Genomic DNA, 115,875 nt, shown 5'->3' with positions numbered 1-115,875 from the left:
TGGCACACGGCCTCCAGAGATGCGTGCCTGGGATGGACAGTGAAACTGAGGACTGACTGCATCCATTGGGGAAGGAGATGGGGACGCTCCCTGCCCTGCACAGCTGGCTTTGTACCCGGTCTCACACCTGCAGCTTGGGCCCTGCTGCCAGTGCCTACAGTCAGCAATGAGAAAATCTTGGAGGTAAAGAATTTGTCATCTCATCAGGGACAGAGCAACGCTGTACAGGGGCACAGAGGGACCAGACTACAAAGTGTTCAGCCCAGTAGAAGGTACAAAGAGTTCGCTCCCTCCCTCGAAGCAAGGCTCTGCTTCTGCAACCATCTCATGCAACTAAAAGTCACCACAAAACCTGAGATGGGAGAAGCAGCTGAAGCCAATGCAGGCATGGTTACTACTGCCTGAGCTGACACTAGGTGTCACTTGCTGCTCAGCAGAGAAGCACTGTCAGCCGAGGCAAAGGAGCAAAAGGAACCCTACCAGTTAGGAGGCAGCACAGAAGAGTAGATGGGGCAATAGCTGAGTGGGCAGCTTAGAGGCTGTGTTGAGCCCTCTTCCTCCTTCCAGTTTCAGGAAGCCCCAGTCCTGTGAGCCACTTTTCACTCAAGCAATCCAAGTAGTCAAACTTGCATCCCCTGCTTTGTTAGTGCTCCTAACACCTGCATGGTTCTGCTTCTGCCACTCCTGGAGTTCCCAGTGGGCTACACACTTTACCCCACAATCCAGCCCTTTCAGTACATCCCTTTCCAGCACTGTTTTGCCAACAGCCAGCCTCTCACAGCCCCTCACTCCGCCTACCCCCATTTGCCCACAGTTCACAACACTTCCTCAGAGCAGCCCATTCTGGTCCATTTTCTCCTCATGCATAGCCCTGCTCATTCACGTGACACCCCCCACATATCAGGCATCACTTTGTAGTCTGCCTCATTCCTATCCCAGCTGGAGACTCACCTTCCCACAGCACTTCAGAGGTATCGTTATGCACTCTCAACTCTGCAGGGAGATGGCAAAACAGCAGTGCCAGGCAGGAAAGGCAGCAGTCCTGGAGCAAAGCAGATGTCCTGCCTGACCTTTCCCTATTCTCAGTCCTATTACTACAGTATCTACAGCCTGGTCACAATCAAACAGCAAGTAGAACAAGGTGCCACATATCACACTGCTATACCCGAGCTGCTTCACCCCAGGGAGCCTCTGTGCTGCTGTTGACCCTTCCCTTAACCAAGTCAGCTCCCCTCCCTGCCTCCAGATCCTCCACATCTCTTGCATGATGGAGGTCAGCTGTGGGGAATCACCCAACAGAGTCAACACAGGAGACAGCACACAGTTAAGAAAGGCACAGACTTGCCCTCAAAATCCTCAGTCCAAGTCAGTATGGGGTTGTCTGCTGGGTCTGGCTGGGATGGAGTTAATTTTGTGCACAGCAGCTCCTGTGGTGCTATTTTACATTTGTAACCAACACAATGCTGATAACACACGGAAGTTTTAACTATTGCTAAAGAGTGTTTGCAGAGCATCTAGCCCTTCTGTTTCTCACTGTGCCCCTCCAGTGAAGAGCAGAGGTGACCCTTGGTACAGTCAGAAAAGGAGGGCCACAGCACACCCAAGCCCTCATTCTCCATGGCCACATTGCCCTACAGCCTCCAGGAGAGCTGAGCGAGGTGAGACAAGTTTTTCCCTGACAGGAATGAGAAGCCAGCACAGGCTAGAAAGCACCAGGCATACACCTGGTCCTTATGGCCTGGTGGCCATTTCCCATTCCCTTACAGCTTGAGGGGTGAAAATAGAAGCATGGAATTAAATCATTTTAAGTAATACTCCACAATCTCAATGTCACTGCCAGCTTCTACTGCCTGGAGCTGGCGCAGCAGGATCTCACAGGCACGCCTAACGCAAGAGCCACAGCTCAAGCATCACAGATAAGCTCTGAGCTAGAGTGCAAGGGGCCAGGCAAGGCAGCAGCAGAGGATGTACAGTAGCCAGGGTAAACTCCTTCACTCTCAGCATGGAGGAGCTGCTGTTTAGTGAGGGTTTTCCCCTTTTTCTCCTGCTGAACACAACAGACAAGCACTTCCCAAACCATCCTAACTCCAAGAACCACGCAAGGGAGCTTTTCCCTGCTGATAAAGGAGGCTTTAACTAACCTGGCCTCTTTTGCATTGTAACAGATAAGCAAGCACTTGTAGATCACATTCCCTCACCTAAACCGATGGGCTGGTGGCATCCAGTAGTGCAAGTTCCCCAAGCCAGCCCCAATACGCTCCCACCAGCAGGAATCCAGGAGACTGAGACCAGCAGCACCCAGCAGGGCCGTGCTGGAGCCCCATCAGCTCAGAGTTCCTTCTGAGCCCCAGCTGCAGCCTCAGGCTACCATAGCAGCAAGGGCTTCCACCAGAGTCCAGCGAGAGAAGCCTGCTCCTAGCACTCACATTCCCACCTCTAGGAAAGAGGTAACACTTGAAGAGCAAGAGGGGAAAAAAAAATACAAGAAGAAAAACAAACAAAAAAAAACCCACTGGTACTAACTCAGGCCACAGCATCACAACTTCATCTGCCCAGGAACATTTCCTTAGGAAGGGAAACTTATGCCCGAGCAGCACCTGACAACAGGCACAGCCCTGCTCCGCGGACACACACGTGGGCAGCTCCGCGGCCACCCGAGGCTGCAGCAGCACCGGGCGCGGCTCCGCGGCACGACCGGAGCGGAGCTCCGTGCCCAGCGGGCCAAGTTACAGCCCGCCCTGTCGCCCGGGGGACAAAGGGACGCGCAGCCACGGGGAATGAGAGCCGCCGAGCCCCGCCGGGAGCAGCCGAGAGGGACGGGACGGCTCTGCGGAGCCCCGCGCTGGAGAGGAAGGGAGGCCGAGAAAGCGGCGGCCGCCGTCGGGGCAACCCCGACCGCACTCACCTGGCTCCACGGGTCGCACCCCACCCGCGCCCTCCGCCGCTCCGCACCTTTAAGGGCGGCGGCAGGAAGCGGCGCGGAGCCGCCGCCGCGGCCCCGGTGCCAGCCCCGCAGTGACCCTCGGGAGCGGGCGGCCGCGTGCGGCGCCGGGCCGGGTCGGGCCGGGCCGCCCCTCCCCGCCGGGCTCGGCTGGGCTCGGCTCCCCTCCCCCGCCAGGAAGCGGGCCATCCCCGCCGCCCCGGCCCAGATGAAAGCGGAGCGGGACGGGGGTCACTTCCAAAGCTAAAGTGATAATGGCCATTGTCCTGCCGCCGCCGCGCTTAAAGGGCCCGCGGCGCCCGCCTCTACAGCAGCCTGCTCGGAGCACCCCAGGATGCTGCGGCATCCACCGGCACCCGTGCCCCACGGTGTCCTGCTGTCCCGCAGCAACCTTGGATGGCCGTAGTGCAGCTGTGCGCTTGGGCTGCTGATGTCTGCCGGGCCCTGGTGCTCGGCATGGTGAAGGCATGTGCCACTGCATGGGTGCCAGGTCTGGAGCAGACTACGCTGTGGCCATTGGGCACGTGTCCAAACCTGAGACCACTAGATCTATGAGGGCCCCAGAACGTTCTAGTTTGTCTGCAGGAGGCACCCAGATGACAGCAGCCCTTTTCTTGACCTCACCTACCGTCCACGTTTGTGCCACCCACCTGGGTCAGCCTTCCTTCCTGCTATCTCTGTCCTGCTGCCTAATCTCTGGCCCTGGGTCCCCCTCCTTAACTCCCATACAGACAATGGGTCCATCTGGGGCATCATGTGAGGTTGTGCAAACAGAGTGTGCGCCAGGCACGTCTCTCCAGCATCTCTAAGCTTCCAAACTCAGTTCCACCCTGTATCTTCCTCGCAAGCTCAGAGCACCCAGAGCTTCCTCCAGGACCTTTCTCTTCCCAAGCTCTCCCTACCCAAACCCTTGCCTATTCCAAAGTTCCAGCTGAGCCCTGGGCCTCCCGCCACCCACTGAACCACTCACTCCTGAGATCTCCTGACTTCTCCTAGTCACCACCCTGGGACATGCTGGTGAGGATTGAGCAGTATGGAGACTCAGGGGTATGGAAACTGCTGCTGGCTGCAGCCACCAAGGGTTTACAGTCCCAGCCAGTGAGTTGGTCAATGGCTTGGCCACTATCCAAATCCCAGGGCTGGGGCAGCTCAGAAATATTCCTACTCATCCAATCTTAGGAATGCTTTTTCATCAGAGCAAGACCTACCTCAAAACAGGGCCCCCAGAAGCTGGTCTGCTCCTGGGTGTGGGGGCTCAATGCATTTTAACAGGGGGGAGGCACAACTTTGCCCACAGGGACTGGTCATCAGGCTGCTCACCAATTGGTCTCAGTGCTTCATGATCCTGCACCTACCCTGTGAACTCTGGCTGTAGGCAGCATCTGGCCTCTCCACCCCAGCCTTGGGGAAAAGCCTGGGCCACAACACAGTCCCCTCTTGCAGTGAGGGGCCTGAAATCGTTCCTGATGTCAGACACACCGTGATATTACTGCCCTGTGCACAGCCACCAGCAGGGAACTTCACTTTAGACACTCATTCTGCTGCAGTGTTTGACAATAAGAGGACTGGTGGGGACCCCAGTGATGAGATTCTTGTGAACTTTGGGGAGGAAACCAAACAAGGACCTTTCACACAGGAGAAGTGCATCCTGTTCCCTCTCCAGATGGGGCTGAATGTAGCCTGCTGCCCTCTCTCCCATCTTAGTTGAGGACACAGCATCGCAGGATAAATCACAGTACCCCTCTGCTGAGTTGCTTTCCACCTCCCCAGCAGTGCATACCCCAGAGCACTTTTCCCACTTCTCTTGTCTCACCTCCCGGCCCAGCATTGCAGGGGGAGGCTGGGTAAGGAGTTTGACAAGAAGATCGGGCTGGGCTCACTGCAAGCTGCGGACTGGCCCTGCTCTCTGCCACTTGTGTTTTCAGCCCCAGCCAGGAGCCAACTACTGGCTGACAGTGAACCCTGGGGCTCAGTGCTCACTGACAGCCCTTGTACTGTACACAGAACAGTTGCACTGCAAGAAAGACAGACCAAAACTCTTCTCTGGTGAACTTTCCTGCCCCCCTCAGGAGGGAAAAGCCAGCTCCAGTCTTGCTATCAACCTGGCAAGTCCTGGACGTGTTCCGGAGCAGGCCAATGTTCACAGCCCCAGCTGCTCAGCTCCCCTTCTCATCCTTCATCCTTTTAACTTCTTCGGTTGCAAATGCAAAGCGGTGCTCACAGGGCAGTGAGACACTGGTAAATGCCAGAGTCAGCAGGGTCAGTGATTAACATAGGAGCTGGAAAACACACAAAGAAACAGCCTGGGCAGTTCTGTTATGCAGATCACTGCACACACCAGCTTCCAGCATATAAACAAGTAGTTAGCATTTTTCTGTTCCTTGGAAGAGTTCAGTGGGGGACCAGTGCACTCCTCGCTTTGGTGCAGGATGCTTCACTATGACAGTGGGTCACGGAGACCTTCACAGTTCAGGTGTGGTTGTCAGATACTTCTCCGCCTGTTGTGCTTTAACTTGTCCCCCACTGCCCTTCCACTCAGAGCAAAGGCACCTACATCCAGTTCTGCTTTGGGCACAGACATCCAGCAGCACTGGAAGGCAGCTTTTACTGCTCCAGGTTTGGGGGAGTCCTCTCTCTAGTCAAGAGCAACGTCCATGATCAGTAAATACAATTTCCATTGACTTCAACCCAGTTAGAAGAGATGTCCCACGGACATGGTGCTGGATTCCTGTGCGACGTGGGACTTTCCCTGTCACTAGAATGCAACCATCCAATGGGACGATGCATGGGGACAATACTCACACAGTCAGCTATCCCCCCAGTAGCAAAACACCCCAAAACCACCTTCACTCTCACCTAGGGAACCTACAGGAGTGGAGGGAATCAGAACTCCCTACTCACTCCCCATGACTGAACCAGAGGAGGCAATTCAGATGGGATGGGAAGTGATTAAAACATCTGCCACAGCCAAATGGCATTCAGAGCAGATCAGATTGTGGACTGGTTGCCAAAACCAGCTCTGGAATTGAAACAAGTTGTCCTAAATGAGATAAACTGACATGCACATCCCTTCAAAATCATTGCTGATGCCCTGGCTTCTGTTTTATTTTTCCCCCTATCTTTTTCTCTCCAAAGCGCTGCAGAGACTGAATATGAGTACTGACATCCCTCTGAGAAATAAGGGGAGCTGGGACTGCTGAGAGGCTGGCAGGACTGAGGAAGAGCATAGAGGGCTTTCAGGTGGATTCCAATAAATCCTTGGCTGGGTTTCTCCATGAGGAGACAGCAATGAGCAGAGCTTGCAGCCCGAGCAGGCAACAGAAGTATGATCACTGTAGCTGCAGTCTGCCCACTGATCTTAGGGTGAAGGAATGTCAAGTTGCATGTGGTTCTGGTCTGATTGTGGCCAATGATTCAATGGATGGAACAGCACTCTTTCAAGGACAGGCTGAGGCTGCTGGGGCTGTTCAGCCTGGAGAAGAGAAGGCTCTGAGATGGCCTGATAGCAATCTTTCAGCATCTTAAAGGGGAGCTACAAGAAAGAAGGGGACAGACTCTTTTGCAGGGTCTGTGTTGATAGGACGAGGGGAAATGGTTTCAAACTTAGAGAGGGGACATTTAGGTTAGATAGAAGGAAAAAGTTTTCTATGATGAGGGTTGTGAGACACTGGAACAGGTTGCCCAGAGGTGGTGGAAGCCCATTCCTGGACACAGTCAAGGCCAGGCTGGATAGGGCTCTGAGCAACCTGATCTGGTAGGTATTCCGGTTTATTGCAGGAGAGTTGGATCAGATGACCTTTAACGGTCCCTTCCAACTCTAAGGATTTAGGATTTCATGCCTCTGCTGTAGCCATTAACAAGACTCTCAGGTAGACTGAATGGTGGGTTCTGTGGAGAGGCTATGAGGGGAGATCCTTGCTCATTTCTGTGCCTTCTTCCTCATGATGTTGGATGCCTGGCTGACAGCTATGTTCAGTTCTGCACTGGAAAGGAAAGCAGCAAACTATAGGGAGTTTTCAACCAGAAGCAAGGGAGCTGGTGTGATTGAATTATAGGAGACAATGTGAGGAGCGAAACCTATTTAGTGGTGCTGGAGTGAGAAGTGGCAGGAAAGGACAGCCCAGCATGTCAATCTCAGATGCTAGAAGGAATTAATGGGGATGACCTCAGCTGTATGACTGAGGATAGAGGAATGGGACAGAGGACAGAAGAATTTGGCCTGAACATTAGGAAAGCTTGGTGGCAACCAGGAGTTTGATCTCCCTCAGGGCAGCTGGGAGTTGGTCTGGGCATTATCCTGAACAAGGAAGCACCTAAGGCTCCTCCACATGCTGCTGCCCACCACTGCCTCCGCAGTGACTCAGAGCTCTGCAGTGACTCAGAGCTCAGTGTCATTTCCCATCACTCACGTGAAACCCAGCACACCTTAGTGCCACTTCTATCCCGTTCCATGCAGATCAGTCAGCTCCCCACTGCTGTTTTCCTCCCTCATTCTTTTGTGGTACCAGGGGGCCTTAGTGCTGTCCTCAAGAAGGACACAGAGCATCCTGTCCCTCTGCTAGTGGTGGCTGCCTCCAGTTCATCTTCTGAGCAATGTTCAGGGTGGATGCCCTGGGGCAGCCCCAAAATTAGGTCCCATCTCTGATCATCCTCTGCTCAGCTCTGGGTTCTCTTCCCTTTTCCAGATAGGTTTCATCTTCTCAGAAGGAAAGTTTGAACTTGGTACTGGTGCCATGCCCTTGCTGCCTCAGGCACCGCACTCCTTCTAGGGTGGGAGGAACATCCCCGTGGAACAACAAGCAGTGCTCAGCACCAGTGAACAGCAGGAGCCACAGCCGCATCCTGGGGTCCTGGTAATGGGTGGGAGAGGGGGGAGAGCTGGGAACCTCTGAAGATTCAAAGTCAAGATCAAAGCATTTCCCTCTGAAGCCCTAACACTCTCCTTCCCTCCCACTTGCACATAAAAGCACTCTGCCCTCAGCAGGCTCCCTATGCAGGAGGGTAGTGGGAGGAGGGGGCTGGCTTCCCCCTTGCTTTTCCTGTGTTACTAATAGCTCTTCCCAGAGGTGAAATACTGAAAATCCTTCCACTCCTCCTCCCCCATTCCTGCTTCTCTCCCAGATCCAAAGGGCCTGAAGTCATTTCTGTGACTGATTTCATGGCAACCAGGCCTTCACTGGGGCCAATGCCTGCACAGGGATGATGTGGCGAGCAAAGCCTTTGAAGTGTACAGTAGAAAGACACTGTTAGAGGTGAAGCACGAGGAAGGAGGATTTAAAAGAAAGCAGAGCTGCTGGGCCCACGGGAGGGGGAAAGGCTAATTAAGGCATGGAGCATGGAGGCAAAAGCAGAACCATTAAGATAGCACAGCAGGAGCTAACAGTATGGCTCCAGGGTGGCTTCAGCCACACTGAGCCTGGCCCCCTCAAGCTCTCCATCCCCACCCTTCTATTTCTAGGAGGAGAGGAGAGTGGGTGACTGCTGGTCAGATCAGGTGGCTGAAAAAACAACTGTTTTAGCTCATGCCCTGAGCTGAAGCTCAGGATGAGAGACAGCATTATACCTATCCAAAAGCCCCTAATTTACTACTGGTTAGAGGCGGGGCTAAAGCTTGCAGGTGATAGCAAACTGAAGAAGCTGCGAGCTCATATAGGCACATATGAAGAGGCTGGAGACTGTAAATGAGCAGGAAATAGGAGATACAGTTCTGGAAAGACCAGGAAAATGACATCCTTTTGGGAGTACCTCACTATGAACCATTGCAGAAAATCACACAAGAAAGGAAAGATCTGGGATGGGCAAGCTGAGGAAAAACAAGCAATGAGTCGAGACTGCTGTTCCGCGTTTGTTCCAGTGCTCAACAGCAACTCCCGTTTGTCTTATGAGGCCCCAGGGCACGGATGGATATGGAAAGCCAACACCGTGGGGAAAGCAGGTGCTGGAAGACCACGTTGTTTCTGGGAGAAAGGTGGGAGGCAGAAGCAGTGCTGTAAAAGATGTAAATGCTGCTTGGAGTATGGGGGTGGAGTGCTGCAGGATGCACTGCTCCTTAGTGCTTTACCTTGGCTGCCTCAGGGAGGTCCCAGGAAACCCCTTGACAAAGTACAGAGCAAGAGGAAGAGTTTGGGCACATCTCTGAGTACAGTCCCCTGCATGCCTCGGTGCTGGGAAGTCACATTGTGGGCAGGCGGGGATGGGGAGCAGAGAGCCCTGCCGTGAAGTGGCAGAGGACCCAGCCTCCATAATGTGCCGTGAGAGGATTGCTGTGAGCAGCCATCACCTCGGAGCAATGACTGACTGCAAAGCAGCCTGCATGGCATAAAAGTCAGTCACTGTGAGACCAGCTTTGAGGCAGGGCCGATAGCACCGAGAGCTCCTGCGGTGGGGGAACCCACTGGAAGATAAGAGCGGGAGTTGTTTAAGGGCTGCACCCTTGGCTACGGATTGAGACGCCGTAAACTTCTGCATTGTGCTGGAAGCACCTGGCGCAGGGACGAGGGAGCAGGGGCTACGAGCGGCTCGGGGAGGGGAGCCCGACCGGAGCCCGACCCTTCCGCCTCGCCAGGAGGCGCTCCCGGCCGCCATGCCTGTGGGGCGGGGCGGCGCTGCGCCGCTCTGTGGTGCGGGCGCGGCCGGCAGCGGACTGCTGGGCTGCGTGTCGAGCTCGTGAATATTCACCAGGTCGTAAATATTCGTGCACACGCGTGACGCGGCGCCTGGAGACGGGCCGAGAGAGCATGGAGGGAGACGGCGCCCGAATTCGGGGTGCCGGGGCCGGCGGCCGGTGAGGCGGAGCGGGGAGGTTGCCGAGGGGGTGCCGAAGGGGTGCCGAGCTCACGGCCGGCCCTGCCGCTTCTCTGCCCCCCTGCCAGGCCCCGGCCCCGGCTCGACCTGCTGTTCGTGCGGCGCTTCCTGAGGATCCAGGCCGTGCTGTTTCCCAAATGGCCCTCCCCTAACGCGCTGATGTTCCTGACGCTGCTCGGCGTGGCCGTGCTGGGTAAGCCTGGAGTGGGGAGCTGGGGGTTTCGTGCTCCTGGCTCGCCTTCTGCCTTCCCGTTGCGATGAGCACTTCCGCGCGTTCCTCTGTCCTGCAGAGCAGCTGGTTATCTATCAGGTCGGTGTGATCCCCAGCCAGTACTACGAGGTGCTGGGGAACAAGGACTTCTCTGGATTCCAAGCAGTGACTGCCATCGCTCTGACCATGATTGTAGTGAACTCCACGGTAAGACAGGGCGGGAGCTCACTCGCTCCCGTTGCTCCTGCAGTGATAAATGCCGGGTAACCTTGATGAAGGATCTAAGCCTGCCCTAGCTTGTTGGGTAGCTACACAGTCACTGCTGCAGACTGCTAATTCCTGTTTTGTTTTGGGAAATGTTCATTCTGCTGGTTCATCCCATCTGTCTCCTTGCCCTTGTTCCAGCTAAAAAGCTTCGACCAGTTTATCTGCAACCTGCTGTATGTGAGCTGGAGGAAATCTCTCACTGAATACCTGCACAACTGCTACTTCCAGGGCCAAGTTTACTACAGCCTGCACATTCTGCACGAGGACATCGATAACCCGTAGGCTGCCTGCAGCTTCTTTCAGCTTCTTGCTTGGCTTCTCCTGAACTGTTCTTCACCTTTTTCTGACCTCTCTGTATCTCTGGGTAGAGGTTTAAGCTGTAGGAACTTTTTTGGCCTAGACACAGACACCCTCGTCTGCCTCAGGTGGGAGGTGATAGAGTCCCTATCACTGCCCTATCACTGCTCATCTTAACGGTCTTGCGTGCAGGAGGTTTCTGTTGCAAGAAAAATGGAGTACCATCAGAACAGGTTTCTAGTGCTGCTATAAACCACGCTGCAAAATCAGCACTTGGTACTTGATGTGAAGTAGCACAGTGCCTGGCTGGAGGCAGAGAACACTGCCTCATGCAGCCAGTGCGCTCGGGGCAGTCTCTGTCATTCAGTTTGGACTTTAACCACCAGAGTCTCCAGCTGAGTACAGTTATTAGTGCTTTTGAGTCACATCCCAGGGAGGCTTTGTTTTGATTCTGTATTTCCTCTTCCCTGTTCCTAGGAAGGAAATGTCAGGACTGAATTGAAATATGGGAGAAGGAAAAGTATTCGGTTCCTCATGGTTTATCCAGTCTGCACTTAGATCCTCTTTTAGTCCCTTTGTAGCAACCTCTGGCACAGCTGCAGCAAGTAGAAATTTTGCTTTTTGCACCACCCTGGTTACTGCAGAGCTGCTCTTTTAATCAGGCTGTGCAGGCAAGTCAGACGTCTCCCTTCCGTGGAACAGCATGCTGACGGTGGCTGTTCAGCCTGTCCTCATACACAGGGCACTGCTGTCACAGTTACACAGTTTGAAGAGTTAAAGAGCCTGCATTAGACATCATGTGAAAGAGAGGTGTTGTTTTTTCCTTGTCACCAAGATGCACGATGCTTCCCAGGCAGGGTAGAACGTTGGCTATGGTTAAAAAGTCCTGCATACCCATCATTTCTTTTGGATGAGGGAAGGAGAGGGCAGAGGCCCCTCATCACATGACTGTACTGCACAAGTTTATTTTTAACTAAGGAGTGTGTTCACATTGTGCAGTGAAATGCATGAGATAACTGAGTCTATCTGCTCCAGAGCGATAGAGGCAGCTCTCCTGACCTCAGCAGATTAAAAGTGTGGGACTGCTGGAGAGCATTTTTCTTTAACATCGTTTTGTACTCAAACATCCAGTTTTACTGTTTAGCATCTTTTTTGATGCTACTACAAAAATACTCTTCATGTTGCTGTTGTGATGAGACTTTTTCCATGCACCAGGTAGTTAGGGAATGAACTAGACAAGTGATACTTTCCAGTGTACAGCACAGACCAAACTAACTGTTAGATGCATTCTGTCATTCTTCTTTCCCATCCGGAAGGAATGAAATCTGAGCTTTGAGTGGCATACAAACATTTGTGGTACCTAGCAGGGCATTTAGGTTGATGTTTGTGTCTTCACTGCATGTTGCTTAATAGCTTGTAAAAAGTAATATCCTGCCATGAGTCTATTGCATGAGTTAAATTGTAACATAATGGTAACAGTTACAGTCTTAAAAGGGGAAAAAATGTGACTTTAATGTCAGAATGGAAGCTGGCCCAAAACTGAATTGATTGCTGTTGCAGATCAACGAAAGCTATTAGAGATGAATGTCATTGTGTCTGTATCTGCACTAATGGCTATAGCAGGATTCCAGCCCTGCTCTTTGTTCTGGGCTACAGCATTGACAGTCATCACCTTTCTGTTTGTGCTTAGGGGGTCGGAGACTGAAGCCCTTACCCATGTTCTTTGGACACATCAGGCACTGAGGGAGTAAATGTGCTAAAATCCTTTCAAGTTACCCCAAGCTCATCTTTTGCTCAGCAGTGAGGCAGATGGGATCTGGGGGTCTGTTGCCAACACAGGGGGAGGAGGCTTGGTGTGCTACTGCCTGCCCTTGTGGGGTGGGGATGAGTGAAAGCACTTTCTTCTTTGTAGCAAAGGGACCAGCTACTGACTCAGGGGTGGTTTCTGTGGTGGACTTAACAAATCCCTAATAGCTTTTGAAGGCCTGTGCTGTGCTCTAACCAGTCCCAGTAGCTCTGGTATTTGATATGGGGCACCAGGACAGAAGGTTTGAGGAAGAGTTGATGTTTTTGATAGTATAGGTGAAGGACCAGGAAGTAGTGAATGGGCATGCAGAGACCATAAGCACAGAGTGGACAGTGTTGCAGAAGGTGGAACAAGGGGTTAATAGAAGGATCGAGGTGGAGATAACAAGAACTGCTCTTCCTGGGTGTCAGGAAAGCCCTCAGGCCATACTGAGTCATGGAGGTAGTCTCCTTGTGGGGCAATTGGAGTCAGGCTGCAGGTCCCTCCCATGCAGAGTTGTTTTCATTCCCCCTATCCTAAGTTCAGGTAGTGAAACAGCCTGGCATATTCCCTGTTAGGGAGTTACTGTGCCCTGCACTGACTTGTTTTATCTTGAGGGCTTTAACAGTACCTCTCTGTGTTGAGCAGGGACCAGCGGATCAGCCAGGATGTGGAGAGGTTCTGCAGGCAACTCAGCTCCATGGCCAGCAAACTCGTCATCTCTCCCTTCACACTGGCATACTACACATACCAGTGCTTTCACAGGTAAGGACCCATCCAGCCCTGCTTCCCCACCTCTTATGCTCTTTTTTGGATCTTGGTACCAATGACTGGATGGTTTCACTGGATGATCTTGGAGGTCTTTTCCAACCTTGGTAATTCTGATTCTGTGTTATAACTGCTGCTGCAAATCTGGGGGTGCTCTCACGTGTGTGTGAAGGGTCTCTGCACTCCAAAAGGACTTCTGCCTTGGGGATGCTGGAGTGTGCAGTAGTGGCCCCTAAACCACTGTGAAGGCAAAGAGAGGTGAGAGGTGAGGGCTCTGACTGCTTAAGCCCAGGGGTGCTGGAGTTTCCTTTTGCTTGGTGTGTTATCTGACCTCTCTTTCTCCTCCTCTGTAGCACAGGCTGGCTAGGCCCTGTGAGCATCTTCGGGTATTTCGTCATTGGGACAATCATTAACAAGGTGTTGATGAGCCCAATTGTGTCTAAACTTGTGCAGCAGGAAAAGCTGGAGGGGGATTTCAGGTGAGTCACAGAAGAGTAGCATTTTCACTGCTTTTTGGCAGCTCCTATGAGAGCTGCATTGTAATCCCTGTTCAGTGCTATGCTTGCAGCTATTTCTCTTGTCCATGACTTGTTGTCAGCTTCTCCCCAGCTGATAGAGACCTACCTGCTCAGGGCTGCCATAAAATCAGTGTTCTAAGCTTCAGCCACCGTTTTTGGTGCTCTGTATCATGTCAGGTAGTGTCCTTGGTACAGTCTCCTGGTTGCTACCACCTGTCTCCTCTGTTAATGCTGTGGATGTGCTGAAGAAAATTGCCCAAGGGGGAAGGGTTGCCTCAGGGCTAAGACAGGCACAGTGAGCAGAACACCAAACAAATGTGCTGCCGAGCTGTCCCAGAATGATGTCACCTTGTGCCAAGGCTTGTTTTTCAGTGCCTTCTTGAGCCTGTCGAATATCTGTGCTGGGAGATGCCTCAGGTCATTGCTCTGACAGGTGCAAGATGAGCACATCTAGCAAGACTGATGGCTACATAGTTCAATGGACACTTATGCATGATCCTGATGATGTTTTATGGATTGTTCAGGTTCAAGCACATGCAGATTCGTGTCAATGCAGAGCCAGCTGCTTTCTATAGGTAAGTAGAAGAAATCCTGCCAACTTGGGGCATCTTCAGTGTGTGCTTGTACCCCAGAACTGCTGCAGTCTGTGCTTTCTGTCCCCTCCATCCTGCTGCAGGTGCAGGATTGTGGATCATTTGCTCCCCAATACAGTGTTTTCCTTTGCATTCTGTGCAGTTTGCAGAAATGCTTCACAGCAGCTGCAGACGACTAGTTGCTGTCTGCCTACTGTCTAACAGTGGGCCCGACGCAGATTTGGTGCGGTCTTGGAGACTATTCTTGATGTTTTGCTGTGATCCGTACAACCTGAAAGATTTTTTGAGGTTTAATGAAACCTCTTGTCAGCATCTTGTCTAATGAAGCATCTTGGAAGGAGGTTCTCTTGGAGGACTTTTTGCAGATTGCTTCTGGTCCCATCCTGTTCCTGCTAACCTGCATGTCTTCTGTGGGTGTGTGAGATTTTTGCCTTGCTTTGTTACCTCTTCTTGCTTCTGTAGATCAGCCTGTGCCCTGACCCTCCCAGTACAGTACTGCTGTTCTCTGAATTTGCTTGATGCCATTTACATCTGGCTGTAAACTAGAATCACAGTTTCCAGAGCTGTGCATGTGGTTGGCATCCCAGCAGCACCTTCGCACATTGGGATGCCTTGCAGTGTATTGAGCTGCTGCTTGGAGCCTTTAGGGTGTTCCACAGACATGGCTAAAACCCAGCAAAAGGGCCACAGTTTTTCTGGAACGTGTGTTGGGGTGCCAGGTCAGTGGAAGGAGGTCGTTGCTCAACTCTTGTCATGTGTCTGCCTTTGTCCTGCCTGTTGTGCAATCACACTTCTTCCAGGAATTTAAGAAAGCAGAGACTACCCTATCTATGGACTTTCCTGACTGATATTCATTTGCTTGTTCATGCTGTTGTGACTGAGCATTTCAACTGTTACAGTGATCACCAAGGTGCTTTGATTCAAAATCACTGATTTTGTAAAAATTAGCATGAAACTTTGATTTAAATAACATCAATCTTGTTTTGCAGTGGCAATCTGAATTATTTTTTGTGGATAGTTTGTTCTTAATGGTTGATGCTAGTTCTTCTTAATCAAGAACAACCTCTAGTTACATCCCTTACTTAAGCTGCAGTACCATTCCTCACAACTTTGTTCTTCATTCTATTTCTAAATGGAAAATGAATTATCAAACTAGAAAATTGTGTTTCTTACTTCATAGATAGAAAAAAAATCCATTTATTGGGAAACTGGAGTTTAATTGAATTACCCTAAACCAGACATTTCCATGGTATGAATCTTAACTAAAAACAAAGGAAATTTTTAGGAGGATACATTCTCGGAATCCTGCAAAAGGAGGGTGTGTGGTGAGTGGCTTGTTTAATTGCCAGGCTTCCCTAGTCTTTAGAAGCTTTTAAATCTTGTCCTCTTGTACCTGCTGAACCACTGATTGTTTTGATGAAGGAAAAACAAAAACTGATCACTGTCACCATTTTTTATTGTTGTTGTTTTTTGTTTCTTGACTTCTGGCAAACTTTGAAAGTGAATGGGAAAAGAAACTGAAACAAATACAACAACCTCTCCATATCTGTGAAGAAATAATAGCTACCAAACATTGGTTGTGCACTTGAGACACAAGTTATGGTCCCCAGATTTTAACTCCCTGTGTCTTTGCTGAACATTCAATTCATCTGGAGTGCAACACAGAGCTCTATCTGCATTTTGCCACCTGAGGGCAGCCCAAGCCTTGCAAATTAGAAGGAGCCTCTGTACTTTGCTAAGGCAGTGAGTTAGAGCCAGGCTGTGCCTCCTTGCTGCCTGCTCTGGGAGTGCAGGGCTGCTGGCAGTGCAGGCAGCAAGGGAATAGGAACTTTGCCACTAGCTCAGGTTGTGGGGGATGCTTTTAGGAAGTTCCTGGGAAAGGGAGGGCTTGGAGGCTGGGGTCACCTATACTGTTGGCTTGCTGTCAGCTCCTGGATTTGCCTCTGCCCTCTGCTTTCTGTCTCCAGATATGTAGCAGTACTGTCCTGCTCTTCCAACCAGGCTTTGCTCCGAAAGTGCGTGTAACCTTGGAAGTGCTTTGCTCAAGGCTCATACGTCTCACTGACGGTGTAAAGCACTGTCTCACCTCCTTCAGTATGGGACAGAAATATCTATGGTCTCTGGAAGAGACCTGCAGGGCTGCTTGTTTCAGTCAGAGTTGGTGAAGACATCTTCAGGAAGGAGCTTATGAGTGTTGGGTTCCATCTCAACAAAAGCCTTGGAGACTGCAGTGACAGGCCATCCTCAGGCCTCAGCTCTAACCTGTTGGGGCGCTCCCAGAAGTGATGGTGCGATCTTATTTTACAGGGCCGGGCGAGTGGAGCACATGCGCACTGACCGCAGGCTGCAGAGCCTGCTGCAGACCCAGAGGGAGCTGATAGGCAAGGAGCTGTGGCTCTACAGTGAGTGGGGGACCTTGGGTGGTGAGCTGGAGCTTATGGTAGCTCTTAGGTTATGGGGAAGGAGAAGACTGTGTATGTGGTTGGAAGCTGTAGGATTTCTTTCCTATAAAGCTTGTCCCTTTATAATTGCCTCCTAAAAATCTTCCTCCTCTCATAGTCGCTGGGTCTAGGTTTGGGGGACTAAGTAGTGTCAAGACAGCTCTTCTTCATTTCTCCTGTATGATGAGCTTCTGAGCAGAACGAGAGAGGGAGAACCCTGAGCACAGTTGTTTCTGTGGTACTTTTGGCAGCTTAAGTCTTTCTACTTGTATGCTGCAAAGTAGACCTCATAGCCAAGCATCTCAGCCCAGAACTTCCTTTTTGCCCTTTTTCCTGTTTCTCTAGAGCCAGCCAGTCCTCTAAAGAGCAAAAAAAAAAAAAAAAAAAAAAAAAAAGCAAAAAAAGTGGTTTTTGCACCCTGGTGGTTTCCAAGCTGTGTTTGATTGATGTTTCTCCACTCTGGGGCCTATCCCAAGGTGCTCTTTTCATCCAGTGCTTGTGCTGTCCTGTAAGATGGGTTTTTATGCCCAGGTGCATTTTGAAAGGCTGAGACAGGATCTGGGTCTTCCTTTTGAGTGGGCTTATGGGTTGCACTGGGGACTGGTGGGAGAGAGGTTCCCACTCCAACTCACTGTCTCCTCTCCGTGTGCTTCTGCCCAGTTGGCATCAACACCTTTGACTACCTGGGCAGCATCCTGAGTTACGTGATCATTGCCATTCCTATCTTTTCTGGGGTCTATGGTGACCTGAGTCCAACAGAACTCAGTTCCTTGGTCAGCAAGGTGAGCTACAGATCATATTCCACACTGGGCAGGGGTTGAATTGTGCTGTGTGGGTTGTGCTTACTAACTGTACGGGGATCCCCGATGCCAGAGATGAGCCAACACTAAGGCTTATGTTTGATTTCATGTGGCTAAACCCTGTTGTGGAGGGTGAGCAGGCACTGAGGATGGAAGTTTTGCATTGGGTTGGTGGCATGGGGGCTGACTAACTTGCAGCAAGTGACCTTGAGGATAGACTGATCCTGCTCATGGTGACATAGAATAGGAGCTTGCCTGTGACTAAACTGAGGTGAAAGTGCTACCTAACTCATACTTCTGTATGTAAAAAGGGAGATCAGAACGTTTGGGTTTTTGGTGCTAGGCCCACAGAGTGCTGCAGATCTGGGTTATGTCCGTGGCTGCTGTCCATGGCCAGTTTTGAGTCTGAGCTTTCTTGTGTTCACCCACTAGGCTGCTGGAGAGGAGCCTTCCCAGCCTGAGTTGTTTCTAGGTACTCAAAACTGGCTTGTGATGGAGAACACAGAAATAAAAATAGCTAAATGAGCACTGCAGGCTGAAACAGCCAGCTCTGAACCATGTAGTGTGCTAGGGCATGGCTGGTGGCATGGATCTGTGTAACTCAGATAGGGTGAGTTTACAGACACTTTGCAGACACCATTCCTGAATGGCAGGAGGTGTAGCCTCTAGCTGGAACTGCTGTACGGAGCAGGGAAGCCCTGTTCTGTCTGAATGTAGCCATTTTCTCCTTCACTCCCCTTCATCCTTCTGGGATTGCTGACCCAGCTGATCTTTTTGGCCATTTTCTTGCAACCATAGGAGAGGGGGCAAGCTTCCCATGTCAGTGCTGATCCTTGCTTTGTTGTTTGATTTTTTTTTTTTTTTTTTTTTTTTTTTTTTTTCCTCAGAATGCCTTTGTTTCCATCTACCTCATCAGCTGCTTCAGCCAGCTTATAGATCTCTCCAGCACTGTGACTGACGTTGCTGGCTACACACACAGGTGAGCTTCTGTGTTGGCAGGTCTCTGCAAGAGAGGTGAGTGTGAGATATGACTCTGCCCAGGTCTTTGCTAAATACGTAGGAAACGCTTGTGAGTGACTATGGACAAGGTTGGCAGTGAGGAGTTTTGGAATTGCCCCTGGCATTCGTGGAACTTCTTGTTTGTCTAGGATTGGTGAACTGCAGGAGACCTTGCTGAGCCTTGGCAGAAGAGAAAATGAAAGGTACTCAGAAGCCAAAGACTGGGACTCAGACAGGTGAGTCTACCCTCAGCAGCATGTTGGCTTGCAGCTTACATGCCAGCATGTGGGGCTGTCACTGGGTGGAGGTGACCCTTGGAGATGCAGCCTGTTGCCTGCAGTTGATTGGAGCTAGCAGCACAGTGTTCACTGTAACCTGGGATGTGTGTGGCAAGGCTAATATTACAGAGGTGCAGGATGTCTAAGGTGCACGGGAAGGTTCCTGGTCTTTACCAGCCTCAGCACTGTCACTTACCCCCAGATCTCTTTGTCTTTGTGGTGGTCCAGCAGTGACTCTGGGGAGGACTCGGAGCCAAGGGACACAGCTTTCCTTCTGGAGCAAGTGACGCTCTCAGTGCCATCCTCTGGCAAGCTACTCATCAAGGACCTGAGCCTCAGGATCTCACAAGGAGACAGCATGATGATCATGGGGAATACTGGCACAGGGAAGACATCTCTCCTGAGGGTCCTTGGGGGACTCTGGGAGAGCACACAGGGTAAAGACTGCAAGTTGCCATAGCCTTCTCTTCATCAATTAAGTCTGTCCTAGCTGAGTTTAAAAGTTGGCAGTGAGAAGTCGTGAGGCCAATGCCATTTGCAGTGGTGAATGTGTCACTTATGCATTTGAGCTGCTCCTTCTCTGAATCACAGACTATGCTCTGGCTCTCATTGCTTTGCTCTGTTTTGGAAATCCACCTTTTCTTGACATTTGTTACTCCACAGCAGTGGCAGGTAGTTGCAAGCAGGTGCTGCGAGCTTGACGTGAGTGTGTCTCTGTGCAGGGAATGTCCAGATGCTGACCTGCTTTGGCCCCCGAGGAGTGGTGTTCCTGCCACAGAGGCCGTTCTTCACTGATGGCAGCTTGCGTGAGCAGGTGAGCCCCGGGTCTGTTCCATGGGACAGCTGGCCCCAGCCCTGCTGCCTCTGAGCTTGTGCCACCATCATCTTGTCCCTGATGGACTGTGTCCAGCTCCCTCTAACACAACCTCTTTTTATTCGTTAAAACAGGTGATTTATCCTCTGAAGGAGATCTATCCAGTTTCAGGTACATTAACAGGAAACTCATTAAAGCAGTTATTAATCCTTGTGGTTTCAGCTCCGTATTCTGTACCCAGTGTAGCTTCTCCTCTACAGTACCGCACCAGGAATGCTCTGTTTCAGTTTCGTTGCACTCTGCTTTTCCCTGGAACATTAACTTTCCTATAGCTTTGGATTGGGTTTGCATTCTTCCTCTTTTGAGGAGAATACAATCTCTTTATCCAGTGAGGACAGGTTGGCAGTACTTTGCATATTGTACTGTGACATATATGATACATGTTCAGGCACCCTGCTGATTTCTAAACATGCTGCTAGAATACATCTGATCTGTCTGGTATAGCCTGCTCTTTGGAAGCCAGTTTTACCTTTATCCATTTTTCCATACACTTTATCCTTATTTTCCATACACCTCTGGCTTTCACTGTTCCTCTTTTTCAGCTGAGGTCTCATGACCTTACACACTGTTGAGGTCAGACCATGTGGATCCTTTATCTTCCCTGCCCACTTCCCAAGCCAAATCACACCTCCAATTTTAAGCTGCCACATCTTACAGATGTCCAAGTTTAAGTTTCTGTCAGAGTGAAGCCTAGACCCTTGTCTGTCTATCTGTGCCAAGCCTCAGGTCTATCTGTGGAGCCCAGCCATATTCTGGTGTGCTGCTCACAGACATGGCTTAAGGTGGATCAGTCTTTGGGAGCCCTCTGTGTGCCAAAGCTCAGGACTTGATACAGTTAAGTGGTAGAGTCAGCTATGCTGGACCTCAGGAGCTTCTCTAAACCTTCCCTCTTGTCTGACCCATTCCTCCTTGTAGCAATGGTCTCCAACATGTTTCCTGTACTTACACGCTTTCTCCCCTAGGATCTGCAGATGATGAGAGAATTGTGCAATTCCTGGAGCTGGCAGGGCTGGTGAGTCCCTGGTGGCATTGCTGCCTTCTTGGCCGGTGCTACTGAGAGGGAAGAAGGAATGAGGTATTGTGGCAGCACATGCTGGACACAGGCGGGGAATGGTCTATAGCTGAGATGGGACTGTCCTGGGAACAGGCAGAGCAGTTCAAGTGGGAGAAGAAAGGGTAGAAGAAAGAAGATGGTAAATCTTAGGGCTGTGTCCCCTCTGGGCTGGCAGGGTTGGGGCTGTGTTCACAAGTCTGCTGTGCTCTCTGCAGGCTGATTTGCTGGCAAGGGCTGGTGGACTGGACAAGCAGGTGGACTGGAACTGGTAAGACCGCTCACTGTTTGTGTGAATTTATATGTTCCCTCTGGTTGGGGAGCTTCTAAGCAGTTGCCTGTTGTTGCTGGTCTTAGGAGCATCTTCTGTGTGCACTTGTGTCTTGTGGGTGGTAAGCAGTACGTGGGGCTGAAGGAATTACGCCCCAAGCATCAATTTCCACATCAGCAACCACGTTGCTCTGTAGGAAAGTGACTGTGCATAGGGGTGCAGAGCCAGTGCCAACATGGAGGGGGGAGCACGGGGCAGTTGTTTGCTGGGGTCTCCAACGTCAGCAGTCATAAACTTGTTTCACAAAAAAGATGTTTTTGTTAAGGGAGACTTTTTTATTTCGGCCCTGCTGCAGGTATGATGTGCTGTCCCCAGGTGAGATGCAGAGGCTCTCGTTTGCACGGCTCTTCTACCTTCAGCCAAGATATGCGGGTGAGTGAGTGACTATAGAAGAGAGGCAGGACCTTTGCCATAAACAAAAGCTGTTGCAGAGGCTTGGCCATAGGTAGTATAGCACACAGGATTCAGAGGTGAAAATGTTTATCTGCATAGCATGGAACAAAGAAGCTCATAGTTGCAGGTGGTTCCTAATTCATTTACATGTTTAAATGGCTAGTAGCTGCTGAGGGCTGTTGGAAGAGGTGTCAGGGGCCAAAGTAGATGTGGGTGAGCAGAGCCATGTTAACAGCAAAAGCCATGTTTAAGTCCTGCTCTTCTTCTGAAGTCTACAGCACTGCTCAGTGCAGGGACTCATGGATTGGAAACTAAAAGCTGTAGATTATGTGAGATAAACAGAATTCATTTGTTCTGGTCTGTAGTACTTACCCTTAACTGACAGGGAGCTGCCCCAGTCCATCATGGCTGCTGTATATGGGTCCTTGGCCAGGCACAGTGGTGTGCAGTCTTGGGAAGGCAACACCTTGGCTATCACAATGCTGAGGCAAGTACAGCAATGTGCAGCTTTTAAGGAAGATGAATGAGGCAACCAGTGTTGTTTGGGTGGACTTGAGGGCTTAGGGGAGCCTTCCCATATAGCTGGCACCAGCTGCATCATTGAGGTCATTAAGCTTCTCCTCACATGCCTTCTGCAAATACTCTTGGTGAGCTACACTTAGTATGGGAAATGCTTTCAGCAGAAGACAATGACAAGCTGGGAGGGGAGAGATGTGTGGAACTTACAACTTGTCTCTCAGTGCTAGATGAAGCCACCAGTGCCTTGACAGAAGAGGTGGAACATGACCTGTACCGTGTGTGCCTTCAGCTGGGCATGACTCTGATCAGCGTGGGACACAGGGCCAGCCTGGAGAAGGTGAGATAGTGAGCAGCACTCCATGCCTTGGGGCAAGATGAGGAAATCAGGGCATCTCTGGTGAGCAGAGGGAAGCAAAAGGCTAGAGAGCTGCATTACGGGAGGACATGCCCTCACAGAGGCAACTCACATTTGTTATGGCATTGGATTTGCAGTTCCACAACTGGATTTTGAAACTTCATGGAGGGGGAAAATGGGAACTCACTCGATGTGAGAGGATGAAGCGGCCTCCATCCTGGGAAGAATGACATAAAACATTCCTAATCTGGCCAGCTTCAGAAACTACACACATGTGGAAGAGCTGCAGAACTCTCAGCAAGAGATTCAGTTGGTTAGTGCAAGCCCAATTATGGAATTTGCTGATGGACATAGGGCTAAGTCTAAACTTATACCAGGAGCAGGCATGTCCATCCTATCCTTCTTCCAGCCTCCTTGTTCCCCTCTGCCGCTGAGAAGGGATTGGACTGCTAGGTTGCCAAAAAAAAAAAAAAAAAAAAGAAAAAACAAACCAAAACCACACCAAAATAACAACACTGCCTCATGGCATCAAGGATGCAGTAGTGTGATGCTAGGATAGAACCTGATGTTCTTCTGTCTGTGCCTTGCTGGGGCCTCTGCCTCTGGTGCTACAGAATCAGCTTCTGAGCCTCAAGCAGGAGGTGCATTGTAATAGGAGATGCATTGTAATAGGAGAAAGAGACTGGCACAGAAAAGAACATTGCTCTCATCTGCTTAAGATACACAATAACAAATAAACATTTTTGTATTAAAATCCGGAGTCAGCTATCCAAGGATGTTTCTGGAGAAGAACCAGTATGTGTTAACCAGATTTCTGCCTCTTTTTCCTTTTACTCTTTGCTCTGGAGGAGTTACGTATTGACAGTGCTCTTGGACTAGAGAAGTGATTAAGAGCAAAGCAGGGATAGGAATAATACACCTACCTATAGCTGGTCAGTTGCTTTCTCTAAAGCTACTGCAAGGCACAAGGAGCCTGAAGGAAGGATGTTGGTTCTCTTCTTCAGGAGCAAACAGCGCTCCCTCCTTACTGTTGTGCCTGTTCTCTCCTGTCTCCTTTGTGTGTATGGAGGCAGAACTCTCGAGGGTCTCTCAGACTGCGCTGGAAGTACAGTCTGAGCACTTACTGGGCAGCGGTTGCTCAGTGACATTTCTGGACCTGACCCTAATTCTGTAGTGAAGGGGCTGGAGGTGCCATACTAGCAGTTCTTCTGCTGCTCCACAAGGCGCTTGTGTCCCTCTATGATCTGCTGCACGGCTTCATGGTCATCTAGGGTGGTTAGGTCCCCAAGCTCACTGGCTTTGTTCTCAACGATCTTCCTTAGCACCCGCCTCATAATCTTCCCAGAGCGTGTCTTGGGCAGCCGGCGTGTGACCTGAGCAGGGAGGAGTAGAGTTGATAGCCAAGAGAAAAGGGGGTAGCCAAGCTGCAGAGGTGGGTCCTGATCAGCCTGAAGGAGTTACCTGAATGTACTCTGGAACTGCATACTTAGCGATCTTCTTGGAGATCAGCTCCTGTAGCTCAGCAGCAAGAGTTTCCTCCGTGTACTTGCTGTCCTTCTTCAGCACAATGAACACGTAGGCTCCTGGCAGAAGGACCACTGTTACAGACCACCATGTGCAGTGTGGTCCCACAAGGCTGTATGGGTAAGGTACCTCTGTGCTGCCTGCCCTGAGGTGCTTTGTAGCCTGAGCTCTGTAAATGCTGTCATACTATTTCCTTACACAAAGCCAAACTGGCCTTGCATGAAGGTTCTGATAACTGCTGGGGATACCCAGTAATATGCTGTGCCGTGGGGGTTGGTGTGGCATTTCAGGAAAGCATGCATCTCACCTTCTCCCTTGATCTCATGTGAGTAGCCGATCACAGCAGACTCTGCCACTGCCACATGGTGGTTCTGAAACAGAACAGGGGTGGAATTCACAGCTGCTGCCCAGGAATTCCCTTGATCCCTCCACTGCAGTGAGCAGTGACATGGAAACAAGGAAGGGCCTCTGATGACCTTTGCCCCATCTTCTCCTTGCTTCAGTAGGTCTCTGCAAACTTATCTCCCCCTACTCCAGCTGCTTTAGGCTTGCACCTTCAAGGTCCCGCTTATGTGCCTCCAAGGCTGCTCCACCAGTTCCCACAACTTTTATATAGCTGCTATAGTTGACTTAGAGTTGCTTCAAGAAACGTGCTTGGCTGCTACTTTGGGATTCATCCCCCTCAGAGCATGAGACTTACCAGTCTTTGCTACAGAGAGAAGGGAGATGGAGCATGGGAGCAGCAGAGCTCAAAGCCAAACGAGACCAATTAAATGGATCTGGCAGAGGGGAAAGCTTAGTGCTGGGCTTCATGCAACTATTGCATACGTACTCAGGAGCATCCTTAAGGGGAAGAAAAGGCCTAACTAACCCTTGCTAGGGTGGTATCAGCATTGCCAGGCCTGCGGCCTTACATTAGGAAGAGTCTGAGTCAGGAGGAGAACAGGGAAGTGGAAGAAAGGGTTGTTCCCACAGGCAGCAGTGGTCCAAAACTGCTCCCAATGGCTCCAGCAGCACCACGGTTCTGGTTTGGTGTTTCAGAGACCTTCCTCAGCACCACCACTGCAGCTCCACCACCCCTGGGACAGCTTTACTTCTTCTTACCACAATGTCTTCCACCTCTGCAGTGCCCAGCCGGTGCCCACTGATGTTAATGATGTCATCCAGGCGTCCCGTCAGCTGGTAATAGCCTTCACTAGTGCGATACACACCATCCCCAGTGAAGAAGAACCCTGCAGAAGCCAGAACCATGCTGTAGCTGCTTGTTACAGCTAGAATGAGCTGTGAGCCAGTAGCTTTCCCTCCTTGACAACTTATTTGTCAGTACTGGGTCTTGCGGTCTCTACTCCTTTCTGTCAAGTGCTCAGGGAGAAGGTAGGGATGTTCACTGTCAGCCTTCTGCCTGTCTCAGTACTTGCTCCATCATCAGGCTCTTGCCCTAATTCTGCAGTATGTTGGCTAAAGATCCACTTTTCTCGTCCCTACAAGCCAGGAACATCTTGATGCTGTGCAGGTGCTCGTGCAGCTGGTTATCTCCTTTGCCTAGGCCTGCTCATTGCCTCTGGGTGAGGATCAGCAGCTGGCAGGATTTGCAGGAGGAAAGCATCAAGAGGTGCTAGTGAGGATTTAGGAGACAGAAGGAAAAATAAAGTCCTAAAAGAGCCTGGGATCAAATAGCAGGGCAGGGGGGCTGGGGGAAAGACCCATTCCCATGGTGATGCTGAGCTCTCTATCATGCGGAATTGCTGAAAATCTGTGGAACAGCAAAGCAGGAAAACCAGCTTTCCCTAGTCCTGCCCCATGTAGAAAACTAGTAGTCAGACTGAAGTACACTCCACCAAGCACCTCCTCAAGGACTTTGTGTATTTTTCTTACCTGGATAAGGAGCCAGATAGGTTTCCACAAACCTCTTATGGTCTTTATAAATGGTTCGAGCCATACCCGGCCAGGCTTGTGAGATGCAAAGGGCTCCAGAGACATTATTTTCCAAAAGGACATTTCCCTGTAAAACAGTTACATTTTAGTAACCACAGTGAGAGAAATCAGGTTGTTCAACTATTGCTTATTTTCAATACTGCCATAATAGCCCCACAGGGGAAATACCAGGGAAGACAGTGAGGAGAGTCCTGTGCCCCAGCTCCAAGGGACAAGCCAAGCCTCTTCCTGCAGTCGTCTCCAACCACCTGCCTACTGCACTGGGCTGCAGGGCCCCACCAGGGAGGTTATCTGTCCCTTCACAGCTTCTTCAGCAGGTTTTGAGCAAGGAAGTCTCAGCAGAGCCCACCTAGTCAGAACACAGGACTAGGAAACAACTTCACTTCCATGCTGCTTGGAAGAGGTTGCCACCAGCTTCACCATTAACCCCTTTTCAGTAAAGAACTGATTTAGCAGAGGTGAGAAGAATGGTGTGCTTACATATCTCTTCCCAAGAAGTACAGGCTATAGGCAATCACAAGAAAATGTGCTGAACTGGCAGTTGGGCTGAAGGCTATAAATGTACCTTATCATCCAGTACAGAGGGACTGATGCCAAAAAAAGGTCTCATGGCCATGCCTGGAAGGATTTTGTCTCCAGGGTTAGAAGGACGGGGTGAGATACAGATGCCTCCTGTTTCTGAAGAAAAAAAACAAAAACAAAAAGCCCTGTGTAATGCATATCAAAGCCAGAGAAAGAGGAAAGCCAGATAGTACTGTTTGAACATCAGCCTTTGCCCTGGATCTCAGTGTACCCTGCCAGCTACAGGCTGGGACAGGGTTTGCCAGTGAGCTGAGGAAGGCTCTCTGCACATTTAGTTGATCTTAGGTTGGATCCCCTTGGTCATCTCCCCCATGTTTCTCTGGGTTTAATTTCTATCATGTTTAAATCTTGGTTATGTTTTGGTGTCCATAACCCCTTGTTTCAAGGGGTTGCTTGTACAACCATGCCAGTAACCATTGTTCCTATTTAGCCAACAAAACAGCAGGTCACTCTTTAAACCTGGCAGAAGTGAAGCTGGCCATGCCTGTAGCCAGGGCCAATACACATCTTACCTGTTTGCCACCATGTGTCCACAACAGGGCACCGTGTCTCACCCACCACACGGAAGTACCACTCCCATGCCTCCTTGTTTATGGGTTCACCCACTGCAAGGGGATCAGAAAACAGGACAGAGCCTGGTTAAGGTCAAAATTGCAGCTTCCTAGGAGCAGCTCACAGAGCGACCCCCAAACTATGTTGGTTCTCCACCTCCTGCCAGTCCAGCCTATGCCACCAGTGCTCACCTGAGCCAAGAACTTTGAGAGAGGAGCGGTCATATTTCTTCACCCATTCATCACCATATCTCAGGAGCAGGCGGATGGCAGTAGGTGCCCCATAAAACTGATTAATTTTTAACCTCTCCACTGTTTCCCAGTAGCGTCCTGGAACACAAACAGAGCCACTAATCACTTGCTCACGTCCCCCAGCTTCAGACTGAGGGAGAGAAGGTGAGAATAAGACTTCTCTGACCCTCAGCCAAACTAACTCCCATGAGCTGGCACCAAGGCCACCAGCCCGCTTACGTGCTATGGATCTTGCAGGTGTCTGCACTACATCCCAACAACACTTCTCACTCACCAGGGTTGGGATGAACAGGAGTGCTCTCAAAAAGGACTGTGGTGCCACCATTGCAGAGGGGGCCATAGACAACGTAACTGTGCCCTGTGATCCAGCCAATGTCTGCCACACAGCCAAAGACATCCCTGTCCTGATAGTCAAACACGTACTGCAACATGAAGGAGAGACAGTGAGAGGTGCAGCCTAGAGCCTGGACCTCCCCTCAGAAAGGGGCACAAGCTCTAGTTTTAGTGTCTGCCTTCCCACCACCCCAACATGTTAGGCAAGGCTGAATAAAGCATCCTGCAACAGCAAAACTGGAGAACTTTCTGTGTGAGGATGGTCCTTCCACACTTCAAGGGGGAGGGATCACAGGAAGCAGAGGACAATTGGCTGCAAACTGGAGCAGTAGGAAATGAGACAAGCCCAGTGGAGGGCAGAACTGAATGCCATCAGACTGGCAGCAGCACATCATCCTTCATTTTGTTTGCTCAGCACCAGGAGCACAGGCTGACAGCTCCTTGTACGGGACAGCTGGAAGCTGGGTTCTCCAGGGCCTCAAGCACTCCAGAGGGCTTGTAATGGAAACTTCCCTGCCTTTCTGGTTTTTTTTTTTGTCTGTTTGTTTTTAAATCAGTCAGTAGCAACAGTCTGCCCCCTTCACCTAAGCAGCAATTCACACCAATCCTGTGTCATGGTTTCCAGCATTCTTGAGTGCTAACATGGGCACATGCAGCTTGCTCCCTGCTTTTCCACCCCAGGACAGCAGTAAGGCTGAGCAACACACCCAGTGATTTGATGTAGGTTGAGGCAGTAAAAAAGAGGAAAACCAAGATGGCAGCTTGGAGGAGTATGTATTCAGGAGTCCCAGTGCAGGAGAACATGTTGCTGTTCTTCTCTACTTGCATGTGGATGTGCCAGGCTGCTATCATGCTTTGCTCTGGATAAAGATGAGCTCATCGAGCGAAAAGGTGATACATCTATTCCCTGCACTGCCTATGAATAGCTGGCTCTTGAGCACTGTGTGCATAGGATTCATTACCTTGTGTGTGAGAGCAGCAAACAGGAGATAGCCAGCCTGGGAATGAACCAGGCCCTTGGGCTTGCCTGTACTGCCAGATGTGTAGAGAAGGAACAACATGTCTTCGCTGTCCATGGCAACTGGCTCACAGTATGCATCCTCCTTCATCATCTCCTGCAAGAGTCAGCACAGCAGTCCCCAGTCAGGGTCTTACAGACTCCCTGAGCTGTTTCACAGGCCCCCAAGCCTTTCTCTGCCACCCACACCACCCATTCCCACCACTTCATCTTTCCTCTGCATCTCCTCTCCCCTTCTGTGCCTGAACTCCCTTGCCTTGCAGAACTGGCAGACGCTTTCCTCCATCAGAGCAGACTTGCTGAGTAAGAGGCAGCTATTTTTACACAGCTACTTTTCTGCCCAGCACAAGGGCCTCCCAGAAATCCTTTCGAGCACAAACTGCTTTCAGAACTGATGAGCAAAGGCTGTACATTGCCTGCCCAACAGTACAGTTGCTGCAGGAAGCTACCAATTACTTCTTCTGGGAAAGTCTTGAACTCACATGCAGCTGCACTGCTACAGGACAGTGATCCCTCTTTGCTTCAAGATCCACTCTTCCACCCTACCCTGATCCCAGCATCTGAGCAATACCCAAGGGAGTGGCAGGAGCCCTGGGCAGACCCTCACCTCCTCCAGCAGAACATCCAGGGCTGTCATGGGAAGCTGGCTGTCCGTCCTCATGGACACAAGGACACGTTTCACTCCTGGGCAGTGCTTCACAGCCTGGTCCACTGTTTTCTTCAGCTCCACAACCTTGCCACCTCTCAGCCCCTGGTTCACTGTGATCACCGTCTCCGACTGGGCTGCAGAAGAGCCACATAAGCAAGCACATGAGCCACCTGTTCCCCCTCCACACAGCACACACCAGTCTAACTCTGCCAAGCACCCTTCCCATGGGATGAAAGACACTCAGTGAGCCCCCTGCCATTTTCGTGGAGTACTGCTGCCTGCTCTGTGGCCATGCAACACAACAGGACACCTCCCCCCCCCCCTCCCCATCAGCACAGATCCATATCAAGTCTGCACCTTGGCAAGGCTCATTCCCCTAAGCCCCCAGCTGCCAAACAAACAAGCTCAGTGGTGTCCCCAGACGGCAATGCTGGATGGTGTCCCTGTTCCCCATTGGCTCTTACCATCCCGAATCCTGTCTGCCAGGGACTCTGCACTGAACCCAGCAAACACCACAGCATGCACAGCCCCTATTCGGGCACAGGCCAGCATGCTGGCCACTGCCAATGGGCACGGAGGCATGTAGATTGTCACCCTGTCACCTCGTTTCACCCCCTGCCGTTTCAGGGTGTTGCTCAGGCGGCATGTCAGCTCCAGCAGCTCCCTGCCCAAAGAAGCAATGCATAGTTAGGGACTTTCTTGCAAATCCGCCTCGTATGCACAGAGGCGTATGAGCTGGGGGTGCCCCAGCCTCCCAAGGCTCTAAAGCCACAGGTCTGCACTTCAGCGCCCTGTGCAGGAAGTTCTTCTAAGTCCTTTTACAGCTGTAAAATAGCAGTGGGAAGGAAGTAGGAGACCATCACCAGAGACAGGCTGTTATTTATGGCAAAGAAATTAACCAGAAGGGTCTGTGTGCAGAGCCTGGCACTGACACTAACAGCAGTAGAAGCCAGCTCTGGATCCAGTAATGGCCACTAGCAACCCCTATGGCTCAGCCTGTCTATCATGCCTCTACTGACTTCTCCAACGACAACCTAGGTATTTCTCACCAGCCCTTACAACAATGGGGGTGACACACCCTGGCCTGCAAGGCCAGGGGCTTGCAAGAGGAGTCAGATATCTTCACCCAGCAAATAAAAACGGGTCCTTTGCTCAGTTATAGGTGGGAAGGTCAAGTCCTCCAGAGCTCTGCCTACCAGTGAGAACAGCTGTAGGAAACTGTGAGCAAAACAATGTCACTGCCTGAAACAAGAACTTGGCTGTCAGTGACTCATTTCATAGAAGGTCTCTCCATGAAAGGAGGTTGGCAAACCCTGCCAGCCAAGCCTTCCTTGTAGAGCATTTATCTCTCAGTCACCAGAAACCTTGGCAGGGACCCCACAGGGATGACCAGGAGACAGGCTGATGCCTCAGAGTAGCACAGGCAGGCCAGCAGCCGCCACGCTGGTGATCCACTTATGGGAAGAGATGCTGTGTCCTCTTGCAGGACACACATCAGTGAAGCAGACCTTTGCCATGTGTGCATGTCTCACATGTGCTCAGAGGTATGCACTGACCTGTATGTGACCCGCAACTCCTCTCCTGGTTCATCCTTCTCCCAGATTAAGGCCACTTTGTCTGGGGCTACATGGACATGTCGGTCCAAGCAGTTCACTGGAAAAGATGACTCAGTATCATTGCCAGAACTTCCTGTTCCCAGTAGCACAGCCTCTGCAGGTACTAGCTGGCACCCTAGCCTGTTGCACTCCTCAGTTTCCCAGTGCACATTGAACTCCACTATCAGCATTCTTAACCACAACCTAACACAGCTTGGTGCAGGAGTTGCCTTAAATCTTGAAGGTCACATCCATAGTGCCAGCTATGGGCCCCAGAAGGCCTGGTAAACATTAACTTGTCCACCATTCTGCCCTTGCTACTGCCTCTACAGTGAAATGTGGCTACCCTTATAGCAGCCATGCTCCTAAATAACAAATGTAGGATGTGGAGAAAATCTGTGTATGAAGATTGCAGAGTGCAAGACAAAGCAGAGCCATTCATGTACAGCACTGGCCTCCCAGGGGCACTGAGGCATTCAGCCTTTGGCTGCAGTTCTTTTAGGAAGTTTCTTGCACCTCCAGCTATAGCATACTCATTAGAAACCTTGTTACATTGTTTTCCTTTCTTAGATTACCTGCTCCTGAAGCCATGGGATGACCCAGCAGCCTGTCTGCATTTAAAAATACCTTTTTCTCCTGAACACTTGTAGCTTTGCGGGAGGAAAAGAAGCAAACCAACCAGCCCAGGAGTGGGAACAGGAAACTCTCCAGCTCCCCTGCCCAAATAAGCCTCATAAGACCTAGTTTTGGGAAGTTTTGTTGTACTCTTTTTTGAGCTCTGGGACCAACAGCAGTGCAAGCAGGAACACGGTGCCACCAGTCTCTTCTTTTCCTCTGGCAGCACCCTTTTGCAGTAAGGAGAAGTATCCCATGACTAAGAGGGCCAATGGGACTTTTGGGGGAATTCCATCACTCTAGCACGTTTTGCTTCTGGGGCCACAGCACTTCACAGGATGGTATCTACAGACATTTACAATCACAGAATCACTTACGTTGGAAAAGACCCTTAAGATCATTAGTTCCAGCCATCAGCCTGACATTACCAAGTTCACCACTAAATCGCATCCTTAAGTGCCACATCCACACATCTCTTAAATATCTGCAGTAGTCCCCTGACTTCCCTGGGCAGCCCAGTCCAATGTCTATAAAATTCTTCCTGCTATCCATCCCACACCTCCCCTGGCACAGCTTCGTGCCGTCACTGGGCTCTCATGGGCTAAAGATCAAAAGGACTCCCCCAGTACACAGCAGGCAGAGAGCTCCCTCCCATAAGACAACATGCAGCAGGCTTTCCCCCCACCCCCCTATCTCCTGGGTAGGGTAAGAAGCACCCTCCCTCCCCAGTACACCCTCAGCCCATCTGTGAGGCATCAGGTCCCCTCACCTGCCACGTTGAGCTGCCCCCCCAGGAACCAGGCAGCCCGTCCCTGCTGCAGATCACAGTCCTGGACAGAGTGGAAGGGGGTGATCCAGGAGAGCCGACTCCTTGCCAGCGCTCCCCAGAAGGCATCCCCCTGCTCCACCGATGTCTTGTACAAGCCCTGGTGATCCTGAGCTTCCGGGAAGGAGGCAGCTTCTGGCATGTAGGCAGTAAGAGGGCCCTGGCTCCAGGACCGAGCACTCACCAACCCATAGAGACATCTGGAAGCCCAAGGAAGAGCTCTGGGGCAGCAAGCCCTAGTCAGCAGCCAGGCCATAGTCACAGTGCAGCAGATGAGTTTCAACTCTTCCTAAGGAAATATGTACTCAGAGTCCTGACAAGTTCCACCCCTATGGGAGCTGGAACGCAGGCAGAGCCCCTGTTCTGGAAGCCCAGGGCACCCCTTGTCCCATGCACCTCCTCACTGTTGGAACAGCACAGGGAAAGAAACCCAATCCCTATAAACAGGGAGGAAGGGGTGGGTTTTATAACTATTTGACTGAAAATAACCTTCATGCTAATCTGAGTCCTGCTGGCCTTCCCTGGATAGCAGCCAGCTGCAGCGCGCGCTCGGGCTGCCCATGGAAACAGGTGCTGGGCCAGGCTGCCTCAGCTGCTTCCCAGGTTTATCTCCTGCAGCTGTCACCTGGATGAGATACCCCATCCATCTCCTGCTGGGCACATACCGTTTCTCCACAAAGCTGGTCTGGGCTCTTTACCTCTTCTAAATGCCTTAGAACAGCTTGTAGCAGCACTAATTGAGGTCTTGGTGGAGCAGGAGGCAGGCTTGGGTGAAATACTGCAGCCTATCTCCTCACTCTGAGATCCCCAGCACCTGTGTAGTGGAGCGAAGCTGCTCCTGCCTCATTACAGCTTTCTTCTGCCCTCCTTTCCTTTGGGTCCAGCACCTCTTTGTGCTGCTTAGAGCTCACTGAAGTATTTCTGGGTAAGGTCTGAAACCTCACCCTTCTCAGCTTTGGCTGAATTCATTTTCCTTGAAAAAGTGACCAGACTCACACACCATATTCCAGTTTAATTTTATTCTTGTTTGTATCTTTACAGAAAATGGCACATAAATCACAGGTTCTGAATGACTAGAAGTTATTACAGCTCCATATCTCAAACACCTCAATACTGAATTCTTTTCTCACTGTATGTACATTATTTACACACCATGGGCTATAATCTAACACGTCAAACAAACGGGTGACAAAGACAAATGGGACTGGATGGAAGAAGTTAATTCTGACAGAATTAAAACAGCAGCTCTGGGAAGAGGGTGCCTGATTGGGACAGAAGGGAGATGTCAGCACAAGATGCTGTGAAGAACAGCAGGTTTGGCTGCATGGGTCTGCGTGCACACGTGGGGTCGGTGAGGAGACGTATGTACACATTACAGCGTGTGCCAGGGCTGCGTCTGCATGGCTGTCATTCCCTTCAGGGCTCAGAAGGAGAGCGGGGCAAATTGACTTCAATAAATACCTTGGGAAAATGTCTTGTCTGAGAGGGTTTAACTGTGTGTGGCAGTGGCCTCCAAGTGCGTGTGGGGAAGATGACAGTGTAGGCTGGGGTCATTGGAGGTGTGAGCAGGGAACGAGACATGGTGTCTGCAAGCTAAACCTGCGTTTCCTCACATAATGGAGGCAGAAATCAGCCCCTCCAAATCTGCAGCCCCATCCCAGCAGCTGTCAGCACTGAGCTGGGAGAGCTGTATAGCAGAGGCTCAGCATTTCACACACACAGGGCCATGGACTTATCATACCAGGGGCAGTGGGGTCCTCTGGGGTGTGGAACACAGTGGAATGCAGTGTGAGGTGAAGGGGAACTGGGCTTCACTGGCCTGGAGGGGGCTGGATGGAGCCTTAAGCTAGACCCAGACCCACAACCTGAGGAACCTGGAGCCGCAGCCTGCCCTGGGGTGGAGATGGAGATGGGGATGGGCTGGGGTAAGGAAAGCCCCTAGGAGTGGAGGAGTGAAGGACAGGGCTGCGCTTCAGGGGAGCAGGCTGGGGGCACCCCTGGGTAGCCCCACATGAAGAAACCAGGGCCCCACACTCTGGGTGGGTGCAGCCAGGAGGCCTGGCCATCAGAGGGGGCTGTGACCCCCAGAGGGCACAGTATCTGTCAGGGCTGGCTTCCACAGCCTCTGTTTCCCTAGATCAGCTTCTCCTCCTTCTGTGATGCACTGGACTTCTCGGTCTGCCTCTCATCCTCTGCCACCTCCTCCCCTTTCTCCGGCTTCCTCGGGGTGTCCCCCGCAATGGTCCCCAGGACTTTGGTGCTGTGCTCCTGAGCTTTGGCCCTGAGGGCGGCAATGCTGTTTTCTCTCAGTTCCTCCTGGGAAATGGCGGTTTTGGGATCCGAGCCCCTCTCTTCCTTGTCACCCTTGTCAAGCTTGGGCAGGGCCTGGCGCTCCACCTCCGTCTTCCTCCCCGCCTCAGCCGCTGCCTCCAGAGACTTTTTGTGCATCCCTAAAAAGAATTGTTGGTATTCGGGTTTAGAAAAGCGCCTGGGCATGGGAAAGCCATCTTGAACTGAAAACAGCAAAGATAAAGAGAGGCCAGAATTAAGGAAAAGCAGAAACCCTTGCTTCAAACAGCAGTCATGGCACGCCAGGCACTCTGGCCCCGCGCAAGTGCAGCCCTGGCTCAGTAGGGATGAGGGTCTTAGATACAGCAGGGGCCTGGGTCCCTGGGGTCATTTGCTACTTGGATCAGGGGAGGTTTCCCTGCCTTTCTCTATCAGTTCCTCATACAACCCACCCCTGCCTCCTCAGATTCATGCAGACAGAAGGACAGCCCACTGTTAAGATGCCCACAGTCAGTTCTGGGACAAAACCAGCCTGAAAGTTCAGAAAGTAGGAAGCAAAGAGCAGGAGCACATTAGGGTAACCGCTACATCCACTATCCCTCCTCCACAGCAGACAAAGCAAAACAGGGCAGCAGTCCAGCTTTGTGGGTGCCCAGAGGAAGGGAAGTGGGATGAGTACAAGAGAGGTCTTGGCACTCTGTATAACTTTGCAGGGATCCTGAGCAAGCTGGAATCCCATCAAGTTTTCTCCTCACACCCCTCTTCATCCTGACCTCCTTGCCACCCCTGTGAGGCTGGCTGCTCTCTTACCCAGGAGCCACGGGGCACACGATTCCATGATGCCGTCCTTGGCTGACTTGAGGATAGACTCAGGCAGTGGGATGGAGTGACGCACCATGGCTCCATAGAGTCCGTACTCGGCCATCACGCTGCTCCGGCCCCAGCACTTCTCTCGCTTCCGCCACTTAGCCCGGCGGTTCTGGAACCAGACCTGGAGTGGAGGACAGGGAGGGATGTGAGCATCGGGCGCAGCAGATGTGATATCCCATCCCTGCACACGTGTGCTTGTGAAAGAGGATGAAGATAGGCACATGTACACCTTCCCAAAAGCCTCATACAACAGTCACTGGGTATTTCTCTCCCTCCTCCTTGCAGGAACAACAAGGGCCAAGCATGAGAGCAGGTCCCATCCCTCCCTGCAGGATGTAATTAATTTGCCATTGCGCTGTCTTTTTTCCAGCAGAGTTTGGCTCTCGTGTCTTGGATTTGCTTTCATTATTTACTGGGCGCCTGAGCTGCAGCAAGGGGCTGTGTGCTGCAGTGCCACAGGGACAGCAGAGCTGGGGGAGATGCTCTGGATAGGCAGGAGAAGAGGGAGCTGATCTGTGCCGCTTGCCTTGAATTCCCTGTTTGAAAAGACCCACATCTTCTCAGAAAATTGGCAGAATAATCTCCGAGCTGTGACCTGGGGGGCAGCGAGCACAGACGCGGGCGGAGGCAGGGGTGGCTCACAGAAATCTATTAGCGCTCGCTCTCCGATTTCCATCCCTCTTGTCTTGCCTGCCCTCCTCCCTCCCCACAACCCCTCCCTTCCCGCAGAGCGGAGGCATCAGCTTTAGATGAAAAATTGCTCGAGGTCTATTCAGAAGGAGGCAAAGGAAGAGTCAGCCCCAGGGGCAGCCCAGGCCTGATTGAAAAATAAGTTAATTTCAGTTTGAATCGATGGGCCTCAGGCACTGAAATATCACGGGAAATTAAAGCAGCAGGTCCCTGGGGAACCACGCCATTGACCTGCGCTAATTAATGCCATGGAGTTACCAGTCGCCTCTCCAAAAGGCAGCCCCTCCCTCCCTGTGGACACCCCAAACACCTCCTCATTTAACTAATTAGACTCACAGAAAATTGGGTGTTAATTTGTTTAGGATTTTTTTTTTTCCTCCTATTTTTTCCCTCCCTTTCCCGGAAAGTACACGGCAGAATGGAAATGAATGGCGGGGTCTCGCTGGCAGATGGATGCTCGGGGTCACTCCGCAATCTTCTCCAACTTGATTGCTTGATTAGGTCGTTAGCACATTAAAAAAAAAAATTGCTTGCCGTCTGGCGCTGGCCTGATGAGTGGGATGAGGCGGGAATCGCCTGGGTAATTTATCTTTTTATACTGCAAAGAATTTGATTTCAATCTGCAGATATATGGAGGTGCCTTTGACACCTGTTTAACATTACAGAGCTGACAGCTTAACCCTCTGTTGCCTCAGCTGTGGGGGAGCAGGGGCTGCAGGGGGGAGCACAGAGGGCTCTGAGACCCCCGGCTCATGGGGACAGTGAGACCTTTGTCTGGGTGCAGCCTTGCCGGGCCCCTTCAGAGCACAGTGAGCTCACCTCTTTCACCTGCCTGCCCAGAAGAGACTGCACAGCATCCTCTGCAGGGATGGAAGACGTGGGCTCGGCAGCTGTGATCCCAGATTGTCCTGGCAGAAGACCCCCTGTGCCCAGCAGAGGGGATGTTACAGCCAGGATGCTTCCTGCAAAATCCAGAGGACAGCACCTGCCAAACTGCCTTGGTCTGGAGCTGAAGTGACACCTCTCCATGTACCCAGAACGGCTTGCACAAATGTTCACTGGGATTTTCAACTAGACAGTTTTGTTTTGTTTTGTTTTGTTTTGTTTTTTTCCCACCAGGTACCAAGTGGGCAACTTTTAAAAAATCTCTTCAATTCTTATCTTCAGGTGCTTCCTCACTGAGGCTTTCACTACCTGCCTTTTTTCCCTTCTTCCTGCCTCGTTTCCCCAAACATCTTACTCCATGCTTCTCAGGCTCCCCCTTGCTCCATGGCTCTCAATCCTGCTACAGCAGTGGTCTCTTTTAGTGCTGCCCCAAAACCTGCAGCAACAGAACATCTCTTTTCCCCCAGCATGAGCAAAAAAATGCAGGAGGCAGCCCAGGTTTTGTCATAGGCAGACCAATTTTGACTTGGCGCTGGTGGAAAATTTTCTGACAAAATGCTGATTCAGTTATACATAAATGCTGCCTCTGGTCAGTGGAAGCATAATCAAAATTACCTATGGGTTTCTTCTCAGTGTTGTATTTTAATCTCGTCCATGTAACAAGCAAAATCTACGCTACAATGCCAAATGGGCAAATCAAAATGACATCAACAGCCTTGTAAGGTCATTAGATTTCCCAAATCAATTTTTGAAATTTGATGGGAATTTCCTCATGGTTTTGAAGTGGGAAAAAGAAACATTGAAATGGCAGAATTTCTAGCAGGAGGGGCTGTCCGTCTTGTTTTGACACCAGGACCTTAACCTCAGGTAGGATCTCAAGTGAAAGTAGTGGTGCTCAATGTTAAATATTCCAAGGCCAGGACCCAGCCCAGCTCCTCTACCACCACCCCATCCCACACATCATGGTGGGATAAGCTCCAGTATGGCACCTGCAGACTCAATGCAACACCATTGTGGATGGGCAGAGTTATTCTCTGGGGCCCAATCTTGTGATTTTGCTCTCAGTCATATAGCTCCTCAGTTAAGACTTTGTTTTGGGAGAAGATCTTATTCTTTTCTCAGGATCTCTTGACACATTACCAAAATTTTCTTATGCCTCCATTGTGCAACAGGTTTATTAGTGCTGAGGTACTTAAAGTGGTGTTGGTGCATCAGCCACAACTTCTGAAAATACAGGTATTGATTGTAGGTATCCCACTTTTCCTTCCTTTATAGTTGTTTTTCAGTTTACTTTAAATTTTGGTATTTTGTCTTCTTCAGCTGAAGATTTTGCTTTCAGACGTTTGTTCTACAACTTCCTCTGACTTCATAAAATTTGGTCTGCTTCAAGTAACGTTAACTCTGCCTATATTTGGACTTGTCCCTTCCCACCCCATGTGCTCAGCTTTGTGAAATGCTGTATTTACCCCTGCAGCTTGCCTTTCACTTGCTTTCCTCTGGTTCTCCATGACACAGCACTGGGTATGCTGAAAGGACTGGGTTTGTACTTCCACACTTCATGACCTAACACCCATTATTAATTTCAGACTGTGTTTACTGAAGCATACCTGATGTTTTGCAAAGCTATCACAATCTGGTGGGCAAAGGCATTTTTTGGACCAACAGTCTACTGCTTAAGATAATTTGCATCCTATTAATTTCACATCTGAAAGATAGGATGCTTGTTCCAAAAGTCCTATCCTCAGAAACTGGATAACATTGAAGTAGGTAAATCTGTCTTGCTATTCCTTGGTTTCTTGGCAGTGATCAGAATACCTAAGAACCAACTTCTTTAAAGACATTTTTAAGCATAGATCTGAATAAGGAGAGGTATTTCAGAAATAAGGGGTACAAATTTCTTGAATTAGTAAAGGATGTGAAAAGGACTTCATGATGTCGTAGGGTGGAGATGAACGCTAGAGGGAGTGACTGAACAGAGACAGCATTGGGCGAGGGTAAGGCGCAGAAGGAAGGGAAAGCTGACCGGGCTCTGGGGGATGCCTCTTTGTCTCTTAGCAGGCACACATGAAGACCCCTTGTCCTCGTCTGCTGGAACACTGTAGAAATTCATCCAGCTGTACTGGCTAAAACCACCTTCTCTATACCCTTTCCCAAGAGCAGGAAAGAGGAAACAGGGCAGCAGGAGGTGAGATTTGGTATGTCAGAAGAAAACATTCTGTGAAACATTTGGTAGGAAAGGCTTGGTCACTCCAGCCTACAGGAGCTCATCTTCCAATTCGCTTTAGAAAAGGGTCTGGTTCTTCCTGGCTGACCTTCATCAGGCAGGAAAGGGGAATGTTTCAGTGATGTGCTGGGATGTTTCCAAGGGTTAATGCTCATGAAACTTGTACCTCTGCTGATGACTATCAGCAGATGACTGTTCTTGTCCCATTACTCTGACAGCATTCCAGATTTCATGTTTTCTTTCCCACAGGACACATTAGCTTTGGATCCAGCCACGTGAGCACACTAGCTGCAGCAAATGCCAGCACCTTCAGCATTGTCTCCTGGGTGCTTGTTCCACATGCCTGTCTTTCTCAGACCCCTATCAAAACCAGCAGTATTGGAAAGTGTTACAAACGTGAATATTTCTAATCCTACCATCATCTAATTTTCATCCTCAGTGCCCACTGCCCCAGGCAGTCAAATCATAGGCACTGTGCACTGCATTGCAGGGTCACAGCACTTCAGAGCAAAAATTGGCAAGGTTATTCTTGCCAGGTTCCTCCTCTGAAGCACAAATGATGACCGATACTCCTTTATATTATTGATAGTGCAGAAGAGCAAATTGTAGTAGGAGGAATCTCTCATTTCGCAAAGGAACATGAGACTCAATGTGTCCTTGTTATCCACATTCATCATATTAGTTTGTTTACCTAATCAGCTCCTGAAACACTGTCTGCTAAAGAGAGAAATCTGCTTGAGAGTAGACATCAGCCAGGAATCTTAATCAGCAAAGGGATTCTTCAAGGCATCTAGGGTGTCGCTGTGCCTGTTTCAGTGAGCACAATCTAAGACTTTTGTTGGTTACAGTAATTTTCTTGGCTTCTATTTTCAAAGCTGAGAGGGGCTACGCTTTGTCTTTCTAACAAACAAACAGTAATGTTCCCTGCCCAAGCACTCCTCGTGCCTACAGAGAAAACACCAAAATAGCTAATGGTGAATTTTTCTTCACCAAATCTTACATGGTGTCTTTGGCACAGCATTTCACCAGCGTTCTTTCACGTTATGGGCATTGTTGATTGAGCACGAGAGGGTCCCAGCCCGAAGCAGCACACGCTGGAATGTCCACTAGATGGCCACAAGCAAATGTATGTACACGTGCACAGACAAACAGATGCAGACATACTGACACACCAGCATGTGCCTTTGCCAGGTCATGGGGAGCTGCTGCATACAGCTGTTGGACAATCAGAAACTGAGGAAAGGAACAAAATCCCAATACCGTTGAGGAGAGAATCTGCGCTGCTCGTGGGCTGCCAGCCATCTTACACTGTCTATTCTCTGATAAAAAAAAAAACCATGGCTCCGATCTTCAGCTAAGGGAGACAAGCTATTGCTCTGTACGATTCCTGCGAAGAAGCCATCTTTGACATTGAGCTTTTGGAGTGAGGATACAGCTGGAGGTCCCTGTCCTTCCACACCAAAAAACCCAGAAAGCTTTCTGGACTTCTGTGACATTACCTTTGGTTATAATCCACTGTCATAGTGCCACCATGGTCACGGTCCTGTCTTCTCAGCACTCAGTTCTCCCTGACAACAATGCACCTCCCTATTTTCTTCTTTTCCGATACAAGCCTCTAACTGAGAGTAGACACAATTAAAACCTCCACAGAAAAATACAGTGATATCATCATCATCCCCTATGCTGAACAGGGCCAGTGCTCTGGCTGGGTACAGTTATGGGGCTGTTCTTTGCACTGCTCACATCCTCAGCCTTTCCCTGAGCATCTCCCCGTTCACACTCATGGGACCTGGGGGTTTGTAGTGCATTGTCACAGCAGTGTAAGATCTGATTGGGTACTGAGACTTCCCCAGATCCCTGCCTGCAGCAACCACCCCAGGAAAGCTTCCAGTCAACTGGCTGCTAGTGAAAACTGCAGCGCTTGCGTAAGCCTGGCAACACTTTATTGGAATCTTTTCAAATGTAACGTCAAAATTATTGGCACTGTTTATGGTGACATCACTTTCTACAGCTAGCATAAAATGGGTATGAAGTTAAATGAGAGCAGTAAAGGTTGCACATGGCCTGCATGGCTGATCACAGGGTTACCATTCCTTCACTTCCTAACACTAGGAAAGAGCTTTCTGAGCTCATATTAAAAGGAGCAATTCCCTCATATGGCATGGGAAGAATCCTCCTTGCTAGTAGCTGGAGTTGTGGCTGACCACTCGGCTAACAGATCCAACCAGATGCGCTGTGATAAGCTGGAAATCAATACTCACCTCTTGCAAGCAAAGATACGGTGGTTTATCCAAATTCAAGTATCCTCAAAGCCAAACTAGCACAAGACACACTTTGAATATGGGTCAGCACAACACCTAGAAAAAGTATTGTCTGACAATACCACACTGCAGCTCTTGCAGGCCATGCATGCCCTGAATCCCACACAACAGCAGCAAATGTGCAAATACAACTATTTTTTTGCATTCTATCTGACTTATGCAGACAAAATTGTAAATATCTCATCTCACCTTGGTCCCAGTGCATTTTCCCACTGCTAGGACCCTAATCCTTCTCTAGCATCCCTCTATCACTGGCAAAGAGTCAAAGATAAGAAGTCAATAATAAATAAGGGAACGTAAGGAGGCAAAATTCCTCTTGGCCAGAGAACATTTTAAATTACACCCCCAGTTCAAACCTAGTGTTTTCATCTGGCCTCGCCATCCTTATCAACATAGGGAAACATTTGTCATTAACACAAGGGACGATACTGCACAGAGCATGTATCTTACAGGTGCTCACAATGCTGACAGTAAACCCAGCCTCCATTGACCAAGCTGCTATCCTCATTTCCCCATGCTAAAATTGCTCTGTATCTCCTCCGAAACAGAGAAAATGTTTCAATTGGTCTTTGTGAACATCCATATGCAATGAACTCTGTGAACACAGCCTCTGCTGTGTTACATGTACTTGTGCACCCCAAACAGAAATATTTCTGTTGAAGTCTCCACCAGCTAAAAAGCAACCTGTGAGCCAAATCTCACTCAGGACCGTCAGCCATCTCACTCAGGAAGATGCATGGTAAGGATGGTATTCACAACTCCTTGTCCTGCACAATAAGCAACCTTTCAGTTGGGTCTCTTGAATCCAGGGAACAAGGAGGATCACTGGAGTCAAAGATCAGGCCAGAACAGGAGTCTGTCTCCTGATCATTACCCAGGAGGTCAGATCCTCATCACATATGTTTACATGGTCAAGTTAGCTTGGGCCTTCCAAGGAGCTGTTTCCCTACCAGCAACATTGCACACACATTTACTCAGCTCAGCCTCCCTCTGGGTGAGCCAAGCTTAAATACTGAGATCTATCAGGGTAAATGATAAGCACTATAAAAAAAAACAAAACAAAACAAAACAAAAAAAAAAACTCCAAAAACATATACACACACACACACACAAAAAAAAAGACATTAAGAAATAAGGAGAAAAGTAAATTAATGAAATTAAATTAGACCTCCAAAACACCTAAGTTATTGAATCATTAAAAAAATAAATCTGCATTCAAAGTCAGGAAGGGAGGAAAAATTTATAATAACAGGTCATTAAGAGAAAACCTGAACACAACCATCAGCTGGTCTCTCTGCCAGGCACCCAAAGGTTAGAGGGGAATTCACTATTGAACAATTGAAGGGACTAATGAACAACAGTGCCTCAGCTAATTCAGAGATCTGTTAAGAAAACAGTGGGATAAATGTGGGGAAGAGATCCTGAGTAGTTATAGTGTGGCACAGACCCTGCAGAGCCATTGCTCCCTCATTCTCCCATCTGTGATGGAGAAAGGCCCTGCCAAGGCTTTCACAGCAATGGCCCATGGTATGCTTTGTTGGTAGCCGTCTTCCCTCTCACAGAGAAGTGTCTCAATACTTGGAGGTGCCTGACCTTAGGTGTGGGCTCTCCAAACCGCAGAGAAAGTACTGCCCCATTTTCCTCTTTCTACTATGGAGGAGCACACCAAAATCATGCTGTGACACCCTTATGCTGTGACAGTTGTGAACATCTTGCAGGGGGCAGAGCAGAAGGCAGAAGACTAAGACATCCAAGGTTGGCTTAGTTTGAATTTCTGTCCCGTTTAGAAATCTGATCTGTTACCAATGGAACTTGGGGATGGAATGCAGAGAGATAAAGTGGTGCCTGGAAATACAGAGGTACATACCTCTATGCCTCCATCACTGCTCAAAAACAAACGAAAAAAGAACACACAAAAAAACCAAACCACCACCACCACCACCAAAAACAAATAATACCTACAGCCCCAACTCTACCCAGGTAAAATACACAAATAGGGCAGGTTACCTGCAAAGTCTAGCAACAGGCAGGAAATTTCCACTCTACAGTAAGCAGGTGTTCCATGCCACCCATTTACCTTCCCGCCTCATTTTTTGCTCTGTCCAAATGCATGTGATGTGAGACTTTTCAGATGGTGAACCCAGGATTGCAAGGGCCCCTGTGTTTGCACACCACCCAGCCCCTCTGTTTACAGCTATGGTAATTAACTCGTAAACAAAGTTTCAGCACATGAACTGAAAACGAGCCATAGATAAAGGGTAATGAAAACACTCAATTACAGAAAGGGCCAAATTAAACAACTCTTAATTGAAAAATTAAAATTAATATGAAGTCAGATGAACTAAACAAGCACAATATTGAAGAGGCAGCAAAGTGGATGAACCTCTCACATACCAATTAAAGACATGGAGGCAGAGATGCACCATACGCTATGAGAACCACTCATAATAATATTCTCACCAAGCCAGTAAGCTTGATTAGTGTTATTACTCTCACTTGTACACTTCCTACATCTCCAAAAGCACAGGGAAAGTTAATGATATTTATCTGGTATCATACTGCTGTGGCTTGTCCCAGTGCTCAGGCATTATTGGAAAAGGTTGCCAGCATATCTCCTTAGTTCTATTTCATGATTAACTTCTTGCAGGACTCTTTAAAGAAAAAAAAAACAAACAAAAAAAACTATTGAAAAGGTTGGCTCACACAACAGCAACATTTTCAGCTTCTCCATCACCTTGATAATCTACTACCAAGCAGCCCATTCGTCCTGGTCATTCACCTCCAGCTACACGGTCATCACAAACTTGCTGCATGGGTGGGAACCCTCTGGCCCTGTGCCTGGCCTAAGTGTGAGAATCACCTGAAAATAGTCAGGTTGTCACCTGCTGAGTGTAGTTATGAAAGGTTGGAACCTCAAACCTCAGAAAGAGCAACAACACTACTCTCATTTTAATAAGCCAAATCAATCTGTTACTGACCTTTGGTATTATAGATAATGGCATTTAAAGTTTGAAAATGTCACATATTAATAAACTCAATAGAGATAACTTCTCTAAATCCACATGTTACGTTTAAGAGAATCTTTTGAGATAAAGGCTCTAATTTAAGTCAAACATTAAAATACTTGTCAGCTTGAGGCTGTTTTCATCACTTCAAGTTGCTTATTCAGGATATACATCCCTGCAGAAATCTATTTACCCCACCTACATTGTACAAGATGGTCTGGGTTGATTTTAGTAGCAGCACTTAAACTCTCCCGAATATTTTTCTCAATGCATTGATTAATGTGATCCATTTCAAGTACTGTGCAAAACGGCCACAGTGACATCTGGTCTGACTTGTGTCTCATCGGGAAAATCAAATCTTTTTCCCACGTTGCCCAGTGGGAGGATGCTCACAATCCTCCCAGCAGCAGCCAGTTCAGTGCTGGAGATGGTATATGCAAGGCAAGGAATGCTGCCTTCAAAAAAATAATAATAAAAAAAAAAAATACATGCTCATCTTCTCTGTAAATGGAAGATTTGAATATCTTTTCCTGAATTCAATATTCTCTCAAACCAATAACTTTTGTGGCCTCTGATGGCTATTTGTAGTGTTCTGCTGGAGGTTTTACACGCAAGCAGTTCCTATATATCATTCTCTCAATTGCACTCTCCGAATTTCACTTTCATATTGAATTTCATAGGTGATTTACTTTCTCTTTGACTACTACCTCCTGAGAAATAATCCCATGAATGAAAATAAGGGGCAGATATCACTCTTAGGTGAGGATCCAGTGGGAACCCGCATGAAACGCTGCAAGAGCCCATGGCATGCGATATCCACAACAATCTGAGAAACCACGCACATTAATGACCTACAGGAGAGAGAGCAGTGCTGAGAGATGGGAGGAACTGCAGGCTTCAGTGAGAATGCAGAAATAGAGACCTCCCTCATCAGTTAGAAACACATACAAGGGAAAAAAAATAAAAAGATGATGCAAAATTGTAAATATTATGAAGAAGGGAATAAAGATCAATTGTTGGCTGCCTCTTCCAAGAGAAGTGTGTGGCATTAAATGATGCTCAGGGATTCAAAGCAAGATGTACTTCATTCATGCGATTCTGCTGTGGAAGCCTTTGCCACCAGATACTGAAGTATTTACATGAATTTGAAACCCTGGTAAGCTCTCAAAGCACTCAGTAAGTATCACAGAGTATTGCCCTGCTCTCAGACCCATCCCAACATCAACCTCACACCATGGTCTAAGCTGGTGGCCATGACTGTCCTTAGAAAATGCTATAATAAAGGGAGAAACAACTCATACTAAGAGTGCTAAGCTGAAACATGAGAGAAATATCAAGCAACATGACCAAAGCTAGGAATTGATTTTTGACACAAAATAAGAGTTATGAACAAGGAGGCTTCATGTAGCATGTGGTAAGGGATGCTCTGGTGCTGACTCTCTGGAAGGATCAGTGGGAACAGACACTTCTCCCCATCAGTGGTGCTCAGGGCTTTTATATGACCCTCAGGCACTCACACAATAGATGCCATAGGAATTCTGTTGCTTCTCTTTCCCCTTTCATGATGAGCAAAATGCCACTCGAGGACTTTCTCCTGGAATACTTGTGCCTTTAGCAGCACCTATTGCTCAGAACATGCACATCATTGGGGGCTTCTGCAGGCCACGTTTGCCTTGAACTCCTGGGCAAGGGGCCATGGCAGAGAGATCCCCTAGGTTTAAAAACCCAGCAGTAAAGGAAGAGTTGTGTTTGCTCATTAGCCTGCTACAGAATGACAGGCAGCATGCCAGAGAGCTGGAATGAGTTAGCCACTTCTTCCTTTCCCAGTCAGATAACATAATGGCTCTCAGTGCCAGGAGGATGTCCCAGATGTGAAGCAGTGCATGCAGTGCACAAGGCCTTCCTGCCAGCCCAGCGTCAGATGGTGGATGCAGGCAACACTGACCTTCCACAGGTCCCTTTTCCCTGGGCTTTTTAACCTGTGCATGTGCAGAAGCAATTTCTTATGCAGCTCACTCTCTCTAGAGGTAAAATATTGGGTCCTGCTGCTCAGACAAAAATCCTATCTAATGGCCGGGAGGATTTCCAACAAAGGGACTTCTGAAGCCCAGTAGAAATCTCATCTGCGCACAGTGTCTACAAGCTGTTAGGTCAGCAGGAGTCCAGTTGACACAGTGGGCAAGAAGCCCAGCTCACTTTGAAACCAGGACTCACAGATTCACCTAACAGCAAACGCAACACTGTTGTAAATACTGCATCAGCAAAAATGGGTTCAAGTCTTGGCCATTACACCCCTGTGCCTCACAAGGATTCTGGAGGGAGCCAGGCACAAAGCAGTTGCTGGAGTCCGCCCAGATGGACTTCGTGTTGGATCTGCCCAAGAACATTCTGCAATGTCATCACAGGGCTGGCACAAATATTGCCCAAACTTTACATGTAATCAAAAAAATAAAGATCCACAGAAACATTCAGGGAAGCTGTATTTGAAGAGGCAAATGCAATGAGTTCGCAGAGATGTGCAGACATTACAGCTGAGGCTCACCTCTCAACTCTGCCCACAGAGGGGCCAACTACCTGCTGTGGCCCCCAGGTCTGAGTCCAGAGGGGCACACATGAGATCCATCCCACCCAGTCTGGCCACCCAGATCCTGACTCCAGCCAACTCTCATTCACCTGTACTACCAATACCTCAAAACCTTACAGATGTTCCTTGCACAGCAGTTCCCCTTCAGCGATTCAAGATTCCCTCTTTAACACACACACACACACACACCCCAAATCACCACTGCAACATCCCACACACAGCACATGTTGACAGACAAACCCCACATACAAATGGGCAAAAAAACAACTGGTCTGGCTGCCCACATTTTTAAAGGGAATGGACAGCCCAGGGGGTTCAATCTGAGAAGCAAACTCTGTCCCATGTGTCTCCTTTCTTCCAGGTTGGGATGAGCATGGCCAGGAGAGGCAGGACAAGGGGACCCGAGAAATACTGTTACCTGTATCCTGTCTTCTGGCAGCTCTGTTTTCATGGCCAGCATCTCTCTAGCATACACATCAGGGTAGTGAGCCTCATTGAAGGCCTTTTCCAGCTCCTCCAGTTGGTAGGATGTGAAGATTGTCCTGAGAGAAACAAAACTCTTTGACCAAAAAACATAACATGCAGCAAAGGAAATACGGAGTCAGAGAAATGAACACAGATGCTACAGAAACCTGAGTAATCGATAAAGCATAGTATTTCCCCTTCGCCTCCTGTGTTTTTGTGCACAAAAGGTCAGGTGTCAAGGTAAAAGGAGAACCTGAAAATGGCTGAAGACAGAGCTTGGTATAGTTACAAATCACCTTCCTGGTCAGGGACATCCTGCTGGGGACATCCCCCCATGGCCAGCAGAGGGGCAGAGAGCCTTCCCTGGAGCCTGGGCTCCCACTGAACCCTCCCAAGCCTTTACTCACTCTGTGCTCTACTGCTGCATCCTGCCCTTCTCTGGATTGGAGCTCCAGATGTGCAGTGCCAGCTCCCTCCCTCCACCTTCACACTGGTTGCTCCCACACTGATACCCCAGTAGCTGCTCTCTGTCAGCTGGCATTGCCTTGTTGTCCTCCAGGAACCTCCTGGGCAGGCAGCAGCCGCAGCATTGCTCACTCTTAGGACAGGCAGACTGAAAAGCAGGGACACCAAGGCAGCTGAGAGCCCTTCTCAGGGGATGGCCAAGAGGTCTCGGACCACTTCAACTCTGCAGGAACTGACGTTCTCACCCTAAAGCCCCGTTGTATGCAAAATGCGATTTTCAGTGAGAACTCACAGCATTTCGATGGCAAAAACAAACAAACAAAGCCAAACAGCAGACAAAAAAATCCTACCAGAAAAACAGCAACAACAGCAACTTACAACCTTTGTTCGAGGTAACTGTGCAAATTATTAAGAAACATACAGCAGCCGTAAGGAAAAAGAATGAAAAAAAAAAAAATATCGTTTTTTAAAAAATATGCAGGAGTTTCAGGAAAGCCACAAAATTCCAGAGGGCACAAACAGAAAGTCTCAAAAATATCCTCAGCTATTTAGAACCTGAACGATGCTGCCAGATAGATGGCATTACCTACAAAAGCAGCATGCAAATGCGAGGCACTTGCCCACCGTCAGCTCCCGGTCCCCGTTCACAACGAAATCCATTTTCTTTTTCAACACTTTTCGTTCCCACAAATGTGGGAAGTCTGGGGTCAGCGCACGGCGGCTCCTGCTTCTCCCCGGGAGCAAAGGAACGGCGCTCCCCGTTCGGATCCGGTTCAGCCGCGGAGCCCCGCACCTCCCGCGCCGGGGCAGTGCCCGGAGCCCACTCGGCTCTCCCCGCTGCCTCCCGGGCAGCCCGGCCCTGTGCAGCACACACCGCGCTCTGCCGTTTGCTGCTCAAATCCTGCAGCTATTTGCGAGCTATCGGCCTGTCAGCTGCTTCGGTACAACCACAGCCCTTAACCATTCCTTACAGAATGCATAACCACCGACCAGTGCTACGGGTCTGTAGCTGTTTGGAGCTGGAAACGGAACAGTTTCATGCGCTGTTTCAACTCGCAAGAAAGAAACGAATCCTCGTTGGCGCTGGAACAGCACCTGCCCGGCAGCACCCCGCTAGCTCAGGCAGAACCCCCGCACCTCCTGCTCGGATCCCTCTGGACCCACGCAGCCGCTGAGCTTTCGCTGGGGCACCTTTAATTCACCTCCCGCACCGTGGCGGGATTGATTTAATTGCTCCATAGTCAGCCCCGAAGGACGATGCCCAGGTGCCTTCATCCCGGCCCTGCGGCCGCAGCGGTGCCACGAGCCGAGGCGGGAGGTTCGTTTCCGATTTTAAAGCAAGGACATCCAACTCCATTCTCACTGCGGGAGGAGCGAGGGGAAGCGAGCCCCAGAGCATTCCCCAGAGCGAGTCTCCAGGCATTCCGCGGGCTGGGACTACCTCCCGACTATTGCATCTATTGGCGAAACATAAATTTTTAAGTAGCAAATTTTGAGATCCTTGATAGAAATTCTCCCTTGCTGACAGCCCAATTTTAGGTTGCTAAGCGAGGAGCGCTTTTGGTTATTTCACCTCTTCGCTTTGGGACGGGTTGGGAATTTTTTCAGCCCTAACCCGCAGCCAGAAAACCAAACCAAACCAAGCTAATCGCCGTTGCAATTCCCGCTCCTATGGGCACGTCCCGAATCCTACTTGCTGTGGACGCGAAGCGACAGCGGGGCCCGGTGCTGCCGGTTCCCGGGAGGAGATGCGGGGCCGCCAGGCTTTGCTTACCTGTGCCGCCTCTTCTTTCGTTTCTTGCTCTGGTTGAGGGAAGATTTGGACATTTTGCGGTCGCTGGAGGAGACATCCTCGGAATCTGCGGAGAGAAGGGCAGCGGGCGTGGGCTGGGGCTCGCTCCCCGCCGGAGCCCCGCAGATCCGCTCCCTCCGGCATCTCCGCCCGGAGCTTTCGTTGCGATCGCGGCGCGGCCGGGGACTGCGGGCTGCAGCCCGGTCCCGGCCCCGGCCCAGATCCCACTGCGGGCTGCTCGGGGACACCGTACCCCTCAGAGAAGGGCTGCGGGCCGGGAGCGGGCTCTCGCCGTCCCTTATGTCGCCCGGAGTCGTTTGCGGGGCTGCCGTTGTCGTGCCGCCGAAACGCGGAGACCGCGATCTCAACAAAATGTACGAAATGGAGGGAGCCGCGGCCCCCTCCCCGAGCCAGGGCACCCGTTGCCTCCCGCCCCGGGGCGGGGGACCCGCGCTGCTCAGCTGAAATGCCGGGAAGGAGGAAAAATAAAGGTTGCTGCAGCCATGGGGAAAAACATTGCCGGGAATGGCATCTGCCCGCGGCCGCCGCACGTCCCAGGGGTGCCTGGGCCGGGGGTGTTGCGGGCAGGGCGGTGCCGCCTTCGCCCCTCGGGAGCCGCCGGAGCTCGGAGCCGGGAGGCGCGTTTCGGTGCGGACCGCCTTGCCCCAGCACTGGCCCCGAGCTCCGGCCGCTTCTCGCCCGCCGCCTCCCGGCAGACGCCGGCCGAGGCTCAACGCTCCCGGCGGCCACGCTGCCGGAGGGGACGGCGGGCACGGTACGGGAGCTCCGGGAGGACGCTCGGTGACGAAGCGGGACACCGCTGCCCGCCGCTCCGGGGGCGGCCTGGGAGCGGGGTCTGCGGGCGGCTGTCGCCGTCTAGGATACTGGATGGAAGCGGGCCTTAATTTCTCGGCAACGAGTTGGGGCCGCCGGGGCCGAGCGAGGGCCGCTCCGCCGGTGTTCGGTGCAGCCACGGGCCGTGCCGTCACGGCGCGGCCGCGGCCTCAGCCGGGGAGGGCCGGTCCCGAGCTCCCTCGTTCTTTTCCTCCTTCTCCTCGGTTCCGAAACGAAATCACCTCTCCGCCGCCGGGCGCGGGGCTCCGAAGGTGCCTGCCGGCGGCGGTGCCCCCGTGGGCCGGGACCGTGCCTACCTGAGCTGGCCGTCTGGCTGCTGTCCAGCTGCCCGGGAGCTCGGGCCAAAGGCTGCAGGTGGACGCTCTGCGGGTCGGAGAGCACCTCCAGAAAGGTGGGCTGCGCATAGAAGCCGGGGATGCCTCCGGCCCCCAGCAACCCCATGCCCACGCCACCCACCCCGGCGGGGCTGAGGACGGAGCGGGCCGCCAGCAGGTGCCCGGCGGGAAGGGAGTCCAAGGCGGCCCGCGGGTGCGACGGCGGTTCCTTGTTCAAGCCCAGGATCTCCTGGATGCCGAAGCCGGTGCAGCGAGGAGGGGTGGGCCCGGAGCTGGGCTTGGCTCCCGCCGCGGGGGGCGGCGGCGGCGGGGCGGCGGCGGCCGCGCCGTCGGGCTTGGGCTTGCCGGGCAGGCTGGGGGCCAGCGCCGCGCCCGCTTTGCCCGTCATGCTGTGGCCGTCGGTCCCTGGTGCCCGCTCCGGGAATGCCTAGGAGCCCCCGGCTCAGGCCCCTTTTATCCGCCCAGCCGGGAGCCCGAGCGGGGTCAGAGCCGCGCAGCCAATCACAGGGGCCAGCCGCGATTAGGGATGCCAAAAAGCCGCCACCGGCACCGGCGGCGGTGGGGCCGGTGCCCGGCGGGGCAGGTCTGGGAGCTGGGCTCGGCGGAACAGGGCCCTGCCGCAAAACGGGGCTCCGGCCCGTGGGGCAGCGGCCCCGAGGAGGGATACGTGGAAGAGCCTCTGGGGAAAACGCCGGATCCCCGGGTCTGCCGCTCGTGCAGTGATCAACGGGTGGTCTGCAGGGAATTACGGTGCGTGGAGAGGACCTCAGGACTGAGGCTGAGCTGTGTTCTTTGAAGCAGAGTAGGGCTGAGCATTATGTGCTGGAGAAACATCTGGGTTGTGTCATCAGAGGACCAACACCACCCACCCACAGGCAGATCCACCACACGATGCTGTGGTAGCTGAGAGCATCTCTCACCACCCGTGGGCACAGTGCCACACACCTTGTCCCGCATGCCTGACCCCAACCTTTTCAACATTCATTGAAGAGAGATCCTCAGGCATCACCTGTGTCACTCACTCAAGCAGGTAGCTCCTTCACAGCATGTGCCTCTAGAAATGGGAGCAGCTACAGAAACTGGGATCTGTCTGGGATGGTCAAGGTCCTTTGGGATTGCTTAACAGCCCCTGGCAGCCCATACACTGTGCTCTGCGGATTTTGGGAATCCTAATTTAGAGTCTCGGCCTGCAAAAGGTTTCTGGGCTACTTCAGATGCCAGATGTCACACCTTCTCTGGACAAACCAACGGCACTCTCACTCTGATGGAATACTGCTAAGACTGTCCCCTACCAGATCACCATATCTGAAGCCCTTTGAAGTCCTGTGGCTCCCATGATCAGCACAGGTGCTGGGGCAACTACCTGCACATGGCACCTGCACCTACAGAACTGTCCTGGGTTCACACGTGGTGCAATAATGCACAAAGGCAGCATTTCGGCCTCAGCCCATGTTCTCAAACTTCTGTGGCCATCCTCCTTCTTCTCTTGCTTCTTCCTGAGGCCTGACTTTGCATCCCTACACAAGGAAAGGAATAAGTATTTGAGGATGATGACATTTTCTATCTTAAGTCCATCAGAGCTTATCAGCCTGAGGACCACTCTGCAGCAGGTGTCACCTCTGTCACTTTGTGCCTCCCTGAATGGCAGCTGGTGATCTGCAAGCGCAGTAGTTCATTCCACTGTTTACACAAAAGTCAAACTAGTCAGTCTGTAGAATTACATAGAGTCTTTCTCTCCTGTTTAATTCTCTTCTCATTGCTTTTCTCCCAACATTTCCCCACCTGCCCACTAGGGCATTTGCTGCCTTTGCTGCATGGTTCCACCCAATGTACCTGCACAGCCTCACCCCACTGCTACCTTGGGGGTGCTGGAGGCCCTCCCTTTTTCGGCCATGCCCCAGGGCTGTGATGGCAGCTTGCTCCCCCTCTGTCAAATTCTTTGTTACTCTGGTCACTGAGCTACAGAGCTCCATGTTTGGCAGTCTGCTTTTTAATATGCCTGCTCTCATTGCTCTTTGCCTCCCTGCAAGCTAGCACAGTTCCTGTGATTAGGAATCTGAACTCACATTTCAGTAAGTCCAGTGGACTTAAGTCACTGAACACTTACTTACATTTCAATATCTCTATGATTAATCTCCGGCAACCTTTTCAGCCTGCCATGATCAGAGTAAATATTGGCTTTATTGGAGCTTTCCTCATCCTAACAACTCCAACACTCCCCTGGGGAGAGCCCCTCAGAACCTTATCACATTTTCATACTCCAACACATTCTTTATCTTCCCCCATTGTTCTGCTGCATTAACTGTGATGCTGAACTTTTCCTCTTTTCTCATCTGTCTGCAAACCCATATTTCATCCTGAGCACATGCATTGGGTGCCCCATCCCTGGAGGTGCTTGAGGCCAGGTGGATAGGGCTCTGGGCAGCCTGATTTGGTGGGGGCAGCCCTGCCCACAGCATAGGGCTGGGACTGGATAGGCTTTAAGGTCATTTCCAACCCAAGCTTTTCTATTGCTCTGTTCTGCAATTAACCCAGTCTTGACTTTCTCCCACCCTTTTTCTGCATCCATGAACACTCTGAATTCCACCAGAAACATGTTGCCACCATCACCTCCCTCAGTCCGCAAAGAAGCGTCACTTCCCCTCCATCTCTACCATGTGTTGTGTGTAACTTCATTCAGCACCTGGTTCAAAGCCACCTTGCCCTCTGCCTCTACAAACTGCAATGGGTTCGCACTCACTGGGTCACAGGCCTAATGTTCCCATGCTCTTCCCTTGCTCCGCAGTGTCTTTTCTGTCCTTTCAGTGCAGCCTCACCTGTCCTGGTTTCCTTTGCATGTTCTACTGATGGAAGTGGCAACGCCAATTCTGCCTCTCTCTTTTCAAAGCCTGCATGGGGAAAAATACTTTGTATAAAAGTCTCTTCTAGTCCATTTTTATTTTAGTAGTTCTTTAACTTATGATCTACTGTAGTCACAGACACCGGGCATTTTCATTATCCTGCTGCCATATGTTGCACTGTAGATGGATATAGGACATGAGAATGCTAATATGACAAGAACAAACACTCACTGTATTAATAAAAACTGCTGAAGCACAAGGAGTGACTGAAGCTACCTACCTGCAGATGTCATAGATTCTCTCTGTCACATAAAGTCTTCAAACCAAGGCTGAAAGTCTTTTTAAGAGATGATCTATAACTCATCCAGAAACCATTGCTCTAATGCAGGAATTATTTGGTGGAGTTTTGTAGCCTGTTTTATGCTGAAGTTCAGACTAGAAGATGGTAGCAGTCCCTCCAGGCCTTAAAATCTTTGACTCCACAGAGCTCAAGTTGTCAGATACATTCCTCTAAAAGCAAACAAAAACCATAGGTGCTTCTGATATCTGCTACATCAGAGTCCTGTTGGGGACGTGTTTTCTTTACATCAGGTGCACTGATTTCTAAATAATCACCAGAAATACAAGAGATGACAAGGAGATTATGGCACCTGCTATGCCCGTTGCTAAATGCTTACAGCTGGCAGCTGCTGGCTGAATTACTGCAGCTCCAAATAGGCCTTGCTGTTTTGGTTTGCTCTGAATTACCCTGGTATTGTCAGGGTGCACATCTGAACCCCAGGTAGAATCCTCAGCCAGCTGAAACCACCAGGACTCTGGCTGCTGATACTGAGCAGAGCTAGGATTTCACTAGGCATAATGCTTCTTGTGACATCTTGGTTTTTGCATTACAGTTCATCTTCCATGTCTGTTCCATACTCCCATGTCTGAGCACCTCCATTTGTGCTGTACAGCACCCAGCTGCCAGGACCCACCCTTGCATTGTACAGAAGCCATTCCATTCTGCCCTGCTCATCACAACGGGTTAGGCAACGGCTTTTCTCCAGGGGGCTGCTGAGGTGTAAGGACTGGACCCCCAAGGCTTTCTGGGAACTGCACATATTGGCTACTCTGTTATCTGTACACTGGAGTGGGAGGGGAATTAACCCTTTGAGCAAACCTGGAGTGGTTACTCAGTGTCTGATCCTACCTCTGATAATGGACAGTGCAGGATGGGGTGAAACCGGAGGCTTCTTATCACAGTTCCCCATCCCCTAAAATAGAAGAGAATAATACTAAACAAATAAATATTTCTTTTTCAAACAAGCTTACTATCAACGTAGATGTTCCTTTACTGTTCTGGAACAACCAAGCTTATTTTTTACTCAACCAGTTTCAAGTGCTTGTGATATTGATCTATCGGAAAGCAAAAAGGAAAAGAAAAAAAAACAAAAACAACTGACCAGAGAGGGAAGTTCTAAGGACCAATTGGGGGAATGGCCTGAGGTTGTTCCAGGATGAACACTGGGTAGTTTCAGGTTGGTTAGTTGGAAAAAATTATTCTCCAAAAGAGATATGAGGTATTGGAATGGGCTGCCCAGGGAGGTGGTGGAGTCCCTGTCCTTGGAGTGTTCAAGAAACGTGTAGATGTGGTACTGAGGGACATGGTTTAGCTGGGAAATGTTGGTGGTAGGTGGACAGTTGGACTAGATAATATTAGTGATTCTATGTTTCTATCTTTATGAGTTGTAATTGCTATGCTTCTATTAAAGAGAAGACAAGACGTCAAGAACACTGCATCACCCAGTGCTATTCAGAACACAGAGGCTTTCCACCACGGGTAAAAACTAAATATGAAATTTGGGAAGAGGAGAGAGTTTTTTTCTGAGAGGCAGCAACCTTCTTTTTCAGACCCTAAGCATTAACTAATTTATCTTGCCCATAAAATTGCATCAAGAATCTTAAAATTATGAAGTTAACAAAAATGATTCTGGGAAATCTGAAGCAGCATGAAGTTCCAGTACTACAAAGACCTGCTCTTAGTCATGTCATGTCATAAAATCACAGAATCATAGAGTCACTGAGGCTGGCAAAGACCACTTAGATCATCTGGTCCAACTGTCACCACTACACCCACTAAAATATGTCCCTCAGTGCCACTTCCACATGTTTCTTCATGTCGCATATTGATTATAGTGACCATTCAATTTTCACTGCCTGCCATTTTCTTGCTATGGAAATAAGTCTGTGCTCTGTACTGGAAAGAAAATTTTAATCAGGTAAAGGTTCTTATAAATATATCAAACGTCTTATGTGAACTTGACTGTGAAAGAACTGTCTCCCAAGCTTTGGATAACATGCTTGGCTGTAACCCATTGCCAACAGCAACTGTTCTGGGAGTGTGCCTTGACTCATGGCTGTGGCACCAGAAAGCAATACTCCTGGTGGGATGTGCATTCAGGTGCACTTATCAGGAGGATGGGCTGACCAAGGCCAAGCTGGTGATACACCAGCAATCTCAACATGATCTGATCCATGTGACCACGTTATGAAGCCTGGGGCATGGGGAAAACAAGTGCCCAAACTGCAGATCGTGGGTGGAAAAGACACATACCAGGAACAACGCACCTACTGGGAAAGAGGCAACCATTGGGAGGACATGGGCTGGAACAACCCCAAGTGTATGTGGGTCTGAAGTAGCAGCACGGGGCCTTGGTAGGACGTGGATGAACACTGTCTGTGGGATGTGAGGGCAGAAGTAAAATGTCTTCCCTGCAGCTCAGCACTGTAGTTTGCCTTCCCCACGTCTGCCTGTGCTCTGCACACCAAGAAGAACCAAGACTGTCCAGCGGCCTCCTTACTCAGAACCCATTTAGGAGGGATTTTAATTCGTGTAAATGAGTGTTTTTAATTTGTTATACTGGCCTTTATCTCTATTACCATCTCATTTGCTTTTAAACCTAGTTTTGCCATTCTGACTGAATTCCATTTGATGCATTAGGAGTAATTCTCTTCCCAAAGGGTTAGACATTTTTTCTCCACATAAAAGTCGCTTATTTTGGATAAAGAGACGATTAGATTTATCTTTAATATTTTAATGGCAGCCAGGATTATTGGGTGGGCAGCCCCGGGTTCGGTTGTTGTTGGGGGATTAGACTCTAATAAACTCTTCAGATTGGGATTTTTTTTCTGTTTTGCACAAAGTACTTCTATTTATTTAAAAAAAAAATCGCTTCTTTTTGAGTCATAAATTCCATTTGCTGTTTCCTATTAGTATTAAATCAAGTTGATTAAATTCGTAGTGACTATTTGCACATATATCTTTTTAATTTTAACATCCACAACATAAAATCTTTAATGGTGCAATTTGAAATACCTGCAACATACATCGCCGCTGCTGTTTAAACAGATGGAAATGAGGATCCTGATGAGGGGAGGAAGGAGAGAAGAAGGGATGGGGAGATGGATAGACAGACGGGTGCTGGAAGGGGCACATGGGCTCCGCACATTGTGTGCATGTGTTATCTGGGGGGTTGTAAGGAGTTAGAATTAGGAGGGCACTCCCTTCAAAGCAGCAGCCACAGCATCTCCAGTGCTCCTAAGGCTTGTTCAGAGCTCCGTCCCGGCTCACGCAGCCCAGGAGCCCTGAAGGTGGCATTTCCTCAGAGCCAACTTGCAGGTGTCCCTCAGCCCCGGACCTGCACCCTGCTCTGGCTGTCACCGACCCCAGCGACAGGCTAATCGGAAACTTGGTAATAGAATAAAATGTCAGCAAAGTAGAAATCAATAAGTGTTAATGCCCCAGGACTTTCACTGCTGGGCTCCCTTCTCCCACTCCCCCCTCCCGCACCATCCTGTCCCTTTGATTTCAGTCCCCTCTCTAATCCCCACCTCATCAGCTCCGGGAAGGGCTGATCTGCAGCAGAAAATCCCTCATTCGGGGCAAAATCAGCTTAATTTGCAGCAATTTGTAGCAGGTCTTTGCTGGGATTTGAGACTCAAATTATCCCGCGGGCGGGGGCTGCAGCCCCTGCAATATGGGCAGAGATTTCCCTGCTCCTCTGTTGGCAGAGATTTGTCTGGGGAGTAATTACAGCCCGGCCTGGCCCCCGGCCCCCGGCCGCCGCTCGCCCCTCCGCCCACAGGGCCTGGCACCGGGCGAGCGGCCGAACACGCAGCCGCCCGGATTAGCAGCATTAGCGGTGAGCGTAGAGCCGCAATTAATCATTTGCTGGTAAATACAAGCGGGAGCCTCCCTGACTGCTGAGAGGGCGGGAGGGGGCCGCTCGGCGTGCAATGGAGCAGTGAGGAAAGGGAAGGAGAGCACCCGGAGACCTTGTGGCCTCGGGACAGGAGATCAGAGCAAGCAACTTTCCTTCCGCTAATGCTGCTAATTACCGGCGGCAGCTCTGGCGGCAGCCAAGGAGGGACCCCCATTTGCCTCAGGACTGGCAGGTTTGCCCAGGACCCGGCACGCATGTCCCAGTAGGCTTCCTGCAGGGGTGACAATCTGCAGCCAACAGGAGCGTGCTGAACCTAGTGGGACCCATCGTAGAGTCATAGAATCATTAAGGTTGGAAAAGACCTCTAAGGTCATCCAGCCCAACCATTACCCCATCACCACCATGCCCACTAACCACATCCCTCAATGCCACATCCATACATTTCTTGAACATCTCCAGGGACAATGACTCTACCACCTCCTGAGCAGCTCATTCCTGTGTCTCACCGCTCTCTCTGAGAAGTTTCTCTGATATCCAACTTGAACCTCCCCTGGTGCATCTTGAGGCCATTCCCTCTTGTCCTATCACTGTTATCTGGGAGAAGAGGCTGACCCCCACCTCATTACAACCTCTTCTCAAGGAGTTGTAGAGGGCAATAAGGTCTCTCTCGAGTGTCCTCTTCTCCAAACTGGATGATCTCAGTTCCATAAGCTGCTCCTCATAAGAGCTGTGCTCCAGACTTTTCACCAGCTTCTTGCCCTCCTCTTCAGGGCTTCAGTGTCCTTCTTGTAGCAAGGGGTCCCAAACTGAATACAGTACTCAAGATGTGGCTGAACACGGAGGGATGATCAACTCCTTGGTGTATTTCTGATACAAGCCAGGATACCGTTGGCCTTCTTGGCCTCCTGGGCACGCTGCTGGCTCATGTTCATCTGAGCACTGACCAATATCTCCAGATCTTTTTCTCTGCACAACCTTCCATCCACTCTGTCCCAAGCATGTAGCATTGCATGGTGTTGTTGTCACCAAAGTGCAGGACTTGAACACTTGGTCTTATTCAGCTTCTTCCTCTTGGCCTCAGCCTACGTGCTACCTGGTAGGAAGCATTCCCTCAGTACGTGTGCAACCTGGAGGTGGCCCTGTGCCAACAGGGAGCCATCATGGCCAACAAGGAAAGCAGCTCCTGCTATTACAGGCTCCGTACTATTTCCAATCAGATGACAAAGCTGGTACATGGAGGTGGCTTGAGTCATCACAACATGCCTTGCTGTCTGGTCAGCTGTTCCCTTGTCAGCCCGTGATCTTGTTTAAAACAAAACATTAAATTAGCTCAACATAAGACTGGAATAACACACATTAAATGAATTACAAAGGAACTAATTAGTGGTTCTGAGAAATGCAAAGAGAAGAGCCCACTGGTGGAGAAGCCTTGGAGATGCATTGCCTGGAGATCTTTTCCTGGTCTGTGGTGCCCTGCAGTGTTTTTGTAGTGACTTGGAAGAAAATACAAAATCAATGCTGGTAATTATTTCTACTTGACATAAAAATTGGCGGCATGATTAATAATGATGGGAGCAGGTCAGTTATACCAAGCAATCTGGATCACTTGGCAGGCTCTGCTCATTTGAACAATATGTGATTTTAATATAGCCAAATGCAAGATCATATATCTCTGAATAGAAAATGAAGGTCACAGGATGGGGGATGCTGTCATGGTAAGTGGTAGCTGGGAGGCGGATGTAGGAGACGTGACAGATAATAAAATCTAAGTGTGGATTTTTGCTGTAATCTGCTCCATCAGAGCTATGCAGTTTCTGGAGATGTGGGGAAGAAATATTAAATAGCAGATCCTGGCTCCCAGGATCAGAACACAAGAGGGTCTGCTCCTTGTGCCCCAACTTCCAAAAATAACACTGAAAAAGTGGAAAATATTCAGACAGGAACGTCAGAAATCAAGCCGGAAAACCTGCCATACAGTAGAAATTAAAAAGTTCAATCTATTCAGCTTGTCAGGGGGAAAATTAGGAGGTGACTTGGTCACCCTCTGTAAGTCATTAGGAGAGACACTTTCTGAGGATGGAAGGTTCTTTAATTTATTAGACAAAGGCATAACAGGATTCAGCACTGGAGGGTCAAGCTAACTAATTCATAATTAATTTAATTAATTTAATTTAATGTAAGTATTAGTATAAGGCTTGGATTTTTAGCTGTGATGACGATTAGTAGAGTAGGCCAGACAGTTTTTAAGAGTTTCTTATTGGAAAAAGATGGAAATGTTTAGAGTTTTGACAGAAAATCTGTTTCTCATAGAAACATGAGAATGATGAAGGAATTCATCATTCAGCAATATATTTTGAAAATTGTTCTGAAATGTATTTTCTCGTGTTAATTTAGGCATTTTCATTTTATGTTATTGTACTATTACTGCACTATGTCATGCCAAATCATTGGAATCTATTTTAATTTTCAAACTAATAAGTACATTTGCTTCATGGTATTGAGTGAACACTGAATTGATGTGAAGTTTTTTCATTGTGACACTGCAGAGAAACTTTGTGATGCCAAAACAGTGAATTATTTCATAGGGCACGAAGTTCCTGATGGCTTTAATGATTTTAAAATATAAGCTAGGATAGCTTAGTTGTCTTAGTTGCCTCAGTTTTTGGTCATAGCTTGTAGCCATTGATAGGTGTATGTGTACTGCAGGCAGTGCTTGTTTGCTGACCTGTCAGCACAAAATGCAAGGCTGGTATAAAATGTAACACAAATGAAGTTATAAAACAGAATTAAAATTGTAATATTAATTCTTAATGGAGTGAAAAATCCTTTACAATTTTAACATTTCCCACAGTATCAGGAAATCTGATTTATGACATCTTCTAGTATCCAAGCATTGAAGCTGTTTCCTGAGCAATGATTTTTCCTGCTTTAAACCTTCTCACATCTGTGATTGAGTATGAACGACACTTACCGGTTTGGCGCAGGCTGAAATGGGTGGCTGAAGAGTCCATCTCTACAGAACATTCTTCTGGATCCATGATGCATAATGAGGCTGGCAAAGGATCGAATGACCCAGCTGAGAAAAGATCTGTGAGGCAGAGGTGAAGCCAAGGACATAGGCATGGTTGTTGGATAGGAATGTGTAGGGAGAAACCAAGGTGTTTTGAGCCGAACTGGGATATTTTGGGGCTCTGGAGAGAAGGCTACACTTATTCCTCAGCACTGGGCAGAGCAAATGGCACAGGATGGGATTGCTGCCTTTCCTGTGTAGTGTCCAGGTTGATTAGCCTGGAAAGACTCCATGTACGGTGCAGCCTGGAGAAGCTATCATCTTTTTATGAAGCTGGGGTGGGACTGAGCTGCTGGTCCCTCTGCTCATGCTATGACATTTCCAACAAACCCTACATAGAAAAATAATCACCCAAGGCACTAAAATACATTATAGATTTGTTGTCAATGACCATTCTTTCCCTGAAGATCTCCTTAACAATCATCAACACAAACAAATGTTTCAAACTGAGGTTCCTCCAGAGGTTAATAATCATTAGAAAAGTGCATACCAGAACTGTGATGGAAACAGTGCAAAAAAGGGAGAATGAACAGGTGAAGTGTTTTAAGGGTTTGATTATGATTCCAGTTCACGCGTCATCTAACATAAATCTAAACCTAGGAAAATTAACGGTAGAGAAACAGTTCAGTGATTTCTTTAACTTTGAATCTCTGCAACAGAAATACCAATGTGCAGTGCACTTTCATGTGGCCTGAAGAGATGGGTTTATAAAACAGAACAAAAACAGAACTCTTTTCCAAAATACAAAGCATTAACATACCTTCTCTAACTGTGGCTTGTCTTGCATTAACCTAAGGGGCAGTTTAGCTACCTCTGCTCATATTATCATACTGAATAATATTCATAGAAGCCAGTGGAATGACTTGTGAGTAAAGTATTCAAAAAACTGAACATATCAAAGCCAAATTATATGTAAGGAACATCCTTCAAAGCCTGCTGATCATGTATTACAACTACAGAGTGCTAACATTTTAATCATCAAAATACAAAAATCCTCACTGCAAACCTCAAAGTTTTTGAATTAAGTCCACAAAAATAAACATGTTAGGTTGAAAATTACAGAAGGCTTTTAAATAACTTTTTAAGCTTCTTTTTTTGAGCATTAGAATGGCTCCAGTTGGTGTTGTCTAGAAATAACTTGCTATGTTAAAGGAGTAAAACAAAATCAAACTCATTACAGTGTCATCACTGACCTCAGCAAAATGGTCTGCAGCCCATTCAATCATTCAGTATGTTTTTTCTCTGAGCTTTGGACCTTTTGCTTTTTCTGTCTGCTCTTCTTCAGCAGAGGTAGCTGAGCTTAGAGTCTGTTGCTGCACAAAGCCTTGCTGGGTTCCTCCAACCTTAGCAGCTCCTGTAAACCTGGTACTACGATCTTTTCCTCTGTAGAGGAGGTCTGTAATAATTTAAAAGATGGAATTGTTCAACGTACCACTAAAAGAAACTCGTTAGAATTTTGTTTGAGTATGTGGTGTAGAAGACAAGAAAAGCACCAGCACAGAAAGAGGGTAGCAGGGAAGATAGCATTTACATGGCTAGCCAAGACAGAAGATTTATGTATCTAGTACCTTGGTGTGGGTGGGTGAATCCACGACAGTGAATATATTTGGACTTGCAGCTTCTTTTTTTCTTGTCAAAGAGTGCTTCTTGAAGACATATCTGTAATTATCATTGCCCCCTCTAACAATGCCCATGCTGAACTAGGGGGTAAATGTGCCTTAAATTGTTAACTGATGTTTTCAAAGTCATGTTACAAAATTATTTGAGATAAACTGTTCACTCTAGCTCAGCAATGAAAAACAGCAAATAATTTTCTTCTTTGTTCTAAGTTACAAGAGGAGTACAAATAAACTCATACAAGTTTTCTGTTACTCAGCTTTATGCCGTTGTAAGTCACAAAGTGATAGATATTCGTGTCAGCAGCCCCAGCTGCTGGTGGGTCACAGCTGGGGGGGAAAAGTCAGGGGACCCACAGCAGAGGAGACCCACAGAGCATTTGGCTATCAGGATACTCATAGGAACATAGAATCATGGGATCACAGAAAGACTTGCGTTGAAGGGACCTTGAGGTCCACCCAGTCCCAAACTCTGCCATGTTCAGGGCTGCCCCCCACCAGCTCAGGCTGCCCAGCACTCCATCCAGCCTGCTCTTCAGGGCCTCCAGGGATGGGGCACCACAGCTTCTGGACAGCAGCGCAAGCACCTCATTGCCCTCTGAGTGAAGAATTTTCCCCTAGCATCTCTCCAAATCTCCCTTCATTTAGTTTAAACTCATTCCCCCTGCCCTATCACTATCTCCCTGTGTACTGTATTATTCTCAACATTTTTTCTGTTTCCAATACCTAGACATGTTTTGCACTCTCAGAATAGCTCAAGGGCTGTATGCCTGCGAGAAGACGGGATAGAACTGAAAAACAAACTGATAAGAGATTTCCTGGAAAAATCCACTCCAGCAACAGTGACACCACAGGGGCTTAGGGCTTCTTGCTGGGTCTTCCCAGTGCAAGAGGAAAAGCCAGAGGCTCTGTACTACTTATTGTTTTATTAAACACAGCACAAAATAGAAATCACTCTGCACAATTCCAGAAGATACAAGGGGGAAAACAGAAAAGAGTCTGGATTAAGGACCGAGAGAAAAGACAGAATTTCCAAAATTATTTAAGAGAAAAGTGAGAGTATAAAAGCACATCATTAACATGGCTTGAAAGACAGGACATTAATGCAGCCAAAATCTCTTGTTGGTCGGCCACTGCCAGAACATCCACAGCTCCCTGGGTATATGAGCAGCCGGGGGGGCTTTAACTCGGTTGACGTAGGTTTGTGTAATCGGGAAGAGAAAGTGGGGAGTAGGCATGGGAGGGACAGAGACAAAAACACCAAAATAAACAAACAAACAAAAAACAACAAAGGGGAGAGAGGAAAGAAAGGATAGGGGGGAAAAGGGGAAAAGGAGAAAGAGAGAAAATGGGAGGAGAAGAAGAGAAATGGAGGAGAGCAAGCGAGACTATTTTTATAATTATTGTGGATTGGCTCGGATTAAGGGCAACTAGCTATCTCTTGGTTTTTCCTTTTTATATAACAACTAATCTCCTTCTAATCAGTTATTATTAAATTATATTCCATTTTTAATTCATTCACAGATCATTGGTGGCACAATTCGGACATCTGGACAGATAATTGAATAGAGATAATTTATGTAAATGAGAAACAGTTGTGTACAGAGGTGGGGGAGGGGAGATTCTGGTTCCTGAGGCCGGTGACCTAATGAGGAGCCTCCAGGAGCTGCCCCTGCTCCCTTGGAGGACTCAGGTGCAAGGGGAGATGCTGTGGATATTGAGATATTGTGTGCTGGATATTAGCACAGCCTGAGGAGAGGCCCTGGGTTAGTGTCCGTCTCTGGGGATCTGGGTGCCCTCTGCCAAGGCGAAGGGAGAGTGCAGACTTGGCTTAGCCATGGGAACACCAGGCTTTCCAAATGAACAAGTGCCATCCCCTTTGCCTTGGGTCTGATGCCTTGCACAATGAAAAATCTCTCGGCTACCAGTAACTCAGCACCAGTGCTGCTAGGCAGATGAGCACCACCCAGCTGCCATGCCTACAGCATCATGTAGGCTTGATCCTAACCCTGGGACTTAATTATTCACCAAAAATGCCTCCATGCTCTTTGATAGACATGGTTGAATTCCCCACTGCTTGCCCTGAAACTTGAATTCATACCGCAGAGGGAAAACTTACATTATGTAGCCTTCAAAGAGAGCCATCATGATGCAAGGTTGAGAGCTGAAGAGGATCTGGACTAAAACATCGTACCAGCAGCAGTAAGAAAAACCATCTCAAACACTTCTACTTGTTGTCATATATATGGGAACTATAGGAACAAATAAATGATATCTGGCAGTCAAATAATGTGCTAAAAGAAAACACAGTGTGGCAATGGATTCATTTGCAGTGCAGGGAGTCTACATTGAGCAAATTCCCACTGTAGCCAAAGGGGATCTAGTCAGCAGGCTCAAAGGAGCCTAGGGCAAAACTGCTTTTGTCTTAAAGGAGTTGCCTACACTCGATTAGAGAAATCACATCTCCATTGCTTTTACTAATTAAATTGCTTCTGACTATAAAGATAGTCCACTAGTTTGGTATTGACTATGAAGGCACTCCATGACCAGCTCAGTGTAGTCATGTACAGCTAGGTGAGATGGATCCCACTCTATGGGAAACAAGGTATTATTCTGCTTCTGCAGTAATGTAACAGCATAAATACGTATTTCTCTGCCTCAGAATGAGGATCAAGATTAAAAAGTAGTTCTTGTTTGGGGCTGCAGTTTATTTTTTTTTCTGCTATATTTGGATGCCACAAAGCTAGGTGCTGAAGAAAGAAGCATGACAGATAAATTTATCTTCCAAAGGGAGAAAGAATGCTAGACTCAATTGCTATGGCAAAAATCTAATTTCTGTCACTCTGTCACAACAGAAGGAATTTTTAGGTGCATACTGAATTGTCTCATCATTATAAAACCATTAGAGGAAGCTAGCACCATATATGCAAATTGTGGGAAAACTACTCACAAGATTTTTATGACAAAGTAAATTCAGGTTTAATTGCCACGGATGCAATCAAAATAAAATGAAACAGGTTCAAGTGACCTTCTTGCCCAGTGTCTGAAATACACTGGGCTTTGTTCAACTCACTTAGCTCATTTTCAGTTCATTTAGTTATTTTACTATCATTGGTGCTTTTACTACCATTAGTAAATTAGCTTTTCAGATCTGTTCTTGAACTTCTAATTAGCAAAACATGAAATTGTGACTGGGAAAAATATTATGAATTTTCAGAGAGAAGTTATCAATGAGAATGAGAATGCAGCCAGATGACTCTAAATAACAGACTGAGTCTAACTGCCAGGCAGAGACTGAAGTTCTCCAGCAAGTGGAGTTTAAATCTGCTGTTCTTAAGATTTTAATAAATGATCAAGAAAGCAGACCAAGCTGCATACTAATACCATTTGCAGATAATACACTATTGAAAGAATTTGTGCCACTGGGGAGAGAAACTAGAATGCAGTAAAGAGAACATAGATGACTATCAATTCAGCAAACTATTATAGTGGGAAAATTCCAAAGCCAAAGGTGAGAGACAGACAACTGGGCAGTGAGGACTGAAAATAACAGAGTTTGGTGTGACAACAATGTACGTTTGCAGTACAACAAAGCTCTAAATAAGATTGAGCTGGCTACATGTTCAGAAACATGACATTGTAGAGCAGCCTATTAATGCTCCATTGTTGAAAGGATAAGATTCAAATTTTCTGTGCATGCTTACATGTTTAGAGAATAGGAAAGAAAACTAATGGGAATTTGTGGTTTGAGTCTGCAAGGTATACGAAACTGTGCCTGACTTATTAAAGTGATAATCAAGAAGTGAGGAGTAATAATCCCTCAGCTACCAGAAAGGTACAAAATCTGAAGGAAGACTAAACATATGGGCTAGCAACAAGAGGAGGAGCAGTAGTCAACAAGAGAATTGGAGATCATCAATGCATGGGATGAAGGGGAGCAGTGAGAAAAGATTAAATCTGGGGGTAGACACTCCCCAGAGGAATGTCTGTGGGAATTCTGTCATGTGGGACATTGCAGTGCTGCTGACCCTTGCACGCTACACACTTGGCTCTGATGGATCGTGGAGAAGGCATCTGCACTGTGGCAACCTCTTACACCACACACCATGTCCTGTCCCTGCACTCCTTGCCTACATTTCAGCCTCTTTTCTGTGTTTTCCTGCAATCTTCTGCCCACTCTGTGTCTTTCCTTATACTGTTCTTCCTCAAGCAAAATGCCAAGGAAAGAATGTGACAGAAGACAAGCATACAGACTGAAAGAAAACAGAAAGAGAGAAGCGGGCAAGAAAAAAACTCCAAATTTTACTTGAAAATCCATCGTTTGAGGAGGATACTCATTCCAACCTAATACATTCCTAGCCTCCCAAGATTTCCCCAAGGAAATGTTGCAGAAATAGATATCTCTATTAAAGTATATAGAGAGTTTATATTAAGTCTCCAAGCCATTGCTTGATTTAGACTCCCTAACAGGGAGGAGCAGTACCAGCATTCAAATTAGGTATCTGGTGATGACAGGGAGGCAGATGATTACCTCACTGTTTTAACTTAAGCAGGAAAGCTCTATTAGGCATGGACTGGTGTGGCAGTGATCTAGGTGGCCTTTTTCTTTCAGAAAGATCTCAGAATATTTGTTTATCTCAAGAGCTCAGTCATCTCCATCCTGTTATCATTCCTGGTTAGTGAATATATGCTGGTGTGTTAGTGAGGAGTATAGTGATGAAGGGGTCAACAAATGAATGGCTCTTCCTTATGCCTTGTCCCTCTTTACTTACTTCCATTTCAAATACTGCTGAAGGTTAGAGGATGGCTGTCAGAAATGAGGAGGTGGACTTAGAGAAAAGTTGAACTGGGAGAGGCTATCTCTTTCTTTGCAGCATGACCGGCTACCCCCACCTCATTCTTGACAGACAGACAAGCTTCTAAGCAATCTATTTCAGTGTGCCCCCTCTCATCTTCATACTCATTTTTGTTAATTTTGGTCCTAATATCTAACCCAGGTCCTTCCATACGTAGTTTTGTTTTTTATGGACTGTGTGCCTGCTGTGAGTACGGAGGACAAATTGTTTCCCTCTCACTTTACATTTTCTGTACCCATGATTTGTTTCTTGTCCTCTCACAGTCTTCCCCATTCAAGTTACACAGCACCATTTGTTTCAGTTGTTTCTCACATGACATGTATCAGAACTGTGATCAATCTCATTGCCTTCCTTTAGAGACTCTCCAATAGGTCCACATTCCTCTTGAAAGGCAAAGCCAAAACTGTGCTCAAAAAAACAGCTAAGGTCTCGCTGTTTTTAGAAGGAGAGAGAATTTCCAGAGGTCTTGACAGTTGTGGCGTTATTTATTCCCCATATACGAGGTTTGCTTTTTGCATCAGCATAGTATTTTTGACAGGGATGGCAATCCTTTCTAACCTCTAGCTCTTTTTTGGAAGAATTGCAGCTTAACAAGTTTTTTTTCCCAACCCATGTTTATGCATTTAATTGTTCTCAGCATCAACTATATTCTTGGCATAGTTTCTTATTGACTTTCATTTATGTTTTTTTCAACCACTTTTCCAACTTGCCAAGTTAACTTTGAATGCTAAGTCAGTCCTTCAGTGTACCCAGTGTCTTCCAGGTCTGTGTCTTCCTGATATGCCCTCTCTCTCTTCTATCATCCATGTTGTTAATTAAATCACCATACAGAACCAGACCCAGAATAGATCTTTGTGAAGCTCTTCTCAACGCATCCTTCATTTTAACCGTAAACCATTGAGCATAGATTTCCAAGTACCTTGGTAACTCTCTAATTTATATTCTTCTAGTTTACTCATAAGGATATCTTTTGAAAAGGAGACTAAACAGCTTACTGAAGTCAAGATACACCTATCTGCTCCATTCTTATCTGCAAAACCTGTTGCCTTTTCACAGTAGGAAATCAGAATGATGTAACTGATCCTTGAAAAATCCACACTGAATGCAGGTGACTGTTTACTTTTTCTTTAAAATAACTTTAGAAATTACTTAGCTATTTATTTCAGAATTTTATTTTCAGAATTTTTATGGGAATGATAATTAAGCTGATAGTTACCACCACCTTTCTCTTTACTGTTTAAAGAGCACTGCCTTTTTGTTCTATTGTCATTCTGAACAACAGTCACTAGAGATTCTGAGACTGCTGCAGCCAAATCTCTAAGTACAGAAAATCAAGCTCATTAAGCTCAATAAATCTGAATGCATCTAACTCAATAGTATGAACTCTACCATATTCTTTCTTCATTATATGCCAGGATCGTACCTCTATCACTTACTAGTTTCACTAATATGATGATCTGTCAATAATTTTTAGTGCCTATTGAGAAGTGATCCAATATTTTGCTTAGTCTCCCTCTTGCCATTAATGAATTTACAGAATGATTTCTTGTTTCCTTTGATGATCCTGCTGCTTGCAAACTTATTTTATGCTTGGCCTTTCTGATTAAGTTCCTGCATGCCTCTGCTCTTCTATACTCATCTTTTTTGCACTTAACCTGCTGTTTATTTTCTGCACCCTTCCTTGACTGGTGTGAAGCAATGGGGAAATTGCGATTTAATCAGGCTGGCTTAAAACTATTTTTTCCTGTTTTACCAGGAGACTGCCCCTCCTAAAGGAAAGGAGGTAAGAGGTGGCTCACATAAATAAGGCTGGTGCTGCACAACCTTGTTCTCCTATGTTATCCTTGTTCCAGTGTATGGAGAAGGTAAAGGGCAGATTGCAGGTTGGTATTTGGATTAGGAGATGGCAGAGCTACAAAAATGAAGGAGAGCTCCTTTTTCCACTGTTGTGTTGGTTATCTAAGCAACTATTCAGATGCTAATTAAGACCATAACTGTAACTCTAATGATATTCACCTGAAAGCAGCATAGGCTGCATCCTTGCACTTGACAGTCTGAGATGTCAGCTTACTTCTCTAGCCTAGTGTGAGCCTAGTGTGAAGATGATTGGTTTGAACTACAGTCCACTGACCAACAGTGCCTGAGTGGTGTGAGTTAAGGAGGGATGGGAGGCTGTGATGTTGTGCAAGCAGGACCTCCTCTGTAAGGCACTCATGGGGCCCCATCACCTCTCACTATCCCACCGGCAATCCCTCCTGCATTCCTGTTCCTCCTGCATCCAACTTCAGTGGAGCAGGGAGCCGAGCACACAGGCTATGTCCAAAGCTGCAATGTTCCTGTGTCTTCTCCAGCATCCCAGCGCTGCTGTACTTGCCCCTTTAGATCCCACCTTCTTCCTTGACAATTGGCCCTCCTCTCCTCATCCCGGGGGTCTACACAGACAGCTCCCCTCCCCACGCCGCTCATTAACACCTCTCCAAACAGACAGACACAGACACCACCAGCAGCTCCTTTCCCCTCCAATCCCCTCCCCTTCCCTTCCATAATCTATCTACATATTAAAATGAGTTTGTCCCTGATTTACATGCGTAAGAAGGGATGTAATAATGAGGACGTAGATTAGAAGATTTAGCACAATCGTTTGTGTAGATTGTGTCCCATCAAAGGGCAGCTCTGACGAGCCGAGATTAAGGAGCAAACAGCTGCCGCTGGAATTCAGTCCATTTGTTTGTTTGCTGTTTTCTCTCTTGACTCCAGCAAACAGTCTCATTAACATGCAAGTGATTTGCCCCTTAAGCCTTTTCCTGTTTATTATTGGGGGAGTTGCTGACGAGGGCTTTGTAGAGTCCCTGGCCCAGTTCTGAGAGATAGACGTGCAAATCAAGATTAAAATGAGAAGTAATTAAAAACAAAGGAGGGGGATGACACCTTAGCTCCCTATTCTTTGTGATAGGTCTCAAAGTTAGGGCATCAGGAGAAGATACCTGAGGTGACAGCACAAGGTGTGCTGCCTGCCAGGCGTGCTGTGGTGGGTCCCTCTCAGCCACAGCGCCAGGTTCTCCCTTTCTCCTGCTCTCCTCTGCTCCCCCTCTGTCTCCCCCCTCCTCAAAATGTCTGGCTGTCTACTAAACTCATTTGCTTTAACAGCCTTGTTTGGCACTGCCTTCCATATGGCCCCTGCTCACTCCCCACAATGGTCTCAAGAACCCAGGCTCATCTCCCAGACCATGGATGGATGGAGCTCCTGAGCTCCCACCCTGAACAGACTGCACGTGCATGGCCCCCAGCCTTCCACATGCTCTGTGGTGGGTGGGGGACTCAGACACACAAGGACCATGCAACAATCTCACACATGGACATGGCTGGTGAGGTGACTCCTCCTAAGACTCACCCCTGTTGAGTCACCCCATAACAGGAGTGCTCAGTCACTGGGCTGACTGGGAACAAACTGGCACAGTGTATTTCTGTGACACATAAGCTCAGCTGGGCAGATCTGGCCCAGATATTTGAAGGTGGCTTTCCTTTGCAGGGAAAGCAGTGGTGTCACTCCATGTTGCCCATCAGTTTCCTGAGTCCAATGCACTGTACGTGCAGCCAGCCAGGGATACTGACTATGGGGAATGGCACAAAGGATGCTCTGGGCTGAGAGACTGCCACATAAATCCCCTGAAAATCAAGTAGACCTTTCTCTTCATTGAGAAGAGAAATTGGTTGCTGTATCCCCTGTAAGACAAGTAAAAATATAAAGAAGCCTAGAAACTTGCTCTGGGAAGCAGTAATGGTTATTAAATGTCTGTGCAGACAAGTGTGGACAGAAGTGGTTCTCTCTGCCAGCTCCAGCAGGAAGCTGTGCCAGTGCATGTCCACATCCAGCCCTAGGTCCATAAGGGCGCTGCTCGCCAGATGCAGCCACTGTGCACCAAGCGGCTGTGAGATTTGAAGCCTTCTAACATCATCTGTTGATTGATGTTGACAAGTTGCTGTGTGCCTCTAATGGTGACCAGCAGATGAGGACAGTTGGCCACTCCAAGCTGCCACAGAGCCCTGCTGCCCCAGGCAGAGGGGCTGGCCACTGTTTTCTACAAGGTTCCCCAGTTATCGCTGGAGCTATTTTCACGTATGAATGGGGAAAGACTGCAGCACTGCAGATATATGATTGCAGGCTCCATTGTTATGAAAAGGCTTCGGAGAATCAAGATGAACACAAAAAGTGCTTTCTTGCCTAAGTGCTTCATTTTTGTTGCCTTTTGGTAGAGCTGCACAGTCAGTCAGGAGGAGATCAGACTCCACCTTGCTACAATTAACTAAGAAGCACAGAGAAGTGCCCTACTTCCTAGGTTCAACCATTCTGCATAGCAGTGCCTTCCACCAAACCATTCGTACTGCTGGTAGGGGCAAAGCAACGAGGACAAATCAAACCAAAACAGTGGGCCTCAGTGTCACTGGGCAGCACAGAAGGAGACAGTGTGTCTGTGGTGCTGTAATTGAGGTGCAGCCCCAAGCCCTGAGCGGCTGACCCAGCCACACAGCACCCTGTACGCTCACCTGCCCTGGGCCATCACCCCAGTGAGGTCTCAAGCCAGCTGCAGCACACCACCATCAGTAATACTGCCTCTGTAAGCACAGCTTTTTGACCCATAACAACTCAGCCCTGTCACAACTGATTTTCAGTGGATCACTGCAAGCTGCTCCGTCAATCTCAATGTCCTGGATTTGTAGTGCCTCCTTCTCTCTTTTTCTTTTTTTTATTTTTCTTTTTATTTATTTAATGTATTTGTTTGTTTGATTGATTTTATTTCTAGAAAGATAGAGTTTTGGTTGATGATGGGACACTGGTTCTGTGACTAGGATCCTTATCCTCATAAACATCAGAGCCACTTTTTCACTAAACACAGTAAAATCGAAGCAGCTGCTCTCCCCTGGATGGAGATCAGATCCAGAGAACTTCACACTCCCAAACTGAAAGAGTTATGTGTGATTAAGAAGGGAGCTGATAACAGAAATGCTTAGTCAACCTTGATGCAAGTGCTCCAGCTCTAAATGGAAATGAGCTGCTGAAATCAATGTGTGCCTGCAGCTTGCCTGTAAATAAACACGGAGCTGTGGGAGAGCACTGCTAGCCTACAGCTCATGTGATGCCATCACAGAGCACTACTCTGTCCAGCTGCTTCTCTGATGGGCCTCAAAGAGCAGAGCCAGTGCTGGAAGAAACTAGTGATGGAGAGGGGGGTCTGGAAGAAAACACTCATAGTAAGTGGAAAGGTTGAGGAAAGTTAGGATTCTGTGGTAATTGCCAATTCCCAACACAGAGCAGGAGCACCAAGAGGGCAGAGGAAGGATCTGTCCTGAGGGGCAGGTGCAGCACCCGCTCTGGGAAGTGGCTTAGCCCAGGGGACAGAAGGGACTCGAGGTCCCCCAGCATTTCATCAGCTTCAGCATCGCGTGTGCAGAGGGTGTCCCTGCCCAAGCCTCCTGCTGTGGTAATAAGCACTCAACTGAGAACAGGACAGGCACAGAAAAAAACAAAACAAGAGGGGCCTCATGGCCCTGGCTGTTGCCTGTGCCACCATGTGAGCTGGGAGGTGGGGGCATCTCTAATCCCCCGAGCTGGGCCAGCTGCCAAGTCGTGGCTCCTTCCCCAGCAGGGCAGTGTGCGGGCCCTCACCCCGTCCCTCCCATCACCCCACGGCACCCTCTGCAGGGTGAGGACTCCTGCAGACCTCTCCATAGGGCATATGCTGCAGTCAGGAAAAAAATTCAATGCACATCTTTTCCAGAGGTTTTTGGGAACTGCACGGACACCCAGCAGAACCAAGGGGCAGCTTGCAACTCCTCACTTGACTCTCTAGTCACTGGCTGTTACTCACACCCATTTTTCCAGATCTATGCTAATCTGTTGCCTTTCCTTTCTATCAGAAATAAAGCATAAATTCATCCTTCTGGATACAAGACAGTGATTTTTAATCAAAGCCTCTCAAAGCAGGCAGCTCTTCTCTTCGGAGCCAGATCTGACTCACCCTCCACCACGTCCTCCTTCTGCCGAATATGATTATTGCTGCATTACCATTGCTATTATGTCACAAATTGACGTCTTGTGTTCCTGTTTGTTATCTGGGGATTCTGCTCTAATCTTGGAGATCACTAATGCAGCACAAATCCAGTGCACTGGGTGATAATCTGGCCCCACAGAAGAGAAAAAAAAAAAAAAAAAAAAAAAAAAAAAAAAAAAAAAGACTTTCTAGGCATAATCAAAACCTTTCACTTTAATATCACACACAATACTTTTATTGTGAAATCACACTTCCCTCTGCCCTTCTCTCCCATAGCTCAGGGACACCACAGTCTGTCTGCAGCTAAACAAGGCTGTGCTCAGTGTGTGAGTGCCCAGGTCTAGCAGGCAGAATGCAGGACCTGCAGAGAACAGTTTGCGTTTGCATCCTACACACTGCTAACATCTGAAAGTTGGCAGGAGCCCCGCTCCCCTCCAGCCTTGCAGAAAACTCCTCCTGTTGCCAAATACAGCTCCAGAGGTGTTTTTGTTGTGTTAATTCCACGTGAAAATAAATGCAGCATGACTCATTTTTATCAGCAGTAACTAATACCTGTTGAACTTCCATTTTCCACTTACAGAAATCTCCACACAAGAAGGTGTGCTCAGAACAGGGCTGGCTTGAGGAGTGCGGAGTGCATTTTATTCTCTGTTCTCAGAGAGAAATGAACGACAGGAGCGTGAAAAGCAAATAGAGCAGCAACCAGACAGAGAAAATAGAGAGGTAATTCGGGCTGACCCACACACGGTTTCTCCTCACTGCCCCTGCACGCAAAGGACACAAATGTTAAACAAGAACATACAAACAAATAAAACAACTCCACCAGGGGCTGTTTTTGCCACAGTGCCCGCAAGCTGCCCCACCGCTGGGTCCTCTCAGCCGCCCCCCCCCCCGGCCCCGCTCAGCCCCGCAGCGGCACGCAGGGCCGGGCGCCCGGGTGTCGGTGGCGCGGCGTCCAGGGATGCACTGCTGATCCTAACCAAGTTTGCCAGCCATGCTTTTCTCATGGCTCCCGCACAATGCCCCGTTTTCTGCCCACCTGCCGATGATGCTTAATTAGGCGAGGAGTTGATTAATTTGAGGTAATTGACAGCTAATTACGGGCCTGAGGGCTCATTAACTTGACGTCCTGTCTCCATGAATTGGCTGGAGGGGGTCAGGTGATGTACAGCCCCCCCCTACCCCCCACAACTCAGCTTGCCCTCGCGCCACGTGGCCTGGGGCTGCTGAACTCACCTGGGCAGCCGCAGCTAAGCCAGGGCATGGCAGGACTGCCCTCTGGCAGCTGTGTGCTGGCACTGGGTGTGGGACAGGCAAGAGCAGGACAGGAAGCTGCCCATGCCAATAAAGCATGGTCAGGCCCTGTGGCCCCTCTCTCCCAGGGGCTGCAGTGGAATTCAGACAGGTCTGGGATGTTCCTGGCAATGCTGAGGAGGCTTTTTATAAGCTACATATATACATGTATGGCCGCTGTTTATTTTTGCTGGGCAAGATGGAGCTGAAGAACCGCTCAACTGGCTGATGTTAGTGACAGTTTCTTGTTGCTCTGGTAGTGATCATTGCCCGGAGAAGCCATCTTGTCTTTTTTAAGTCTTGCTCCAGACATGGAACATCCTGGGTATTACAGTCATTGAGCTTGGTTCAGGATTCAACAGTAAGCCAGCAGAGAAAGTAGGAGAGAGGCTGAATTAATAGTAAGCCATAGCAGTAAGAAGTGACTATAAGAAACAGTGACAGCTGGGCTGTCCTGGCAGCCACTGGCTTCATAGTAAGGTACTATGCACTGCTAAAGGTGTGGAGAAAAGAGGTGGAAAGAATGGGATCTCTTGGTAAAAGTGCAGGTGGTTCTATGTGGGTGCTCATAGGGAAATGTGGTGAAGAATTAAAAAAATAAAAAATCTTAAACTACAATCTTACCTGACTTGCACAGGGCTCTTCACCTGAAGGAAGCTGCATCACAACCACGACTTTCCAGATGCTTCCCTTTTCCTGTTGGCATCATCGTTCTTTCTTACCTTGGCTTTACAGTTGTGTGTGTCTCCTATGAATGTGCTCATTCTTGGTGTAATCAGAAGGCATGAAAAATTTTTGGAGCTCTTATTTGCATATTGCTGACAGTGGGTTTTAGAAGCCTGACTAAACAACTTGCTTCAATATCCTGCCGTTGCATTCTGCAGCTAACTTATATGCTGCCCTTTATCTCTTTGAAATGTACTGGGTTTTAATTTTCTAAGCTTTCTTGTTTAAATTTCAGGGAGTTGAGTAAATCTGACTGGTCTCTATGGCAATCATTATTTAATATCCTTCTTTCATTTGTTGTTGCTTCTTTCTACCCTGCCTACACCCAGACTCAGTGATGATTCATTGTACTAGAAGCCAAATATGGCCCTATGTGACGAATAAATTTTGCTCACCTGCTCAGAACCTCTCCTGAGTCTGTCCCTTTCAGGAGAAGGTGTCCATAATTTAAGTTGTATTTGAGAGTAGAACACACCAACAACGTTTATTATAGTGCTCATTACTTAGAACCTGTGAGAGGAGTTATGTGGAACAGCCCAGACAGGCAGTACCATTCTTTTCTCTCTAGATCCATTGTTGAAATTGGCCATTCCTCATCTTGACTATTACAAGGCTGTTGCTTTCCAGTGCAAATACAAAGACTATGCGTGGGTGCAACAATATTAAGCATTTGGTATAGTGGAGGGCTACATAGTAGTGGATTTCCTCCACATTTTCTGTATTGATACAAATTCCATCAGTAGCATATCTAAGTCTCATAAGCAGTGATATAACTCACCTTACCTTCAGATCTCCTCCTTTCTGTAGAAAGTTTGACCCACCAAGCACTGTACTAATACTGAGTGCCTTTCTGAAGCGGGGATATATCACAGAAAGTGACTTTCCCAAGACTTTAGAACATATTTCTTTTTGACAGTGTTTGCCTGAATTCTCAATTCACTGGAATCCAGAAATGCCACACAACTGAGTCAAGAGCTCAATCTATCTGTAAGGATATTGCTGAGTCCAGGCTTCAAGGATTAGTTCTAGGACCAGAAAATTCTACACAGCTGGAAAGCTCTGGATGAGCAGCACCAAACAATCCTTGACAGAATGGTTAAGTAGCCTTGATAGGATTGTTAGATCTATGGGCCAGTATAATGTGCAGTTATTCATTTGTGAGGTGGTTCTTCAGAGCAATCCACACTGTTACAGTGTATTTTGACTTTAACTGATGTTAACTCAACTGGAGGGATTGGTTAGTGGTACGTGCTCCTGACAAGTTATTGGTGTTTTGTATATAGGTTTCTTGGACATCTAAAATTTCACTAAATGTAAGCTGTCTCCTTTTTGTACTAAGCCCGTAGATGCTGGAGAAGAAACACTTGGAAAAGCCACCTGCTTCTCTCTGATCTGGCAGGTATGAACTCCGCTGTTGAGTTCAAGGATCTCTGAGGCATGTGTGGACAAAGATGCCTACCTTATAACTGCATTTGCAGCTGAAGCTGAGTCTGAACCTATTCAAACACTATCTGTAATAAGTGGCTTTTAAAAAGCTTACTGCCGATTTCAAAACAGGCCAAGAGGACTCCTCTGAGCAGGAGCAGCATGACTGGCCACGGGGAGAGTTTCTTAGGTCTGATTTTTCTGAAGCACTTCCAGCTCTTTTCCTTACATAAGATAATTTCTTCTGTAACATGGAGGAGCATGGAGGAGTGATCAGAAATACAAGCTTGTTCTACAAGTTCTAGCTGCAGAAGTTGTTTTCTTTCCAATATACAGAGTCTGTGTGACTTAACACAAGGCTGTGATGCCAGCAAGTGTAGCTTGCTATTTAAAGCTTTAAAGCCCAAGTCTTAACTACAGCATGTGTGTATTATGCCCCATATTTGTACCTCTATGGCACTTACTTTGAAGAGGCTGGAATAACAGCCCACCCAGATCATGGAGAATCCTACTAAAGGCATTGTTGAATTTTAGGTCAAGACTCTGCTTAATAGCTTCAAAAACTGCCACAAATGAGATCTACATTACACAAAGTCAACTTACTACTTATCAAGTCCAAAGAAAGATGTCTTTCATTTTCTATGCTGCTTCCATATAGAATCACCAAAGTTAGAAAAGACTTCAAAGATCACCTAGTCCAACCCTCCCTCTACCACCACCATTTCCCTGCTAAGCCATGTCCAGTAGTACAACATCTAATGTTTCTTGAACAGGTGACATAGCTCCCAGCCACCAGCAATCCCACCTTTATTTTAAGCACAAATGAGTTAGTGGGATCAAATCTCTACACTGCCAACCCAAATGCAGTACACAGTGCACAACTTGCTGATGTGTATGCTTAAATTAATGTGCTTGAGAAGCCTTTTAGCAGAAACATGTACACAGCTGCACAGTTTTTTTTTTTATATATAGAATCCCAAAAATATTTAATCTTGAGGAGCTTTAAGTAACTATTTTCTATCAATATCTGGGTTTCAGAAGAGCTGCTAATCAATTGCCGTGCTCAGGAGTAAGAGGGTTACTGTAATTATCTTGTTTGCAAGAAAAATAAGAACATTCATCTCATTTTAGGCTAGTGGGAGAAATTACAATTCTAATATTTATCATTATCCCAAATGTATTTTTATTTTGCTGATGATTAAACGTTGAATGTCCAGTGTTTGTGCTAGCATTTTTCCCATTACTTCTGTAGGGATTTCATATGAATTTTTCCATAAAACGCTGGAATTTTTCACAAAGAACAAAACATTTGTATGTGTTCTGTATTTTAACATGGCAAAGGCAGATCTAAAGACTGCTTAAAGTTCATGGGCAGCAGTCCTGACCCATTGCAAACTTGTTTGAATTAAACTGAAGGGCTCCAATGGGGAACTCATATCTGATTTGTTTGACGCTGCTGCAAGACAGTAAGTACGAACCACAAGGATCAAAGACAAAGAAACCTTTCTTTTTAGAATTGCAGTCCACCAGAACTGATCTCCTGGAGTGTCCAAGAGAGGTTTACCTTGGAAAGAGTAAGCCACAAAGTGAGTTTCTTCTTCTGAGGATCCATCTCCTTGGCTTTTTGCTAAGTGTGAGAGTGGCATGGCGATGTCAAACCATCTGCTACCTAACAGAGGTCAGGAGTGAGCAGTCAGAGGCTTGCCACTGCACAGACTTGTCTAATGAGTCTGTGCAGCACATGAGAGGCCCCCGTATCTCTGGAGAAGTGAACTCGCAAAAACGATAGCTGACTTAGAGCATCTAACCACACCTTCTCACTAATAAAGACATTTTGAAGTTGTATAGGTCCTTGGCATTATTGAACATCAGATACCCACCCCTTCAAAGTATAGATTCTGTTTACCCTGGTAGAATTCCAAGCTGGGATTTATAACCAATTTAGACCTTAGAATTTATAGAAGTTGATTATTTTGGCGTTCATTTCATGACTGATCTCCAGTCCAGCACTGAGACTAAATACATTTACTGATCCAATAGATAGCAATTTTTTTGTTGACTTTCTTCAATAACACTTTTAGCTTATATACATATGAATATGTATGTAGCTTATTTGAATTATATTCTTATGTAATTTTGAAGACTTTTATGAACGTTATAAAAAAATCATGTAAAAATATCCTCGTGATATATCTTCAGTAGGAAATAACATTTGCCCAGACTAGATATTAGAAGTAAAAAGCCTGACTGGATTCACTTAAGGAGTTAATGATTCCCATGAATTTGTTTCACTGACAGCACATTTGGCTCAAATATATACTACTCTGCCTATACAGTCAAGTGTTCAGGACTGGGGCTTCTGAAGAGATATCTATTTACCTGCTTTAAGGAAAATGACAAACATACTGTTTTTTCATCAAAAATGATAGTTTTGATAAGTCATAAAAACTAGGACGCTGCCAGGAGATTGGAGAAAAGGGACTGTGCCCTTGATTGTTAAAAAGGCAAATTTGGAGTTCTCAGGAATACTTACAGATTGCAAAATAATAGGAAAAAAGAAGAAAAAGAATATTGGTAGCCACCCAAGGGTGAAAAGAAAACTATTTTTAGTACCAGGGATTTATAAAGGACAAATTGTGCTGAAGAAACCCAATTGCTTTTCTTAATAGAATTATATAATTAGTGGATGAAGGGAACGTGACGGATTTGATACATTTGGATTTTAGTAAAGATTTGAAACACAAATCCTTCTCAAATTTAATTCAAATTGGCTTGGCTACATTACCACATGGAATGAAAATTTGGCTGTAGACCCACAAACAGAGGATAATGATGCATAAAAGGCATTGTGGTGGAGAGAGAGGTCTTAGTGACAGATATCAGCGTTGGGTTCCATCCTGTTTAATGGCTTCTGACCTTCTGCCTGGAAATCAGAAATTTAGTTGAGATAATGAAATGTAGAGGAAGCAAGAGAACATAAAATGAGATCCCTGTAAAAGTTTAAGTATTTTCCAAACCAAACTATTCAGCCATGGAACAGTCCCTAAAAAACACCAGATGAAAATCACACTGGCAGAAACCAGAGATGGGCAAACCAATGAGATGGGTACTTACAGTGAAGAGCAGTTAAAAGAAAAAAATAGCCTGCATGTCTGAATAACAGGGCTGCAATTCATCCTCATACAGAGAGACCATAAAGTCTCTGCAGTGTCTGTGAAGACCAGACATGGTCAACAAGATCCTGGGCAGGTTTTGGTGGAGTATTCCACTCCAATGCTGACAGAAACAACACAGATGTTTGGGAAAAAGCACCACGTTTACAATTTACTGACAGGCTTGAGTGGTTCTAGCAGAGCTTGTGTTGCTAGAAGGGGAGCTTCTGTTCACATGCTGGAGGCAAAAAGGTGAAGTAGAGGATTCTCTCTCTAGAAACAAATGGTGCTGCCATAGTGAAGTTAGCCTGATTTGGGAGGAGGGCTTTTGATAGATCTTAGTTAATTCTTAAAAAAAAAAAAAAAAAGTAGAACTATGAAAGAAAACAGCAAATTAAATGTATTAATAACAGATTTGAATCTCCACTTTCCTAATTATTTCCCCGTCCCCCTCATTCACTCAATGCATTTGCAGTTTTGGCCATTCACCATTTTATCTTACCATCCAGCAACGTGTGTCTCAATAACTTTGAAACCTGCCAGCCAATTGCAGATGACTCTGCAGGGAACAGGTAATATATTTATGTAGATTTTTTTTCATGTTAAGCAGCTGACAAAGAAATCCAACAGTTGCTTCACCAACATGAGTGCACCCCCTGTTAGACATCAGAGAATCCACACATGATGTAAGCTTAAGGAATAAATCCATAAGCAAATAATTTCAGCTTTTTAGATAACTAGTGATTGACCATTTCAGTATTATCCTCTCTTTAAGCAGGATCAGGCCCACAGAGCAAGAGCAAGCTTTTCAACATGGCAGAATTAAGAAAACTACATTTCCAGAAGACTTTCATTTCACCCTTCGTGGTCTGTCAGCAAAGATTTTGACTGAACAAGTGCAGACTGTGGTACTTGCACCCCCTCTGCATGAGTGTAAAAGGCTCAGGAAAGTATGAAAGAGCATTCCTGCATAAATGAAAATATTATAGTTGCTATTAGGATTTCTAATACTCACGGCTCTCCTAAACGCACGTACAATGTAGAGATAATAGCACTGCCAGAAAGCTTCATTTTTAGTGTTCTGTTTTAAAATTCTCAATCTTTAATATAACATTAAAGTGACTTGTAAGAAAATTTCATCATCCGAATAGTTCGTACAGGTCTTTAAAAAAAGATTAACCTGACTAGTATCACACTGTGATTTATTATTATTTAAATTACTAATGTCTGTCAGTTGCTTAAGTGCGTGCATTTTTATTTATTTATATTTTTTGAAACATACCTATTTAATGAAACAACAAGGCAGACAGCAAGCAGCAGAAGAGCCATTGGACTGGGGCTAAGACTTCCCCAGTCTCAGGGTTTGAATTGTGAGTGCTGGATGACCTCTACATGTCTCTTTACATCTTGATGTCACCTTTCCTCCTTCCAGTTTTCTACTGCCTCATCTGCTCATAAGTTCTCGAGGATAGAGACTTTCATCTAATACATTCATATAATTCACAGCACAATTACTTGCTGATGTCACTCTATATTAAAAGATTACGATATGGTGATTGATAACTGCAACTAGAAAAGAGACATCTTCCAAACACTACTGAAGCCCACAGGTCTGCCACTGTACCATGATTAAGTGGTACATTCACGACAGAAGGTTTTAGTGAAGAAAAAGCCACTGCACCATTTTTCTCCATCTGCATGCACTCTGTACATTTATCATCTGGTATTCACAATATTCTTGAGTGCTGTTTCTCTGTAAGGATGCTCTTCACCAGAATTTCTTTCTTGGGAAAACCCAAAATCAACAGTCTTTATATTTGATTGATCTTTGTATGCATATGGAAGTCAAATGTTGCATGATATTATTTGTACAGCATCACGACAGGGCATGAGAATGGTGCTGTAACAGGCCAGAATACTCATATTTACCTGAGCAAAGAAACAGAGGAAAAGTGGGAAAACCAGCAGCATGTTCCTGCGGTATTTTCTCCTGCTGTCTGCCATGGTAAATGTCATCAGACCTTATTCACAGAGGTCACTCCATTCCTGACTTACAGAGCACTGAAATGGAGGCTACTGTGATGGTCTTTAGTTATCTGTCATTGATCTGGGACTTCTCCTTGGACCGTGACTGAAGCATCTGGAAAACAAGGAAGTGATCTGCACTTGGTGGCCATCTTCATGGTTCAAAGTAACCATAGCATAACTTCAGGACTCTATTACAGACCTGTTGTGGTAGGACACGTGAAGGCAGTGGGGATGCAGGTCTCACTCAGCATCCACTGGAGAGCCTAAGGCCAGATGGAATATTTACATTCAAATTTCCTCCACCTTTTCTATTTGTGAAGCAGTATAAAAGCTGCCAGCTCCCTGGGAGGATAAGGCAGGAGCCATAAAGGTTTCCAATTTCCTTTCTGGGCTTTAGCAAGAGGATTACATATCTCCTTCTTTGAGAATAAACCCCTTTGCAGGAAAGATTTCAAGCCCTCTTTGGAGATCAGCTGGGACATCATGACTCTTAAGATTGAAGCCATTACAGGAGCTAGTTTAAAGGAAAGGGCTTCTGCAGCTATGCAGGACTAGACACAGCGACCATGCTACCTCAGGTTGCTGGGATCACAGCCATTAGAGTCAGGAAAAAAAAAAAGAAGCATAAACAAACAACAGAGCTCAGGCTTCATCCCAGATAACACCAGACTGTTGGTGAAGCTTTGGAAAGACATCACTAATCTTCTCACTTGAAGATCTTCAACACAAAGGACAAATGACAAGGAAAAAAAGCAGGAATCTCTTGTAGCTTCCTTAAATTTAACAAAATATGTCCAAAAGCAGTACTCAAGCATGCAGACAAAGGCAGAATTGTGAGGATAGTGTCAAAGGCAGATCCATGTTTGTAGCACACTGCTCTTCTGAAGAATTGAAGGGCAAAAAAGAGGGAAGAACAATTATCCCCAGTGACTGTTTTTTGGGAGCAAATGCCAAGCACACATTTCCAAAGGATTTATTTTTATCCTTCTGGAATGTGAAGAACCGTCCAAATTCCTCCTGCAGGAAAAGATGCTGATGTCCCATCTCTCCCTCAGTGCAAACATAGTATGGTTTAAGAGAGCTATGGATTACTCAGAACACATCAAATGCTTCCACTTTTCCACAAACTCATCTTTAACAATCCCTTTTGCCTCTCTTCCCACACTTGATTCCTCTCCATGCTCTCGCTTTCCTTAGCCAAAGGCTGAACATGATTTTGGTAAGAGTTCAGAACAGCCATACAAATTCTGATTGGAGCCTCTGCAATTGCCCTCAAAATAAAAGGATACGGAGCAAGTAAAGGAAAGCTGTAAAAGGAGCTTATTTAACAGAGAGGACATTGTTTTCCATGAGAGGAGTCAGGCTGTCATTTCTCCAGCATAAGGAGATGGAATTCCTTAAAACTCTGCTAGCCTACACGAGACAGAAGGATTCAATACCTGCTTTGAGAATCACCCATTAAAGAAAAACAGAGAAGAAAGTGCTTCTTCCAGCCACATACCATCTACCAGAGAATTAATGGTCTCCTTTGAATAAAAATGACAAGACAGATCAAGATTTTTGTTAAAACAGAGAAAGCAAATTCAAAGTTTTAGGACAATATCACATCTCTTTTACTGTACCTCGCCCAAAGACACTGACTAATTAAAGATCTTCAGGAGGACCATAGTGTCTAACTTAATCATTCCTACAACTTTTGAAATATCAACCAGCAATTACTTTGCAAGTTACTACACTCCTTTCTTAATAAAAAGAAATCTGTATGACAAGTCAAAAACACTACTCAATTCCATAGACCCTCGAGCTCACTGTTCTCTTCTGCTGAGAGACAGCACTCATGACAGTGCTACAAACCTGCCCACTTCCTACTTCTCTGGGGTAAAGACAACACTTTGCCCTCCACATGAGCGAGTGTTGGTGGGAAAGGGATGGCTGGACTTACTGCAGCAGCAGCTTTACTCTCTGCCATTCTTTGTTCACCACTGTAACGGTCCTTTTGGATGGCTGATGGATGTCATAAATAAAGCTCCTTCCCCTTATACAGTCTTTGCTTTGCCTTGCCTGTCCAGAGATGCCTGTGTTTTAGAAGCACCAGGTGCAGCTACTGGGACCGCTGGTCGGAGAAACATTTGCCTCCTGAGCCCGTTAATTAGCACAGTAACGGTAGCCGTGCTCCATTAGCCAACCCATGTGGTCGAGTCCCCTCCCCGTCCACCAACCTTGCCCTTAATGAGAGCTGGAAGGGGGACACTCACAAAACACTGCTTCAGAATAATATTCGGCTTTGTCCACGCCGGTAACAAGAGCTGACAGGATCACTACGTCCATTTCTCTTCTAATTAGCACACTTCCAGTTCGGCCTGAGCCAGCAGCCAGAGAAAAGCGATCGGACAACCGTACCGAATCACAAACACAAAGAGGCCCATTCCCCGTAATTAGGTGAGACAATCCCTCAGTCTTTTCTCGGCTGGAGCTTGCCGGTAAGACTCTCGCTGTTTTGGTAAGTCCCAGCAACACAAGTTACACGTCTCCCCAGGACACTAATAAGCCCCTAATTGTCTTCCGCTTCACACGGCTCGTACCATAGGTCCGACTTGGGGGAATTCTTCTAACGAGCGGCAGTCAGCACTCCCTGCACCACGGACTGCATTGGGAGCCGCCTCACAGGCACCGAGACCAGAAGGGGGATGTGGAGAAACAGGGAGGAAAGCAGTCTGGGCTCTGGGGCCCAGCCGCAGCACGGAGCTGGTGTCCACTCATTACAGAATCGCAGAACGGCCAGGGTTGTAAGGGACCTCAAGGATCATGAATCTCCAGCCCACCTGCCACATGCAGGGCCACCATCTCCCCATTTAATGCTAGACCAGGCTGCTCAGGGCCCCATCCCATCTGGCTTTGAACACCTCTAGGGACGGGGCATCCACAACCTCTCTGGGCAGCCTGTTCCATTACTAGGGAGAAAGGTCTCCAACCTCACTCCAGCTCTCCATTGCCATTGCTCACCTGTTTGCCTCTCCTCCTGACATACCTTCTTTCCAGTGTCTGACTGGGATCTACCTTGCCAGAAGCACAGCACCTGGTACATGCTTTCCTCTGATGAGGCTGTGCCATGTCTCTGCCCTAGAGTACAGATACAAAAGGAGTACATACATATCATCTTCCCCTGGAAAGGAACACATACAAGTTTTCACAGGACAGGTTTCTAAAGATGGCCCCCAAATGATCAAGAATATGAGAACTTCCAGAGGTTGTGAGGTGGGTAGGAGACCAGAGCTCAAACTCCCTGATCAAAACAAGGTAAAGGGAGGATACATACTCTCTCTGACTTTATTAGTAAGCCACCATCATCTTAAATACAATTCAGCAAAACGTTTTGTCCAGAACCCCAGCGACAATTTTTAATAAGAAGTCCATTTCGAGCAAAATACTTCAACTGATTCAAAGTAAAGATGCTCAGATCCTGCAAATCCCTTTGCCTTCAGGGCTGCTGGTTACAGACTGATTGCTCCTGCCAATCAGCATCTTACCAGAAAGGATTTGTCCTTAAGATTTACAGTGCTATGACTTTGGTGAACTAAGCAGGGAAGAGAAACCCCAGTGGGCAGGAAGGCAAGCTGAAAAAACAAATTCATGTAGAATCCTAGAGAATGTCAGGCGCAGGTGATTACCCTGCAAGGCAATTTAGGATAGTCAATACACACATGTATAAATAAGTCAGTGAAAGTTAGCAGTAACTAATGAAAGCTACTTTAATACAGGGTGAGGAATACAAAATGAAGGTCACAGAACCAGGCAGCCTCAGCATCCATGACCACTTGGGTCACTGCTGGTTTCTTGTTTCTCATTCTGATTTAGCGTATGAGCTTCCCTCCTGAATTTTTGTACATAACCTGCTGCATTTTGGAGTACTGCAAGAAGTGAAAGATGTCAAATGGCGAGTCTCTAATGCTTAAGAAGTCACTTTAAGATTCTGTGATTACAAGGGGAGTTGTTAGATGTGCCTGGTATTTTTGGGAAGGGAATCCTCCTTCACACATCCACATGCCTAAAAACACAAAATTTAATTACCCTGTATTATTGCACCTACTCATCATTTGTTGGCCATAGAGACAGCCTTTCAAGCAATACAGCATTGAGTCAAGTATTTTGCACCCTACCAAGATCTGATCAATAAATAAGGTGCAAGGTCACGCTTAGTGCCCATTTTTTTGCTATTAGCAATTAAGTAACCATTTTCAAAGCTCACCCCTCTTCCTCTTTTCTGTTCCATACTGAGGTGTCTGTAACAGAGACAGGCAAGGAGAGTTCTGGCTTCACTGGTCACTGATCGGTATTATAGGAATCAGCAGGGAGGCCAGAGGTCAACCACATAAACCCAACAAGAAAACGCCTGCTCTGTGCATGCATCAGCTAGCAGAAGTCGGTCATCTTGCTGAAAGGGACACAGCAGAAAAGGTCAAGTCTAGAAACCAGCAGTTCCAGTGGATGGCAGTCAAAATGTGAAGAGATCCCTTCATGCTGAACATACAGCACAACCTAAACATGGCAATATTACACATATTCTGTACAGATTACACAATTTCAGAAACTGTACATACTTCTGACTACTTATGCTTTTGAATATCTTCACACAGACTAGAATTGATTGGCAACGTTTCACTTCAAGTTTTGCATTTCATGTCCTCCTGATAGAAGTTGAAAGCATTGATTTAGGGGTAGATTTGCAGAGATAATAGTTCTAGAATAGCTTTGATTCCAAGAATCATAGCATAACACAAAAATCAAGAGGATCCAGCCTTCTTCCACCTTACACTGTTTTTCTTGCCTTTTAAAAATATCAAGGCTCATCTTTCATCAAGGTATATTTTTTTCTCCCTGCCAGGAATTTTACGTTAACAACCAGAGGTGAGTGTTGTGCTGCTTGTGTCTATGCATTTCAGTGTGCAGCTACCCTTGAAAATGTAAAAGGTTTTGGGACAAGGGAGGCTAATATGCATCTCCTGCAACACCAATTTTTTAAAAGCATGAGAATGCCTCGCTTTCGACACCGTGAGATGCTAAAAGAGTCAGTGTGAAGCCAACAGGTGGTCACTGAAGAGCTCTGGATAAAAAAAACGATGAAACAATACGTGATGCATAACCTCTACCATAAACGAACTATTAGAGGAATGGCAGGTGACAAAATTGGCAATAATTCTTACAAACTACAACAATTCTGGTCAAGCTACAGACCACCAGCTTTTAGCATCAATTGTGTAACTCAGCGAAAACTGGGAGATGTCTAAAGAAGAACAAAACAGATGCAATAATACATCACATATAACAGGGAAATGTGAACAGATTTAGTGGAAGATATTTTTTCCACACAACTACTGTGTGTTGTACAAGATGTTAACAAGCACAGAAAGATGACCTTGTGATAGAATTTTGAGTTTTACTAAAGCCTTCTGGCTCCTGAAGAAACATCATGAAATAATAGCCTACATCTTCCTGTAAATCAACGAGAAATTACAAAATAGGAAATGAGCAGCAAGAACAGTCAATTTTTGTAAAACAGAGACGCTGGCAACTTCTTCCACTTACACTTACTTGTCCCACAGACACTTACAGGGCCTGTGCTAGTCACTGCCTTTGTCAACAATCCAGTGAGTAATGAGATGACACTTGTTAAAAGGTGCCAGTACAGGGTTAGGGTTATGAAATGGGCATACAAAACTAAGGAGGGGAATTACTGTCACATGATACAATTTGCCTATCATACGCAGACAGCTCACTCGTTTTTCCTTTTGGAGTGCCCTTGGTGCCTGGGATTCATCCTGAAAGGAACTCCAAGAAAACGTCAGAATATGTGGATGCCTCAATTAAGATTACATCTTTGATATTCTGAGTGACTGCTGACTTCACTAACAGAGTAAAGTAGACACAGCCAAAGGATTTTCTGTATTCATAATCTGCAAGTTGTCCTTTTCTTTTGATCGTGGATGTCTACAAAGTTGTATTAATTTCAATGTATTACCAAAAAAATTGATGCAAGCTTGCTGCAAATTCAGTACCATAACAGACCAAGCTTTCAGACCATAGAAAAAAGATGCATTTTACTTTTTTTTTTTTTTTTTTTTTTAAAAAAAAAAAAAAACAACGTACCACAAAGGTTGATGAATTACCTAGAATCACTTCCTCATCATGAAGTGTTTGGCACAACTGTTTTCACAGCTGGGAAAAAAAACACTGTTTACTTAAGACAAGTTGCCTTAGGTGAAAATGAAGTGGATGAGATCAGATGTGCAGTCTCTGTGCATGCAGCTAAGTGATGATCCTGTTTTTACAGCTATTCAAAGCAGGATTTAGCCAATACTGATGTGGGAGAAAACAGTGGAGAAATCATCATTACTACTTACCTCTACAGCATGCCTGTAGTCTGAACACTCCACATATTTTCTTAAGGCATCAATGAAAGGATGTAATAGAAGACAAACGCCAAGAAACAAAAATGTAACAGATTAAAAAAATCACAAATAGAACAGAGACAGGTTAAAAACAAAACCAAAAGCCACTTGTTTCTGACAATACAAGAAATGAAAGGTTCAAAATCAAGTTATCATGTAAGCAGGTTTAAAAACAAATAATACTGTTAAAACAAAAACTTTTCTTTGCACAGCTGAAAGATGGAATTCATTCCCATAGGGCATTTTAGGAGCCACAAGTACAAATAAATTAGGACTAAAACAAATGAATGGCAGTAGGGCCTACTGCATACCTGGCTCAAACTAGCTTGAAACGTCACTAAGAGGTTGCTGGACAGACTAACCTAAAGCAAAATCTATGCACAAGTCTTTTGTGTATATTCTTTCCTATGCATCCACAACTGTTTAAAACAAGAAGATGATTACAGGTCAGGCAGGTTTGTGATTTGCCTTGTAACAGCACATTACATTTTTATGTAACACTACAATAAGATAAAAGAATATGGTTTAAATATCACCTCTGAGTTGGATTAGCCAATCTTACTTACCTGTTATTGCTAAGAGAGTTGTTGAGAAAAACTGATTGTTCCAAAACTGTCCATTTTGCAATGGCAAAGCACTAAGCTTAATGGAATATTACCCTCTTCCATTTAAAGCGCAACAAGATTTTTATATCAATTAACAGAACAAGAATTTATTCTGAATTGGATTAAACTGTAAAGTACTGAATACTCCAAAAATGAAGTGAACAGCATTCACATTATTAACATTTAATACAACAAGAGCATTTAAAAGGAACTAAAACCATAGGTTTCATTTCCAAGAACTGACAGTAACATCTAACATACCAACGCATGAAAATACTTCATAAAGCACTGCACAAGCTCAAATAGTATTACTGAATTTTGATCTTATTACACTCTGCATTCACATCATTTATCAAAATTTGTGGTTGTTGTTTTAAAATATAGAAATTCACAGCAATATGAAGTCACCCAGATGTTATTATATAGATAGATGCTGCAGTGATGTTGGGAAGGACATCACTGAAGAGGGAAAAAATGGTGGTTCAAGAGGGCATGAAAATCTCCCAGTACCAGTTGGATATTGTCAACTATTTACTTACTGATGGGAATGAAGTAGTCACAGGTTGAAAACTGAAGTGGTGATGAGCAAAGTGTCTTATCAACTTAACAGTAAAGAAGAGCCTAAAAGAACTGCCCAGGTGACTAAGCCAACAGCTTTTGCATCCCAGAGGGCTCTTCTGGAAACTCAGGCTACTCTTTGAGCTCTGCATTTGTTTGTTATCAGATTACAGAGCAGTAAAGATTACAATTCTCCAGCTATCATACAAAATATGTATACGTATTACCAATAAAAATATGCAGCACTGGCTGATCTCTACAGATGACAAAATACAAAGCCAATAAATACAGTTCTAAGGCACATATTATTTGCTGCCCTACAGACAATAAGTACTACGTGGTAAAGGTTTTTTGTTTGTTCTTAAAAGACATGTATGTTACTAAGAACTACTAAAAGCCTGACATTTCTTACTGGATACACTAGAAAACAAACAGGCTTTGATATCTTCTACATTCCTCTTCCTTTTAGATCTCAATTTCTTAAAGTGTTGGATCAAACAAACCTGTATGAAATGCACAAACTCGTATTAGTCGTTCAGATCAAGTATCCCATTATGTGGTGTGTACACACACTACACATAGTATACAAATTTACAATTGCATTTTAAATGTATAATTTTTAAAACTACATTAGCATTGGCTTGCACCAGCAACTTTTGTCTCTGAACAGTCATTCTCAGCTTCTCTTTTCACTGCAATGTCTCATCTCTCATGTTCTCAAGGGATGGAGTTCCTGTTAAGCATGCTCTTATGTAAACCAAAGTAGGGAAGTAAATGCATTAAGTTTAAAACCACGCTCCTGAAATTCCTAAATATTCAGTATTTGTGTGTGACCTTCCTGGGATTTGGGATTTAACTGCTTAAATTTAGTGAACTGTAGCTGTCCAAAACAAGCCTGGTTTTCAATGATAACAACCATAACCACAGACTGCAAGCTAAAATACCACAGTCACCTTAAGAAAAAAATCAGGGGAGTCTATTTGATTAAAAATCTCCTTTATCACACATGTAACTGAAAACAGTCTCTCTCTGCAAAGACAGACATTTGCAATGCTCTAAAGGCAGCCTGTTAACAATGAGGCACAAGCACTATTTCCAAGACATTTCTCCTCTCATATGTGATTATCAGTCTGGGAGATGACAGACTTTGAAAAGCATGGATGCTAAAAGTAACATTTTTAAATGGAAAAGAAACCCTATTCTTTATCCAATGTATAATACTATGCTATACCCTAGAAAGATCATAGTTACTAACACTTAAACTATTATTTCCTAGAAAAATAGGATGAAAAAGTTCTTGCAAACAAAATCCGAACATGCTTCTCAACTTCTTAGGGCTGACAATGCAGAAGTGCATTAACAGAAAGACAATGCATTAAATTATAAAATGAGTGAAGTCCAGAACTGTGTGCTAAGAGACTGGGTCACACAAAATTCTCCCTTCAGAATTTTATTTTTGCAGGTGAACCTAATTTTGAGATCCTAGTTTTGCTACTTTTAGAAGTGTGAAGACTCCATTTAAGCAGAGTATCCCCATGATGGGGCTCACAAGCCTGCCCAATTTTGGAGTATTAAAAACATTACTGCCTTTCAACCTTATAACTCTCCTCTGTTTCTAGCTCTGTACGAAGCAAATAGAGAATTGCAGAGCAGACAAAGCTGTTTCTTTGTGTATATGCTGAACTTGCTATGGCAGCTATTTCCTTCATGGTATAGTAAGGCTTCATAGCCCCTGTATCTGTCAGCCAAGATTTCACTAGAAAACTGTAGCACTGTAAGCTCTCAATACACACAATAGTTGATACAAGCCATAGGAAGTGAAAGGACCAACAGACTGAAGATCCTCTTTGTGGTACTGGGCACATTTCTCTGAAGGCAGAGATCAACTGGAATCTAATGCAAACTGCACTCAATTTCTACACTAAAAGCAAATGTTCTGCAGAACCACTGCTATCTGTCTCAGACCGCACCCCAAACTGTTGTACAGTCATTCAACACAGAATTTGTGTGTAGGAAACCAATGCATGTACAAGACACACAAGAGGGCCAATGCAACAGGATGCATGCTGGCCAGTCTCATGAAGAGCTGCTGTGTACTTTACACTGGTGCTGCCACTCGAGAACAATCCAGTAAGGTCACAATGGGGGCACACTTTGAATAACTGACTAAAAAATACAAAAAACAACCCATCAGGTGACTTTGTTGTTGCATGCCAGGGTCAAATCCTTCCATTTGGGTATCTTAAGGCAGGAAGAAGTATGAATTCCAACGCACCTAATCACAGGCCTAGTAACCTGCGTATGCAGTATGTCTCTCCTGCAAAGAGAAGAGCTGTGGAAGTAAAAGAGGTGCTTGCTTCTGAGGGTCTACAGCAAGAGCTTTGCACTTCTTAGAAGTTTTGGAGTTCATCTGGATCCATAGTACATAATATGATCCAGTCAGGATACTTTATTGTCCCAGCTTCTGATGCTGCAGTTACTTCTTGGGTTTCTCTAAGATGTTCAGGAACTTCCCCCGAGTCATTTCTCTAGCTGAAACCACAAGGGAGGAAAAAAAAGATTAATATTGAAAGAAATCCAAGAAACCCAAACAGAGTTGTATATTTTACAGTATTTAACCAGAGGGTAAGAAAATCATTTAATTATGCTTCTACTAAGAATAAGGACTTGCTTTATTTAAATGAAAGGTAAATATATCTGCATTACAGCCCAATTTCCTGACAATCTAAAAATGCAGGCAAGGCCTGAAACTTTTCTAAACTCAGCAATAACTCCCAAAGGCTTCCTTGTTACATAAAATCTCAGCTTTCTATTCCTACTGCATTACTCTCTAGCAGATTCCACTTCTGTCTCTATTACCATCCATCTCTGAATGGTATAATCCACATCTCCATCACTCTGTCTCAAAGTAATTGTTCCTGGATGTTATAATCCCATCAGAGATTATGGAACTCTCTCCATTTCAGGATTACTGGTCCCTGGATGCAACGATCTCCAACAGAAATCACACAGCATTCTCTCTCAGTAGTGTCAATCCCTGGGTACAGTAATATAACAGGGTTTATATTCCCCCCAACAGAGTTCATCCATGGATGGTGTAATAAACTAAAGTTTATAGAGCTTTGGTCTTCTCACTCTCTCTGCATTGTCATTCCTTCGATGTTTAATACAGCAAGGCAAGGTTTATACATCTCTCTTGGCACCATCAATCTCTGGTAGCTGTATTACACAGGGTTTACAAAGCCACTTTCCTGCATGAGATGCTTCTGACTTGTGAACACAAGCTCACAAACTGGCAAAGCAACCCACACACCATCTTTGTCTCACAACTCAATGCAATGCATCAAGGACAGCACAATTAGTGACAAGAGTCCTGGAGAGAGACAATTTCCCCACTGGAGCTTTCCATCATTTCTTTTACGTAAAAGTGCGAGCTTCGTGCTGGACTGACAGCCATCAAAACATGGATGTTTTTATTCACAGGATTGATGAGAGCACGCACATCTCCCCGTGCCTAACCTAGAGAGACTCTGAAAGGCAGAGATGGGAATTAATTTCCCATTTTCTCCATTCAATTCCTGACCTCTCTACTGAGAGGAACAACATAAAAAAATTATAAAACATAGCATAAAAAAATGAGGTGAGTGTGTTGCTGATGTTAACTTTTTACTCAGTATTACTTGTCATCTATTTGAATAGAACTGAAATATAATAAGTATTTGTTTAGCTTAAAATACTTGAATATTCACCATCAGGTAAAGGTATTTTGTTACTTTAGCTATAAAGGTTAGAAATGGTGTCTTGAAACCTATTCTTTACGTTATTACATTCCAATTTAGAAACTCAAATTCTAGCATGAGGTGCAGACATGTAAAACAGTATTGTTACAAAGTGCCAGGCACACTGAGACATTCAGAGGCTACAAAGCCCATCGCCACAAGTGGAACGTGCCCCACACAGCTACTGCAGCTCACTGTGTTATTCACGTGGTTCATGCCATCAGCTGTGAGTTTTATCATCTAGGATCCACTCTCAAACCTGCTTCTGAATCAGCGTGAGCTACCACAAATGTAATTTACTCCTTTGTATCTTTACCTCCCTGCCTGCAAGATAGCCTATGTCTTTCAGTGTTATTGAAGAGACACACCGGTAGAAGGCGCTGAGAAGGGCAGCAAACAGACTGCTATTTTGTCAAGAACTAAGTTGTCTAGCACAAAGAATGTGATTAAATAAAAATGCAAGTTTCTGAATGTGTCAGGTAGGAAAAGGTTTTCACCAACAGTTCTAAGACATCTCCCCGCCTTGCACCAGCAACAGTGCATGGTTTTGAAGCACTTCTTATGGAGAAAGCACAAAGCTGAACTACTGCTGATTGAGCAGAAAGTTTTCCTGAGTGCAAGTCCCATATAGGAGATATACGAATACATGACAATTCTGTTCCCTAAAGAGGCTGCACCCTATAAATCAGGCAGAGAGCATAGACTCCTTCTGTGCGCTGAGCAAAATTACTGTGGGTTGGGGGTTGCTCCAGAACACGTGCCCTCCTGTTCACTTGTCATCTGAGATGTTAACATTTCTGATTAATTCACAGACCTCTCATTTTATTCTTCATTCCTTTATCCTTGCTATCCTGTTCTGCTGCAGCTTAAAGATTCTTACCGACCTGCTACAATAATCACCGCCCGCTTCCCCCCCCAACCTGGTGAAATTGTTTAGCGATGCCAACCGCGCTTTTAATTTGCAAGACATCAGACACAGAGGTAATTTATACCAACATCTGTTCATTTCTGACTTCTGAAACAAACTCGCACATGCTGCTACAAAATCCCATTAGGAGCAGGAGACAGCCTTCTGCTATTCTGTATTCCTCTTCTCCTCACATACTCAGCCTTGCAACAGGGCTTTATTTTTAAAGATATGATGCCAAACAGAAAGAAAGGACCTTACATCTTTGTATATGTATGAAGACGGCCAGGAAATAACATCCTCATACCACAAACAAATCCCAGCCAAGCTAAGGGCAACTTTCCACGAACACTGACAATCTTGTTTTCCCTGCTTCAGCTGCTTCTCTTGTCTGCCCAGGGATCACAGTTCAATGTATTCCTCGTAAACACAGGCCAAATACATATTACACGGTGCTGTGTTCAAACGTCTTGGCTATTCCTTCCCCTTTGTTCCTCTCAGATCTGCACTGAAGTGTCTTCAGCTTGGGTTTCGCACAGAAAAGCCTCAAATATTAAACTGACTCTGCTGCTCAGCATTGCTTCTGATGAATGAATTCTTAGAAACAGGAATCATTTCCAACTGGGCCTTTTGGAGCTTGCTAGAAAAAGAAAGGGCTTGTGAAGTAAGACACCATCACCCACATTCTAAATACCAACACAGACTGGGACAACAAAACCCATCTTGAGCCACTACCCAAGGGACCAGTAGAAGCATGCTGTATGGCAGATAGAGGTGGACTTTTTAATTACAAGTTTGGACAGAACTGTAGTAAAAACCTTAGGGATTTTTCTTTAATATGGTTGCTTAAACTACAGACTTGTAGTGGAAAAAGGGCTTGAGCACAGGTTTCATCACACTAGGAGACAGCTACTACAGAGGCTGTGCAGCACGAAGCAGAATCATGAATCTCTGTGTCAAGAGACAATTTACAGCCTTGCCTTAGCAGTGCATCTACTACAATAGAAAATCAACAATGGATATGATCGCAATAGCTTGGATACAAATTAATCTCACATAGTAGGGAGGAAGGAGAGGGCACTGAAGACCATAGAAAAAAAATGCTAAGATGTTATCAGCACTGGTTACAATGGAAGTCGAGTGCTTGAATTGACTCTCAAAAAGATAACTATTGTAAAATGGTTTCAGGCAGTTACAACTAATAGAGAATGCTGTGCCCTGTGAGTTAAGTTTGCTGCTGGGGAGAAGCAGATCTCAGGAACAGGTATTGGACAGTAAAGTCTGAGGCTGAAAGGAGGAGGAGAGATTTCTACTTGATAGGGGAACAGAATAAGGTTTAATATAATCTCTTCTTTAGAACTCCAATCCTTCAATCCCGCATTTAGCCTTGTTGCCTGGGGTCCTTTTCTAGTACAACTGCCCTCAAGCTGCTTCTTCACAGTAAATTTTGTGGTTGCTAGTTGAAAAGCATCAGTAGTACAGATTGATTTCCTACAAGTGAGGAGATGAGGGATTACCAAAAGCAGTCTTGGTTAACAAGATTGGGTGCAGATCTCCTGCGAGAGCAGCCCACTCTGCCAGTGCTTTGCATCCTTTCACTATGACATATGGGTTTCATTACACAAAGATTTTCCTGATTTTAACTTGGAAGCGATTATACTGAAAACTCAGAGTTATCTTTACATCTGTAGCAATTTAAAGGTTAAGTAACTTTTAATCAAATGACAAGGACTCAACGTTTTTTTTTCCTCCACTGATAATGAAATCTGCTGTTCCATATATTCCTTCATGACAATTTAATAAGAAGAAAAAACAATGCACTGGAGATCTGGGCCCAGTCTGATTGCTTCCCATAAAAAGCCTTCTCATACATACAGCAGCACAGGACAAGCTGTGTCATAAGGTTTGGAGAGCCAGGAAATAATGGGAGGATTTACTGCTATAAAGTCAGCAACAAAAATAGTGACTTATATAAGAAACTTTCATCAGGAGAATCCCTAAGCAACACACATACATACACATGTTCTTAATATAGCATATACTTAAATACAGAAGTGCAGACTTGGTGACAAAGACTAAGAACAAAATGTGAGACAAACTATATTTATGATCATAATCACACTTTCCACTGCTTACTGCCTCTGGGCGTATCTCAAAACAAAGCCTTTGAGCATCTCCAAATCAAAGATATTTTAAAATGAAGTCAGCCCTCAAAAGATGCACTTCTCTGTCTCTTGGGCAATTTTGACTGGATTTCTCCTCCAACCTGAAAACATAACCATGTTGATATCTCAATGCCTTGCTACTAAAAAAAAACAGACATACAACTAATGTCACATGAACATAACATGTTTTAAGCCCTGTAGTATCACACTTCGAATGCTACATTCTTGACTACCAAAATGTTATTTGGGGCACTGTCATAATTTGTTAGCTTCTCAATTAAAAATATTCCCCTCATTCAGTTCCATGCAGTTGTCCTTACAATAGTTAAGGGACTTGACGTTCAACATGGATTCCTCTAAAGTATCAATCATGCATTTTCAAACTGCTGTGTCTTAGCACTACAGAGACAACAAAACTAAGAGGCCTTATTTGTGAAGAGCTATCAGTGTAAATTACCAGTTCAGGGAAAAGAACATGAACTGCAGAAAGACAGCAGAACACAAGTCTAGGTTAACTCCTCTGTCACAAGGGTATAAAGCTGCAGCAATTATTTCTTTTGTCCTTTAACACAATGTTAGGATAAGAGGACAATTATTTTTCCTAGTTGGCAGGATAGACAAAAAGGCACATAGAAGGATTCTGCCCAGGAGTTAATGTGGGATTCTTGCTTCTGAGACTTGTGAGAGCAAACAGCAAAGCCAAATCACTTTCAACCTTTATAGCATTTGGAAGGGAAATAAAGTCCCTCACCAAGGTGAAGGCAAAAAGGCACTCTAAAAACAGTAATAAACAAGTTAAGATTGACATTAGTGTTAAACAGCTCTTTGAAGATAATGAGGTCTATATCGGTCAAGACTAAGAGAATATTATTAGCCAACTAACATAATCCAAACTTCTGCCATCAGAGAAAGTGATCCACAGAGATCTCCATCTCCAAGTCATTTCTGACTCCCAGGCTCAACGCACACATATGCAGGAAACCAGACCCCTAGAAACCAACCACCAACCATGCCCTCTCCAATTACTTTGCTAACTTCATGCTTCATAATATTCCCGAGACATATGGTGATTTAATTCCCATCTTACAGATGGGGTCACATCTCGACAAGAAGTGAGGCACAGACGTATACAAAAGAAGTCAGCAACAGTGCAAGAATTTGGGCTCCGAAAGATGAGTTCTGTCAAGACTTGCTACAGTATTTTGAAATATGAACATCATCCTTGGTACAAAGCATTACTTCCTTCCCTGGGTGAACAAGATGGCAGCATCTATCCTCACTTCAGCTCCAGGACAGTCTAACATAACTTGTTTGGAAAACTAAGGAAGGAGGGCTTGCAGAAAGCCTGCTTTGAACCAAAGCAGGTAAAGCACATACATTTCTCCTACCAGTATGCAATGAAAGCAGTTATCTCTAAAAGAGGTAAACAGCAGAGACTTACAAAGTTCCAATCTGCTGGAACAGTTCAGTGAATACTGCCCACAGCACAGGTGTTCAACCTTTCAGCTTGTCTGGGCCACACTGAGCAAAGAGGAATTGCCTTGGATTGCATAAACATAGGCGGTTCTGAAAATAATGCCTGTTTTATTACCATCAATTATAGCAGATACAAAGAGCACAATAACACTATTTAATAGAGCAAATTCTCAGCTACACAACTATTTTTCAACTATTTTTCACTTTGCTGTGCTTGTGTCCCCTGTGTCATGCACACTCCCACATCAGGTGCCATTCTGCCAGACTGCCACTCTCCTGACATCTGTTGCACAGCAACAGAATATAACAGGATACTGGTGGAAGCGTTCAACCTCTACTGATGTACCACCAACATCTGCCTCTGACATCATGGGCTAACATAATAAAACAGGAGGCATTACTTTTGGAGCAGCCTTCATAAAATATACAATATAGTTATTACATAAGAAACAAAACATTCCAGTATTTAGGTTTTTTTTTTTTTTTTTTTTTTAATAGCAGACAAAAAACGAACAACAAAAACATAAAACTAGCGGGATACTTGCCTTCACTTTCATGAAACCAATGCATCAGCCTGGAATGATGGCAGCAGCTGCAATTTTTTAGTGAAGTTTCAAGGGGTTCATTGGAAATTTTTGATGAAATTTTACTCCTCCTGTACTTGATCCTTGACAACTGTTCACAAAATGCACATACTGCCAGAACTGGTGACATAAACAAGGCAGGACTGCGAAGTGAGGGATATTTCTCTCTACTAAGATAGGTCTTATCAAAGTCTGGTAAAGAGACACGGTCAAATTTTTGAGTTGAATACCTGATTGCAAATCTACAAATTCCATTTGAAAGTTCACAGGTGATATATTTATATCAACTGCAAATGAAGTTGCAAATATAAATTGATTTTTTGTTGCAATCTTGAAGACTACTTTCAAATTCCTATATCAAAAAACGAAAGCATTGTTGCTTTTTTTTTTTTTTTTTTTTTTTTTTTTTTTTTTTTTGCTGTTAACAGGACTGTGTTCAGGCAGTGTATCAAAATGCATACAATTGTTAGCAGTAACTTAAGTTAGCACTGCACTGAGTCCTGCCCACAGCCTGGTTTCAGCCCAGGTATTGCCAGTTACGTGCTGGTAGGTGGTTGTTGTGAGCAGTGCATGCACATCTGAGGTTGGGCCAGGCCACACGCAGCCCATGGATTGGACATGGCTGGACTAGAGCCTTAAGAAGTGGAGTCAAACTCCTTTCTTGAACCACAAAATCCCGATGAGACCTCTTTTCATCTCCTTTCTTTCCACTCACAGTAGCGGTCTTTTATCCTATGCTTGCTGAGAGATTGCAGAGCTCCTTCAGAATTCTCCTCCTGGGTGATAACAGATTTATTGCATGCAGATTGAGATTTTCTCGAATATGCCATTGTTGGTACCAATAAGCAATAAAATTATACACCCTCCCACCCCTCCTCAAAAAAAAAAAAAAAAAAAAAAAAAAAAAAATCCTTTACAACATAATTGCCTTGTTTCCTTAATCAGATTTCCCCACCTTGCAAGGCAGCACCATTTTGTTTGTACTCAGTTGCAAACAATGATGTGTAAAGGGCTATGAATGCCAAAAACCACAGCGCTCATTCACACACAGATAGGCAAAGCAAGCCAATGAAAATATTTAAAGCAAGGGGCAGCAACATCCCTGCTAATGTCTAAAGAGCTTCTAAACTTACGTTCCAGGTCACAAACATTGGGATGTGAGGATATTTTGTCCCAGGCAACCTACATATTAAACAATACTCCTACAGCACCTCCCACTTGCAGGAACTGGACACAGCCAACGTCCTGTAAGGCCAAAGACCTGATCCCTTTGACCCCCAAAGCAGGGAAAGAATTACATCTTCCCACTGCGAAGCCAATAAAAACCTCTTGATTATAATTTAGATAAGAGCCACTGGATTGAATAATAATGTCTGAAACTCCCCTGGCTGTTTCACCTTGAGACGTCCATCACTGGGTTAAACATGATGCTAATTGCATTTGGATTGATTAATTTCTCTCACTCCTGTCTATTCGAATAATGCTTAACAAAATAATCACAGCACCCAGAGCCAAATCTTCTCAGTCAAAGGAATGAAGCCATCAGAACCAGCAGAGATGAAAGAAATGAAGATGACCCGTAATTACTGCTACGGTGATATCATTACCATATTATAGAAAATGAGAGTACGTGGGGGGAAAGGGGGCTGTGATTATTATTTATTTTTTAATGGAACCTCACATCCCAAGCATACAGATCTGACACACTAGAGCATACAGAAACACAGAGCTAAAAAAAATATTGTGCATTAAATTGCAAAAAACACAGCAAGCATCGTGGCTGCAGATGCATCATGTATCTTGTACTGCGAGCTGTTTGCTCACTGTTTTTTTCACTGCAGTAATACTCTGCATATGACTAACATAGACATTTAAGATGCCTCCCTTCCCAAAAGGAGGCTCAAGCATGTGCAACAGAACTCACCCATAACCTCTGCCTTTTAATAACATTGCAAGACATCTTACTTTGAAGGCTGGCATTCTAATTTTTAAACCACAAGACCTAACTCTTACTCCTAAATGCTGATTCCTATCTGAAAGCAGTTACAAATTCTGTCACCAGGCACTGTAGGTCACTTTCAACTATTCATTATGCTGGCTCTGTACAGATACCAAATGCATCAAGTCTGGAAGAATTTAAGCTAGAATTCAAAACCAAAATAAAATATGTAACATCCAAAAGGAAGGCCTTCTGTTCCCTTTATTCTCCAAGATACACTCCCAGAGCCCCTCTCATTTGAGAAACAAATAGCTTGGCAATTGTATAAGATCTTCAGACACCTGTGCACGGCAATTCTAATTGTGGTTTATACAGTTCACTTCTCTCCATGCTGGTTATGTCTGCCCCCTAGTCTCAGACTGAAGACACAAAACCTCCACACAACTAGCAGCTTAAAATATTTACTCTGGAATAAAGCCAAAGTCAAATACACATGCACAAAAAATTCACATGCCAAAAGTGTCAAGACCTAAGACCAGGCACTGACTCATGAAGCTAATTACTGAAAAAATGATGTTCAAGTATTTTGTAAGGCTTAAAGGAATAAATTCCTACCGTCTTTAATACTAGAATGTAACTTGAAAGCTAACTATACGTAGAAGTTGATGAAACTGTCAAGTATACTCGAAGAAGACTTTACTAGTTTAAGTTACTCCTTCAACAGATGCAGGTGGTCAAAACTTTCTCAAGCAAGTCCCACAGATATTGGAATCAAACACTGGGATAGAAAAAAAGAGCAACAAAAAGCACACTAACCTAAAGTTTTCTAACTGCTTGTATCAAAAAGTAAAACAATCTCTTCATGCCTTTCCCACATTTGCAGAGGACCAAGAAAGCCTGAATCATCAGACATTCTCACCACACTATCTGAAGCAGTAATCTTCATTATCTAATAACACACAGAAATGAGATCAAATCTGTTTGCTCAATAACTCTTGAGAATAAAACAAAGGGAGAAATAAGGTGGAGAGGTCTGCACTGAATATATGTGCATGCAGCTAGGCATGAGATGTTTCTAAAGGTGAATGAGTACTTCTCAGAAGGCATGCAGGCAGAAGCAATGTTTGAATTCCCATAAAACAGAGCATCATGATGCAGCCTCCCTTGCCTACGGAGGCAGCTGGTATTTAACAGCTGAGAGCAAAGCAGGTGAATCTTGAAAGTCACTATTTTTTTCAAGTCTTATCAGTGACCAGGGCATGCAGGCCATGGAAAAATCTGAGCCCAGAGCCAATAGAAACAAAGGGATTAAGAGTTACTAGGAGTAGAGAGAGAATTACATATTTACAGAACAGTTACTGAAAAATAATCGTGTAATGATTATGTAAGTCCCTATACTCATTTTGGCTAATAATGTTGAGATACATGTAGCATGGTTATGCAAGTCAGGACAAATAAATCCACCCAGAACACAACTTGGCATACCTTACAGAGCGGCCCACAGGTCTGTTCCAAGATCAGTACAGCTTCTTTCACCTCCAAAGGAGGAAACAAGACTGACAGCAGGTCATCTAGGTAACTGAGCACTGAAGCAAAACTGAACTTTTAAATTTAACTTCTGTCAACAATCTTCATAACATGTATCTGGAGAAAAGAAGCTCACACCAGGATATTCTATATTTATTTGTTCAGAGATATGTCTTTATTTTAGAAATCAAAATAAATTTAAGTGTTTTCTAATCGCAAGATTTCTTATTGAACCATTTTACCATGTAGATAAGTGCTGCTCTTGATGGAACAAATTACCAACACTGAAGGCTTCCACAAGAAGATTCATGCTTTTTTATGACAGAGCAGTACTATTTGATTTACACATTAAGTAAATTAAGATTAATGTTCTCATTGGTAAAACAACAGAAGACTTCTGCAATTTCTAGAAATCAAAGTAAGAAGTCTGTAAGAACAAATACAAGGAAAACACTGGAAGCTGTGCTCCTAGGCAAAAATTATAACCTCAGGAAAGCAGAATTATGGAAGACCAGCAATACACTGTTTGTAGGCTCTAGGCACAGAAGAAGAGCTCTACAGTCACCTCTGTCTAATTCTTTCCTCTGCATGAATCAAAGACATTTACTTTAATTACTTCTCTTATCCATATCTTCCTCTTTCACAGTATATTCACTGCTTGCTTTAGCCCAGCTGCTTCTCAGTTTTCTACTGACTCATTTCATGCTCTCTGCTGGCCATAAGCTTCTTCCTCTGGCAACAACACCCTGAGCTCAGGAATATCTGAAAGTCCAGAACAGGATCCAGGAAATTCAAAACCATTTTTTACCAACTCCAAGCTAGTCACAAGACATCCCAGGAAGTGAACTGATTTAGAAATGTTATACATTTCACAGCATTCAAATGCTGCTAGGCTCAAGTTCAAATTAATAGAGAAAAAAAAATCTTCCATGTATTTAAAAGAGTTAAAAATCACATGAAAAGTGTTGTCATTCAGAGAAAATAACACTAGGCTTAAACTGACTGACTTGACTAAATTACAATACCACTCAGGGCTGCTAGGAACTGAAATAGATAAACAGGCTCTGCTGCAAGTGCTACATTTTAGCTGTTAATGAGCTATAAGGCAATGAGGCAATAGGCTACACCAAAAATTAAATCCTCTCAGACCCATGAACAACGGGAACATTTTTCATGAAAATCTTCACCCTTCTAGTTCCCATGTTGTTTGTTTAAGAAAACCTTGAATTGGATTTGAAGAAAAGAAATACTGAGGTATCAATATGCTGATTCCTCCCAGGTACAGTAGCCAGAGGAAATTTGAGTTGTCACTTCTCACTGGACAAGATCTACTGAATGTAGCAGAGTTAGCTTTCGTACTCTTTAGCTTCCATAAATCCTTTCACGTTTATTCACAATTCATGCATGCCACCATTCTGAGGCCATGTCTACCATTATTTCCTTACAAAACCTCCATAACAGCTATAGCAGACTAGTGTTCCTCATCCATTTCTGGAAACCAAAACCAATTGTGTTGCAGCAAAGTAACAGTGAAAACACCTAGAAGACAGCTCAGAAAAGTAAAGCAGAAGAAAGTGGTGATTGCCATGATAATTCATAATTTTACTGACTGGTGTGATTACTCTGATGACTGAGGGAAAACCATAAGCTAGAAGAACCCAGAGGGCTCCATGGTCCAGTGATAATGGGGCTAGAAGACATATTTGAAGGCAGAAAAAGGAATAGATTACGTGTAAGTACAAAGCTGAACTCACTTCAGTTCACCAGCATTTCATGCCAGGGCATGAAGGACACCACTGGATGTCCAGTGATAGCCAAATACTGGCAGACAATCACTACTAGCTATGGTTGTAATAACAGATGCATATGCAAACTTACATTTATTTCCATAGCACTACCTACCTGTTTGATACTGTTTCTTAACACAGTCCTCCACACAGCCACTGCTTTCCTTCAAAGAAGTCTGATTATCAGCCAGAAATCCCAGAGAGAGGGAAGGAACGGCTTCTTTTCTCCAAGTTTGAAATACACACATTAGCAGACAGAAATTGTAAACATTGTTTAATTTTAATATCTCTTTTCAAGTCTGCCAGGTACTCAGCATGAAAAGTGAAAGTGTTGAGGTAATCCACAAAACTATCAGATGAAAAACCAAATGGCAACTTGGCCCACTATCCAGAAAAATCCATCACCCAGCCCTTTTCTGTTGGGATTTGTGCTGAATGACGTCTTCTGCAAGTTAACAATTAGTTTCTAGCATGAGTCCTGTGTCATCATCATCATCTCCCCAGGAGAAAAAAACAAGCTGAATGATTTTTAAATTATATGCTCTGATAAGACACAGGCTCCTGACTCCCTGTGCACCAGTGCCATGCAGGCCACCTGCTCTATTGAGCTGCCACTGGGGATACCCTCAAAAGGGTTTAATAATAAAAGATCTCTCTAGAGATGTAACTCAAAGCATGCTCTGAATGTACATACTGTATCACTGACTGAAATCTTGTAAATAAAATCCTATCAACAGATAGGATCTAAGATCAGTCTCTAGAAAAGTGTAATACAGTACATTGTGGAAATTTCCTATTAGATACAAATCTGTCATGCTGCAGTCAAAAAAAAATGTAAATGAACACTTCAGCTGATAGAGCAGGGCAGATCAGTGATTGACCCAGTCAGATATCCTGTCTCACTGTACCTATGATCAGAAGCACCAAAGAAAAAAGGGACCATTACTATGAAAACAAATGGAATAATCAGCTCCGAAAGATTCCTCCTCTTCCCAAGTGCTTGTTCTGTAGTCTGAAGCAGCCAATGTTTCACAGTTCACTTTATAGTTTATTCTGACATAACAAGAAATCATCAATTTAATTGCTGGATTGTTTTCCAATAGCTGTTCAGTACATGGTCCAAAAAGAATCTCTTTACAGCAGATAGTTCCACATCAAATAATTCATTGTGCAAGAAAAAAAATCCTCTTCACTTCTTTTCATATGACTGGCTTCCATTATTTTTTCTGGATTCTACCCTTCTTATTCATTTTAGGGCTGGGAATCAATACGATTTTTCAATTTACCTCCTAAATTGAAGAGATGTAAAATAACCAGCAATTTCTTAAAAAAAAAAATCAGATGTCTGCTTTTTTCCCCCTTTATAGTCTCATGAGGAAATCTCTTGATTTCTAAGGAGCTCTCTAGAGAAGAATGCTGTATTTCACACTATCTTGAAACTGTTCCTGACAAAAGACTGCCTGAAATGACCCAGAGTATCTGAAATTCTAGGAGCTAGAATAAGAACCTCTTACTTCCTTGGAACAGATTACAAAGCCTTATTCAGAAAGGAGAGAAGAGACTGCAAACAATTACTAACATCACGCAGAAGAGGTGGGAAACAGCACAGCAATCTGAAGTGCCTCAAGCATGAAGCCACCCACCTAGCTACTATGCTGGGGACTGTGCTTACACTTGGCTGCTCTGGGCCATTCCAAGAGCTCAGAAGGCCTGAGAGGTATATGCAAAACAGGAATAAAAGCTGCTACAACATTTACCAGCTGCATGCAAACTCCGATTCCATCTTGTAACTTGTTCCCTGCTAAGGTCAGATAGGCTTGTCATGAGCATTCTGTTGAACAGCAAGTTTCTAGTTTAGAAACATCAAATCTTACTTTAAAAAAAATATACAGAATATCAGAAAAACTTAGTAAAAATATTTCTATCAAAGTACAAAGAGCCATCAAGTTGCACTGGTCCTAGCACAGGTTGCTGTGGCACAACCTATCGAACTCAACTTATGCTAATTATTCCAAAACTACACCTTACAAATCTACCAGAGCGACAAGCCTCCAAGGATAAAAGCAAAGTAAAAAACAAACTAAATATTATAAATGCATATGAAGATCAATCATTAACTTTCTCAAACTTGCCTCACCAGAAGTAACAGCAAATTACAATTCCAATTTCTTAGAAAAAAAATAGATTTTGCTATTTATGTACAAGACAAAGTATTTGACAATATTATGGGCAAGCAGCTTATAACTTACAAAGAAAGTAGAGGTATGGAGAACAAATCTTGTGATGTTCTCTCCCTTCCTTCCTTTGTAATAGAAACAAGGCTGTGACTAATTGTTGCCACATTTGGACTTCAAGTACCTCCCTTCCTGATCTAGCTCTGAACTATATTATTTTGATGTCAGAAAGTATTACTTCAAATATAACAGAATTGTGTTACTTAGAGGTAAACTTACTTGATGGTTGCAATTACTGGGCTAAAACGGAAGCAAGCACCAGGAGACAGTACATTAGTCTGTAAATGGAAACCTAATTTCTGCTCTTAACACATTCACCCCTGCTACATGACTTTTCCATCCCTTACATTTCCCCATCAGTAACTGGTGTATACCTTTCTGTCAAGTTCAAAGATGGAGGGAATAGGATTTCCTTGTTTCATAATAATCCTATTTCATCCTATTTTAGTTCAGGCCTAAGGCAACTAAAGTATGGTCCCAGACTAAGGTACCTATGCTGAAAATCTTAAACAGATTCACAGAAAGAAACAAAAGCCTTCGCAACAGGAGTTCAGTTTAAGGTATGACTTCATGTAGTGCTTAGAGTGATCATATTTCTAATGTAGAGTGCAAGTAGATGTTAAATGATAACAGTTGGTCCCAAAATTTGGTATAAAATTTCTCCCAAACATCAGGTCCTCCCACAGAAGACCCTCTTTATGTTAGCAAAACCCTTCAAGGAATGCTCTAGAAAGTTTATTCCATACTCGCCTGTTACCAGGTCTTAAAAGACCAAAGGAGAGGAACCCAAAATGTTCAATCAAGTGCCAACACAGAAAGAAGAAACCCCCTAGGTTGTTAAAACACAGCTAGCTAGCTGTATTTGCAGCTTGAATTATTACTGTAATGCCTGAAAGCTCTTTTGATCAAGTTACCATTCTGTTACAGACCGCATAAACACTGGACAAGCGATTTCTGTCCTAAGGCACTTAGGAGATACATTGCATAAGCACAGACTGTATGCATAAATGAGACTACACTGAACAGTACCTTATATCTAACACATCATCTTACCATTTATCAAGACTTCTATAAATACTGTACAACCCACCAACCCATACAAGAAAGAAATTAGAGAGTTCCCTGTTCCCTGAATGTTTACAAAGTATCACCCTGAAGCATGCAGGGAAACCAGTTTCATAGAAAATAGCAATCGTTCATAGCAATCTGCCTTCTTGACTGATTAGAATTGGCCATTGTTTTACTATTGCTGAATAAAGCATGCCCAATAAGGCATAAAAAAAAGCCACGAAAAGGAAGAGTAGTTTGATAAAATAAAGATGTTCGAAGAAAAAAATGTCTAGAGATTCTGATGACAGTCAAAATGATCTCATCTTTGCAACTGGAGACTGAAGTAAAGAATTCCAGAAGCAAGATACAGACTTCAATAAGATTTGAGTGGATAGATAGGAAAGGTTTTATTTCATAAGTGTTGAACAGAAAAACAAAAGACAAACTTAGATTATAACCTGGAAGTCTGGGCTTACTGAAGTGCCATTATACCCAGGACACAGGGCTAAAAAAGGAACAGAACACATCAGTGGTGTTCACAGTCACTGAGAAACAGGTACCAGAATTTCTTGGAGACAACCACAGGGATCACAGAACAGGAGACAGTAAGAATTCTTGTTTCCACACTTACTTAAATCATCAGATAGAAAGGAAACAAAGAGGCTAGAAAAAGGCATTTTTAATTCCATAGCTTCTAGAAAGGCAGCAATGTTCATTAGCTCCTAGCGTCCAGACACTTTTAAATGGGTTTACGTGCTGTTCCATATCATGGCTGTAAACAAAATCAGGTAAACAAAGCTGTCTTATGTAGTTCTGACAATTATCGCATGGTGATACTGTGAACGACTATATGGAATACATAAATTCTATCATTTCTCCCAAATTAATTGCTTGTTTAGGAATAGCCAAGCACTTTTATAACAGCTGTACAAAACTTAAAAAAAAAAAAAATGCAGTGACCTACACACAAGGGGCCAACAAATCCCTATTAACACCAGCCTCAGTTTACTCCACACTGTCATATTTGTTGCCATTACCTTGAGAAAAAAAATAATTGTGTCCTCCCTGGAAATCCAGCAGCAGTTTTGAGCTAGTGTGTACTGTGAGACTATACAAAAGGATGAATGCTCACATTGACTTTGGTACAAGCTTATAGAAAGATCACTGCTTTTTCACCCAAAAGATAACCAACCAAGATAAGAGCCAGACAAACAGATGGACGCACACTGTAAATAAGGAAAGAGAAGACTACTAAAAATACTTGTTCAAGTGCTGAACATCTAAAGGAATACTCTGAAATCCTGAAAACAGATTTTGTTGCAAGATACAGCATGCCAGCATTAAATTCCTTTCTCATTAATCCATGGATGCTTTGGCTTCTGTTTTACCCCCTAGGCAGGGGGCAGCCAAAATCCTCATTAGGAAGTGATCTGTAGCTATGCACCAGGGAACAGGAAAGGGTACATTCTGCAGGCTTTAAAATTTTAGTCAAGACACTGCTTAGAAAGAAGAGAGAGCAGCAGGTACATTTTCATTGCCATCTGCTGGATACAATAGACAACTCTAACGAAAGCTAGAAAGCACTGTTTTTCATTTAACACTATCAACATATACTAACAGCTCCCTCCTCTCCACATACTACCTAAACAAAAATCAAAATTGAAGCTATCTCAATAAATGATTTTTATCCCCCCCAGACTCTGTCAGTGCACCCAAGAAAGCAAGTTTGAAAATAAATATTTGAGTGAGTATACATGTTACTACCTCTGAGAATTCAGGAGGTTCTCACAGTGGAAATTTTCTATTAGAGTTGAAGAGAAGAATTTGATGTCTAGACTCTAAAATGTATTTCTACATCAAGCCCATGTTATCTCCCATTCCAGAATGTTTAATATTACTTTTTGAAGAAAGCAGTGCAATGAAAAAATTATAAGACAAGTTTGTTTTTGCCCCTCTTCCCTAAAGCATATTCATCCCATTCAAAACCAGAAGGATCTACACAGCTGTAGTGACAGAAACAAACCTGTTTGTCTCAATAAAATGAAACAGAACACTCAAGAGACAAGCAATTTCTGTTGCAAGTCCAGCACAGAAAATATCCTAGAATTTGAGGCTGGATACATACATATTTAATAATATAGAGAGAATCAAAGTTTGGCTTTATCTCTAAGATGAGCCAACTTTCTGAATTCTGCAAATCATTATGAATGTCCTGGCTGTTCAGATTGCAAAGATTCATTAAATATCTCAGAAGTTTGCCGAAATCACTGATGTTACAGATACGTATAATTTCTCATAATAGACATCCTGGCCTTTCCTCTTGTGATAAAATTCCTGGAGACTGATGAGATGATCCTCTTGGTCTACTGGGTCTTTTAGACAATCTACTGAATTACGTGGATTCAGAAAAAAAAAGGAAAAAGAATAGACATGAAAGTGGGTCTGGCACAAAACTGATATAATTGGTATAATAGAAGCAAAAATAGACTGTACTCCCATGTCCTCAAATACAAAAATCATAATTGCTGATGTGAAAAAAACAACAATTGTTAATAAACAGATATTCTGCTCTTCAATGCTCCATATGGCAGCCTGATGGATTAAACACCAGCAGAGTGTTGATCACTCTAAAAGCTCATATTGAGATGATCTGGGAAATCTATCTACAATTTACAAATTCTGGTTAATTTAATTAAAATGCTGCATCACTAAGTGCCTTAATATGTAGAAAGCCATAAGCTTCTGAGGTTTCTGGCACATACACACCTGCTTACAGAAGAAGCTAGAGAACTAACTGATGAAAATCTCCTTTTTATCTAGGAATGCACAAAGGATGACTCTTAAACCAGAATAAAAGAAATAAATTTGAGAATACATGCAGGGAGAAGAGAGCAGAAAAAAAATCCAATAGACAAACAGAAGGACAGGGGATAGAAGAAGACTAAAGATGTCTGTGCATGAAGGAAAAGCAGTCCAGGCACTGCACTGAGCGCTTCTTCGAAAGGGATCAGCGCTTAATGAGTTATAAATAGATTGTATATTCATAGGGAGAGATATTCAGGAGAGGAGCTGCAAAAATCTTACAATAAGTTTTCATATTCTACTGAATACTGCAGAAAAATGAAAAAGCAATGGCTAGGAGAAGTACATATGGATCAAGGCCTTTCTGGCCTCACAAAATATGACTGGATCCAAAACCATTTATAAAGTTCTTGTGCATTTGAAAAGAGCTGTATTGCAGATTGCCCTTGAGTTTGCAGATGGGGAAGAAGATTGGGAAAAACGGGTTTCAGTGTCTAAAATATGAAACAATGTGAGTATGTGAGGGGATGAAGGCCAGGAAGGCCCAAAAGAGGAGTCCATGATCAGCATGCTTGGCCAAAGGTAAATCCATTGCCCTAGTCTACCTTTTTAAGGAAGCCTTGAGATTTGGCTTCTTCAACTGATACACTGCATACCTGATCAATTAGCTTAGTTTAGCTAAGGTAACCATCCATTCTCACTTGTGGTGCCAACACCAACAAGTGTCAAAACGGGCTGAGCCTCAAAGATCCTTTCTTAGCTAGAAGCATGGCTGGATGAAAGAATACATTCCTACCCTAAAATCCCCTTACAAAACAAATAAACAACAACAAAAAAACCCAAAACAAAACACCACAAATGAGCAAATGAATAAGCTACTGTAATCTGGAAGCAGATGACTAATGGGGGAAAGAGACGGAAAACCTCTTCTATATCTGCAGGAAGTCAGAACTAAAGGAAGCCAAGGCATTTCCAGCACACTCATTACTGCCTCTGGAACGAATCCAAGCACTTCAACTTTTTCCACTTAAAATCCATTTTTGTTCTTCATAAGCTAAAGAGAAGTTAGCAGATGAAGATGAGAACAGTTTTCCAGGTATAACTGCTAACATTTCAAAGGGTTCTAGAAAGTCACATTAACAAGGAGCTGCTGTGGAAGAACAGACAGAACAACAGGTCCCCTGCTACCGTTGTTTCAGTTTGCTGTAATTTAAAGCACGTTTTTTTCCCCCTCTCCTGTTTCCATTTTAAAAACACTCTATATCCAAAATAAAGTTACAGAAGGAAGCAATAGCAAGTTTCCTCAGAACCACAATAGCTTAGGCTCATTTCTTGTTAAAAATACTGAACAATTTTGGATTTTTTTCTGTTAAATAATTATCTGTATTACTCTGTTTATTTGGAAAAAAACAGAAGCACTCACTTCAGAATAACAATTTATCCTCCAGACAGGCAGATAAAGTTCTGCCTGAAAGATAGAGAATAGGGCATGTGAAGTTGGAAAGATCTTGTGATGTAAGTCTAGCACAGTATCATAAAGGAAGACAATCACCTGTTAAAGAACACTCCAGCCATGCTTCTACAATGTGCATGAAAAGGAAGAACGCTGATATTTTACAAGGATTAACCTTATACTACTATTTCCAGCATTAAGAGAACTTGATCTGGAGTAAATAAAAACAAAGCCATATGCTTAGTGAACAAAATCCGTATTTTTAAAAAGCCCAATCACATTTATATTTCAAACTCCAATGCCATCTCTATGTTCCTATATGGATTATCTCCATCTACTTTTTAGAACACATATCTGAGCATGATGGAGCCAAAGGTAATCATTTCCCTCTTCAGACAGGAGGGTACAGAACTTCTACGCTATCACAAGCATTAGGACCAAAGCAAATATAGTGCCTAAGACTGAATGCAAGGTTGGAAAAAAACCACCTTCCTTCCCCTAGCCTTCTGTTTCAGAGAGACCAAGTAGGCTGCTTTCAAAACAAAAGCAAGTGATAACTAAACAAAAGCAGATCTGAAAGGTGAGCAAACCCCACAAGCCACGCAGTCATTATTAGTGTGCCGATAGTGCACTTGTTAAAAATGTATATTTTAATTTTCTGTATTGCTAAAGGTCCCAATTTGCCCAGGGATCTAGCTAAGCTGCCATTTTCTACCACGACAGAGTCTAATCTTTATTTAATGGATTTAGCATCTATCTTCACTAGAGTGGTCTCTAAGGGAAAGGGGAGGGGAGTATGAAGGGGCACGAAGAGATGATCAGAGCCCCCCTCTCCTTCATCCATCCGGCGCTCATGTTTGTGTTCAAAATTCAATTACCTCCTTATTGATACTTCACAGAGATATTTAAGCTGCAAACATGAAGCCCTGATTTCCCAGGGGGCCATGCCCCTCTCTATTTCACTGCTCTGCTTCCCCCAGGGTGAATTCCTAAGGCGTCCATATTAATAGGTAATCAGTCACAATTCATTTATTAAACAGCTAGCAAGGTTTATCAGCCTGCTCTGATTAGCCAGAAGAAGCCACTGAATTCCTAATTTATTTATGGAAATGTAAGTGTCTTTTTGAATTCCATTCATGAAAGAGCGGGGTGCTGTGGATCTGGCATGCAGAATTCTAACAGGAAAGCAGCAGGAAACACAGGACCTGGGGGCCCTGCAGCTTCAGCCTGGGAAATACACAACAGTGACCCCAGCTCAACAGATTTAGGGCCTCGTGCAAACATTCACGAAACAGCTCTTCAGAAGCAGGCGCTGCCACCCACTGCAACCACAGAAAGAGGTCCTTACATGGGGCAGGTCATGTGGTTAAGCAACACCATGAATCTGCGATGAAGTAATGAACAAACAGAATATTAAAGAAAAGTTTCATAAATAAAACATTCAGAGTAGCGCTGAAGACAACTGCCATGGAACACATATACAAGTTTACATATAAAATTCAGCTCTTTGAAATTTTCAGAAGACCAAAAGTTTCAAAGTTACTTTTCTAATCATAATTCCAATTGAAACTTTAAAAAATGCAAACACTGACACTGCATTTTCCATATAGCAGCATCCTCGAGCTTCTGTCTTATATTACCAGAAAGTAAAAACAGCTAGTACGAAAAAAAAATCATTCTTCTCTGTTGTTGAAATGAGAAATGGAGAAATCAATAGAAAGCAGACCTTGAAGAAAGACAACTTACACATACACTTACTTATGGTAATCAGGATACAGTTTCTGATAACACAAAGCTTATATACAGCCCTCTGAATGTTCGAGGCCACCAAGGCTAAAAGCCATTTTTTTTGTTCTTCCATAGCATCATTAAGGTTGGAAAAGACCTCTAAGATCATCTCATCCAACCATCAACCCAACCCATCCCCACCACACCCACTAACCACATCCCTCAGTGACACATCTACACTGCTCTTGAACACCTCCTGGGATGGTGACTCCACCACTTCCTCAAGAGTTCCACCACTTGCTTAAGAGTTCATTATGCAAAAAAAAAAATAAAATAATTCAACAGCATATTAAAACTTATTTAACATCCCTACTTCAGCTATACTGGCACAACCCACACTCTGAAATAAAAATATATGATTTCCTCTCAAGTTACAGCGGTCAAACACAAAAAGATGTAGTGCATGCAATAAAAACATTCCAAATACTGGCAGGAACGAGCATCTGAATTCTCCTATGACCAGAACTTGTATGTTTCGGGTATTTAAAGTCGGGTTGCATAGGAAAACAAATTATGGAAGAAGCGTCTTTCACTACTCAAAAAGCAATCAAGTGATTAACTGTTACCTGTCTATGTTTTACACAGACGAGGGTAATTCAGGGCATTTTTCAAGATTTCCAAATATCTTTCCTTAACTACTTAAAGACGACTCAATTCTGGAACAACTGGCAGACATCACATGGTTTTACAGCAGGTCCCAACATCTAATCAGGACATGGCTCCCAATAGTCAGGCTCTCCAAGCCTCATTGCTTGGGAACTGTGAATGATACCAGCGAAAATAAAACAACCTGTTCCCCTCCTGAATTTAGCCATACTTCACTTTTTCCCCCTTCAGCAGTAAATTCACAATAGCAATTTCAGTCTATGACTGTAGAATAAATAAGACCAAACTCACCACTGAGCAGGACGTTTGTGCATGTTCTTATTGTGAAGCTCACTGAACTTCAAACTCCACATTATTTTCACTCCCTTAATATACAAGCTCCTTATCATACAGAAAACAGCAGCATCATTTGGAGTAGACATCCAGTGAATGCTGCCCAAATGTGTCGGAGAACACAAGCTATAATTAATTTGCAGTTATTTTTAGTCTTCACAGATTGGAAGAGAGCTTTCAAAACACACTAAGTGAAAGCAGTGCAGCACTCTTCCTAAAATTGAAGTCAATGCTCCAGGAGATGCAAGCTGCTGTCATCACATCAAACATTTCTTCCCTGGTTATGTTTAGCATCTAAATTATTATACAACGCTGCTTCCATTAGTTCACACACCAACCAATGGGCTTACCTGCACAGTTCCTGTAGCACTGCAACAGAGAACACAGCATTACGATCTTAAACAGCTTGACGCGTCTTCAAACTGATCATCAGGAAGTCCATTTTAGTCTAACTGAATCTGATACAGAATGCCCAGCAGAACCCACCTTGATACTGCGTATCCACTGAGCTCAAGACAGAACTGCAATTCATGGCCCAGCATGAAATCCAGAGGAAGGGTTTCAAAATTAAAAACAGTGTTACACATGCATTCCTTCTTTCTAAATGCCACTTAATAACAAGTGGTGGTGAACACCTATTACTCTGCAAGTTACTGTTCATTCTTTTGTGCTGTCTCATCTAGTCATCTACCTCAAGCATTCATTTCTAGCGCTCCCATAACAAAGCCCATCTACTTCTAACGTTACTGCAGTAACAAACCACATGGTTACAATAAAGGATGGGATAGTTATTTCCTGACTTTCTTGCATATACAGTTGATGCTGGTAGCACTGTACTTGAAGAGGCTTATGAAAATTACTTCCCACGCTCTTTAAATATACAATAAACACAACTATAGTTTGTGTGATAACAGTTTATATGCAGAGCAGAGTACAGTTTAGGATAGAAATGAGAATCTCTAATTGACACCATGGAGGAAATTAGTCTGCAGTTGCACATGCTGTATTCTGCTGATGAAAAATCAGGTTATCATTTGAGGGGAAAAAAAAAAAAAAAGTATTACGAGAACTTTAATGACAACAGGTTATTAAGACCCTTATCGTAGACCTCACTGGAAATTTAATATTTCCAACAGCAGAGAGCCCCCTAGAGCTACTGGAGGAAAACAGTTCAGCAATCTAATGATGCTTATTCCAACTTCAGGCTCCTCCAAACTCCCCTCCAACTACTGATCAGAACCAACTGCATCTGGACTAGAACAGAGATTAAAATCTCAAGTGAGAAAACAGAAACCACATTTCAACTTGAAATAAAAAACAATCCAATAAAACATAGGAAAGCAACTGAACTACATCATTTAGCTTTACTGTCACAACTTACAGCTGTGAAGAGTACTAAACACATCTTAAACCTCTTTTCACTGTGAATAAAAATTACAGTAAAATTTCAGGAAGAGTAAAATCACCCATTTTTTCAGAACCAACCAATAAAATATAGCACTGGGAGACAGAAAACTGAAGCACGGCACACCAACCACAGGTCTGCTTCCACGTGCTGAGAGCCCAAGTTAACACTAACAGTTATAAGCCTAACCTTCTGTGTGTTAATTCATCAGACTTACCATGATATAAGTTTGCAGTGTGCTCAGGGAACAACAAGCTCTTGGACACTTTAAAAAAAATCCACAAACA

General features: G+C 45.5%; 4 protein-coding genes across 12 annotated transcripts in view; 1 reads left to right on the top strand and 3 right to left on the bottom strand.

Annotated features, from left to right (window-relative positions):
• The first annotated feature begins 9,557 nt into the window (after nt 1-9,557).
• On the top strand, nt 9,558-22,980 carry ABCD4 (ATP binding cassette subfamily D member 4). Of its 9 annotated transcripts, none has more exons than XM_042813234.1 (19): nt 9,558-9,725; nt 9,814-9,938; nt 10,036-10,163; nt 10,362-10,501; nt 12,955-13,071; nt 13,428-13,553; nt 14,117-14,167; nt 16,493-16,587; nt 17,287-17,408; nt 18,314-18,405; nt 18,575-18,661; nt 18,935-19,140; nt 19,426-19,517; nt 19,652-19,688; nt 20,540-20,589; nt 20,847-20,899; nt 21,255-21,331; nt 22,093-22,208; nt 22,364-22,980. In XM_042813234.1, exons 1-19 carry the CDS (start codon nt 9,679-9,681, stop codon nt 22,454-22,456), a joined length of 1,854 nt encoding a protein of 617 aa, XP_042669168.1. In that variant the 5' UTR covers nt 9,558-9,678; the 3' UTR covers nt 22,457-22,980. The 9 variants fall into 9 exon arrangements, with proteins under 9 accessions (XP_042669168.1, XP_042669167.1, XP_042669169.1 ...); XM_042813233.1 differs by having other exon boundaries at nt 18,932-19,140; XM_042813235.1 differs by lacking the exons at nt 10,036-10,163; nt 10,362-10,501 and having other exon boundaries at nt 13,433-13,553; nt 18,932-19,140.
• Nucleotides 22,910-32,553, bottom strand: LOC122157520 (acetyl-coenzyme A synthetase 2-like, mitochondrial). The gene is made up of 14 exons (XM_042813232.1): nt 32,050-32,553; nt 30,627-30,723; nt 29,535-29,734; nt 29,029-29,204; nt 28,366-28,518; nt 27,345-27,492; nt 27,011-27,148; nt 26,780-26,872; nt 26,251-26,363; nt 25,626-25,752; nt 24,855-24,982; nt 24,058-24,121; nt 23,688-23,809; nt 22,910-23,599 (listed from the first exon to the last, which is right to left on the bottom strand). The coding sequence occupies exons 1-14, from the start codon at nt 32,360-32,362 to the stop codon at nt 23,423-23,425; spliced, it is 2,049 nt and encodes a 682-aa protein (XP_042669166.1). The 5' UTR covers nt 32,363-32,553; the 3' UTR covers nt 22,910-23,422.
• Nucleotides 32,554-34,239: 1,686 nt separating this feature from the next.
• Nucleotides 34,240-51,274, bottom strand: VSX2 (visual system homeobox 2). The gene is made up of 5 exons (XM_042814754.1): nt 50,848-51,274; nt 49,679-49,763; nt 47,393-47,516; nt 35,206-35,386; nt 34,240-34,556 (listed from the first exon to the last, which is right to left on the bottom strand). The coding sequence occupies exons 1-5, from the start codon at nt 51,272-51,274 to the stop codon at nt 34,240-34,242; spliced, it is 1,134 nt and encodes a 377-aa protein (XP_042670688.1).
• A 39,454-nt stretch (nt 51,275-90,728) lies between these two features.
• Nucleotides 90,729-115,875, bottom strand: part of LIN52 (lin-52 DREAM MuvB core complex component) — a 39,047-nt gene continuing 13,900 nt past the window's right edge. The window contains exon 6 of the mRNA XM_042814167.1: nt 90,729-92,285. Coding sequence (XP_042670101.1) covers nt 92,230-92,285 — 56 coding nt within the window. The 3' untranslated portion in view covers nt 90,729-92,229. The remainder of the gene's footprint in view (nt 92,286-115,875) is intronic.

The sequence above is a fragment of the Centrocercus urophasianus genome, unplaced genomic scaffold (assembly GCF_019232065.1).
Source record: "Centrocercus urophasianus isolate 14NV4802_14NV808 unplaced genomic scaffold, USGS_Curo_1.0 seq_14, whole genome shotgun sequence".
Classification (NCBI taxonomy): Eukaryota; Metazoa; Chordata; class Aves; order Galliformes; family Phasianidae; genus Centrocercus; species Centrocercus urophasianus.
Note: the sequence above shows the minus strand (reverse complement) of the source record. Positions and strands in the feature narration are given on the sequence as shown.

Coding starts and splice junctions, on each gene's coding strand:
- LOC122157520 (XM_042813232.1), bottom strand. CDS start 32,362: ATGGCCTGGCTGCTGACTAGGGCTTGCTGCCCCAGAGCTCTTCCTTGG. Junction 29,205..29,534: donor GGCAGACAGGATTCGGGATG/GTAAGAGCCAAT, acceptor GCTCTTCTGCAG/CCCAGTCGGAGACGGTGATC. Junction 23,600..23,687: donor CAGTTCCAGAGTACATTCAG/GTAACTCCTTCA, acceptor CTCCCTGCTCAG/GTCACACGCCGGCTGCCCAA.
- VSX2 (XM_042814754.1), bottom strand. CDS start 51,274: ATGACGGGCAAAGCGGGCGCGGCGCTGGCCCCCAGCCTGCCCGGCAAG. Junction 47,517..49,678: donor CGAAAGAAGAGGCGGCACAG/GTAAGCAAAGCC, acceptor TGTTTCTCTCAG/GACAATCTTCACATCCTACC. Junction 34,557..35,205: donor GTGTGCCCCGTGGCTCCTGG/GTAAGAGAGCAG, acceptor AATTCTTTTTAG/GGATGCACAAAAAGTCTCTG.
- ABCD4 (XM_042813233.1), top strand. CDS start 9,679: ATGGAGGGAGACGGCGCCCGAATTCGGGGTGCCGGGGCCGGCGGCCG. Junction 20,900..21,254: donor AAGCAGGTGGACTGGAACTG/GTAAGACCGCTC, acceptor GCCCTGCTGCAG/GTATGATGTGCTGTCCCCAG. Junction 21,332..22,092: donor CCTTCAGCCAAGATATGCGG/GTGAGTGAGTGA, acceptor CTTGTCTCTCAG/TGCTAGATGAAGCCACCAGT.